Below are 144,179 nucleotides of genomic sequence, written 5' to 3' on the forward strand. Positions count from 1 at the left end.
TGTCCTACCAAATGAGGCATCTCTTGTTTATGAATTTGGGTTAGTTGATGCATCCGATGATGATGAGGCCGCATCCCATGGAGTGTTGCCAGAACATCCATTTTTTGATGGAAATGAAGAGTTAAGAAAGAAAATGATATTCGGATTGAAAGAATAGGTCCAACGTACCATAAAATAGTATGCTATTCGCACCCACCATCCTTTCAAAATCGTCAAGTCAGATAGAGGTAAATGGAGCGTCATGTGTAAATAATTTGATACTTATAGTTGGCATTTTCATGCATTCCTTCGGATCAAGATGCAGTGATGGGAGATTATGGTCTATAAAGGGCCTTACACATGCTTGAATACAGATGTGATGAGAGATCATCTACAGCTTGATACACATATGATTACCAATATCATTAGAGAATCAATTAGGATAGAGATATCTATATCAATATCATCCTACCAGGCTTATGTACATGATACATGATAGTGCGAGGTATCTTATAGGAAGGCATGGATAGCTAAACAACTTGTTATAGATGAGTTGTTTGGAGATTGGACGGAGTCTTATAACGTATTGGGTCTTTAATTAGCTGTAGTTTGTAGTGCCAACGAGAGGACCGTGATAGATTTTGCAAAAATTTCTACGATGGTGTCAAACACAGAGGTGTTCCATCGAATTTTTTAGGTATTTGGTCTATGCATTCAGGGCTTCCTATTCTACCACTCACAGATTAGTATTGACGCAATGCATCTATACGATCGATATAAGGGTACTGTCATGTTAGCTATGAGTAGGGATGAAAATTGGAGTATCTATCCTCTGGTGTTTGCCATTTGTGAAGGTGAGTGCCATAGTGGTTAGTCATGATTTTTATGACGTTTGTGCCATTACGTGGCACGTGACTGTATGGAGATTAACATAATTTTAGACTGATACAAAGGAACATTAGCTGTTGTTTCAGATGAATCAATTGGATGGACAGTGTTATATGGGTATCATAGATTATGCTGATGTTATGTGCAAACTTATCGATACTATGCAAGTTATCTCAGAAGATAGATGACTTCAGACTGCACCATCAACGGATGATCCGAATATCTCATCATATGTTCAGTACACCTCATATCCTGGCTTCTCGAATTTCGATCTCCCTATAGATGATGCGTCTATATCACAGAGAATGAGTGAGTCGAAAGACACATCGTATCGATTCGATGAGCAGCACATCGATCAGCATAGGAGGGTTAGAGGCAGGGGTCGACTGAGAGTTTTTTGAGGTAGACGTCAGGCACATACTGATAGATCGAGCATGCCAGCATCTCTCTCTCCATCGATCGATACCGTGCCTGAGTCATTACAACAGCAGCCCGAGTGACATATGTTTACGAGAGGCAGATGCGAAAGAGGCCCCAGTATCTTGATATATAAGCCTCTTGATAGTTATGATACTTGTACATAATTTTTTTTACTAAAAAACTTTGTAATCATCAATTGTTGGATTACATTATTTTAAAATTAATGTTACAATTTTTTTTAATCTGAATGCACATGTTACAATTTTTATTAATTGTGCAAAAAATTAATTATTGAGCTTGATTCAGATTATATGGTTAGATTTTGAGATTGTCCATCATTTCTAAGATATTCTACCATGTTAATTATAAACAAAGTTAGAGAAATTTGAATTTGTATCTTAGGAAGGTTAAAATTTTTTGAATAGATAAAGATGTTTGGAGAATGCCAAAATTAGCATTTCATCAAGTTGGAGATGCAAATAATATTTTTTGAAAGTTTTAAAAATTAAATTGAGAGAAAATTAGTTTTGGATATGAAGGGACGACCACTACATCGTTTCTTTTTGGATGGCACGTTAACACAGACATTTTAGGACTGGCACGCCTATGGGTCGACCTTTGCTCTACCTACGAAAATAAGCTTTTTGTTTTGGTTTGTAGCACAGCAGGGGTCGATCCGTGCCAAGTTGCCACTATGCCAATGGCTAGAGGAGAAGGATGTTTCAATGTCGTTCTATAATAGACCGACTTATATTATCGTCCACTTGTTGTCTAGCTAGCAGTGAGACTGGTGAGTCAGCATGAAAAGTCATCCTATCATAGGGTGATTTTATTTTAGATAATATTTTGATAAATAGTTTAAAAAAAATATTATTTTATTTTTTAAAAAAAAATTAATATTATTTCGATAAAAAATCCGTAGTAAGTATGCTTGATTGAATGTTTAAGGTTGTCCTAAAAGTAGATGTTTTGTTTTGGGGGCATTCCGAGGTTAATTTGTAATGTCTAATGATTTATGTAATAAAAAATATTTTTTTAATTGCCAACATATATGTTTGTTGGAATTATTATATTATTCATGTTACAGATGCATTTTGGTCCCAAGTAAGCTTTGGATGTATAGTAAAATGATGAATATATAATGTAGTTCTTCGATTAAGAATATCAATCGTATCGGTGAGGAATGCATTTCCTGAAATAAGAACTAGTGGTATAGTAAAGGAGAACCAACATGAAATTCATTTTATGACATAAGAATGCCATAAAGTAATGATAGGAATTAATTTATAAAGTTTCTATGACACCCCGTTCTTTTCTGAATACTGCAATCTCACCTCTTCAAAATTAGAAAGTTTCGATGATCTCCTCTAAACTTAATCCATGTTCTACTTACACCCTCTCTACTTTTAACTAGTTGCACATATACCCCCTGATTTTTTTAAAAAAAAAAAGATGAATGAAGGTACATTAACAAATGCAATTTGGGAGGTACTTGCAACCTATAAAGAACCCATACATCATCTAGTCATATCTGCTATTTCAATTTCATAGCCAACTCAACACAAAATGATAAATCAAAATAAAATATAAAAATTTTTCAATATATTATTATGAAATATCCAAAAATAGAATCAAAGCATCATGCACTATAGTTGATGATAGTAAACCATCCTGTATTATACTATATCAAAATGTATTACATTGTATCATAATTTATGACAATTTATCATAATATATCATAATGTATCGGAATGTATCACAATATTTCGCAAAGCATGACATTGTATCATAAGGTATCATAATCTGTCAAACCTTTTAATAAACATAAGGTAACACAAGGTATCACAAAATATCACATAATAAAGAAGATATCTGAGATATCACAATAGAATATACATTATAAATACTAAAGCTATCACACCAAAAACTTGATACATCCAAATTGATACCCCAAATGCATGATATCAAAAGTAGAGCTGTTACTACTCAGAGGTGCTTTTGTGAGGCTGGATGCAATGTGAGGTTGATATTCTCTGAGGCTAGATGCAATATTTTTTTCTATGAAGCTAGCTTCTACATCCACACTATTGCCTGAAGCATGGGATGGTGTAGAATGAGAGCTAGCAGCTGTCTTCTTTGTTGTTCCACTCCTTTGAGCTAGAAAAATAATACTAAAACATAAGTAACTATCAATTAAGTACATCATTGATTATAAATGATGCCATAATACCTATGATCTCTTTCTTTCCCTACTAACTTGGCCCCTAGTTTGACTAGATGCAATGTTTTGTTCTTTCTTCTTTCTCCTTGCTAGGATCTTTGCAAGTCCTAAAATTATAGCCCTATTGTTGGCAATTCTTGCATTTTAAAGATATATCCCTTCTTCTAATTCTACTAGATTCCTTTGGCTCATCCTCTCTTTTTTTTTTTCTTCTTTTTTTTGCCTTTTTGGGCTATCTGGAGGAGCCCTTAGGGAAAGAGAGACATAATAGGGTACTCTATCCTTAGTCAAAATTTCATGCTTGAAACTGGCTCAATGATCTGCTCATAAGTCCTAAAAAATATATCTTTAATGTACTATGTACTAACAAAGAGTTTAATATCCTTTCTAACAAACATAATAGGCAGTATAGGATGCAAGTTAAATCCCACACCCTACATCCACAAACACTCTCCTCCAAGTCAACCACAACTCTGTCATGCGATGCTTAACTTTAAATCTGTGGCTTCCTCTCTATATGTAGTAGCAGTCCATAACCTTCAATGTAGTTCTCTCCAGTTTCTTTTGAATCTTAGGATAAAGGAGGCATATAATTTTGTCTAATTTTTCTCTTTTAGCTTGGAACCGCTGCATCAATAGTCTCCTAATAGTCTCTAACAAGGTGATAATAGGCTTATCTCGATCATTCACTATATACTTGTTGAAGGACTCGTATATATTGTTCAATAACATGCTGGACTTAATTTTAGGACTGAAGGTATGCTTTGACCACAACTCAGGTGGCTGCTGTTTGAACTATTATCATATAGTCTCACCTACCAATTGACTCTTACTACCTCCTTAAGGAGGCATCTCTACAATAGCTAGAAGAGTTGGAGTAACTAGAGGGATCTTTGCAATAGTTGGAGTAGCTTTTTGAGTGGCACCAATAATGGCATAAATAGCTGTATCCTTCTAATGCTCCATATACACTTGTATTATATCAATCTCTTTTATGAAAGCCAATATCTCTAGAATATCTGTATCATATTTAAATTCCCTCAAGCCATTTTTAAATGCCTATTTAGGCATGAGATAACAAAAGTGGGTACAATTTGTATACCCTAAAAAGCCTAATATATCTTCCGACTCTATAATACTAAAATTATTAGAGTCACAGTTATTAAAGTATCTAATATATCCTCCACTATAATGATATTTTGGATGGCACTTGATTGATCCACCATGATAAATTTGTATGGTGAAAAAATTATTATCTATTCCTACAATAATGAATAAGTGATACATGAAGTTTATACACATATAAGTTCTACCTTTAATTGAAAAAGTTGAAATAGTCATTGGTATTAAAAAAGTAGTGCTTAACAAATTAAAAATATTCATTCAAATAAAATTTTGATACTTTCAATATTAACAAACTCAAATGATAGTCCAAAAAGCAGTACTTAAGAAAGTGAAGCATTAGTTTAAAAGTACTGAACATTAGTCCAAAAAATGGTTAAAAACCTACTTTAATTGTACATTATGTATTTTAAAAAATCAAAAATATCAATACATACTTAAAAAACTGAATTTGAACATATTTGGATGCCTTTCAATGATTCCATTGTGTGTTGAAAAAGACACTGTATAAGGCCACAGTGGAACCATAACAAAGGATCACAAATTCAAAAAAAACACGTACAAGAGACCATGTTAGTCCAAAAATAATTTTTTATGCATATACACAACAAAAATGGGACCATAACACACCCATAGAGGGACCATAATCTCTTATCAATACGCTATAGAACAATTGGAATAAAGACCATAGATAAAAAGGATCATCATAGAACATATATTAATGAATATTGCAAAAGTCAACAACATTATGTAATTATGCAAGGAAAACCTAAATTTCATCTCTAAATTTGCGGTCATGATGTTTTAATTTAGATCAGCTAGTAAAAAGATAGATAACAATACAATATTTACTAAAATTATGATTTTATAAGAAAAATTTAGAAAAAAAGATATTATCAGCCAAATAATTTGTTGAATAAAATGATCAGTTTAACATTTTTTAAATTATAGAAGACGTAGGTGAAATCAAATTAACGTTGAAAGAATATTCTTATAATTTATCCTAAACCTTTTATGCTTATGACAGAAAGATTATTTCTTAATACAAAAAAATGCCTCATATCCGTTAAAATTCTTTCACCAAGAATATTTGTCTAGTCTACCATTATATCAACTATTACTATTTTGAAGCACCATTTTGGACGACCAAAAGCTAATACTTCAGAAGCACGTAGGCTAAGGGCAGCCTGCGCCGTGAGGAGGCAAGTGGCTAAGGTTAATGAGAATTAGAGAGGTAAAGAAAAACTATGGCTTTTAAAGTTTGTTGATCGAGAACAGATCCCTCACATTGCACCAGTGGCAGCACAGGATGCCCATTAACGGACGGCTTCCATCAAGTATGAATGGCCATCAAACAATGCACCATGCATGCCGCACGCCCATACATGGCCATCCATCCAACGATAGATGCCATCCATAATTGCACCGCACCCTACGGAGCCGTTTTCTCATACCGTTAGAAGGGTCTCCGCCCTTCCAATAAATAGGAAGCCATTTTTGTAACTTGGGACTCAACGCAGACAAACCTCCTCTTGCCCCACTACTTTAAAAAGATTTTTTTTAAAAAAAATCGATAACATTAGAAATGGTCCAGTAACTCGGAAACATCACCCAAGGGAGCACTCAACACTTACAGAAGGGAAGGTCGGGGCCGGGACGTGGGCTCCAACAAAGGTAGTGCTCACAAATGATGGATAGCTATACAAGACCAATCATCATACGATGTACAATTTCTCTTATGCATAAATGCACGAAGAACAAAAGCAGCGAAAGCAAACATCCTTCTTCCGTAAGATATCATTCTTGTTTAATGCCGTGTAATTTTTTCAGTAATCTGCACGCAATGTTCATACCCAATCACCCAGAGTCTCTGCGAGTGTAAGAAAGATGGACTTCGTTATGGGCCACCATATGATCTAATATCTGATGGTCTTAATAAGCAAATCTCACACATACCAACATCCAAGAGTTTTTCGTAGTAACACATTAGGGATACAATGCCTATATAGTTTATAATCCAGACAAGGACGGCAAGAGACCCACGTAAAACTCACAAAAGAAAGCTAATAGACTCCCTATTTTCATCCTAAGTGCCAGAATACCACTAATTCATCCCTGACCCAAACAAATGCCAGGAACCCCAGCTCTTAGTTTAGTGAGTTCCCCGTTTGAGAGAATCGGCCTGGGGTTGTGACATCATCCTTCCTGAATCATAGGGTTGTTCAGCTGATGGAAGAGCCCATCCCCTGGCCGGCCGTTCACCTTGCCTGCTACTGCTGCCATTTCCTACACAACATTCATACAAAAATGTAGTAAGATCCCATCCACAATCTTAGATTGGGATTAGTAACAAGAATCAAAACCATATAATAACATCATATAAACAAAATGCAATGTGACAACACACAGAAATCAAAGATTCATCCAGCCATGTGGCTTCAAGTCCTGCAAATATTCCTGGATTCATCCGTCAAGACAAGATAGAAAAGACATTTGGTGCATAAAGATGCCTGATACCTAAAAGGGTCAATTAAAAATGCCACCCAAAAGAAACAAACAAAATGGAAACATGAATAAAGAAGCATATAGATCACTCAAACAAAGCAAAATTTGGAGCGGGTCACCTTGAAGATTCCTCTAACCCAGCAGGTTATTCAAGGGACTCGGCGAGTCCAAATCCTGATGTTAATCCCATTATTCCCTTTATGAAGTCTACATAACCTGGAATAACCATATCAAATTGACCAAGCTTATCCACTTCCTGTAAATCAATTACTGGAAAACAAACCCATGTTTGGTTTCGGAAAGCTTCAAATCAAGCTTTTTTTCTTTTTTGATGGGGAGAAGGGATGAGGGCGAGGAGGGGGGGCATGTATGGTCCATTGAACGGTCAACAGATAACAGTTTTTAATAAACACTATAACTTTCATATGATGATGTTCCAAATCAGAGAGATATATAATCTCGTCCCAGCACACAAATTTACATAGAAAACATCCACATCAGAAAGATATGGAACTTGTTGCAAATCAGAAAGTTTACGTTGTTACCCTTAGGTTGGACAATAAAAAAATATCAATGTTCTGACTACAATTATCATCCAAAATGTAAAAGATTTTTTCATTTCCTTCAAGAGAGCACCTCAAATGAAGGCCCAAAGGACCAATGTTAAAACCAAAAACACTTGAAAAGAACTTCACAAAAATTTCATTGTAATTTGTTACTCCAAGAACATCCCATGCAAATACCACTGGGATGATCATGGATTCCTACTTGGGGTTAATTTTGTCATCTGTGATTGATATCAAAGATGGGTTCAATGACAACACACACACACACAAAAAAAAAAAAAAAAGCCTTTTGCATGACCTCTATATCACAACATTCCATGCCATTCAACATAACCATCATTGTTATCATATACCCTATACATGGGACTAATATCCTAACCCTATACATGGGACTAATATCCTACAAAAGCATATAGACAATTTATCCACATCTTGAAACCCTATAATCAAAATCATTGTCTCAAAAATTCAGCCAAGTATTAAAATATCAAGTTTACATTCATTCTGCATGTATTTTACCATTTTGTGCACGGGCATGCAGTGGATGCAAGGTTAATAACATAACTGGGTAAATTTAAAATTCTTTCTCACTCTTAAGCATAAAAATGTTTACTTACATGTAGTATTTTGCATAAATCACATTTTAATCTAAGATTAAATATGGATGCTTAAAGCACATTATCTAGGAACTTTACATGATATTAATTTCAGAGATCGATAACATAAACCATAGAAAAAGAATTCATAGACATACAGGTTTTTAAAACATTTCTTTTCCAATTTTTGCAAGTAAATACAAGACAATTTAGAATGATCATCTGTACAATATTAGGAAATAGATTTATAATCTTTAGTACCTACCAACCTTCTATTAAATTAGTATCCTATCTAAGATCCAGAACAAAAAATTACTCTCATCCTAAGGTATCTATATCATATTCAACTTCTTAGTAACAGAGTAAGACTAGTTCCTTGTCTCTCTCCTCTCCATCTAGCTACTTCTCTTCCATTTGCCCCTTTACTTGAATCCCTCAATTTTTTATCATGGTTGCAGTCCCCCCCCCCCCCTCTCTCTCTCTCTCTGTGCCTGCACCAACTCAATCTCTAGCTATAGCTGTGCCATTTGTACAGCCACTTCTCAACATTACTCTAATGAATTTTGCCATTTTATCCTTACCACTCAGAAGTCTTTAGTAGCATACTTATTAAGGATATCATCAACCTTCAGATTTTGAAAAAGAAAAGGTGTTATTAACACTCCTTTTTCTCTATGTAACTCTTAATTCCTGAGAGTTAAAAACGTAACTATACCAAAGCAGATTGTATTTAACATTTATATAGCCCTACATACAAAAACAACTTTTCAATGACATCCATGCATCAGATATTCTATTGTGTTTATTTTTCCTCAACATTTTTTATTTTGTTGTTATGGATTTTAAGCCTACTTTGTATTTGTTTTATCCTTCCTCTGTTCTATACTTTGTTTGTAGGCTCATTTTGTATCATTTTAAATTTAATTTTTAATTTTAATCTTTATATTCAGTTTTCAAGCATGCACGGCACATGCCCATATCTTGTACTTGTCAAAGATCTAACAGATTATCAGTTTTTGATCAAAATTGCCTATAGAATTTCGACCTGCCAAGATAACACATGGGCTAAAACTGAAAAAGAAAACTTCACCACTTACTACCTCCTCTGATGAGGACTACAGAATGCAGATCTTTTCATTCTACAAAGCTTTCTAGAGGAAAGAAGAAAATAATCATTATCATCATGATCCTCTCACACCACAAAGTTTTCTAACATAGAAAAACCTTCTTGATCACCCAAAGCCGCTGGTTTTTTTTTTTAAAAGGCTCCAAAGCTGCAAATTTTCAAAAAATTCAGGGGAAAAACAGCTTATCTTCTGTGTCACATCCTTGCAAGCTAGTGGACCTTGCAAGGTTAAATTTACCTCTTAGATGTCCATCCATGCCAGGTTAGACATGTAAAAACTGCTAAGGAAGAGGTTAGGCAGAAACTAAATCAGATGAAAGCAGCAAGCACTAGAACACCCCTTACTCTCATCTCTGTTTCTCTCTTTTTTCTTCCTTCTTACTAACTTTAATCATAGTCCAATTTTGTTCTAACTCCAGAAACACCATTTTTAAACAATGTTAGGTTGCCAAAAAAACAAAAGTACAAAGAAATAAGTCGATAAACATGAAAATAGAAAGACATTTTGACTCTAGAAATTGCAAAATTATGTAGTGGTAGGATACAGGTTAGTAATCCTACCTTCTTCCCTCATATAAGTTCATCATACACAGCATTTCAAACATCTCCCAAAAAAAAAAAGAGCCTTTATTTTTCCTTATTCCCTCAACTTTACTTCAATGCCAAAAAATGGAGAACAAATGTCCCTCCTACGTTTCTTTTCACTTAATCCCTAGACAACTTCCACTAGGAACCAAAGGAGGGAATCTAATACTCCGCCATCTTAATGGAACCATTGTATACATGACTTACAGGATGGACAGCATAAGATTCATTACAGCACTGGTTAGCAAAGCCTCTATCCCATCCTTGTACCAATTCCTTATTGAAATAGTTACAACCTATCAACTCTATCAGGAATGCCTTATATGTGAGCTTCTGAATATATATATTTTTTAAAGTACTTAATTTTTTTAAGGGTTGCCTTATATATGTGAACATCCTTTTTTTTTTTTTTTTTGCGTGAACTTCCTGCAGCAGCCCAGGACAGAAGGGGCCCAGCTCCTGAATAGTTTTTGAAGTACTGAATAGTTTTTTATGTTGCTCCCTTTGTTTTCCTGCCTAAGTTACGAGGGTTTAGAAATATCTCCGTCCTTGTTTTCTGCCCAAGTTTCTATCACTCATTATGGATAGAGGTGGCAGTAAATTTGGTGAGGTTCAATTCAGGCTAAAAAAGAGAAACAAAGAGAGGAAACCCAGAAAAAAGGAAAAAGAAAAGAGAAGGGGGGTGGGGGAGAGCTTAACTAAGGCCTGACTGTTGTTTTAACATGAAATTAAAATAGGTTGGTCTAAATTGCAATTCCCAACCCTCAAATTTCCTCAACAACGAGCAAATAGAAAACAAAAAGGCAATAAACTCACAAACAATTTAGATGAGAAAAGCAAATTCCTCAATGGATCTAAAATAATCAAACACACAAAAGGGAATATAAGTAAGAGAAGGCAGGTATCTACCCAAATAAACACATACAAGGTGTAGTCTACATTTAAATTAGTAAAGGATAGGGTGTGTTTCAGGAAATCTATAAATACAATAAGGCAATCCCATGATCAGTGGAAAACTTATGAATTACATCTAATACCTCGATTAAATAACATGCAATAAGTACTTACTAGCCCTGCCATTATCAAGCATGTCAAACCCTGGATTCCATCCAGGCAAGTGCTGTCTTGCCTTCCCCTTCCATGATTCCTCAAAGCCAGCCAGCTCATCTATTGCACAACACATTGCATGTAAAGCACGTTAAAACCAGATATCAGAAGAAAGCAACAACAAAAACAACGACAACTTAAGTTTTAAAATACAGTACTTTCATTCATATTGCGTAATGTCTGCATCATGTCTACCCTTCCATCTGAATTCAGCTTCCTTGTTACAGAATGACCCTGCAAAAACAATACAACATGTAATCTTAGCATCATGACTTCTCAACGCATTAAATCAGACAAATACATATGAGTAACATTTCAAATCATACATTTTCCCAAATCAGCCATCAGAAAAAAAATAACCTTAAATATCTACATACTGACATACCTTATCATGAATTCCTCGAGAAATCCTGTGGGTTGCTCTACGTGTAGTCGTATCAGCTTCCTTTTGCTCTTCCACGGTAACCTATCAGACCAAACAACCAAAACCTTAGCGGAACAGGTCACCAAGATCATCAACATAAATTCAGCAGTACAACTAAACTTAGAAGAAAAAACAAACTCAAACAACAACTGATTACTTACTCCATCACCTCCACTTCTCCTTGTAGTAGATGAAGTATAATATGCTCCATTAGGACCACCATACGTCACTGTTGAGCTCTGAAAAGAATAAGTTCGGGCCTGTGGCTGCGATGCACCAGCCCGGCCAAACTCATTGCTATACTGCATGTACTTGCTCTTCTTCTCTGCGAAGAGACAAAAAAGTTACAAAGTTTCAGCATTGTTCATTCCAATTAGTCAACCGCAATGACAGTATCATAAATATAACAAGCCTATACCTTCAGTTTCTTCATCAGGGTCCAGAACATACGGTTCTTTACTCGACCTAGAATGTTTCCTTGGGTTATCTTTCTTCTCCTTATCAGTCCTCTCCACATCTTCTTCATCATCAGACGACAGTTCCTCGATAATTGGCCCCTTAGACTTAGGAGGTGGAGCTTGCTCGAGGAACCCGGCATTGCTTGTCTCTCCAAAGAAGCTTCTTCTTCCATCATCAAAAATACTGGGAGGTCCAAACATGCTTGGGCCCATCAAGCTTCCAAAGGGTCGAGTAAAGAAAGGGTCATCGAAGGGGTCCCTCCCACCAAAGAAGCTAGAGATCAGGCCCCCAGGTCTCCCGAAGCCACCAAATCCGGCGAATGGATCCCCAAACCCAAAGAAATCATCCCTCCCACCTCTGCCCCTTTGCATTGTTTCGGTACAAAATTCTGCAACCAAAGAAAAGAAAATGGGGAAAAAAATAATCTTGTTCACCATTCCATGATGACAGAATCCTTCGTTCTATATATTGAAAGAAAAATAAGCTATCCCGCAAAAATTGACCTTTTTGTGGCATTTCTTAAGGAATCGAGTCGTAGATTTCATCAAAATTTAGTAATCTTAACATGAGAAGAATTATCCCTTAAAAACATGTTTAAAAAATCCAGAAAATGATCGCAATCTCTACCAAAATGGTTCCTTTGCACATCCAAACAATCAAAAACAACCAAGAAAAACCACAAAAAAAAAAAACCCGATACCACAGAAAATCCTGAACAGACAGGAAATCATCAAGTACCACAAAGCAAGTAACCCTAACAAACCCCCGATGAAAAAAGATCGATCCAAAAATCGAATCGAGAAACGAACACGAGAAAGAGAAGAAGGTCAGAATTACCGAACTGAGAAGGTATTCAATCGTCGCCGATAGGCAGAACGAGAGATCGAGGAAGAAGTAGGTGGGTGGTTCTAATGGGGCTATAATTTCGATCGCTGGTGGAAAATAGGAACGGAGGAATAAAAGGGACGAGGGATTGCGGAAGATTCCATCAAGGGCGGTCCGCGAATTCTCCAGAAGCCATGACACGTGTCGCGTCCGGCTTACCTTCCGCTTGACCAGAAGAAAGGGCTCGGAACTATGAATCTATGTCCACTTGGACTCCAATTTGGGTCCTGCTTGGACTCGACCAATTCGTCTAAAATCTTATGTGCATGCTTTTCATTTGGATGATATAATAAATTAAAATATTTTATAATATTAATCCATAATATACTAATATAGTTTTATATTAACTTATTTTTATTTATTCTTTGATCCTAAAATATTTGTTGGGCGATTCAAGTAATACTGATATCAGAAGAAAGCCATAAATTTTAGGCCCGCTCATCTATGCCAAACCATCTAGCTCTCATTAATAATTCTATTGTCGGCTAAATCTCACATATAATCCTCAACATTTTCCCTCTAGAGTCCAATCCACTGCTCTCTAATCAAGCTCTATAAATATTTATTACTAATTTAGTTTAATTGCTCACTCTCTAAAAAGATACTTTTTTACAACTGTGCTACCGCTTAAACCTAAGAGTCTAAGCTTGAAGAACGAAATATCCTTAGCTTATTTAGCTTTCAATTGAGCTTGAACAAACCTTTTTCGAGCTAAGCTCAAGTTGTTCAGATTGTTGGCCACCTAGAACCTATCCATGCTCACACCATTATCTTGCTTCATTGAATCCATTTGTTGCACCATTTGGCATATTTCAGCAACCACTATTCCACTTATTGATTCACAAGAATGTCATCCTCGCTTTGCAGTGGATAAGACACAGCCATGAAGGCGAAGGCAGGGTGCAGCAGCTGGCAGAGCCGTGAGGGAGGAGGAAGGCATAGCCGGTGGAGCCGTGAGGGCGAAGGCGACGACCGACTGAGCAGCGAAGGAGGTAGGAGTAGGGGAAGCCATGGCCGACAGAGTCGGGGGGTGTGGGGTTTTTTCTCCAATGGACCGCATAGTTTTCGCTGGCCATGCCACCCCCCCATTGCTCTGCCAGCTACCGCGCCCCAACCCCGCATCTCCGCTGGCCGCGCCCCACCCGCTGCGAGGGATCTAAAAGGATTCCAAGCAAAAAAAAATATGGAGATCTGTGGGAAGTAGAGCACCTGCGGGAGATTAGAGGGGGGAGCTCGACGTCGGTGAGGATCAAGAGGAGAGCGATGGTGGAGACTGACGGGATTGGAGGGGGGAGCCCAACGTCGATGAGGATGGAGAGGAGAGCGACGACAGAAACCGATGGAAGAGCAGGAAGGACGTCGGCCTCTCTTTTTCGGAGATATGTAAGAAGGAAACCATCTGAGGGAGATCAAAAGGGATGGCCAATATCGGTGACAATAGGAAGAAAGGTGACGGTAGAGACTGATGGCAGGCCGCAGTGAGGAATCTGAAAGGGTTCTAAACAAAAAAAAAAAATCAAAATCTGTGGGAAGAAAAGCACCTGTGGGAGAGATAGAAAATGTTCGAGAGGGTTGAAAATGATTCGATGGAAAAAAAAAATCAGGAGAGTCGAAAGTGCATCGATGATGTGTGTGTATAGTCAGCTCTGACGTGTTATATGCCACATAGTACATAGGGAGAATAGAGGGATGCTCTTTAATGTATAGGATAGATATATTATTATTCTTCACAAGAACTACAAAAGTACAATAACTTTATAGCTTTGTGAAGTTGTCCATCCTCAGCATAAGTTCCAATATCAGTTGTTAGGGAATCAAGGAGTCCTAATACTAGAAGAAGCCTTGATATGCAAGTTGAAATCCCATTTCAAATTAAAAGCTCAAGCTGTTAAATTTTGGACCACAATATTTATATTAATCCATCTACCTCCCACTATATAATTCACATAGGACCAAACTTCACACATGATCCTCAACAATAATCTCATATTATTTTCAATTTTTTTTCAGCTTACCATGTTGGGAGAGAGAGCACGGAAATGTCAATAGAAAAGCAACGGATCATCCACGACTCATCATCACTCACTTCAACTAGAGGCCCAGAGGCTAGTGTTTGGCTGTGCGCAAGCAGACCAGATTAATACTATCAATCCACTCTGTTTGACATGAACCACTAACTGCTATATCTTGGATGAATTGAATGTGATCATTAGCAAGTGATTAATATAAATTTAATTGGGCATCTTAAATATCCATCAGGATAGTTTTTTTTTTTTTTTTTGGTAAAAAAGGCTAATCTTTATTTATACCGAAAGAGAGTATGCAATGATAAAATCCTGGGCAGGTTGCCAAGAAGACAAAGGAGTCGCCCAGTTCAGAAGGAGAAATAGGATTTTACAGAACTACACCTTAAAGATTGATCCCGGAATTGATGGATCAGGGAGCTGTGGGAGTAATCAGTAACAAAAACCCAAAAGATTACAATTTAATATCCACCAGGATAGTTGAGAAATTCAATTTAATCCTTACCTCCACGCTTTTCTACTAAAGAAAAATTAAGGACAAAAAATTCCATTAAACTATTTCTCTCAAGTTATCAAGGGAACTTGATGGTGAAGAAGTGGCCGGGAAAGAATATACGAAGGAAAAGATGGAATATTAATTGCAGTAAATTCATAGCAGGTCAGTTCATTGACCGTATTATAATATTTTATGTTGTATTGGGTTGGGATCGTAAAAAGGTAGATGGATGGGATTGAAAGAATGGATGACTTCCATCCACCGTTTAGTTCAAAAAGTTATAGAAAGGATGGATGAAAAAGATGGATTATCCATCCACTCTGGTCCACCATTTTACATCCTCCTAAATTGGAAGAATAAAAGAAAGATGGATGGAGCATTGAATAATAGATTTTAATATTGATAAAATTATCTCTCATTAATTTTTTTGATAAAAATATAATACTACTTTTTCATTAATATTATTTATATATAATTTTATATATACTATTAAATTTTATTAGTTATTATTTTAATTTTAATATATAATTTTTATAATTATAATTAAATAATTAGATTATCCTCTATTTCTCTATTTATATTTATTTTTTTTTAATTAACTATTCATATAATATTAATTAACTATTTAATTAAATTATAAATTAGTTAGTTATTTATATAATTAATTTATTAATAATAAATTTATGAAATTATTATTAAATTTAATATTTATATAATTTTTAATATAATTATAGATTATAAAGATTATAAGTTTATAGATTGTTTACTTCTTTAGTATAAATAAGTATTATAAAGTGATAATAATAATATTTTTATCAAAGGAGAGTTTTGTAAAATATTATCCATCTTTCCTCTTATTCCTTCTATTCCAAATAGAGGAGGGAATCATTTCTATCCATCCTTCTATGTTTTACCAAACATATGAGAGGATGGATAGAAAATCTATCTATCATTTCCTCTATCCATCCTTCCTCCTCCATTCATTCTTCCTTTAATCGATCTTTCATACCAAACAGAGGACTTTATTTTTATTTTTTGGTATAAGTGGACAGTTATAACATTCTAATACAAGAGCAGTCCGTAAAATCAAGATACAAAATGTTTCGCAAGACCGGCAAGCAAGAGTCATCCTATCTCCAAATTCAATCTCTAGAGTGTTGAGCTACAAATGATGCAATCCAATTTGCTGTGCTATTCGCCTTCTGATAAACATGCCAAATTAACATTACAACAGAATGATGAAGAACAGTCCAGGTGTCATGGAGGAGCAGATGTGCCTCCAGCTACATCATGTTGTCCCTAATTCAACCAATGATAGTGACAGAGTCACCCTTAATAAAATCCTCTCCGCTCGCAGCTCCAGCCTGGCATAAATGATATCTGCCTAGACGGCATGCAGCGTGGTTCTCGGGTTTGAAGGCTCAAAGAGATAATAGCATCCAACCGTTAGCAATCTGACATCAAGACCACAGATGACAAATCCTGCGCCATCCTTATCATTTCTGACACTGCCATCAAAATTCATCTTAACAAACCTCGAAGAAGAGGACTCCTAGAAGATGAAAATAACCTTACAAGTCACTCCAAGAGTAGCATGGGAGTCCTAGGTATTGGGGGCATCAAAGGAAAGGCTAGCTGTGTCGAATTAGCAATACTCCACGATTAAGCAGATGGCTCTCTCTAGCATCCGATGAGTAGGTACCATCTTGCCTTCGAAAATCAAGCGATTTCTGAAAAGTTAGATCTGATAGGCGATATAAGCCATCTGACTCTCTTAAGTAGAGATCATCCTCTCGGCCATGCTCTGGCGACAGTGCTCAGGAAGGACTCCGACCATAGACCACTATCTACCTCTCAGGATTGGCCACTCATCTGCCTTTGAATCAACCTCATCCTCGAGCAGCACAAGATGGCATGCTTCATCGATTCATCCTCCAGTCCGTATACCGAACACGAGGTCGGAATCTCCGTATCTCTGCCTCTGAGAAATGTGCACATCGGAAGCCGATCCCAAATTTTTAGAAAAAAAGTCTCACTCTGAGATCGATGGTCGCTTTTAGAGAAAGAGCTTCACTTTAGGATCAATGGCCGCTCTCCAAATCAATGCGACCTCAATCATTATGTCCATCACCGATCTGTACATCTCCGACAAGTCTCTCAAGAAAATTTTAGGGCAGCAGGATTGATCTCACACCCCCAAATTTTGATTATGATGAATTAGAATTGGAGTTATGAGGGTCTGATCAGCATCTTTATTAATTGGAACTTTAGCATCCATTCCAAGTTTCAAAATTTCTTTAATTTCTGGCTCTTAGCAGCTGTACACGCTAATTCTTCGGCACATACATGGTTATAAATAACTGTGTAGAACAATGTCCATGGAGAAAATAATTACGTGCAAGAACTACTGTTAAGCGTTTGTGGGATTAAAATTAAATGATAATAGAAAGGATTGGATGTTAAGTTCTCCTATTAATTATACATTATTGTACCAACGATCATTTGTGCAATAGCATTGTCCTTTGTTGAGGGATGATGACAAAGGAATCCAGAAAAGGACAATGAAATCTTTCTCCTTTTTTTTTTGTCCCCTGGAATTTCTGGACAATGAAATCTTTCTACTTTTTTTTTTTGTCCCCTGGAATATTCCATCTGTTCATAAACGACAATACGTTGAGATGACTCTTCTTTGAATGTGGGCTTATCAATGACCAATGACTATTGGGACTTCAAACTCTTAGTCATACGAGATTAGCTAAAGCAAATTAAATGCCTCTTCTTTTTTCAGTACGAAAACTAAATGGCTCTCCAATATTCAAATAAATAGCTAATTATCCTTTCCATAGAAATTTTTACATGCACATTCTAAATAAATCACTGCTCATTTAGGTTTGAATTAACTAATTTGTGTAGCAGGTGTCCTTTACTAATAGGGAATGCCTAACTTATAATACATTGCTTCTCCATTAAAAGAGAAAAATAAATATATTTCCCTGCTTTACAAAATACTCTCATCATCAACTGGCCCATAAATTCCATCTCCATGATTTAACTATCTAATATCCATTTAGATTTTTTTTTTTAGTTTTTATTTTGTTTTTGAGGTTAGGAGAGGCTATTTACCGCGCCCATGCTGGATCCCAAGCCGCTGAGTAGTGCTCATGGAACCAGAGTTTAGTGGAATCGAAGCAAAAGGCCGATACCTTTTGGAATCAAACCACCGCCTAGGCAAGGAACTATACCATCCAAACTAAGATTTGGTGGTTAAATCTCATTTATTTGTGAACTTGTGCAATCTTTCTTTGGTACTCTATCACGTTTTGATCTTTCAATTAGTTTGTTACATCTTTTTCTTCATGCCTGATCGGCTCCTTCCCATCAGTTCATCTAAGATCCCCATATATCTGTCTCCAAACACGTTACGTCTCCTTTTCTATCTCGCTTCATCGTTCCTAACAAAGACGAAGGCTAGATGAAGAGGATCAAGGTGACATCTCCATTCCGTACTACTTATTTAACATGAGAAAGATATTAGGGCACTTTTGCTCCGTGACCAGAATCGGAATGGATTGCAACGAAAATTGGAATGGCCATAGCCCTCGATATATTTGATTTGTAACTATAAGTGAAATCAGAATAAAATTTGAATCCTAGAGAGGAGCAAGGATTGGATTTATAGGACTAAAGTATTGACATTTTCCTTTGAAATTAGAATAAAAATGAAATTCCTCCCAATCATGGAAGTCACTTATTCTAAAATGTGCTCTCCCCAACCAAATATGCTCTCGAAGTTCTCAGCTAAGGAGTTTGAGAGGGCATGATCATGTGGGGAAGGGGGTGGGGATCTCCATAGGTTGACAAGGAGAAGGGAACCCCATCCAAGATAGATATTATAAAACTGTTTGGGAGAATTATGAAAGTCACTTGAGAGTTCTTTTGAAAGATCTTGGGTGGTCCATAGAAAAAGACCACAGGTTAAGAAGAAAGATCGTAAAAATTCAGATTTAAATGAACACTAGAAGCTAAAATTATGAACTATATACATAATAAATTGAAAACAGTGGTGAATTGTTCCCAATCCAAGGAAATAAGAATATTTACCTGGGACATTTCACATCCAGTCACCATCTACACCTGTTTAACCAACTTTTGTCTTCAATCAGCCATGCAGAATTTTTCATGTAAGAAGCTTAACTGCCAGCCAAACTGATCTTTTCTACAGACATTTCCATTTAGGATCCCTATTGTTGCACTGGTAATCATAGTGCATTGATAAGCTTAACTATTCCTCATCAAATTTGATTGGAAGTGCATGATAACTAAATATTTTTTTTTGCTTTTTTTTTTTAAATTAGGAAAAAGGGTTGAAGAAGCCCAAAGCTAGAGTATGTTCCAGGCTAGAGCTTTGAAAGTAGGCCTAAAGGTCAGCTGAGCTAATCTCAAGCTTGACTAATTTTAGTTAGAGGAATTTTTTGTGCATCGCGGACAATGCAGAACCGCACGCACCGTCTATGGTGATTGATTCACATGCGGGATTGAGATGCAACACGTAAAAGAATTTTTTTTTTTTCATCGACCCCACTGGGAACCAATCACTACGAGCAGTGCGCGCAGTTCTGCACCATCTGCGGTGCACAAAGAATTTCGCTTTTAGTTATATCTTGGATTGAGCCTGGCCTGAACCCAACCTCCCATCCGTTGAACAGGTTTTGATACAAATGATGTCGATGCCAACCAGGACCAAAAGCTAGAGCCAACTCGGATATGTATAGTGCATCAAGCATTACTCAAAACTGATAGCACCAGGATATCACATTGTACAGGTTAAGTCTGAAAACTTTCTTCCATCCCTTGGCCATAACTACAATTTTCTCCTACCACCGTCATGTCTAGACGAAAAGCCCTTGCTGCAGTCCATTCGAATGGAGGGCAAAGTCCTAACTCTAAAGGAAGAATCATACAGTTACCCAGACCAGTTGCCAGGCATTCCTCAATCTAGGCCAAGCTTCAAGGTACAGTTGTGCCCCATCCAATTCAACTTGATGAAAGTTGACAATTCATCCACATCATGGCAATTTTGGGTAGAGAGAGCACAATATTCACCAATTGCATCCACACTTATGAGAGCCTATAAAACATAAAAAGGGTTCTCAAACTTGGATGGCCTAATGCAAGAAAGGTGCAACCTCCAAAATATCCATAGGCAACATCTTCCCACAAATAAAAAGTGCTAGTCATGAGAAGCAACATATTTACAGAACTTTCATTTTCTTGCCACTTGTTTCTGGATCAATAGCCATTCATATTACATATGCTGTATATGATATATACAATTCAAAAAATGTAACCAAAGGCTGAATGTATTAAGTGGCGGATGATAGAAAAACTCTCTGCCAACAAGCTTTAATGCAAATTATGGCCATGATGTAGTTTGGCATAATTCATTAAACAAAAAATGATAAGAAATCAATATGAGAGAGTGTTCGAGATCATCATGACAGGACAACACCAACCTGTGCTGATAAACCATCAAATAATAAATCATATGCTGCAGTGTTGTGGTGCAGAGCTAAATACGAAGGTTATCCACCGAAAGTTCTTGAGCAGTCAGTAGCTTCAGTTTCTGCAGCGATGCATCCAATAGATGGAGATCATTAGGCATGCATCTTACTGTTGAGCTTAATTCTAGTTTGCATGTGCTGATATAGAAATGGTTTTTAACAAATAAGATGATCAAGTCTCCTCCATACGCAAAATTCACACATATTCACTTCTAACTGCAGAAAAACGTAACCTATAATTATTATAAGATAGCCTACGGTAATTGATTAGCAATACTAGGAGAAGACTAAGCCATATATTTGTTATCTTCGTCACAAGGTCAAGGAACATCTCAATAATACATGTACAGGGAGAGAGAAATCAAGACAAAATCTTTGTTATCACGATACGATGTGAGATATGATACTCTTGTTCTCTTGAATGGCAACTATGTATGAAAAAAACAAAAAAGAAATCAGGCATGTCATGGAGAAAACCCAGAAACAACATCAGAAGTGGGTCCCAGAAATTCAGTTGTCTGAAAACCTTATCATGCTCATCTGCTAAAAGTGAACTGTAGACACAAATGACTATTGGACTTACAGTAATGAACTGGGGGGGATCATCGAGACTAGAAGATCCAAGGATGACTTCCCTCTTCAGTTTTGACGTGAGCTTATGAACTGCCCGAAGCTGACAAGAACACAAAAAGAGATGGTATAGAGATGCAATTCAACAAAGAATGAGCATGTCTGTGGATTTCAGAACTTGTCTACCTCAGATCGAGTGGCTCCACCAATGATAAAAATAAATATACGCTGGCCCATCTTCTTGAAATCACTAGATGCATGCCTCAGTACGGAGTCACTGCAACAGTCCAATAATAAGTTAAATGAAGAAAGATTGCTCAAACACAAGCACAACAAAATACAATAACCAACAATATTTGGGACATTTTTAGCACGAAAATAAGTCTTCATTGTTCAACTGAAGGTGCAAATAATTCTGCAAAGAAGAACTGATATCTTCGCTCGTTACCTTGAATACCCATCATCAGAACTGCGAGGCCTAGCCCATGTGGCAGTCCGCCTGGATCTCACAGAGTTGGCAGGCTGGGATTGAGTTGTCCGGATCGACGCTGTCTGTGATGTTCCATGAACAGTAGGACTTGGGTCATTCATGCATGGATACTCATTCTGTGGTAATTCGCCTTTGCTAAGTTTTTCGATCAGCTCCTGAATGAAACAAGTTTCTGATTACATACCATATCATAGTAAAAGAAAATAGATGGTTATTAGAGCAGAAATGGTCTACTGAACAACTCACAGCAATTTGTTTCCCTTTCTCTCCTTTTATGATACAAATCATCTTGAAACGGTTTAACTCAAATATCTCAAACTCATGGCTTGAAGTTCGGGCAGGTGTCTAAAATTGAAACCTAAACATTTTGTTTAGCTATAATCAATCTGAAATTGGGGCAGACCACAGGTTTGATTGAAGCAGGCTTGTTGTGCAAAACTTGTTAATAACAAGGGTTTAAGTACTGATATGGAAACCATTTTGTCACCTAACCAGGTGCCACATTGTGCCATACCAAAATAAGTTATGCCTCTTGGCTCTGGCACCACAAAAATGAGGTGACATATAATATTCATATATGAGGGTACCTAGTGGCATATCAGAACTGATATCTTCTGAGGTATGGCTAGTGCAGAATGGTATGCACTCATATTTAAATCCATGATTTATAACATATATGGGTGATTTGTGATACACTTTTGACATTTCTTAATTTCTTCAAATTTCAGAAAGCATTTTCCAAGATTTTGAAAGTTTTTAATAAGATTTGGAATATTTGTCATATCAATTTCCAAATAAATTTTAAAGGTGTTATATAGATTTGACCATCATTGAACTTACAACGTATCATCTAAATCATCATGCACTAGGTTGTTATCAAACAGATACCTTTAACAAAACATGCATAAATGCATGTAGATATATGGAATCTGCTCCTGTTGGAAGGAAAGGGTATCTACTCCTCTTGACCCCAAAATCAACAATGGGACATCCAAATCAAAGATCTACACCTTTGATCATAATCTATACTATATATTTGAGTGATCTCTAGCCTATGCATCAGGTGGGTGCAAAAATGAATAGTAAACATGAAATGAGACCATCCTATGATCTAAGCTTTAAATCTGTTGATTTTCAATCTACACAGACTTTAACAAGTGCATTTCATGATTAATAAGATGGATTCTCAATTGCAATGCATTACCATGCATTTTAGTATATTGGCACAATAGGAATATCCACTTTTATATCCTCTTGATGCATATGTTAGAGACCAACAAAATACTTGATTTTCTTTGTTTCTAGATTTTTTAGTGGTATGGATCATGATCAATAGTGCAGATCTTTGACTTGGAAGCCCTTTAATTGATTTTGGATCGAGAAGAGTAAATGCCCTCTCCTCTCAGAAAGCTCATATATACATACATACGTACGTACATACGTACATACATACATCCATGCATGCATATACATATACTGATATACATATACATATACTGATATACTGATATACATATACATATACTGATATACTGATATACATACACATACACATACACATACACATATACATATACATATACATATATATATGTATGTATGTATATGTATATGTATGTATATATATATATATATATATATATATATATATATATATATGTATATGTATGTATATATATAGATATATATATGTATATGTATGTATGTGAACTTCATCGTCACATTAAAAAATGTGGACTTCATCATTACATTAAAAAAAATGATTGGATTGATATACTCAAGTTAGCCCCATATCATCTGGAAAGAACAGACAAATGATCACCATGTAGATTTTGAAAATTGATTTTTAGCTCAATAAAAATTGGCTATAAATTCTGCTCTGTGGTGTACCTCTATCATGGGGTAAAAGCGTGATAGGGCCCATGTTTCCTCCTGATCACGCTCTTTCCTAGCTGCATTATTTTTCTGATACACGAACACAGGCAGTTGCATGAAATCAGTTGCATAAAATTGTGGAAGCAAATCTTTGCCAAATTGGAAGAATTTTACCTTCTGCGTATCGAATTTCAAAGAGAATTTACTCCCTCCTGATGTCTTTTTGGTAGCTAATCCTCCTAGGTATCTCATGTTGTTTACAGCATTCATATCATCTGATGATAGTTTTGCCAGCTGAAAAATAAAACAAAGTTTTGCATTCATGCTTCACTATAACAAAAAGTTGCATATTAGAAAGAAAAGACAAAACATATTATCTGAAACAGAAAGTGATATATACAAAACATGGAAAGATAAGTCTACGCAGCCAAATCCTTTGAAAAAAAATCTAAGTTTCACAATCTTTTTAAACCAAAAGGTTGGGTGTAATGTCAAATAAATAAATGGACAAATAGAAAAAGGGAAGGGAAGCAAGCTCATTCTGGTCGGTAGAGAAAAAAGGAAGAAAATAGTGAAGGCAACTGGCAACTCCTCAGGTGAGATGCAACACTTATCCAAATTGGATTGTCCCAGAGCAAATAAACAGTCAGCAGTATCATGCAGCAAGTAGTCTACCAAGTATACATGCAAGAGAAATGATTTTGGGTTGAAGGACTGCATGCCTTGATTGGCTATCTATTTTTTCTCTTTTATCTATATGTTTATCTAATGTTTTTGAAGAATTAAAATTTTAATTTTGCAAATATTAGGCATAGGTACCAGCAAAACTACTCTAAACTAGCATGATTTGCTTAATATATGCTCAGATTTGTACTTTGCAATGCTTAAGTTCTATATAAATCCAATATTCAGAGAATATGATTAGATTGTTCTTGCTTCAAGAGTTACTTAGGGAAAAAAGACTATTTAGTTCAAACATAATATAAAGTTTGGTTTCTTAGTAATTTAAACTTTAGTCCAATTATATCATCTACACTATTTGACTTGCGTTCTCAGATATGGATATATATGATAAGCATGAATAGAATAATTAAATGTGTAACCTAACACATTTAATTTAGTATTAGTATAACAAGGTATATTAGTGGTTTTTGGTAAAATGTTTTAACCAAGATCTCAAATATTCCTTAGGTGAGACAATAAAGTACAAGTCACCACAATGGAACTCTTTCACCAAGGCAATGTAAAAGCAGAATACAAGATTAGATCTGCTGTAACTTTCAAGAACGAGACTAAGCTGCTTATAGCAGTTAAGGAATAGTACCACATCAGAAAGGTTAGAGACCTTAGCTAGTCTTATATACCCATAGGCCCATCTAAGTGCTTAAGCTTCTGGGTCAGATACTTTAAGAGTAGCTAAAAATAAACAGAAGTATAAAATCTCACCTACCTGCATTAACTTTACCCCTTTGTCACCCTCAAACTTCTCTGGAGAAACAGCTGCATAAATCATCAACAACCGTAATTTATTTTCGGGACTGACGTCCTACACAAGAAGGTGAAATACACATTAAACTACAGGGATGATACACCATTATTTGCAACCAAGTATTATCTCATCCTGAGCCTTCAGCTAACCTGCTTTGTCCTCAGAAAATTAATCACTTCTTTTGCTCCTGCATCTCCAAAGACAAGATCTTGCTCCAACTGCCCAATATCTCGAAGTGCTGTATCTCTAATCAGCTTATTTATTTTTCCTGCAATCTATAGGACTTTTGCTAATAAGAAAGAGCCAATTTTCCAAAATGTGCATTCTATCTCACTGTAGCATTCATCAAGTAACTTTCTTTAAAGCTACATAAATTATGTCAGGTCAGGCAAGTAATTTCTTTCTTTCTTCTTTTTCATGCAGATATTCCGAAGTAGACAGATACAAGGGAATTTAGTAAACGCAGAACTAACCTCTACATGGAGGGAAAGTTTCTCAATCTGGTCACTGTATTGTGGCAAAGCTTGAACCATTTTTTGCAGATCCCTGGTTGATATCTCGCTACCATCTCTATGTAACAAAAAAGGAAAGACTTGTAATAGAAAAAACTGAAATTAACAAAAGAGCATCTCAATGCACAAGGCTTCTAGCACTCAGGTTCTAAAGAGGGTCAGATGCACACAGCCTTACTCCCCATTTGCAGAGAGGCTGTTTAGGTGTTTTGGACCCGTGACACCCATGTCACAATGGAGCAACCCTACCATTGCTCCAAAGCCCGCCCTCAAAGGTTAAAAAAAATATTATTATTATGCTTCATGGTTCACCTGAAAATTTTGAGAGAAATTTTGAACTTTTTTGTATACACGATTGTATTACCAAGGAATGCAGAAGTCATTCAATATAGCAAAAATTATAAACCATAAACGGAAGCTCAACCTACAGAACTACAGCAGCAAGATTAAATTAAAATATTTTAAGTAAATTGAACTCAAAGAAATAACTAATAATGTCAATAAACTTCAAAAAGAAACTTGAGTTACTAGAATTTGTCCATAGTTTGTAATTATTTTTGAATTCTACTTGTTTGAAAATTTCCTAAGTAGCCAACTTTAAACTTGTTTCCATTGTATCGTCTAGATCTTTATCTATATTATCTACAAAGGGAACTCAATGGGGCAACCTTTGGTCATTCAATTAACTTTATCTCACTTATGATCATGTGTGAAAGGAAACCATACATTGTGTGAAGAGGAGGGGAGCGGCATGGGGGGAGCAAATGTAGCACGGAATATGGTACTGCCCCGAACTGAGGGCGGACTAGCATGGTTCCACCAATCGGTTCGGAAAATCCAGTGAGGGAGGTGGAGAGGGAAAAGGAGAGAGATGAAAAGAGAGAGAAATAGGGGAACCAATGTAGAGGGCTGAGAAGGGCTTCGAACCCTTTATCGCCTCTCTTGGCCTCTCCTTCCTCCCTCCCTCCCTCTCCTCTCCTTCCTCCCTCCCTCCTTCTCTCTCTCTCTCTTCCTCTCTCTTCTTCTCCCTCTCTCCCTAAGTCCTTTCCAGTGGTGATTACCGCACTGTGTTTCCACTCTTCCCATGGTGTGTCTTGTCCTATGGTGTGTTTCTGACCAACCCATTTCTAAGGTCAAATCCTCCTTTTCCGACCTTTATGACTTGGGTTCACTCTTTTTTTCTTCATCTTTCTCTTGTTGCTACGACTTCCCTTCCATCCAAACATCATGACTGGTGTGGATGGTTCCTCCATTGCCTCTCGGCCCAGTAGCATCTTTTCTTCTGCTGTCTCAAGTTCTCTGGTTGTCACCATCGACTGCTCGATTGGTGCTGCCAATTACATGTCATGGGCAGCTTCTGTTGAACTATGGTTCCAAGGGTAGGGATATGATGACCACCTGATCAAGATGGATGATGATATTCCTGCTACTGAGCACCCTAATTGGAAGAAAGTGGATACTTAGTTGTGTGCACTTCTGTGGTAGTCTATTGATCCCAAGGTTATCTCAATTTTTCGAACTTATCAGACCTGCACCAAAGTGTGGACCAAGGTCAAAAATCTTTATACTAATGACATTCAGCGCTTTATCCACATTGTGTCTGATATGGTTAGTCTCAAAATGCAAGATATGGACATATCCACCTATGTTGGCCAAATTGGGATTCTCAAGGAGGAGCATATGGCTCTCATGCTCGCTACTGCTACTGCTGGTACGCATGAGACCCAAATTGATAAGTTATTTTTGGTTTTGGCTCTTCTTGACCTTCTTTCTGAGCTTGAACCTGTCCGTGATCAGCTCCTTGCCAGTGCCACTATTCCAATCTTGGAGGATGCCTTTGCTTGTTTGCTCCGTGTTCAATCTTCTCCAACTATTTCTCCTCCTATGGTTGACTTTTTTATATTGGCCTCCCAATCTTCCAGCCACGGGGGTCGAGATGGTGGACGGGGTGGTGTCCGCACTAAAGGCAAGCATCCTCAGTGTACTTACTGTCACAAATTTGGCCACACTCAAGACCGTTGTTATGACCTCCACGGCCATCCCCACACTGCTAATGTTGCCCAGGCTACTACTGATCCACCTCCTGTCCCTACTTCCTTTGCCGGCTAGCCATCTTCCTCTATTACCTTGACTAGTGCAGATTATGAGAAATATCTTCAATATCAAGCTGCCACCCAATCCTCCACTGCTTCCGTTGTCCAGACTAGTCACTCTACGGCTTTTCTCACACAGTCTTCTTCTCTTGGCCTTTGGATTTTGGAGTCCAGGGCGACTGATCATATGTCCAGTATCCAATATTTTTTCTTTCATTTTGTTACTTCTCCTTCCCTTCCTAATGTCACTTAAGCTAATGGCTCTAAAACTGTTGCCAAAGGTATTGGCCAAGCCCAAGTCCTTCCCTCTCTCCCTTTGCATTCTGTCCTTTATGTTCCTGAATATCCTTTCAATCTTATTTTCATTAGCAAATTAATCCGGTCCTTAAGTTGTTCTATTACCTTTGTTGATAATACTATCATCTTACAGGACCAAGGTACGGGACGGATGATTGGTACAGGACATGAGTTGCACGGACTTTACCATCTCAATTCCCCTCCATCTCCATAAGCCTATCTCTTGATAGTTTCTCCTTCCATTATCCATAGTCGCCTTGGTCACCCCAATCTTTTGAAGCTTCAAAAGATGGTTCCTGATCTCTTTACTTTGTTGTCTTTAGAGTGTGAATCTTATCAGCTTGGCAAACAAATCCATGGTTCGTTTCCCAAGCACATCAATCATCAGGCTACATCTCCTTTTGAGTTAGTTCATACTAATGTTGGGGGTCTAAGTCGTGTTTATTGCACTTTAAGTTTTCAGTACTTTGTTGCCTTCATTGATGACTATTCTAGATGCACTTGGTTATTTATGATGAAAACTCGTTTTGAGTTATTTTCTCATTTTCAATCCTTTTATGCCGAAATTAAAAATCAATTTAAAATTTTTATTCGCATTTTGCGTAATGACAATGCCTGCGAATATTTTTCTGCTCCCTTCTCTAGTTTTATGTCTCAATAAGAAATTATTCATCAATCATCGTATCCACATACACTTCAACAAAATGGGGTAGCTGAGCATAAAAACCGACATCTCATTGAAACTGCCCGGACTTTGCTTCTTCATCAGAATGTTCCACATCATTTTTGGGCAGATGCTGTTCTCACTGTATATTACCTCATTAATCGCATGCCTTCTTCTGTCTTGCAGCATCAAGTTCCTTATCAACTTCTCTTCCCAAATCAATCTTTTTATCTTCTTCCTCCCCATATTTTTGGTTCTACTTGTTTGGTTCATAATCTAACTCCTGGATAGGATAAGCTCTCCGTCAAGTCTCTTAAATGCATCTTTTTCGGGTATTCTCATCTCCAAGGGGGTATCGCTGCTATTTCCCAGACACCCATCGTTACTTCACCTCTATCGATGTTACCTTTTTGAAGGAACTCCATATTTTCCTTCTTCTACGGCTCAGACCACTCAAGTGTCTGAAGTTCTTCCTCTTCCCTATCTTGCTCCTTCGGATTTGGTCTCTCTTAAATCCCTTTATGTCTACTGGCGACATCCCCCGACACCTTCTACTAATGTTCCTGCCGACTCATCCCCTGCCCCATTGTCTCCACCTGCCACGGACCCGCCTCCTACTAGTCCTCTGATTTTTTTGAGAAAAGGTACTCGCTCTACTCGCAATCTCCATCTCATTTATAATTTTCTAAGATATCATCGTTTTTTAGCACCATACTTTGCTTTCATTACTTTTTTATCATCTGTCTCCATTCCTAAGACTGTCTATGAGGCTCTTAATCATCCCGAGTGGCGACAAACGATGGTTGATGAGATGGAAGCTTTGCATTCGACTGGCACATGTGATCTTGTCTCTTTACCTCCTGGTAAAACTGTTGTTGGTTGCCACTGGGTGTTTACCATCAAAGTTGATCCTGATGGCTAGGTTAATCATCTTAAGACACGCTTGGTTGTAAAGGGGTATACCCAGATATATGGCTGCCATGCATCATCAGACCTTGCATCAATTAGATATCAAAAATGTCTTCCTTCATGGCAACCTTGATGAAGAGGTTTATATGGAGCAATAGCCAGGTTTTGTTGCTCAGGGGGAGTCAGAACTGGTATGCAAACTACGTCGATCCCTTTACGGCTTGAAGCAATCCCCTCGTGCTTGGTTTGGGAGATTTAGCACTATTATTCAATAGTTTGGTATTATCCGCAATGAAGCAGATCACTCGGTCTTCTATCGCCATACTTCCTCGACCCGTAGCATTTATCTGGTTGTTTATGTTGATGACATAGTAATCATAGGCGATGACCATGATGGAATTCAACAGTTGAAGCAACATCTCTCACACTATTTTCAGACAAAAGATTTGGGTAAACTCAAATACTTTCTTGGTATTGAGGTAGCTCAATCTAACACTAGTATTGCCATCTCACAGAGAAAGTATGCGTTGGATATACTAGAGGAGACTGGCATGCTCAATTGCAAACCCATTGGTACTCCTATGGATCCAAATGTTAAACTTCTACCAGGACAAATGGAGACTAGCAAATCCAGGAAGATACTAGAGACTCATTGGGAAGTTGAATTACTTGACAATTACTAGACCAGATATTTTCTTTGTTGTGTGTGGTCAGTCAGTTCCTACAGTCTCCATATGACAGTCATTGGGATACTATAATTCGCATCCTTAAATACATTAAAGGAGCACCAGACCAGGGATTATTATATGAAGATAAAGGACACACTTAGGTAGTTGGATACATTGATGCCGACTGGGCAGGGTCTCCTTTTGATAGACGTTCTACTTCAGGATATTGCATTTTCATTGGTGGCAACTTGATATCATGAAAGAGCAAGAAACAAGATGTTGTTGTCAGGTCCAATGTAGAAGCAGAATATAGAGCTATGGCACTAGCAACATGTGAGCTTATATGGATGAAGCAATTACTTCAAAAATTAAGATTTGGATTAGTGAAATAGATGAGGCCGGTCTGTGACAATCAAGCTGCTCTACACATTACTTCGAATCTGATTTTTCATGAAAGGACTAAACACATAGAAGTGGATTGTCATTTTATCCGAGAGAATTTTATTAGGATGTATATCCACTACTTTTGTCAACTCCAATGATCAACTAGCAGCTATATTTACTAAGTCTCTTAAAGATCCTCAGATTAGCTATATTTGTAACAAGCTTGGTGCACATAATTTGTATGCTCCAGCTTATGGGGGAGTGTTAAATTAGATAGCATATTATGCTAACATATATTATACTATATTATGTTAACATATATATCATTGTGTATATTCCTTGTATAATCCTGTTTAGAAAATATATCAATTAAGAGATCAATAGATTCATTATACCTAGACAGTTCATTGTATCTAGACTCCTATTATATGGTTCATTGTATCTAGACCCTGTTATACGGTTCATTGTATATAGACATTTATTGCTCTATATATAGAGCCTCTTGTAACATGAAATATAATACAATCATTTTTCTCGGCCTTGACCTATCTCTCCTTTAGTGTTTCTAACAAGGGTTCTCTCTCCTAGATCCTATCTTCTACAGAGTGGTAGTTGTCAAGATATTTAATTATTTAAAATTAAATTAGATGAAAATTAGAAGTCAAAACCATCCACACTTTTCTTATGTGCATCATACAAGTTCAATTTTGATCAAAGTCATCTATACGTCTTTCACATGTAATGCATGTTACAAGATCTAGTTGGAGATAAATGTAAAAAAGAAAGACAAGAAAATTGGATTCAAGATTCTATTGGATTAACTACATCGATTTAGACAATTGGTACAAAGATCAAATACACAGCATATATTATAAGAAAAATTAGTATGAATGCTGATGATATTTTAAAAATAGTAGAAATGATTGGTATGTATTCAACTATGCATTCAAGAAATCAAAATATCCAGTATCAACTTATATATATATTTAGTTGAAACAAGGCAATTTAAGTCAGAAACATGCCCATCAAGGCTACTAATTCCTATAAGCAAATTAGGCACCCACATATGCAAAATTAAATATTGTATACGAGTTAGTTGTCAAGATGACTGGTGGCCCCTAGGCTGAAAGGAGCTCTTGTCAAGAATAACTGATGGTCCCTAGGCTGATGGGACTTCCAAATGTCTAAGTGGCACCTAGGTGCATAGGTGGACTACCTGGCAATTCAAGTAGTCATTCTATTTTTACTTAAGCAAATCTATGCATGCATGTGTAATGACATTGGAAGGAAACTAAAGCATTCAGAGAAGCATATTTCAATAATAAAATGAAGAGAAAAACTGTATAGAATGGTAATAAAATAATATACATTTGGGGATTAAAATTGAAAGGTCCTTAAATACATGGTTGTGAAAAGTATAATATTTTCAACCTATCATGCATGATTGGCTAAAACTTAAAAGTCTAAAGAAGGACTTGTTCATTACGATCGACAAAAAGAGAACCGCAAATTATGCTTCATAGTTTATAGTAATATAGTTATATAACTCAAATATTGTAAAGGATATTGGTAGAGATGAATAGTATGCATGCCTCCTAGTCTAAAATAGAGAAGAATAGTCATAATTTTGGAGAAGAAGAGTTAAAGAAAAGGGTGGAAGGAGTGGGGAGAGGGGGATCAGGCAAGGAAAACATAAAGAGAAATCCATGAATGAAAAGTGGATGAATTATAAGAATAGAACAAGTGAGAATAGGGAAAAAAAGAGTGGAGTAAACATGAGAAAGAATGAGAGATGAAAAAATTGAAAGAAAAAAAAGAAAATGAAGAAAGAAAGCCAGCATCGGTTTGTGCCGGTCCATAACAGTGCATACTGGTAGTAGCATATATTAGAATCCCTAAAATCTCTCAACTTACTTACCCAGAATAGTGCGAATTCGGGTTTGATCTATTTGTTAACTGGTTGTTATTTTGTTTTCTTATTTGTTGGGATTTGATCCTTTAAATATGGTCATCCCTTATTCTTTGGGATTGAGATTTGATCCTTTAAATATGGTCATCCCTTATTCTTTGGGATTTGATCTTTTAAATATGGTCATCCCCTATGTATTTATACAGCTATTATACCACTATAAATGATAAGAAAATATAATTATCTTTTACCTTATGGTATTAGAGCAAGGTTCCTTGGATACCTTCTAATTTTTTTTAAGGCCTTCATTGCCTTCGATCCTATTTCTCTCCAGCCTTTATTCCCATTACTGGCTATCGCTTGTCCCATTCTCCTCTGTCACTAAACCATGTCAAAAGCCACTACTCCAACCTCTGAAACTACAGTCACTAATTCTACTGGACCGATTTTCGGCAATCCCACTACTCCAAGTGGGGAATTCTAAAGCATGACCCTCCTACCGGCTAGATCGAACAAACTACCTCCAGTGGCCATAGATCGTCAAGATATCTCAAGGAGCATGGCAAAATTCATCACTTGACTGAAACAGGACCAAGTTCTATGATCCCAAGTTTCCAGCATAAGACAAGGACTTTAAGATTATGTCATGGCTTTGAAAATCCATGCAACCGGATATCAGCAAGAATCTGATGTTTTTGCCTATTGCTTGAGATATTTGGGACACTATTCACCAAAAATACTCCAAAATGCAAGATGCTACTGTTATCTATGAAATCAAGACCAAAATCTTGACAACCAAGCAAGATAATCTCCTTGTTATAGAATATTACAATCTCATAAATGGATTTTGGCTTGAGTTGGATCACTACCAAGATATAAAGATCCGCTGTAGTGAAGATGCTAAGACCCTTGTCCATTTGGTGGAAAGGGATCGTATTTTTCAATTTCTTGCAAAACTGAACGTGGAATTTGATCCACTTCGTATACAAATTTTTGAGAAGGATCGGTTGCCTCCATTGTATACAAATTTTTTGGAAGGATCGGTTGCCTCCATTGAATGAAATTTTCTCCCTTATTCATGCTGAAGAAAGTCAACAGTCTATTATGTCAGAAACTTAGTCCACCGAAAGTTCAATAATGATCTCTATAAGGACTCTGGAGTCTGGATGGAGGAGGCAAGCTGACTTCTCTTGGCCAAGGCCGCGATAACAAGTCAAATGATAGCTCCTCTCCAAACAATCCATTCGAGACAATCTTTGGTGTATCTATTGTAAAAAGCCATGCCACACGAAGGAGAATTGCTTTAAACTTCATGGCAAAGCCCAAGTTCTTAGTTGCAATGACAGATTTAAGGGTCAATAAAGGGGATAAGCCAATTTCATAAATAAGGAGGGACCTCCACCGGATAAACTAGCCTTGAAAAAAGAAGAAAGTCGAGATTTCAACAAAGATGAGATTGAAAAATTGTGAGGTTTACTTAACTCCCTCTCTAATTCCTCTAGCTCATGTTCATTGGCTCAATTTGGTAAGTGTCTTATTTCTGAAATTTTTAATGCCAACTCTGTGAACAATTTCGGCTCCTGGGTCATTGATTCAAAGCCACTGACCGTATGACCAATATTCCCATCAGATTTGATACCTATAAGCCAAGGCCAGGCAATAAGACAATTATTGTTGCTGATGGCACTCCAATAACTATTGTAAGACAGGGAACCATCAAATTAACATCTTCTCTTTTCCTACAAAATGTCATCCATGTTCTCAAGCTGTCCACCAATCTCATTTATATTCATTAGCTTACAAAAGACTTAAATTGCCAAGTGATATTCTTTCCTACTCATTGCGTGTTTCAGAAACAGGGTTCGGAGAAGATGATTGGATTTGCTAAGAAAAGAAATGGCCTCTATCTTCTTGAAGGTGTGAGTGGTTCTATGGATGAAGGGGCTTGGTTGACTCTCATGCTCCTCTAAAAATTTCCTCTCTAACCCTTCCACCTTATGCAATAAATTTGAAATTTGGCTTCATCACCTTCGTCTTGGACATCCACCATTTCAATTACTAAAGATAATGTTTCTTTTACTCTTTAAAATGTTCCTATTGATAGTTTTCATTGTGATACTTGTGCAATTGCAAAACATCATCATGTGTCATTTCCTTTGAGTAATACAAAGTCATTCCATCCTTTTTTTTGATACATACTGATGTTTGGGGACCATCTAAAATCCCTAATATCATTGGTGCTAAGTGGTTTGTTTCATTTATTGATGATTGCACGAAAATAACTTGGTTGTTCCTTATGAAAGAGAAGTCTAAAGTTAGCTGCATCTTTCCTATTTTCTACAAAATGATAAAGACACAATTTGGGGTTCCCATTAAAAGGGTTTGATCGAATAATTCTAGGGACTATTTCAACCTAACTCTATCCACCTTCTTGCAAAATGAAGGCATTATCCATGAGGCTTCTTGTGTTGACACATCCCAACAAAATGGAGTGGCTGAACAAAAAAATAGGCACTTACTTGATGTCACTCGAGCCCTCTTATTTCAATCCAATGCTCCTAAAAAATTTTGGAGGGAGGCTATTCTAACAGCAGCCTATTTAATAAATCGAGTGCTTTCACGACTTCTTGATTGCAAGAGTCCTATATAGCTCCTATCCGACTTCTACCCAGATTTTCATTATTTAAACACTCTACCACTTAGAGTGTTCGGTTGTATGTCTTTTATCCATATTCACCAACAACATAGGAGTAAGCTTGATCCTAAAGCTCTCAAATGCATGTTTATTGGCTACTCAAACACACAAAAAGGGTACAAATGTTATCTACCCTCTATCCAAAAAGTTTTTTTTTCCATAGATGTCTCCTTTCAAGAAAATGAATCATTTTTCTAACCTTCTCATTCCTATCGTCAAGGGGAGAAGACTAATGCAGATATAGAATGGGGTACCCCTTTTGATAATTTAGTACCTCTTATCTCTTCTTCTTCCGTGCCTTCACTGGCCTCTCCCCCCTTGCAGGTCTCTTCCTCTCCTCCTCTGTCAGTACCTCCATTGGAATTACAAGAAAAACAACAGCAGCAGTCAAGCTCCAAATCACCATGAAACCACTAACATACTCGAGAAGGAAGAAGTTCAATCCAGAACTGAGACAAATTCATGAATCTAAGCCAGATGCAGATAATAAAATTCCTCTTCTCCTACTACTATTGAGTCTGATCCTATAGAGCCTACACCCCAAGATTTGGACTTACCAATAGCCTTGAGAAAAGAAAACAAAAATTGCACCCATCACCCAATTTTACAAATTATTTTCTTCCATAGATTATCCCCACATCACAAAAGTTTTCTCACCATTATAAACTCAATTGACATTCCCAAAATCATGCAAGAGGCATTAAAAAAGAAGAATTGGGTACAAGCCATGAAAGAGGAAATGAATGCACTAGAGAGGAGTAAGACTTGAAAGATTGTCACTCTCCCTAAAGAAAAACAACTGGTGGGATGTAAATGGGTTCATACATTGAAATGTAAGGCTGATGGATCTCTTGAGAGATACAAGATGAGATTAGTTACGAAAAGATATACTCAACTTATGGAGTGGACTATCAAGAAATTTTTGCACTTGTAGCGAAGATGAATACTGTGCGAATTTATTATCTATTGCTGCTATGTTTGATTGGTGTTTACAGTAGTTTGATGTCAAGAATACATTCCTACATGGAGACTTAGAGGAGGTCTTCGTGAAACCTCCATCCGGATTTGATGGGAGTTTTGGGGCCAATAAGGTATGTCATTTAAAAAAGACACTTTATGGCTTGAAACAATCACCCAGGGCATGGTTTAGGAGATTTACAAAGGCCATGTTAAGAATGGGATATAAACAGAGTCAAAGGGATCATACATTGTTTATCAAACATTCAATTAAAGGTGAACTCATTACTCTATTGGTCTATGTAGATGATATCATTGTGATAGAAAATGATGAAGCTGGAAAGGAGTCTCTCAGAAAACACCTAGCTCGAGAATTTGAAATCAAGGAACTAGAAAAACTCAAGTACTTTTTAGGCATTGAAGTAGCATACTCAAAAAGGGGCATTTTCATCTCTCAAAGAAAATATATGCTAGATCTACTCAAAGAGACGGAGAATCTCGACAGCAAAGCATTAAGCACACCTATTGATCCAAACCACAAAATTGGAAGGACAGAAGAAGACAATGAAGTGGACAAAGGAAGATACCAAAGACTTGTTAGAAGATTGATCTATCTTTCTCACACACGGCTAGATATTGCATACTCAGTAAGCGTGGTAAGTCAATTCATGTATAATCCAAAGAAGAAACATTTGCAAGCAGTTCGTAGAATCCTCTATTACCTCAAAGCAACACCAGGAAAGAGAATTTTATTTTAAAAGGAAAAAGCATTGACTCTAGAAGCCTACACAAATGTAGATTATGCAGGATCCTAAACTGATAGGAGATCAACATCTAGCTATTACATCTTTCTTGGAGAAAATTTGGTTACATGGAGAAGCAAAAAACAGAATGTGGTTGCGATATCCAGTGCTGAAGCTGAATTTAGATCTATGGCTCATAGAGTGTGTGAATTTTTGTGGCTAAAAATAATTCTGGATGATCTCAGAATTAAGAGAGGAGGAACTATGAAGTTGTATTGTGACAACAAGTTTGCTATGAATATTGCATATAATCCTGTTCAACATGACAGGATTAAGCACATTGAGATAGACAGACATTTCATAAAAGAAAAGCTGGATAGTGGCTTGATTAGCACCTCTTATATGCCATTAGATTATCAATTAGCCGACATTTGACTACCTACAGCAAGATTTCAAAAACTCACAAGCAAGCTGGAAATGGAAGATATTTATTCACTAGCTTCAGGAAGAGTGTTAGAATCTCTAAAATCTCTCAACTTATCCAGAATAGTGCTAATTTGGGTTTGATCTTTTTATTAATTAGTTGTTATTTTGTTTTCTTATTTATTAGGATTTGATCCTCTAAATATGGTCATCCCTTATTCTTTGGGATTGGAATTTGATCCTCTAAATATGATCATCTCTTATCTTTGGGATTTGATCCTCTAAATATGGTCATCCCCTATGTATTTATAGGGCTATTATGCTAATGTAAATGATAAGGAAATACAATTGTCTTTTTCCTCACTATACCAACTACATCAATGTTTTTCAGTTTATTGGAAGTCGTTAGTTTCAGTATGTACCATTAGTACTAGCATCGTATTTCATGCCATTCTAATGGAAAATGGTATGGGGTTCAGTATCAGTATTTAGGAACTTGGTACAAGCAATCTTTCTTCTTCAGGTCAGATAAACATATAGAGCATAAGATATGGATGCTCCAACAAATCACCGCATTTTTTGACCTCTACACCAAGTCGATTATCGTCTTCCAAAAAGCAGCATACCAAATTTCAGTTATAATATTTCCATGGTGGTTATCTCACTTCTCAATTAGGAATTTAACATATGCAAAACGCAAATTGCCAATACAATGGGCTTCCGTCATGTAACATAGTGATCAATGAAAATGAATAAAAATAGATCAAATGCATGTCCTCCAACATGATCCAACTTCTAGTTGCCATCAGCAAAGGAACTGTAGCTATAAATTCCAATGGTCAGGAATTGTCATCTTTTTTCGGTATTTTCACTTTACTCTCAATAGGAAAAAATGACAAATGCAATTTCATATTTCCAATCCTAATTGCTGGGACAAGGCTTGATGGTTATGGCATCCTCCACAAACTTTCTGAGGGAGGCAGTGAACAACATTCTGTATTTGACCTTTTTAATCTTATATATGTATTCAATGAAATATATGTATCAGGTTTGTATCTATTAGTGACAGCAGGTTTTAAATACCAACAGAACAGCGGTACATCCCACACTTGAGATAGGGCACATCCCAAGGGTCAAGACAGGATGAGTTAGCAAATGGATCAGGAGTTCAGGACAGATGGGACATCTGCTATTCCAATTGTTAGGACACGAAGCATCCCATTCCATGGAAAAAACTGGGATGGCCCCATGCTGTCGTATTTAAAACCTCGAGCAATGGCATGCGAGTCTCACCTGATTAGAGCAGAGTTCTGAATTTAACTTTGCCAGAACATGAGCTATATTCAGCTCCAAATGCATGATATACATCACAGCTTGCATACCAACAACTGGCCTACACAAAATTTGATATTAAACCTTGTCTATGTCCCCATAAGGATGCTCCATATTTTTAATAATATCCAACATGCCCAGCTCTGTTTGTCAACATACTAGTCATGTTTGATGGAGCTTCATCTGACATTAATTTCACTTAACACGGTCCCTTGAAGATCCTATTGTATTCCATTAGTTGGTATTTCTTAGACATCCTCTACTCAAGCATAGATATGTTTTTCATATATTAAGCATGCTTCTTGGTACCCATTTTACTGACTCAGACTGTGTCGTGCTTTATATTATTGCTTTATGGTACCTTCATTTGTTTGCTTATCTTCATCCTCTCTCATGGAGCTGCTTGCCTCCAATACACTACTAGGGTTATGAGTTATGACTCATGAGTCATGAGTCTCATGACCTTATGGATTGATGTTCTAAAGCTGGTTTCTGCATCTTTTTCGGACTATCTTTTAGATGACTAAATAATAAGATATCATATTTGTGGTAGTTTGTGATAGGGTGGTTAACAGAAGCCTTCCCATTTCAGCTAGACATACAGGATACAGCTATCTGCTCCTACAGCTCTCCACTAAGATAATGTCTTTTTCATATCAGCAATAATGGAGTTTCTTGCTTGCAAACAAAACACAATCATACAATTTTGCTTTATTCTGATTAGCCTGAAAACCCCTACTTCCATATGTCTAGTCTAACCAGCAATTCACAGGGGACCTCCTCATAGACTCATACTACTTTGTGCTTTTCTTTATTGACTATGAAAACCATTGAAGAATGACCCATTGGAAGTGTATTTTGGCAAAGGTGGGCAGGTGTTTGGGGGCATACAATCATGAATTGTGCTGGAGTGCTGCTTGAGAAACTACAGTCATGCAAGAATCATACTAGACCACTTGGTCCCATTATCATACATTCTATTATTGTCTCAACTCTTAACTCCAATTGTTCTTAACATTTACATTAACAAATTTGATAATTCTGAAAAGGCAAACCCAACAGGATAACTTTTTGTATTTACAATATAATTGCAGGCAAAATCTAAAGTGACTAAACATCCATGATCCAGCACATACCTTGAGCTTTGGTGAAGTTGAGCTGCTTTGTTCTTTGAAACAAAGTTGGTCATCTTGTCATGTAACCTTTCACTGGCCTATCATTCCAGTAGATTATCAGGCAGAAGATATCACAGTAATCAACTGAAGCAAATTATTGTTAATCACTCACATCTGCTATATGTGCATGCCGAAGTTCAAGCCAGACTGGATCATGATCTTCCAAAAGGACCTCCTTTTTCTCAGGTGCTGATCCTGTTTTGCTTGGTATCTGCAAAAAAACAGATAACATGACAGCCTTGAAGAAGCACTGCTGATATAAAAGGAAGAACAAAACTGTGGAAGGGCAAGTTTACCTCATATACATATTTGTTCCCATCCATATTTAGTAAATCATGGCACATAGCATCATAAGTCCATTCGTGGATGATGGGTGCAATCTGTGAACAGTAGGAAATTGGCAGAGCATGTCATGTAATAACAACTAAGCTTTAATATAGACAGCAAGTAGCTCACAGTTTTAGTAATGTTGAGGTTCTACCTGGTCTATAGATCGGTCAACAATAAGTAGTTCACATGTCTCTTTCTGGGGAAAATCAGGAATTGTAGATTTATACTTGGAAATACAATTCCAAACAGCAGCAGCAACTTTTGTAGGAACTAAATCATGTGATGTGGTCACACTAGAAGCATCTAAAGATTTGGCAGCACGGTAGCGCACAAAAGGAAATTCCTAAGGAGAACCACACAGACCAACTCAGATGATTATAAAACAGAGTCCAAAATTATTATCAAAAGCAAATGTTCATTTATGCCACTCCTATGCAGTTCCAGACTATCCATGTTATAGAAGTTTGAGAGGAAAAAAACGTCAAGACTACATAGATGTTTAAACCTTTTAACAACAAGCTAATTTGATGAAAAATTTAAATGTTGAGACCAAGGTTCGCGGATTCGATACCGGAACCCATGCCGGTTGCCGGCCGATACTATACTGTACCATACCGTACCGGACATAAAAAAATAAAAAAAATTCCACCAAACAGCACAAAAAAAAGAGAGAAAACCGGGCCGAACTGGACCGAACCAACCTTGAACCGTACCGAATCGGACCAAACCACCCGGTATTGGGTGGTTTAGGCCGATACTGTATCGAACCAGCCATTTTTCAAAAATCTGATTCAGGCTATTTTCCGAAAATTCGGCCTGAACCGGACCGGTTCCCTGCCAGTGCGGTATGGTACGGGATGTACCGGCTGGTTTGGGCTGATATGGAATACTATGGTTGAGACCTTCTATGTACTTTGATGAAAAATTGGAAAATTAGGTGGTTGGAACAGTAAAATTTGAGCTTGGGCCAAGTCTGGCCCACTAATACACCTAGAAATTAATTGTAAATGGTAACTAGTAGAGCATGTTTGATGCTTGACATCATTAGCTTGGATGCTACTTCAGCTTTTTGTATCAATATCAAGAAAATACAGGTTCTCAACCAGATTTGGATAGGACAAACTCCCTCTCTTTTCTTGTTTTATTGTAATAGGTCCTTGATCAACAGCCAAAGAATGGCAAAAGATATATGTAAAATCTGAAAGTAAAAGCCCTATAATTGATAACAAGTTGTTGGCAAGAATTTTCTATTTCTAGAATGTGAGCAGATTTTTTGTGTCAGAATGGAGATGTATGAAAGAGCATTGATATATCATTATGCTCTTGGCCAAGGAGTTTTAGCTGACCATCAGAAAAGAGTTTTTGCTACACAAGATGCCATGTCTTATATAGCAGGAAACCTGTATATAATGAAGTATATGGGTTCCAAAATCAGGAGAAGCAGCTGCATGATCAGGCATCATGATTTTTGGGCAGGAGGGATCATGGATGGTGATGGTGTTGGTTGAAATGTTGCACACAAGCAGATCCTCGCCAATTGCCACACCAATCTCTTAGAATTGAAAGAATAGAGATTATATATTCAAGCTGCATTTTCTAGAAGCTAGCTATCCTAGTACATATGAACTGGAAGTGTGGAATTATTAGTGAAACTGGAAAGCAAGGAAGCATCCACTGAAAGGAATTCCACGCAAAGAGTTTTCAATGAAAGAGACCAACCTTGAAATATCATGTACTGACCCCATGCTGGCCAAGGGTGGGTATTGGGTATATGGATTTTGATTACAAAATTTGCATATAAATTTAGAAGATGCAAAAAAAGTGAACTGACCTGCTCCTTGGATGTTGGTTATATACATAAATAATGAGATATCCTATTCAAATGGTGAACCACTAATCCAATAATCCATTATGCTACTTTATAAAGGTATATGTCAGAATGTTGACTGCTGTGCCCACTCTAATATTTTATCTTGAAAGATAAAATGTTCTATAATAGTCAAGCACTAGATCCCTCTGAACTCCTATGCTTGCAGTGCATCAGCAAGAATATATCCTACTCCCCACATATCAGTCAAAGAAAACAATTTAACTCTCATAGTCATTTTATATACATCATCATTTATTTTTTTAACACTATATTATAGATATGAAATAAAGTAAATCAACAACATCTGTTTCATGAATTGCTACATCATACTTCCCAACTAAAAACCTATCAGCTAGACATCAATGATGAACCAAGATTTATACACTTGCAACAAAAGGGCACACAAAGAATGAACATAAATCCATAGTCATGGGCCAGCAATATTAAATATTAAAATCATACCCTCAAAGAAGCAAATGCAGTAGCTATGCGAGTGGCCATAATGTTTATGCAATCATTGTACTTGCGAGATTTTTCCACATTTTCACCAAATAAGTCCCCCAAGGCCATCTCATGGTCAGTGACAAAGCCCTACATAGTTGAGTCATTGAATGAAGAATATCTATAAAAGTTACAATTTTATATATGGAAGATGACATATCATATCAAACATTGTAAAAAGCAGATGTTAAACATCAAGATGGCATTCAACCCTCTATAAAACATGGTTATGTAAATTAACAGAAAGAAGTATATATGGAAATATGGTAGCAGATACCTGACTATCAATAGCAAAGTACTCCAAATTCATCTGCCAATATTCATCAAAATGAAAAAGGTCAATATGTAATAGAAAAGATTCTCAATAGACGTCCAAAAGCCCATCAAACTTTTAAAGAACAAAAAAAAAATGTTCATGTTATAGATTACAAAGGAAACAAAATGAAATAATGAGATAATTAACCTCACTTAATGCACCTATGCGGGGTATCACACTAGTGTCATTCTTAACGTAAGACACTAGTTCCTTAGGTATAGGAGAACTGAAGAATACATATGCCCTGAAATACTATATAAAATTTAGAGAACAAATATAAAAATAATCCAAGTAGAATACTGCCAACAGCGGCTATCTTAGCCAAAAGAAAGTTGATGTCTAACATACTTTCTGTATAATGGAATTCTCCCAGACATGTCTGATAGGAACATAACAACACTGCAAGTTACCATAATGGACAATCAGAAGCATTTCTATGAAAATATTAGAAAAACAAGCCAAGCATAAGATTTAGGGATAGTAGACTGCATCATGCATTTATTTAAATATAAACAATAATATAAAACCATGGAAACGTAAAATGCATTTACATGCATCCTGCATTCAGAAATTAACTTGCATATTTTTCTTGAGACTTGACAAATACTCTATGCAGGAGACATGATTGACCAATCCAAAACAATGTAAACATAGTTGATGACAAGCAGATGATATAATGATCATGGCCAAGATTTTAAATCCCATAGGATGAAAGCGTCCTAGTTTCTCCATGGAATGGGATGTCCCATTGTCCCATCCCGTCCCGGCAGCAGTCTCGATTATGCATCCCGGTAAATATTCCATCTCTCCAATTCATCTTTCCTTTCTTTCTTCCTTGTTTCATTTTTTTCTTTCCTTCTTTTCGTTCTTTTCTTCTATAATCTTTTCTTTCCTTTCCTTTTTCTTTCCTTTTCTTCTCTCTTCCATTCTTTTTTTCATTTTTCTTCTCCTTCCCTTTCACCCTTTTCTTTTCTTAACCTTTCCTTCCTTTCTTTCTTTCCTCTTTCTTCTCCTATCCTAGTATGGATGGGTTTCGGAGTTCTGAACCCAGCATGGATAGGTTCGTCCTGTTTTCTCATAGGAATAAGATGAGATGGCTGGGACACCTCCCATCCCACTGTGTAAAACCATGGTCACGGCAATTTCTCTTGGAGACTGAAACCTAGATAGTCTTCCTTTCCAAAGTACTAGCTTTGTCACAGCACATGGACTTGGTTACCATTCAGCATGGAGATGCTAGGTTCATAGTAAAGTGACTCAACATGTTACTTCTATTTCAGTAGTTATTTCATTGGGATAATTTAGAAAAATCTATTTTCCCACAATCACTTTTTTAAAACAAGCAAAAAGAGGGAGAATTTAATTGCATACATTTTTAGAAAAAAATTTGTCAAAGATAACAACAAGATAGACTAAGGGGAAAATGAGATAAAAATGCTTTGAAATTTATAAAATTAAAGAGCAGAAATTGGAAATCTAGTATGCCTTTTCTAAGCTTCAAAGGGTGGGGTGGGAAGTTGGTGGTGGTTCAAGTTTTCACTTCTACCATCATGGCTGTCATATGCTTCTTTACATTTCCCACTCCTTTACCACAAGTCACTACTTATAATAATAGCTGGAAAAAAATCTGCAAGAATTATTAAAAACTCTGGATGTATTGCCAGTGACAAAAATGGAACCAAGGAGAAATCTATCTCTGTTCTCTATAAGCAACAATATCATTTCATTGCCCAAGGAGAGACGTATTGTCATACATGGGGAGCAATGATCTTCAAGTTTCCATTCTCCCTCATGATTAGTAATACCTTGTTCTGAAGCTTGTTGCACCACCACATTTAGATGAGGGCCCATAAAACTTTCTTCTCATAGCCGCCTCATCTAAAATGGAGAGCACTTGATATTCACAAATACATGATGAGAACAAAACCATATTCTAATCTCTACTATGAGAAAATGGTTCCTGAGCCATTCCATCTCCTACATACCAGTTGTGGAATCTGATGCATTGTTCATCAAACATTTTCTGTATCATAATGCATGAAAGGGTGGCCATGGGGCACGTAATACAGGAGCAGCCACTAGTGAATGTTCGCAACAACAACCAACAACTGTATAGTGGTCATATTGGTAACAAGAGGAGGTATCTTGTAACCTACATTGTAGTCTTGCAAAAGCCATGATCTATCATGGGGGATTGCAGTGCTCCATTAAACCATTAGAGTGAGACTTGCAAGTTGTTAAGAAGAGGTAAGATAAATATTGAAGGTAAGGGAACATGATCAAACATCTTGGTGTTACACAAAATAACCATCCCATCAATTAAAGTCTTCTGCTACACAAAGCATCCTTGCATAAGTACATGGCTCATAATGACCATGAATGGCTTCAGAAAACACTAGAAAGTACACAAAAAAGTGTCAGTAGTACATATAAGTCATACCAGCAGTTACCATTATGGATATGACATTTTAGAAGAAGGAACTGAAGAAATGGGATCGTCATCAATGGATGAAAAAAATAATATGTTATTTATAAGGAGGAATCCTATAGATATATCAGCAGAAACTATCATAGTGTAAGCACAGGTAATGGGAGGCTGAAAATTAAAAAGATAGATGACTCAAAGTCTCAGAAGGAAAGAGAATGGATTAATAAGTTAACATCATCAACTGTAAAAGGATGAAATATGATGCACCCATTCCTAGAAAAGGTTAAAAGATATTAGAAAAAAAGTGTCCAGTGGCTCTTCGATTGATCGAGCCTAAAAGTAAAAGAGCCTGACCATGGATGGAAAGCAAGCCAAGAGAAAACATATAATAAGGATGGGCCTACCTGCAGGCATTAGGGTCGTTCATATTATACAACAGAATAAGGGAGGAAGAGGAGAACTAGAATGAGGAAATCATACAAAATAGATGCTTGCTAAAGAAAACATCATAAGACATGCAAGTGGAGTGCAGTAGGATCATGCATCAATGTGTTTTAGGTGAAGAGCATAGTTACTTAGACTGTTGGTATGCTAGACTAGGTTCAGGTTCTCAATTGAAGATTACTCTTTCTTCATGAACTCAGTTCACTCAGAAAGAACAAGAAATTAGTTATTACTCTCAGATAATTAAACATTTGTTGACCCATTTCACTGGAACAAGGCTTTAATTATGGTAATGCAATTACATGTCAGAGTTGTTCTGATTTATGGGAAGTTTGATAATGAATTCATATCGACTGAACAAGATATGAATTAGAACATATAAAAAATTATATGAAAAGTTTAGAAGAAGAAATAGGGAGAAATCTAGCATATTTTTAGGGGTTAAAGTGAATAAATCAATAAAATTTAATCAAGTTCCTAATTTACTTATCTTTTTTGTTGTACAATGAACCACATTGTGAATTGGTTTAGCAAATTTAGTTATACCAATTAGCAATATGCTCAAGATATAGTGAATTAGGTATCTATGTTTAAGACCATGTGCAAGAAAAAATAGGTATGGATAGACTTGTAACCTCTGTCTTTGGAACGAAGAACAATGCAGACATGGCAAAAAAATGAAAATAAAAGATAGGAGGGCTTATAATGAAAAGGGGGAGACACATTCAATAAAAGTTTAAAATTAACATGATACACTATGCACTACTCAAAACTAAATAGAGATTGAAGCAGATAGGAGAAGGATCCAAAAAGTGTCTATCAATGATCAAAGTGCCCATCCAAACTATATCATATCTATGATACCTTTCATGCAAGTGGGTTGATGATTTGAAGCTCGACTTGAGACACTAGAACTAAAATCCTCAAACTGAAATCTCTGAATTTCAGCCTAAATCAATCTAAACTTGGGTTATGTTTGGACTTTGGCTGCATGAACTTACTGGGCTAGATTTATTGTGCATATGGCCTCTTCATGCTATTTTTTCCACATTTGCTTATTTTTCTACATGTTGGAAAGCACCATAGCTTGACTGAATGTTTGCAAGTTCTATGATAGTTGGAAACAAGGTTGGCCAAACCAATACTAGGGGTGAAAGTGGTATGGACAATATTTGTCCGGATCCATTTTCGTATCCGAATCAATCCAGATATAGATAGCAATTTGAGGATCTGACTAATATCTATATTCGTTTCTATATCCGTCAAAGAAAAATGGATATGGATATGGATAGACAACTATCCGATCCGCATGTGAGTATCCAAATGTACCTGTAACCCTATATAATTTTATATTGTACTTATTAATTTTTAAGAGATATACAATCATATAAATATACTATTAATTTGATTTATCATCTATTTAGTAATATCTTTAATTCTGTAGTCATAAAGTTTAATTATACAACTTATATCTATCATTATATCCATACTTTTAGTATCCAAATTGTATCTATATCCATTAAAAACAATTACAGATATGAATTTTTGCATCCAAATAATATCCATATCTATATTTGTATTTGTCTAACAAAACAAGTATGGATATGGATATGTTGGTATCTAATCCGTATCCGATCTGGTTTCAATCCTAACCAATACTTATAATACATACTAGTCAGGTACTGAGTTGGTACAATGCATCACTAAACCATACAGACACATAATATGCTGTCGGTGCTGGTCAAGTGCCAGGTTCACCTAGTCTAGGTTTATGCCCAATTATCCATAGATCTATAGAGAGGGAGGGAGTGAGGAACATAGGTTTGACATCCTACCGGTGGCTATCAAAGATGATGGTATTGGTGGATTTGGAGGATGTACTTGTGGCTACCACAAGCATCAGATTTGAGTTTCCACATGGCGTCGAGGATCTAGAATCCTGTTCATCTTGAATCCTTGATGTTAAATAGTCTTCTCTTTTTTTTTTTTTTGGATTGAGTTGGAATGTAAAAGAGCATCCCAATGCTCAAGGCTGCCACCACTATAGTCTGCAGGATTTGAGGGCTAGATGTACGCAGCCTTACTTGCATTGCACATGCATAGAGGTTGTTTCCGCATTTCAAACCTTTGACACCTAGGTCAAAATAGAGCAACCTTGTAGTTGTACCAACTGCCAAAGCCCACCCTCAGACTTGAAATATAGCAAACAAAAAATCTTTAGATTTGGAGGTGTAACATAAATGCTTTAAAAATAATTTTATTAGAAATTATGTTGCTAGTGAAGAATATATATACCCTTTTTTTTAATATGTAAATTTTATGATTGATTATTTATCTTTTATTTTGCACTTCCAATTCTTTTGTGAATTTATGAATTGTTTCCTAATGTCAAACTTGTGACTATGAAGACAAGTACGCACAATCATGGTTTGAATGAAAACAATCATAGTTAAAAATTTAAAATATATGCATTTGCATGTGTGACCATGTGTTTCTGTGTGTACAAATTATGACAAGTTTTGAGCAACACTAACCAAATGCCATATATCTCATTCCAGTGCCTCACGTAGCTTTTCAAAATCCTATTTAAGGAAATAAAGCTCTCCCTTCCAAGACTTCTGACTTTGAAATACCACTAAATGATATGATGTAAGTCATGGAGGTAGATAAAAGATAGCAAAGGAGATATGGACACTACTATAGAAAGGGCCTATGACAGCATTTACTACGGAAGCGATTCGTAAACCATTGCCATAGAGTCTATGGTAGCAGTTATTCATAACCATAGCCATAGTTTTGACCTATAGCAGCGGTTATTTATAACCGCTGCCACAGGACACATAGAGCTGCCGTTATTGAGTAACCGCTGCCACAAGTCTAGCTTATGGTAGTGGTTACGCATAACTGCTGCCATTCATCTGATATATAGTAGCGGTTAATCAACCGTGGCCATAAGTTAGACCTGTAGCAGCAGTTATCAATAACCGCTGCCATAGTTTTGAGATATAACAGCAGTTATACATAATCGCTACCATAGGTTTCATCTGTGGCCGCGGTTATGTATAACCGCGGTCAACCTATTGCAGCGATTATGTTTAACCGCTGCTATAGTGCAAATCAATGGTAGCGATTATCGATAAGCACTGCCATATCTCAAACTGGTGGCAGCGGTTATATATAACCACTGCGATACGTCACCTATAGCAGCGGTTTTGTTTAACCGTTGTTATATAGGCAAAACATAAATTTTTTTTATATTTTTCTCTAAATATGGTATAAATTTGAAATTTAAAGCTCATCTTCACCATTCATTATCTAAATAATTATCATTATAGTATCAATAAAATTTGATTTCGACGACCACGAACGATCGTATGATGATCTGATAGGTAGAGACCATCGATAGATCCGAAACTTGCAACGATAATTTCAATGATATTTGTAGCAAATTATCAAAATTTTTACTTCAATCGGATATCATTATCATGATCAATGTAGCACGCGATGATTACGATCATTAAATGAAAAATGAGCGATCAAAAGGCCAAATTGCATCCGATTAAGGCGATTTTTGACATAAATGATCTTTGTTATCACTTTAATCATTTGAACGGTGGTGACCATAAAATCTAAACCATGTGTATATGAACCATTGAAGAATGGATACTGAAGTTGCAAGAGAAGGAGCTAGCTCGTATTTGTTTCGATCAAGGAACGGATACTGAAGTTGCAAGAGAAGAATGAGCTCATATTTAAAGAGTAAGATTTATTTGGTTCTTAACTAATAATTAAAGTGGTATCTTTTAGATTCTGATTGATATTTTATGCAACTTCAGTATCTGTTCCTCGATCGAAACAAATACTGCCTCCTCTCGTAACTTCAGATCCATTCTTCGATGGTTCATATATATACAATTTGGATTTTATGATCACCACCATTCAAATGATTAAAATGATAGCAAAGACTATTTATCTAAAAAATCACCTTAATCAGATGCAGTTTGGCCTTTTGATCATTCATTTTTTATTTAACGATCGAAATCATCATGTACTAAGTTGACCATCATAATGATGTCCGATTGAAGTAAAAATTTGATAGTATGCTACAAATGTCACCGAGGTCATCGTTGCAAATTTTTGAATCCATCAGTGGTCTCTATCAATTAGATCATTATGCGGTCCTTCATGATCATCGAAATCGAACTTTATTGATCAACATAGCTAAGACTATCGAATCGAGGCAGTCTTTTATCACGACACTAACGATAATTATTTAGATAATGAACGGTGAAGATGCACTTTAAATTTTAAATTTATATCATATTTAGAAAGAAAAATATAAAAAAAATTATATTTAGGCTCTATAGCAGCGGTTGCATTGTAACTGCTGCTATAGGTCTATTGCAATGATTTTTAAAATTGCTGCAATAGACTATAGCAGCGGTTGACAACCACTGTTATAGACTTATGGTAGCGGTTTTCGAAAATCGCTGCCATAGACTTGAAAATTTTTTCAGATTGCACCCTCTCTTCTTCATTTCGTGCGCCTCCTCTCTCGAAACCTTCTCTCTCCTCTCTACCTGAAACCCTACCCGCTCCTGCCCCCTCCCTCTAGCGCCGCCGCCGCCCCCTCCCTGTAGCACCACCACCACCGACCCTGATCCCGGCCCCCTTTGGCCCCATCTCCCTTCGCCCCCTTTGGCCCCGCCTCCTTCGATCCCACCTCTCTCGACCCAGGCCCCTTCGGCCCCACCTCCCTCGGCCCCCTTTGGCCCCGCCTCCCTCGACCCCGCCTCTCTCGACCTTGACCCCCTTGGCCCCGACCCCCTTTGGCCCCAACCCCGGCCCCAGCCCCAGCAACCTCCTCGCAGCTCTGTGAGACCCCCTCCCTGTAGCATAGGTATGAAATTTTTTTTAAAAAAAATTATTTCATAATAATATTTATAATCATTTATAATATTTATAATAATATTTATAATAATTTTATAATTAATAATATTTAAAAAAAAGCCCCACCAGCGGGTTCTGGGCCATCCCGATGGATTCTAGGCCGTGCCGATGAATTTTGAGCCATCAAGTTTTGGGCCGGATCCGGATCGGGATCCTGATTAGGATCCGATCCGATTCGAATCTGGATCACGATCCAGATCGTGATTTAATGCATGCATTGATGTAACCAAAGTCCACTATACCGGTATCGAACTCCATATCGATGGCCAATTGGTATGGTACGATATCGATACCATACTGTACCGACACACGATATACTTCGACGTACCGGTTCGATATCGATATAATTTTTATTTTATTTTATTTTTTTTTTGAGTGTTCAAGTTATTAATTCATAAATACAACCTCAAAATTACATTATATTGCATATTATTGATATATTTAGGTTCAATTTTTGAGTTCGATAGCGATACAAGGACGCTTGATCCAAAATTTTAAATATATATTTATTTATATTATATTATAACTATATCATCCTAAAATTAAATATATATATATATGCATTAAAAAAAATCTAAACTTTTAAAGTACAAAGCATAAAAATTAAATACTAACTTCAAGATCTACTCTACATTTAATATCTCGTCGAGTGTCTGTGACGCTTGTAGATATCTGGATCATTAGCATAATCTGAAGGAACATCAGTCCAACCCTTTAACCAAGATGCATTGTACTTCTAAATATTCATCCCATAAGGCATCCTCTCTGGATTGTAAGACATCTTGGATTTCTCACTCAAACTTTGGCTTTGAGAAGTATCCTCGGGATGATGGTATAGCTGTGGAGGAGCCCATCCGAATATGCCGGTAGCAAAATCTGATCCATAAAATACTCCAGATTGCATAAGATAGTAACCACTAGAAGACGATACCTCGGATGCACCATATCCATATGGATCATAAGGTGGCTGCAGATAATAGGATCTATAATGCGAGGATGATCCAGATACATCCATGGACCCTGCTCCATATGCAAGATCGTCTGCAGCTGCATCGTGTGCTAGACGACCTCTAAGAGCCCGTCGTCTATATGAATCGACTCTCCACGATCTCTACCGACTCATCCACCATGATTTCTATCTTGTGTGACATATGTAAACTGAGACTTACTGATGAATCAAATATCACCCTGCAGCTGTGTCTTATAAGCAATGGTCTTCTGTCCTTCAGTTCTTTTCTGATCATCAGATCTATGACTATTACTACCAGTATCATCATCACTCTCTCTGGTCTCCAAATCTAAGCCAGATAGCTCCTGTACTCTCGAGAGTGGTGCACGTGCAACTGTCTTTTCTTTTCTCCCTTGTGCTCTTCTGTGACTGAGTTTTCCGTGATTGAAAAGATGGATGTCTTCTTGCTGACTGCCGACCTCATCTAAACATCTATCGTTCGAACCTCTGTGAGAATGTATCAGAGATCGAGTCATGTGATGAATGAGTCTCTTGTGTCCCCTCAGGCTGTGGCTGATCAGCTGGAACCTTATGTGGAATATTTCTTTCTACCCATTGCCCTAGATCCACCCTGATCTTCCTAGCTACCACACTAGCTGGTCATAGAGGAGACCCCGATTCATCAAGCTCTGATTCCTGCTGCTGACCTGCAAACTATCCAATGATCAGATTGTCATCCTCGTCAGCATAATCATCTAGTATCAGATCAGTATACTTCAGTTGTACTTTCTTCTGAATGCATTTTAGTCTCAACTTCAGATTATAGTAAACATATATAAGATCAGTGAGATATTTTTGTGTCAGACAATTTTTCTGTTTGCTGTGGATAAAGACGAAAGTCGATCAATTGCGCTTACAGCCATTAGCAAAGATCGTCTGAGAAAGAATGCGGACAGCTACACCTCTCAAATATTCTGTGGACATTCCAAAATGAATCCACCATTCAGTTGCAAAAGTAAAATTACATATCAAATTTTATGATATTAATAAGCAAAATTACATATCAATCTATACTGCTCATTATTGATATATAATTTATTTAGATTCATCTGCTTTTTGCTTACGATAGCTGATGGGACTCCAAAGCTGTCTGATACCTCTCTAAACTATTTCATCTGTAAAAAAATATATTTATTAAATTTATAAATATATCATTGAATATGAATCGAATTCAGTTAAATAATCACATCCATTTTAAACTAGCATACCTCTTGCAAACACAATGATACGATTTCTAGATCAGGTACCATCTTATATATCACATTATGAAGAGCAGCAAAAAGTTTATTATCCATATCAATCTTAATTTATTTCTGAAATCTCGGATTCAAATAATAAACTGTAGATAAATTTCAAAATTGATTAAGTACACTTTTACAAGTATAAGAAAAAAATATTTTAAAATATTCTTGAATCCGTGCTTACCGGCTAGATGCAAATTTCTACCCATCTGATAGTCCCAACGATGCTCAATGATGTTAATAAATTCTTGAGCATGCTTCGGATCATTCTTATTGATCTGTTTCTTTGTCCTCTCAATCATGTAATATAAGAAGCCCATCTGGGGGTATCTTTTACTATCCACGGCGTGAAGCACCTCATATAATGGCTTAATAGCTTTCACTACCTTCTCAGCCCACTGCCAGAATGACTGACTCGTCATCAAATTCTCCATATGACTTCCATCAGTGCTGACCCTCGCATATCTACTCTCCTGCCACTCGACATTGACAAATATCTGATCTAAGGCTGCTTCTTCTGAAGAAGACTATCGTGTGATATCTGTCTTAAGATCTCTCCCCCAGTATACGTCTGCATCAATGAAAGAACTCATGTGTGATTGTAGATAAATCTAGTAATAGTTTGGACAATCTCCACTATCTGCTGCACCCTACGAATCTTTTCAATATCCATCAATATAAGATCAATGCAATGTGCAGCATATGGGGTCCAGTATATCTGCGGTTGCTGCTCCATTAGCAACTCTTTGGTAGCCTTATATTGTGGTCCATTATCTGTGATGACCTGCACGACATACTGCTCACCAATTGAATCAATCACCTCCATCAGACCAAGAATATATGTGGCATCATGCATCTTATCTGAAGCATCAATTGATTTGTGAAAAAATATTTTTCCATCACAGTATGTCAAAAAATTAATGATGCTCCATCTAATAGGACCGGTCCAACCATCACACATCACTGTCAGTCCATATGTAGGCCATTTATTCTTGTAAGAAGCAATCCATCTCTGCAAATCTTCCTTATTACTATCAAGAAGCTGACCATAGATGTCCTTAGGTCCTGATGGATCTACACTTTGACCGGCAGCCTCAATGGCTAAAATGGCAGATCGATAGTAAAGATTATCTGCTGCATTTGCTGAAATATGATTGAAATAAAATCATGATCCAATAGCTCGCCATATATCCTTCTTTTTATCTTTTTTCACCATAGTGTCAATCCTCTGCTGCTTTGAATCCTTACTGGGTAAAGTATGTGGAGCCAAATCATGGATGATGGCTCTTGCTGGAATATCTCTGGAGGACCTCCTCCTACTACCAAAAGCTCCCAACAAAGATGACATGCTGTGTCTGCTCTCTCTATCATCGGGCTCTCTGACTGAGGTAGTCCTCTTGAACTTAAATTCTTCCCCATCGATCGCTGATCCAGATCTCGATTCGTAGCATGATGATCCAAATCGCTCTATATCTGGCCATCTCCTTCTATCGGTACTGATCAGTCAAACTTGCCTGAATGGCAGCCTCAATCTGTGCCTCCTCATCATCTGGAGCAGAAGCCTCCTTTGACTCTCTAGAGTGATAAGAAGGTAGCTCTGCAGCTCGATGGTCCACTTCCGTCCTTTTCTGCTTTGCCTTTTCTTTCGCTGCTTTCGAATCAGCGAAGTACTTTTTCATCAACTGTTGGACCTCTTGCGGGTATTTTCGATACATGGACACATCAGAATAACCACCAGTCAGATGCTGCTTCAACCTAGTCACCCCTCCTTTCTTGAACTCTGTATTGCATCATTTGTATCTTCAATGATGCCGAGTCGAGAGCATCTCGCCATGATCCTAACCAATGTCATACTCTGAATCTTTCTTCTTACTCATTTCTATAAATATAATAAAATACGACAGTTTAATAATTATTAAAAAAATATTATATATAAATTAAAAAAATTTTAATAATAATTTTAAAACTCATAAATTCAAAAAAATATGTTATATGCTTCAAATCAGGGTTCGTCGTACCGGGCCGAACTGCCCGGTACGAGGCGTACCGAGTCGGATCGGTCATTACCGATCCGATTCGAACTTTTTTTTCAAAAAACTCCCCAAACCGCACCGAACCGTTCGGTTCGGTCCGGTTCGTGTCCATACCGTATAAAATCGGATGGTATGGATCGGTTCGGTATTGGTTCGGCGTGAACCGAACCATGCCGACATCCCCACATGCAAAAAGTGGGGAGGGGGAGGGGTGGGGTCGGAGAGCTTTTAAATGATTGAGAGGTGTTAGAGTTCTCTGAGAAGTCTCAGAGAACTCCCGAAGCATATGAAGGTCTCAATGAAACTGTTGAGACCTCCAAAAAATTAGAAAAAAAAAAACTCCGTCAAATTGTAGGAGTGGTTCGAGGAGAGGCTAATCTTTGGCCGGAGGTAAGATAATATGTTATTTTCTTAGTAAATATATTTTTTTTTATTTTTGTTGTTAAACATAGGATAAGAATGAGAAAGAATAAAAATAAGAGAAAATCACGTCAAAATCTTGTGATTTTGGTATGATTTAATTATATGTGATAGATCTTTGAAAGATCTACACGATGATGCCAAAATTATTAATTTTTGTTAATTATATATTTTTTAAATATTTTTAAATATTTATTTATTTAAAAATAAAAAAATTAAATTTTAGAAAAAAAATTAGAATTTGAGAATCATGTTTAGAATGATTCAAGCTACTTAAATCTAATTTCAAATTTTTTTCATATATTTGAAATTAAAAAATTATTTTTTTAATTATTTAAATTAAAAAATTTAATTATAAAATAAAAATATATAAAAATAGTGTTATATTTTAGTTAATTTAAAAATATTATTTGAAATATATAACATATTTATTTTGAATTTATAAATTTTAAAATAATTATTAAAATTATTTTAAAATTATATATAATTATTTTAATTATCATTAAACTATCGTGTTTTGTTATACTTGCATATATTTATAAAAAAAAAATTTAGAGCATGACGTTCGTTCACTTTAATTAATCAGCTATTTTATAGTATATATTTATTTATATAAAAATTATTAAAAAATTAAAAAAATAAAAAATCAGTGTTAGTTTTGAAATTGAGAATAATGTTTAGAATGATTCAAAACAATTAAAATATTTGAATCTAACTTGAGATTTTTTTGAAATTCTTTTTATAAATATTTAAATAGTAAAAAATATTATCAAATAAAAAATATATGTAATTAGTGTTATATTACAGTTAATTTGAAATAATTAGCATTTTGTTATACCTGCAGAAATGAGTAAGAAGAAAGATCCGGAGCGTGACATCGGTTGGGATCATGGCGAGATGCTCTCGGCTCGGCATCATTGGAGATGCAAATGGTGCAACACAGAGTTCAAGGGAGGAGGGGTGACTAGGTTGAAGCAGCATCTGGCTGGTGGTTATCCCGATGTGTCCATATGTCAGAAATGTCTGCAAGAGATTCGACAATTGATGAAAAAGCATTTTGCTGATTCGAAAGCAGCGAAGGAAAGGGCAAAGCAGAAAAAGACAGAAGTAGACCGTCGAGCCGCAGAGCCACCTTCTTATCACTCTAGAGAGTCAGAGGAGACTTTTGCTCCAGATGATGAGGAGGCACAGATTGAGGCTGCCATTCAGGCGAGCTTGGCGGATCAGTACCAGCAGGAGGAGATGGCCCGGTACAAAGAGCGATTCGGACCGTCCTGCTACGAATCAGGATCTAGATCAGCAACTGATAGGGGAAAATTCGAGTTAAGGAGGACTATCTCAGTTAGAGAGCCTGGTGGTAGATGAAGCAGACGCAAAATGTCTTTTTTGTTGGAAGCTTTTGGCAGTAGGAGGAGGTCCTCCAGAGATATTCCAGCAGGAGCCAGCATTCAGGATTTGGATCCACATGATTTGTCCAGCAAGGATTCAAAGCAGCAGAGAATTGACAGTATGCTGAAAAAAGATAAGAAAAAGGATATGTGGCAAGCTATTGGATCATGGTTTCATTTCAACCATATTCCAGCAAATACAGCAGCCAATCCTTACTACCGATCTGCTATTTCAGCCATAGAGGCTGCCGGCCAGGATGTAGATCCTCCAAGACCTAAGGACATCTATGGTCAGCTTCTTGACAGCAACAAAGAGGATCTGCAGAGATGGATTGCTTCTTACAAAAATAAATAGCCTATATACGGTCTGACAGTGATGTGTGATGGTTGGACAGGTCCTACTAGGTGGAGCATCATTAATTTTTTGACATACTGTGATGGAAAAATATTTTTTCACAAATCAATTGATGCTTCAGATAAGATGCACGATGCCACATATATCTTTGGTCTGATGGAGGAGGTGATTGATTCAGTAGGTGAGCAGCATGTCGTGCAGGTCATCACAAATAACGGACCACAATATAAGGCTGCCGGAGAGTTGCTGATGGAGCAGTGACCGCAGATATACTGGACCCCATGTGCTGCACATTGCATTGATCTTATATTGATGGATATCGGAAAGATTCGCAGGGTGCAGCAGGTAGTGGAGATTGCCCAGACCATTACTAGATTCATCTACAACCACACATGGGTTCTTTCATTGATGCGGACGTATACTGGGGGGGAGATCTTACGACCGGGTATCATACGGTTTGCCACCAACTACATAGCACTTGATAGTCTTCTTCAGAAGAAAACAGCCCTACGTCAGATATTTGTCAGTATCGAGTGGCAGGAGAGCAGATATGCAAGGGCCGGCACTGATGGAAGTCATGTGGAGAACTTGGTGACGAGTCAGTCATTTTGGCAGCAGGCTGAGAAGGTAGTGAAGGCTATCAAGCCTTTATATGAGGTGCTTCGCGCCGTGGACAGCGAAAGATCCCCCAGATGGACTTCCTATACTGCATGATGGAGAGGGCAAAGAACCAGTGTTGCAATTTGATGAAATTTTATCCTTTTTTTCTTATTTTTCGACATCTCGTTAAGTCTCAGACGAGCTCGGAAGTTCTCTGAGAGCTCTCGAGTCTCTCAGACAACCCACATGGGCTGTCACTAAAAGACAGCCCAAGCCCCACCCCACACCTCCCCACTCCCTTCACGTGAAGATGTCGGTACGGTTTGGTTCAATGCCGAACCGAACCATATTGGTCCATACCGCCCGATTTTAGGCGGTATGGAGCTGAATCGTATCGAACAGCTCGGTTTGGTGCGGTTCGAAGCTGGTTTTTGAGGAAAATGGTCGAACCAGATCAGCTGGCCGTCGATCCGATTCGGTACGTCCCGTATTGGGCGGTTTGGCCCGATACGGCAGACCTTGGATGTAACCTTAGACTCCCGTTCAAGAGTCGGTCTAGGCCGTGCTAGCAGCTTTGGGCCATGCCGACAGGTTCTGGGCCGTATCGGCAGATTTTGGGCCATTGGGTTCTGGACCGGATCCAGATCGGGATCTTGATCAGGATCCGATTCGAATCCAGATCACGATCTAGATCCGTTCAATAGTCGGTCTGGGCCATGCCAGCGGCTATGGATCGTGCCGATGGGTTCTAGGCCGTGCCGGCTGATTTTGAGCCATCGAGTTTTGGGCCGGATCCAGATCGAGATTCTGGTCAGGATCCGGTCCGAATCTGGATCACGATCCGAATCATGATTTAATGCATGCATTGATGTAATCTTAGACTCCCGTTCAAGAGTCGGTCATAGGGTCCCCAAAACGGACTCTGTGAACGGCTCTTAAATGCCCCATTTGGGCAGTTCAAAAATGCATCAATTTTTTTATTGTATCGTGGCATTTTTGTTCTATTATGAAAAATTCCATTGCAGATATCTCGTTTGTTCTTCGAGTACATATTGGATGTGGTTAAAATATGATTCATCTATATTGTGTACTTGAAGAATTGTAGGGAGAAACTGTCGGATTTTCTTCGAATATGGAACAAAGAACAAAGCTGTGGCAATAATAAAAGTGATGCATTTTTTAAAGGGATAGGACCACACCTATTAGGAAGGAGTTGAAGGAGTTAGGATTCATTAAGCATTATTTTGTTTGCCAATATAATGATGTTATAAACTCTAAGCACTGGTATACGTACGTAAATTATGAGCAATTACTACTAAATTATCTTGCTGTTATTATGTTGTGTCTTATTTCCACACATAATTCAATTACAGTGTCACCATTTTTATAATGGATAAGGGGTGGATGAAGTTAAGTAGGCTCTCATCAGAATATGAGGCTGAACTTTAAAAATTTTTTAATTTTGCTATAGAGAAATTTGGGGACCATGGACTTATCCAATGTCCTTATAAGAAGTGTATGGGTGGGCCTTGGCTACCTCATCAAGATGTAAATGATCACCTCACTATTTATGGCTTTAAACCTGGCTATGAAATTTGTTGGGATCAATATGGTGAGGGTAGGCCACAAGGAGGTGATCAACATGATGGGGGAGTGAAACAAATAGATCGTGATATCTTTTCATTTGTTGGCTACAATGACGGTGCATCTACATCCATGCCTGATCCTGTTGTTGGTGGAATGACAAACAGTGAGGATGTGGAGAAGGTCCACAGGTTGATGGAGGATGCTAATACTCCATTGTATCCCGGATGTGAAAAGATGGTGAAGCTTAAGTTTTTAATTCGGTTGTATCATGCGAAATGCTCTAATGGGTTCAATAATAATGGAGTGAACTGTATACTAGAGCTTTTGGGAAACATTCTTCCGGATAATACACAAATCTCGAAGAATAATTATGAGATATCGAAGATTATTGAACAGTTGGGCTTTAGTTACAACAAGATACATGCATGTCCTAATGATTGCATGCTCTATTGGGAGGGGGATGCCAATCAAAAGGAGTGCACGAGGTACAGTGTATCAAGATGGAAACAAAATAAAGACGGCACATCGACCTGCATTCCTCAAATGTTGATGTGGCACTTTCCTTTGATACCGAGACTACAAAAGTTATTTTCGTCGGCAACGACATTGAAGGACATGAGATGGCATGAAGAGGAGCGAACAAAAGATGATGCATTGAGGCATCCATCCAATGGAGAGGCATGATAAAAGTTTAATGAAATACATCCCGATTTCGCACAAGAGATATGCAATGTAAGGTTGGACTTGTCATGCGATAGTTTCAACCCATTCAAGTACATGCATACCAACCATAGTGTATGGCCAGTGTTTGCTCATGTTTATAACCTCCCACCATGGATGTGTATGAAAAAACCCTTCACTTTCATGACAGTGCTCATCTCTGGACCGATGGAGGTAGGAAATGATATTGATGTTTATTTGCAGCCTCTTATTGCTGAGCTGAAACAATTGTGGGTTCAGAATGTTCCAATTTTTGATGCTTTGATGAATGAGTTATTTTCTATGTGCGTAGCACTTATATGGACAATAAACGACTTTTCAGCTTATGCCCTAGTGTTATGTTGGAGCATGAAAAGTGAGGTAGCATGCCCAGTTTGTAGAAAACACACCCGATCTAGAGGGTTGACATATCGAAGAAGCTTTAGCTTTATGAGGCATCGACGTTTCCTCCATCAAAATCATCCATACAGAAGGGATGTACGCTCCTTCGATGGCACTGTTGAAGAAGGTGAGGCACCTAGTCAGATATCTGAGGGTGAGGTGTTGAGACAGTTGGATGGTCTTAGTGTTGAATTTGAGAAAGGTGATCCGATGGATGGTAAGAAGAGGAAGCGTCGATCAAAGGCAGATGACACACACTTTAATTGGAGAAAAAAAAGCATATTCTTTGACTTGCCATATTGGATAATAAACTTATTGCGCCATTGCTTAAATGTCATGCACATTGAAAAGAACATGTGCGAGCTCCTATTGTCAATGATTCTGAACATCAAGGATAAGATCAAGGATGACTTGAATTCTCAGTTTGGCTTGCAAGAATGGGGTATTAGGAGATCACTCCACCTGGAGCCGATAGGGGGAGAGCAGTGGAGGTTCCCTCATGCATGCTATGTTATGAATGCCTCCGAATGGTCCACATTTCTTTATGTGTTGGAGAACATAAAGGTTCCAGATAGGTACTCAAGCAACATATCAAAGCATGTGAATAGTAAGGATGTGAGACTTGGTGGATTGAGGACTCATGGTTATCATATGTTAATATAGGAGTTGATCCCAATAGCTGTTCACCGTGTGTTGTCAAAAAATGTGAGAATGGCTATTCTTCATCTTTGCAACTTTTATAGAGATATTTGTGTGAAGTTGCTTAAGAAAGATGTGAAGGAAATGAAAGCAAGGATGGTGATTGTATTATATGATCTGGAGAAGATATTTCCACTATTATTTTTCACAATTATGATGCATCTCACTATGTACCTTCTGGAGGAAGTTGCACTTGGAGGCCCAGTGTTCTGTCGATAGATGTACCCCACCAAGAGAAATATTCAAATATTGAAATCTTATATAAGGAATATGAATCACCCAGAGGGATCTATAGCAAAAGGTTATTTTGATCAAGAGTGTATGGATTTTTGTACTATGTACTTAAACAAGCTCGAGACACATAGTCACCGGCCAATAAGGAATCAGAATGATCAGTATAAGCCAATTGAGCCGGTATTTGAGTCCATTCCACAGTCAAGTGGACTTCCTACTTCATACTGCCTCACTGATTTGAACCTTAAAGAAAGAAATAAGGCACACCGCTACGTGTTGTTCAATTGTGATATCATTGAGCCATACATAAGGTGAGTCACTCAGCCTTATTTATTTCTCATTACTTAGAAAAAAAATATTCCATTGCACTAGTAACTCTAAATTTATTCCTTATATAGCAAACACAAAGAGGTCATAAGAGTAAAATACGATACTCTAAGCATATGGAAAAAAAGGAGAAAATGCATAGCAAAGAGTTCCATAAGTGGTTCAAAGGTCATGTAAGCAAGTATATATTCCTGTCTTGTACACCCTATTTAAACATGTTTACTAATTAGGTGTCGTCTTACTTAGGTGCAGAGATTACCGCTCGATGATGTGAGCCATGAAGTACGTGATCTGTCAATGAGACCTAATCGTACATGCGTGAGCATAAATAGCTCGTCATCAATGGCTTCAGGTTCAATATTCACAGTCGAGCCTAAAATATGGCAACACAAAATAGTGGCGTGATATTGAGTGCCACCACTGGGTGTTATGCTAGTTCAAGGGATTCACATCTCCGTACAGAGGATCTGAACTATTATAGGGTTGTGGAGAAGATAGTCATCTTGGATTACTATTCTAAAAGAAGGGTTGCGTTGATGAAATATGATTGGTTTGACACCTTATTCAGAGATGAAGACTGATGAGTGCGGTTTTACTCTCATCAACATGCAGTGCCATCTCCACACTAAAGAACCATATATACTTGCCTCTCAAGCTAGTCAAGTCTTCTACGTTAGTGATCTCTTGGAGCCTCAATGGGGTGTTGTTGTGAGGATGGTGCCTAGGCATATCTTTGATAATACCAAGGTTGATGATGATGTTGGACCATGCATACAAAGTGTTCCTCTAAGACAAAACTTATCTGATGTTGTCAAGTCCCAGATACATTTGTCAGGAGCGATGGTGATGTCCATATTGTAGATGCAAGTAGATGATGAGTTCAACATCCTGGTATAAATGATAATATTTATTTATTTATGCTCTACTAATATTATTGTTCAACAATACACTATATTTGTTAATGTTCATTAACATTGCAGGTCATGATGGCACCGAAACGCCATCTAGCTTTCACCCCCACCTCTTGATGGACTATGCGGAGCTCCGCCTCCGCATCCACCTTCGCATTCGCATTGACTTCGGAGGCACATACTCCTCCCACCGCATCGGCCTCGGCTTCGGCTTCGTAGGCAGATCTTCCTCCCACCGGCACATCTGAGCCTTCACCGACAGCCACGTCTTCGACACATACTCCACCCATCGATCTAACTTCATCGCATCCACATCGCACGATCTCAGTGAGAGTAGGTTTTTATTATGTCAATTATTTATTTATTTATTTTTTATATAGTTATTGCACACTCTTATATATTCGTAATGCATTTTCATTATAGATGCATCATCCAATAGGCCATTTCATGGTCCCACACGCATGCCGCAAGTGTGGAACTGCCAGCATTAGGTCATGGTGGAGTACGATCAAGAGGGTAGGCCAGTAGGAAAGACCATGCAGGAGATGCATTCCTTTTTTGGAGTGCTTGTGAGGTGGTCCGACATCATTTTCATACTGCCTATAGACTGGCGATTGATGGACCCTCAGGTCAAGGATTGGATATGGGAGGAGATTTGGATAAGTATATCTTAATTATATATATGTATATGATATATTTACACTATATTTGATTAGAATAATTTCGTAACTGACTTTTCTGATAACTTTGTACAGAAGAGGTATGACTTTTCAGATCATGAGAGGGCTCGAGATGTCTGGCTGTAGAAGATTGAGGAGTTGCACCAGAACTACAAGGTCAAGCTCCGCAAAGGATGGCTAAAGCACCATAGGGATACTGGGGAGCTTGTTCCTTGGATCCAGGACTGTCTCCTAAGTTAGTGGGAGGAGATGGTCAGGCATTGGAGGAGCCAGGACTTTCGGGTTTAATTTGTAACTTGTGAATTTTTCATTACACTGACAATTGTATTTGATTTTAACTTATGTGATTTAAATACTATTTAAGCTGCATCTTATCGGAACTAGAAAAACCGAGCTACTCAGGAGTACATGCACACTCTCGACCGTGAGTTTATGGCCAGTCGTGTGCAAGAGAGGTAATGAATTCTGACCCTTTAGTTTATAAGTTATTGAGTTGTTATTTTTTTGCGTGTTTCTAACAAGCTAATTGATTGTTATAGCTGACGAGAGAGGGAGTGATGTCCACCTATAGTGCCATCTTTCGATCGAGTCATACGGACAAAAGGGCAGGCCGATGAATGCCGCGATCAGAAGGATTTTTGTAGGTAATACATAACTAGAGTATGATTAGTATGATTAGTATTATAATATTTCTTATGATATTATTTGAATTTGCAATTACAGGAGCAGTTAGATATACTTGAGAGCGAGGGCCCGAACACCTCTAGCCCCTATGACCATCTGTCTCAGGTCTTAGGACCAGAGCACTCTAGGAGGATTCGTTGCAGGCCCAGAAATATACCGACGAGCTACTAGTCTGCTTTGAGCATCTCCTTATATGCTTTCGAGGTCGTCAGTAAGGAGCAGCTTGATGAGGCCTTGAAGCAGGCAACTCAGGCTCAGGAGTGCGCATTTCAAGCTCAGGACCGCGCATCTCAGCTACAAAGCGTCGTGTCCACTATGGTGAGTCAGCTCTCTGCTCATCTTGGAGCTAATTTTTCAAGTATTCAAGACATATTGGCTAACATTTCAGCTCCAGTCCCTCCCGATGATGATGAGATGCTTGAAGAGGAGGATTTTGATTTAGAAGATTTTTGATGTATTTTACTTTTATTTGAAAAATATTGTAATACAATTTGATCAGTAATATAATTTGAATATTTGAGATATATTTCTGCATTATTATTGAGTGTTATGTAAAATTTTTGGTTGTTGCAAGTTTTAGTTTGAGTAATTATATATTAAACTGTGTTTATCATGTAAAAAATAGCAAATTTAAGTAATTTGAAATTACTACTACAGAAAAAGGCTACGATAGCGGTTCACAACAACCGCCGCCACGGTTAAAAAATTACTACCATAGCCTACGACAGCGATTGCACAACCATTGCTGTACCCATTCCATCCACTGTCGTGGTACGTGCCAACCGCTGCCATAAAGCTATGGCAGTGGTTGCACGGCCACTGCCGTAGTCTATAGCAATGGTTTCTTAACCGCTGCAATAGAGTTTAAAGCAGCGGTTGCTCTACCACTGCTATAGCTTCTATAGCAATGGTGATATAGCAGCGGTTGAATAACTGTTGCTATAGAAGCTATAGCAGCGGGTAGATAATCGCTGCTTTATATACAATAGCGGTTATCTAACTGCTGCTATAGGCTCTATAGCAGCGATTTGTAAACCATTGCTATATCTAAAAATGTAGTAGCAGTTGAACAATCGCTGCGATACCCGGTATATAGCAGCGGTTATATAAACCACTGCCATAGACCTATGGCGACGACGATAGTGGCAATGATTGCGGAACCACTGTCGTAGACTATGACAGTGGTTCTTTTGGCTACAGCAGCGGTTGTCGACCGCTGTCGTAGCCCTTTCCTGTAGTAGTGGGAAGAGGTGCTAGAGGTAGAGATGGCATTGGAGACAAGGTCATGGCAAGGTGGAAATTGTTATAAGTTTAAATTAGTTAGTGAAGATCAAGAAGAAAATGGAGATGGTGTGCAAAGGGTGCTGGTAGGTAGGGCAATTGTGCAAGTGCAAATGTAATGAGGGTATTTTAATTAGAGAAAATTTATGTCAAACAGAAATGTGGTTTGACTTTGACCAAATAAAGATGATGCCTCTCCAGCTCCACTAGGTCAAACAAAAAGAATCATAATTAGATCCTGGCATGCGTAAAAATAGCAACACTCGCAACAAAGGTCTCCACAAACTCCTGTTCTCCTAAAAGGGGCCTAGAGAAGGTACTTGACAGTGCTCCTACAAGATCTAATGCTTCAAATCATGGCTTTAAATATCTCAAATCCCTAACAACACATACACTATTGAGTCCGGACTTAAAATTGTGTTCCATATAGATCATGCTTTGCTATGGTCAAGCTATGAAACTACTTCTGGGCAATGTTAGGATTACAACCTAGCATGATTGCAATAATAGCAGTAAGGTAAGAAAACCGACTAGATTTTGATTACTCTTCTATGAAAGCAGGAATATGTAAAGTAGAAATACTAAAATCTTCTCAGTCAACTATATATGTACTAATGGCTTCCAGCAAAAGATTAGCTCAAAAAACTTCCTCAATCAATGATATATTCACAAGATATCTATCAAAAGACCTCATAATTACAACTAAGTCTGCTTTCATCATGAATATAATGAGTCCAACCAATACAACGTCATCCACAACATCTAAGGGAAGTGAAGGGATGATGCCATGATGGCTTTACTATCTAAAACAAAGGCATGCAATATCTTCAGGATGCAGAGTTACAAGGCTCCATGTTCTCAAAAGCATTCAGCGGCACATAGTGGCTGAGGGGTTTCATGGAACATTGCATATGGCAATCTCCATAGGCCAAGTGTGGATGCTAAAACCTATTTACATATTTACTCACTAAGCATCAAAAATAGAAAATTTTCCATTAATTTCTGCGAAAGAATCATGCAGATTATATTTTGGATATTCTATAATATGAAGTATCATGCAGATTATGTTCTGAAGATTATGCATATTTGTTAGATATTCTATGATATCAAGAATCATATAGATTATATTCTGAAGATCATGCCAATATCATGCCGATCCTTGATATCTCCTTCCTTTTGTATTCTTTTGTGTACATAGTCATAATTCTAGCCTAGATTTATTGCATCTCTTCTCTATAAATTATACTCTACTGTATCACCAAGAATTCATTGAAATCAAATACAGAAATAAACAATCATTTTTCACATCTTTTATGGTATCAGAGCAGGATATTATTCTGCTCCTGTGGTCGCCCATACACAACCACTGCCCATACACAGCCGCTACCCATACGCCGCCGTTGCCCATACGCCACCGTTGCCCATACACCGCTGCTGTCCTATTTTTTTTCCCCATGTCTAACATCTCCTCCCAATCAACTCCATCTACCAACCTAGATCCTGCTGCTGTGACCCATGCTCCTTGGGTCCCTTCTACTGCTGAATCTCATCCAATCTAAATTACCACTATTCGACTCAATAGTAATAACTTCTTATGCTGGTCTCAATCGGTACGTATGTACATCCGAGTAAGAGGCAAAATCGGCTACTTGACAGGAGACACACCAGCTTCAGACAGTGCAGATCCGACCTACTCAACTTGGGATGCTGAAAACTCAATGGTAATAACTTGGCTTGTGAATTCTATGGACGAGGATATTAGTTTCAATTACATGTGTTATCAGAATGCTAAGGAACTATGGGATAATGTTATCCAAATGTATTCTGATTTGGATAATCAATCTCAAATATATGAACTTATTCTGAAACTTGGAGAAGTCCGGTAAGGAAGCAACACTGTCACTAAATACTTCTATTCTCTAAAACAAATATGGCAAGATCTGCGCCTGTTCAATGATTACAAGTGGAAGTCTCCTGATGATTGCAAACACAATCAAAAAATTGTGGAGGCTAATCGAGTCTTCAAATTTCTTACTGGTCTCAATGTCAAATTTGATGAGGTTCGAGGAAGGATTATTGGACGAAATCCTTTGCCTTCACTCAATGAAGTTTTTTCAAAGGTTCGTCGGGAGGAAAGCCACAAATTAGTAATGCTCAGGAAAAAGAATAGTGCACGAGTGGTCTGACTGAGAACTTTGCGCTAGTTGCTGCTGAAGCCAATGGACGGAGTGTCTCTGATTAGCACAAGCATGATGAGAAGCCTTGGGTATGGTGTGATCACTGTAAGAGACCACGTCATACTCGAGAATCTTGCTGACTGTTTCATAAAAAACCAGCCAATTGGAAACCAAAATCTAGACGATCACAAACCACTGCCACTGTAGCTGACTCGGGTCCGTTCAACAAAGGCTGATCGATCAACTTCTGAAACTGCTAAAGGCTAATCCATCATCATCTGGTACACCTAATGTTCTTTCGCCCATTCAAGTAGAAATTCCTTAGCCCTATCTAGTACTTTGAATTCTGCTCCATGGATCATTGATTTGGGGGCTTCTGATCATATGACCAGTTTATCTAATTCTAATCTATTTGTTTCATATACCCCTTGTTCTGATAATGAAAAAATATGAATAGCAGATGGTAGTCTTTCATCTATTGCAGGCAAAGGTATAATCAAAATATCTGAAAATATTAGTCTTAAATCAGTGCTTCATGTCCCTAAACTTGCTTGTAACCTGTTATCTATCAGTAAATTTTTGAAGGACTCTAATTGCTGTGTTACCTTCTGTGGCTCCCATTGTACATTTCAAGACCGGATTTTGGGGAACATGATTAACAGTGCTAGAGAGATAAACGGGCTATACTACTTCAACAAGGATTTCTTCAGTAATAAAAAAGCTCAAGGGCTGAGTAGTACTTGTTTAATTTCTATTTTTGAACAAATAATGCAATGGCACCTTAGACTAGGCCATCCTAGTTTTTCTTATTTAAGATGCTTATTTCGTAATTGTTTAAAGGAGTGGATTATTCTATGTTTCAATGTGAAAGTTGCCATTTATCTAAAAATCATCGTGTTAAATTTGTTTCAAAACCTTATAGTCCTTCCAAACCATTTTACTTAATCCATAGTGATATTTGGGGACCGTCAAAGATTACCACTTTATCTGGAAAAAGGTGGTTCGTAATTTTTATGGATGATCACACTAGGTTGTGTTGGATTTACTTACTAAGCAAAAAATCTGAAGTGGAAAGATTTTTCAAAGAGTTCTATTATACGATCGAAACCCAGTTTAATTCAAAAATTTGTATTTTTCGATCAGACAACGGAACTGAGTATTTTAATGTGTTTAGAGGAATTTTTAAGAGATAAAGGAATTCTACATCAATCAACATATCGTGACACTCCCCAACAAAATGGTATTGTTGAAAGAAAAAATGGCACCTACTTGAAGTTGCTAGGGCCCTCATGTTTTCTATGAATATTCCTAAATACGTCTGGAGAGATGCTGTTTTAACTGCCTCCTACTTGATCAACAGAATGCCAACTCATGTTTTGAAATTTAAAACCCCTTTACATACTTTAAAGACATTTTTTCTGAACTTTCAGTTGGACTCTGAGTTGCCCTTAAAACATTCGGATGCATTTGTTTTGTACTTTTGTTCATGTTTCATAATTTTTTCAATCCAAATTGGATCCCAAGGGTGAAAAATGTGTTTTCATTGGATATGCTCCAAATAAAAAGGGGCATAAGTGTTTTAATCCACTAACAAAGAAGACTTATGGAAACATGGATGTGTCTTTTATGGAAAAACAATCCTATTTCAATAAAAATCATCTTCAGGGGAAGAATATTAGAGAAGAAGATAATTTTTGAAAAATTGCTGAACCACAACCAAATTTCATTGAAACTCCAATTCACTTTGATAAACAAACTAAGGAAATAACTGATCCAAACAATAAAGAAAAGGATTTGTTTAGTCCACAGGTGCTGAGCATGATGGAATCTAAAACAGGGGGAGAATTACTACACATGGATCCTAGTAATCCGAAACCTGAGCTTCAGGTTTATACTAGACAAAAGCCTCAGAGAAGTACTATTGATCCAAATATATCTCTTGCTACTAGTCAGTCAACACCCTTGAATGATGATCCTCCTATGAATGATGGTCCTCGTTTCACTAAAGGTAATTCTAAATCTGCTTGAGTTGTCTGACCTTGATGTTCCAATTGCCCTCAGAAAAGGAACAAGATCATGTACCAATCATCCTATTGCCAAGTATTTGTCTGATCAAAAATTATCCAATAACTATAAAGCATTTATTTCAAATATTTCTAACTTGCATGTACTAAGATCTATTTAGGATGCCCTAGGTGATCCAGATTGGAAATTAGCAGTGAAGGAGGAGATGAATGCTCTTGAAAAAAATGAGACTTGGGAGATTGTAGAATTACCAAGAGGCAAGACAATAGTGGGATGTAAGTGGGTCTTTACTATAAAGTGCAAGGTAGATAAAAGCCTTGAAAGGTACAAGGCCAGACTTGTTGCCAAGGGGTTCACTCAAACTTATGATATTGACTATTAGGAGACCTTCGCCCTAGTTGCAAAAATAAACTCAATTCGAGTTCTTCTCTTTGGTGGTAAACTCCAATTGGCCTCTATACCAACTTGACATAAAAAATACCTTCCTAAATGGAGACTTGGAGGAAGAAGTGTTTATGGATCTACCACCTAATTTTGAGAAGGATTTCGGGACAAACAAGGTATGTAGATTGAAAAATCCTTGTATGGACTCAAACAGTCACCTAGAGCATGGTTCGAGAGGTTTGGGAAGGCAGTAAAAAGCTACGATTATATCCAGAGTCAAGCTGACCATACACTGTTCTTCAAGCACTCGAAAATCGATGAACTAGCTATTTTGATTGCGTATGTAGACGATATAATAATGACCGGTGATGATAGTACCGAAATTGTAGAATTTAAAAGAAAACTTACACAAGAGTTTGAAATCAAAGACTTCGGGGCTCTAAAGTACTTCCTTGGCATGGAATTTGCAAGATCCAAAGAGAAAATCTTTGTTAACTAACGAAAATATGTCTTAGACTTACTTAGTGAAACTGGAATGCTCGGATGCAAGATAGCTGAAACTTTAATAGAGCCCAACTTGAAGTTGCAGCCTGCAGAAACCAAGGAGGTGGTAGATAGAGAAAAGTGCCAAAAATTTGTGGGTAAACTCATCTATTTATCACATAGTCATCCTGATATAGCTTTTACAGTGAGTGTGGTAAACTAGTTTATGCATTCATCAAGATCAAAACATTTTGAGGCTGCCTACAGAATCTTAAGGTACCTAAAGGGGACACTTGGAAAGGGATTGCTATTTCGAAATAGAGGACATTTGCAAATAGAAGCTTACACCGATGTAGACTGGGCAGGAAGTGTAACTGATAGAAGATCAACTTCCGACTATTGTACTTTTATGAGAGGTAATCTTATCACCTGGCGAAGAAACAGAATGTGGTAACCAGAAGTAATGCTGAAGCTGAGTTCTGTTTAGTAAACCATGGAATTTGTGAGGTGATATGGATAAAAAGATTACTTGAAGAATTAAATTTTTTTATCCCCTCACTAATAAAAGTCTACTGTGATAATAAAGCTGCCATCTCTATTGCTCACAACCCAATCCTCCATGACAGAAAAAAGCATGTAGAAGTGGACAAACATTTCATCAAGGAGAAGCTTGACAATGGAATAACTTGCATGCCATACGTTCCAACAATTGATCAAATTGCTGATATTCTCACTAAGAAATTGTATAAGAAACAGTTCGAGGATCTAGTAAGCAAGCTTGCTATGGAAGATATCTTCAAGCCAGCTTAAGGGGGAGTGTGGAAGAATCATGCAGATTATATTCTGGATATTCTATGATGTGAAGAATCATGCAGATTATGTTCTGAAGATTATGCATATCTGTTAGATACTGTGATATAAAGAATCATGCAGATTATATTCTGAAGATCATGCCGATATTATGTCGATCCTTGATATCTCTTGATATCTCATTCTTTTTGTATTCTCTTGTGTACATAGTCATAATTCTAGCCCAGATTCATTGTATCCCTTCTCTATAAATTATACTCTATTGTATCACCAAGAATTCATTGAAATCAAATACAAAAATAAACAATCATTTTTCACGTCTTTTAATTTCATATAAAAATAATGGAAAACCTATTATGAAAAAGCTATGAACTTGAAGTATCAGAATATGAATGGTGAAAATAGAATGCTTAATTTGATGAAAGTGAAACATCATCCACCTAACAATATCGACATTAAGTCAACATGCTATGATATAAAGGTCCACCATCAATTATCAACTAAAAGACTTACGCATCAGCATAATGAATGTACATTTAATTTAAGATCAATGACTTAGCAGTAGTTACTAATCATATATGTAATTTATATTATTACTAAGCTTTAGTAACCATGCATAACTAATTGGTTGTATTTATTGCAGAGTAACAACCGAGAGCATTGCTAAATGCTTGAACAAAGGTTGAATAGTTGGGGAAGGCATGCTAGAACACTGGCCTGATTGCCTCTCTTATGAAAGTGGCCCAGCTTCTTTTACCAAAAAGAAAAAAGCAACAGTTCAACCTGCTATTTTTTTATACACCTTCCATAACCCACTTCCTACTGGCTGCCATGTTGGGTTCCAGCCCAACCGCTGAGGGCCATGACATGGTGGTTCAAGCTCAAAACCACCAGGGCATGGTGGTTTCATGCTTTTTTAGAACAATGACAAGGCTTTTGTAGATCATACACCCATTCGTTTCTCTATTTTCTGAAATAAGCTTATGTACAAAAATTGTGTTAATTGTATCCAACAGTTAAGGTGGCAACATTTAACCAAGTAAATGATATGATACTTTGCAACTCGGTTAAAGTTGGGTTTCCATGGGAAATATTTCTGATTATGTTGAGGTTGGGATAGACTTACTGACCTGGGCTTTAAACGCTTGAATTTGAGTTAAGATATGACTCATTTCCAGTCCATATCATAGGAAGGGCTAAGTTAGGTCAATAACATTAGATCATGTAACCATTTTATTTAAACCTTACCAATGGACTTGGTCAAGCTAAAAGAGAATAATAGAATATACCATGGGCCATGTAACCTTGCACCATTATCCTCTTCCCCCTTTCCTCATTTTGTCTTTTAATCTTGTTTTTCCTTTTTTTTTTCTTTTTGCATATGGTGACAAGCACCAATCATTACCTAGCTTGCCCTCCTCCCCCCAGCCCGGCTCCCACTGTTCATTGCTAACATGAGTTCCACTGACCTATTGTTTCAGAGGTATTTGGGATTTGGGGTCTCATTATAGAAAATCGAGTCTCACCATCCCTTCAACTCACTTTCATAGGAAAAGAATTCAAACGAATCAAAATTAGGGTTTTCTGGTGTTTCTATTTCAGACTTTTCTCTTCACATGTCGTTTCTATTTGTGACTTCCTTAGCATAGGTCAAAAGGTCAAGTCCAATTTCTAATAGGAATCAATTTTTTAGGCAACCAACAGGGACAGGTTAAGTAGGTCCACTTGCTAGCAAGCATAGATCAAGCAACAACAACCAGCTAATGGGTCAAGTGAAGCTTAACAATCCAAAAATTCATACAAGAGGTTGACTTGACACAAACCCAATACACCTAGTCATCAGAAATGATAGAAACAATCTCCAACATCAGTAAACATAATGAATTTAACAAGTTTGATTTTATTAATGTATCACTGTGATAAAAATACATAACAAGTGACATGCATGAGAGCATAGGAGAATGAAAAATATTTGATGAAAGTGAAAAAGAAATTTTGGTTGCTGTGAGAAGTGGTGGTTGATGAAATATGAAGATTTTAGAATTTAGAGAATACAGTGATCATCTACTCAGGATGGTAAAGAGGAAAAAAAAGAAAAAGAACATCAAGCATAGAGAAAGAACTCATAATGGGACCAGAGCTATGTTGCTTCCATTTTTTAAGATCATTATGTAAACATTGCAATAAGCCCATTGCTAAATGCAAGGCAAAAGGTGTAAGTGAAGATGGAAGTACAAGTGCAACGCACATTGTATTATGTTAGCAAAACAATAAAATTCATGGACTATTTCATGTTGAAAATTTAATTTTTACGCAAGGAAACTAATCATAAAATATTTCAGGAAATGAAGATCCGTCTATGTACTACAAGGAGAAAAAAAGTTCTGCAATCTTTGAGACTTGATTAAATGCATGTATCATGCTTGAAGTGAGAGATAGAGCACTTAAAGTCATGCATGTTTACATAGCTTCCTGTGCAACAATATAAATTTGTATGTCCTATTTAGAGTAAGAAAGAGGAAAATATATATATAAATAAATATAAAGAAAAGCTTTACTTTTCTTTTGATGGCTCAATAAAATATATAGCGTCCATTGAAGGCAATGGCTGCCTTCGTTTGTAAAGGTCTTCCACCACTGCAAGAACAGGTTGGAACTTCATTAGACACAGTTGAACATTATTTGACCTCCAGAATTTAATTAAAAATGTGGTTAATCAAAATCCTGTAATTTGTAATGAAACAAAAGATATTCAAGGGCCACTTGATGATTTTGTTGCATATAAGCTAGTTAGCTAGTGACTTAGGCTTGTAAGGCTTTTGGATTATGTAAAGTATGTATGCCTTCCGAGCAAGCACATACAGTAGTTATTTGAATTACATTCACTAATAGAGATGTCAGCTATACAACATTATAAAGCTAAAAGAAAGTAGAAAAGCAATAAAGAAGTGGGAGAAAAGTATCTTGTCTTTTTTCTGGAACACCGAAAGAATCGAAAGGAAAATACAAATTTTCGAAAACAATTTTTACCAACATACATGAAACTCCTTCATCTGTAATATCTGCCATCTTGCAAGAATAGGACATGATTTTGACAGTAAATTTATCCATGATGAGTACCTGTAAGAACAAGTTAGAAGGTCCAATATTCTCCAACATACAAGCAATATCATAAATTATCTAAATAAAAGATGTTAGTGAACCTGTTAGGTGCTTAAACAGGTAAAAGAGTTCAGTAAAATTGTCTAATATAAATCCATGATCCATCAGAGGCCTGGGTACATTTGATCACTTCAAACCAACTAATATATTTCAAATGGATGCAGTGCTATTAATGTCACTATCGCAGTTGATGTTTTATGCACTACGGTTGCCGATCTCAAGATGAATAAAGATTTCCTCACTTTTGGAAAGTTAGACATGTGACACAAACAAGTGGATGCATAAATTTGTTTTATAACTATCAGAGATATAAGAAACTTGAAATTTATGGAATAGGAAATGGCAAGGCACAGGAGGAAGGGGCAAAGCTAAAAGTAACAGTAAAGATATAATGATTTTTTTTCCTGCTATGGTCATTACTATTTCGTTTGTGCTAAAAGATAAATTACTTTTTTCTGTACATATAGTTGCATCATGGCCAGATCTAGAAGTGATGTAGAAAGAATAAAGATTTTCATAATTCATTAAATAATCCAAAGATAAATCCAGAGTTTCCTCATTTATAGTAAATGAACATGACAACATGGTTTGGTGAAATGACATGATACACAGACCAAAAAAGTTCCCTAAAGCAATTAATAGCTAAAATCACCTGTGCTTTTATATATATATGATTTGGGTAAGGAATTAATCTTAAAATGTTTATTTAGTCAAAAGTTGGCATCCCACAAATACTTAATTTTCTAATATACAAGTCTGAGTGTCCCTACACTTCTAAAACTGTGGTTAACCATTTTCAAGATGAACCAACAGCAACATTCTGTCTTCCATCCAAAAAATGATAACATTATGTACGAAGAAATGTAGCCAAATATACGAAGGTTCCTGAAAGCATAAATTCAAGAAACTTCAAAATGACTAGTGAAACAAAAGGATAGCACCTGTATATTGATAATTGAGCAATACAACACTACCAAGTGGCATACCATGCATTCAGAAAACAGAAATGCAGTAGAAGTGGGTGATAAAGATTGTTAGGATTATTGGACTTCACGATGGTTGGTTCATGCAAAGTGGGTGAATAGTCTGAATCCACATGTATACTCAATTGGTTAGAGGCTGATACAAAAATTTCATGGACAAAAGAACTGATAATCTTAAAAACCATGTGTACCATCTTTTGCAATATGGAAGTTCTAGGCAGTGTTATACAGCTTTATAGGAGAATACATCTAACATCAAGAAGCATCAAATGTACCCACAACCCCAGCCAAAATTTCTTTGCATATTCTTGCTGCTGCAGCGTCCTACCTCAGATGCTTCCTTACAACTCACTAGAATTAATATGGCCATGCTTTCACCACACGTTCAGAGGAAATCCATCAAAAATGATGAAAAAGCAAGAACAAATTTCTCCATTTAAACCCATCCTCTTGACTCCTCAAAGAATAGCACAGTTCCATATCATTCAGTGCTGGCCCTAATTGCTGTGCATTGGCTTGTAGCAGCTTCAAAGTGGCACACATTTATATGGAGTAATAATAACATTTTGAATAACCTAGAATGGGATAATATAAGTAGTACCATACCATTTTGGAAGGATTTTGGCATCGGGACGCCCCTCGGGTCATAAAAATATGTAAAACTAGGGTGTCCCAGATCGGGTGGGGTCGATGAGCATTGGTACCAGCCTGTGCAGGCCCCGGTTCAGTTGGTAAGATGTGCATATCATCCGTTCTGACTGAAACGGATTGATACCTATTGGTGCCATTACAAACCTTCTAGGAATCGAGAATGGGGGTTGGGGGGTGGGGTCTCCCCTCTCAGTCTATGCGGAAGAGAAATGAGGTTCTATTTGGCTTAGCTTTTAGAGGGTCAAAAAGCACTTTCCGACCTTCCAAAAATACTTTTGGATGGTATAATACCATTTGGTAAAAAATCAAAAAGTTATTTTAACTTTGTCAGAAAGCTGAAAATGTCTACTTGAAAAAAGCTCCATGTTAGAGCTTTCCTTAAAAGTGCTTTCTAACTAATGTCGAAAAGCTGTTTTGATTTAAACGAAATTTTTTAATGACTCAAATGCCCACTAACAAATCGCGTAATAACATCTTATATCATATTATATTATTATACTATAAATATAATATAATATAATAATAAATTAATATTATGATATATTATAAACATGTAACATAATCTATTGTAGTATTATTATATTACAAGAATACCACTTGATATAACAATATTTAATAATAATATAATATTACTATATTATATTAATATAAATATAATCTATTATATTATAATTTATTATTAGATTAGATTATAATCCATTATTTTATATTACATTATATATTACATTATAATTATAATAATATTATATTATAGTATAATATTATATTATATTACATTACAATATTATGTTACATTATGTGGTAATAATATTATACAATAAAATAATTTTTAAAATATAATAATATTTACATTATAAATATATAATATAATCTATTATAATATATTAATATTATTATATAATAATATAATATAATAATATTTTAATAATATTATAATATAATTATATTATGTTATTATTAAAATATTACTATATTATATTATATTATTGTTATAATATAATATTATAATACATAATAATATGCAATATTATATTATATTATTCTTCATTATACAATATTATGCAATGTCTTTTACTATCATTTTATCATACCAAAAGTATTTTTTTAATTTTAATTATCAAATATATATTAAAGTTCTAGAGTACTTTATAAATGTGGTTATCAAACAGCGAATAACTTTTTATAAAAACTTTACTTTCAAAAGCTCTACTTCCAAAAACTCTAAAAGCTCTACTGTTAATAACAATCCCAAATAGGGCTTGAATCCTAACTTCCTAAGGGGAGAGAGAGAGCACTGAGCAAGTGATGTAGAGAGAGCTGAGTAGGTGGTGACGTAAAGAGAGCACTTTATTTTTTAATAGATATTTTGTTTTACTATGCTAAGTATTCATTTATCTTTACAGATAGTTGTTGGTTGCTAGGGTGGATTATTTGGTAGCAATTGGATTGCATGCATCCAACCATGTATAGGGAATAAAACTAAGATAAAGATTCAGAAAGCTAAAAAAAATGTTATAGAAAATGTGGAAAAAAGGAAGGATGATAAATAAATTTGGTTTGAGCTCGATAGGTTAGTAAATGAAGAAGAAACTCTTTAGGAATCCAAAACTATTGATAGTTAATGATCCTGGACCTACTCAACTAAAAGATTTCACAAAATATAAATATGCAGCAAAACTTTCACCAAAGTTCAACAAATTTTCATCCAGCAAAACAACTGCAAGTAAAATATTTCCCCAACCAAGAATTATAATTTGAATATTTTAGGTGAAGTCCAAAGCATATATCTATGCTATAATACCACAATAACTTAGGAAACAAGTGAAGAAAATGAAAAGGCATATTTTAGTTTTTGTTAAGGAACAAGTCTAAAAAGATGTTATCAATATTATGGTACTAATACAACATCATGATAGCAAATACATATATGAGATGGATGTTGCTCATCTAGGGACAAGGTATCTATTCTTTTCAACTCTAATATAAATAATGAAGTATCCAAAACAAAGATATACACTTTTGACCTTGACTAAGGCCTCAAACCTTATGGGATGGAGGTGTTCCGGTATCTCCATGGAATGGGACACCCTGCCATCCCATCCTATCCCGATAGTCATTTGGGTCATGCATCCTAGTAAATATCTTCTATCTCTCTCCCCTTTTTCTTTTCTTTCTTTCTTTGTTTTTCCTTCCTTTCCTTCTTTTCTTTCTTTTGTGTCTGCCTTCCTTTCTTTCTTTCTATCATCCCTTCCTTTCTTTCTTTTTTTTCCTTTTTCTTCTTCTCTCTTTCCTTTCTTCTTTCCTTTCTTTCTTTTTCTTCTCCCTTTCTTTCTTTCTTTCTTTCTTTTTTCTTCTTCTTCTTCTTTCCTTTCACTTTTTTCCTTTTTTCATCTTCCTTTCTTTCTTTTCTCTTTCTTCTTTCCTACATGGATGGCTATTGGAGTCCCGACCCCATCTCAGTCCCGCTTTCTGACAGGAATGGGATAGGACGGCCAAGACACCCCCATCCCATCAGGATGTAAAACCTTAATCATGACATTAAAAATGTCTAGAAGCCATAAATTATGTGTTTTGGTAGTCTCTCAATTGTATATCATGTGGATACAAAAATGATATGGGCCTATGTTTTACTATGACCCAAGCATTAACAAACTATTAATTTTCAATTTATATATATTTTAGCATGCATAAATTATAATCAATAAGACAAGCTCATAGGGGTATGCATTCAGTTTTTTCAGTTTAAACCGAACCGAAGTTTTGAAAAACTAAACTTCCAAACTTGCATTTTGTAGAACCAAAAACTGAACCAAAATAGCTTAAAACCAAACAAACCAACCGAAATAATTTCAGTTCAGTTCGGTTCGATAATTCGATTTTGGGCTTCTTTATGCTGGGCTTTTGGTTTTGATTTAGACTCATTAAATTTTTTAATAGTTTCATTATTTGGGCTACAGAATTGCACTTGAGCTTAGTTTAGATGGACTATGATTTAAAAGGGACGTGATAAGTAAGTCTGATTCAAGCTTAAACTAAATAAATCATGAAAGATAGTCTTTTTTTTTTAAAAAAAAATCTACTCTGAGATTCTGTTACATGTTCTCCTAAACATGAATATCATCCAAAGAAATAACATCAATCAGACTCACCTAAACGAGGCCTCAAAGAAATAAAAAAAAAGAAGCACAAAATCTATACAAACATATTCTTAGAATATTAACATTTGAAAATGAACTACTCAAAACAGGAACCTCCTCTCACGGAGCAGATGCATGGTGAATGGCATGCAATCGGAAATTGGTCAAATACAAGGGGTAATGTAGCGTGTTATCTACTGTGGGATTTAGCATGGTCTAACTGGACCATCTGATTCAAGTAATATTTAGTCCAAATATAAATATTAAATCAAAAAGAATCAGATAATTTCAGTTTTCGGTTAACCAAAATTATCAAATTAAATACCAAAGGCCGAACCGATAAAAAAATTTCGGTTCGATTTTAAACCACAACCAAAATTTTCAGAAAAAAATTGAATCAAACACCGAAATAATTAACAGTTTGGTTCGGTTTTCGGTTAACCGAACCATTTGCACACCCCTACAGACTCACAATTTAAATGTTTATCATGTATTTTAGCATAATAGGATAATGGAAACCATCCATTTTTGTGTCCACATGCTACATATAATAGCAACCATCTAAAGATTTGATTTTTTAACTTCTAGGTATTTCAAGTGGCACAGGTCATGATCAATGGTATGGCTCTCTATTTAGATGCCCCATCATTGATTTTGGAGTTGAGAGGAGCATATACCCTCCCATTAACTATATATAGAGATAAAGAGAGAGAAAAGTACTCCTAAAATATAATAAGAAAACTATACGTGAAGATCGAGTTCATTTATAATACACCTAACAGTAAATTACGATGCAAGCATCTTTCACATGTAACACAACTATATGGCTATGGATAACCAATTTGTTTGCACTTCCGACCTAGTAGAGTAAATTGTCATTTTATTTCCAAGCAACACACAATCATTTTTAGAGAATGCTTCTATTAAGACATCAATCAATGCCCTAAAATAGAGATCCACTACACAAGCATCTTCCATATGTAAGGGGTGTTTGGATGTGGAAAGATCGTATTGGCCTGATAAGATCTTATTGACCCGATAAGATCCTTCAGCATAGCTTTTCCATTTGATTCTCAATGAGAAGCAGAGTAATTCAAGGAGACGAAGCAGCAGACAAATATAGAATATTCCCATTGTTCAAGGACAAAGATAAAGCACCTTAGAAATGGAATGATTTATCCCCAAAAGCTAAGGATTTGTTACGGTTGTCTCTCATATCATCTCATTAAGCAACCTGAATCCCATATAAATTTAAAATAGAGTCCTTGCTTGGAGGATCTTATCGGGCTGATAAGATCTTCAAGCATTCAAACGTCCCCCTAATTTATCTGCATGACTGAGGATATACCAATTTGTCTGCATTTCCAACCTAGTATGACAAATTTCCATTTCATTTCCAAGCAAAAAACAATATTTTCAAGAATATTTCTATTAAGTCATCAGTTACCACCCAACAGTAGGGCTCTGAAAAACATTAATTTGCCATTTACATAAGAAAATCAAGTTGTCTATTTCATGACAAGCCTCTGTCTTGAATAAAAAATAGCCTTATGTAAGTTATGCATCAACTTAAAGGGTTGATGTTAGATTAATAGTCTTAAAATGCTTTCAAACTTCAATGAATCATATTCTAAACTATAAAATCCATGTAAATAGCATAGTCCTACTAAGCACAGTTAGGAGCTTTTCTTTTTTCCCTTTTTTTTGCCCAAAGAGATGGGCAAGCCTATCAATTAAATTTATTAGGAACATGATATGGAAACCAAAATTATGGAAGATTAAGGTGGGAGAAACAAATAAAATCTAGTATTAAGATTAGCATGATAGAATATAAGTATCGAACTGCATGAAATATATCATTCTACATTTGAATATACAAAACTGCACAACTAGCAAATAATGCACCCTTTCTATCAAATATTATATCTTATTTAAAGAATTAATTAAATTAATGACTAGTTGACTACATTTTTCAATCAAATGTTGAATCACCATTATATAGTAAATCTTGTTAGCAAGAGGCGGTTGAGAGCAAGGTGCTTAAATACAAGGACTCTGCTAAAGTAGAGAAAACATTCCATTGGAAGATTATTAAAATCAATATCCAGCAAAATGATAAAAAAATTTACTAAACCAATTCATTAATTTCTGGCAAAGATCCATGAACTCTATCCCCTCAAGACTTGATACATATACTTACAAGATCATCAATGCTAATGGTACATTAGCATGAGAACAAAATCGATGTAAATCAAAAGAATGAATACAAGAAAGCAAGGTTAAAAAAAATTGCATCAAAAGATACCTTCCATGCTGCTTTTGAGTCCTTTGCTTTGGTTGATCGAAGCATTTCATACAGCAAGCCTAATAGCATCCAGACAAGAAAAATAGTCATGAGATACATATAGCTGCAAATTGTGATGCAACAAATAATTAGCTAAGAGTAAATGGCTTACTAAAATTGATAAGTATGTCATAAAATGCAAAACATAGATGAAGACCATCATGCACAGGCCAAGATTATGGGACTATGAGAGGAATGTATAATCCTCAATGTGTTAAAAGAAGCAGTTGCAATAGCTTCAAATCAACATTAAGAAATCAACTTCAGCCCTTGCATTTTATGGGTTGGTTGGGTTTGCTTTAAGGCTACAAATAAACTTGCCAAATAATAAATATATAATGGATGTAGTCAGGGATTAAGGTGCCAATTTCAACCATATTAAGTTACATGCTGTGCAAATTCCCTAAATTTAATGGAATGATACATAGGTACATATTGGGTACGTATTTGCGGATTTCAATTGCTTCAGCCTAAAATGCAATGCAAGTAAACATATAATATAATAGGGTTTAGTATGGTTTGGTACCTAAATATACTGAACTTTATGGTGATGAAAACATATTCATATTTCAAAATAAAATATTGGTTTTTGAAATTATAAATTTAAAACTAAGAAATATAAGCAAGTTGACATTTCAAATTTGAAATTGTCTTTTTCTGGATTTAGTCTTATGATATAGTAGTCTATATTTTTTTTGGATAGTCTAAGAACTCTAAAATCTTGGAAGGTTGCTTGCAATCAATTTAAAATTGCTATCTGTTGGACATTATGAAAAGAAAGGAATGAACAAATTTTTTTTTTGAAGAAATACAACCACTTGAGATAGTACTTAAGAAGGTGGTTCGACCCTTTAAAGATTGGTCCATAAGGTGCAACTCCAAATTTCTATTTTCTTTGGAACATTATTCAATGTTTATCTGTTCAACTATTTTTCTATTTCTTTGTTGTTATTCATTTCACCTGGAATATCCTAAGCGAGTTGTAATATGTTTCTTTTGTGATAAACTTGGTGGGGGTTAAACCCACTACTTCCCTTCAAAAATAATAATGTAAGATATTTAATCATTTAATTGACAAGAAACGGATACTTAACTTTGAGGTGCATCATTAAAGATTGAGAATTGTTGTCATGTTTTTGGAACAAGGCCGCTTCCCACCTGAAAACAATTAAATCCGGCTATATCCTAACATGGAAATATTTTCAAAATATAACCTAGCTTATTTTTCAACAGTGCATGTATCTTCTAGTAGACTTTCATGTCAAGTGTTGCCACAAGACAGTTATGTTATGCCTAAAGCACCAGCATTTAACAAGCATGGCCATGTAGGCATGACAAATTTTTTTAATCATTGACTGAAACCAAAAGAGTGAACAGAATGTTTTGTACAAATAGTTTAAATTCCAAAGTCTTCAATCACAGATATTTTCTCTTCCTATGCAATGATGTGTAAAAATTGAGACAAACCAATATCACAAGGATTTATACTTGCATAAGTTAGCAAATTCATTTTTTGATATACAACTATTTATCAATAGCTATACTAGAAATGTTAGATTTGATCCATTCTTTATGTGGCAGTAGGAGATGAATGATTTACCTAGCTTGGTTCAGGACATTTAAATAGCCCTTCCTAAGTGCCAACATCTAGAAAAAACACTAATATCACAAGAATATGCTTCACATCATTTCTGAAAATTCTTCAACACTGCTTTCTCTAAATCCCTGTCCTTTGATGCATACTCAGCCATGATCAATTAACTTCACAAAAGATACCTTGGTTCTTTCAGCAAACCACAAAATTCCTTCTAACCAAGATTAGCTGAAACCTTTGCCAAGCAAACCATAGATCCTTCACTACAGTTCAACTGTACTTCTCAACTTAGGTTCTTCATGTCTGAGTCGCATACTTATTTTGGTACATATACATGTATCGCACCCTATGTATTGTATATTATTGGGCATCATCTGCAACAAGACAGTAACTCAATCATAGTTTTGCCCCTTTAGTTTCATGGCACTAGAGAGCAAGTCACCAGCCTGAGACCAAGCCGAGAACTTATCACCTAGCATTGGAGCTCAATTTCTTGAGTTGATACAACAACTTGAATAATCTTTAAACTTCTATGGATATCAGTGTGCCTCTGCATATTAGCTTCTCAAACAATATAACTTTTTGAGTATGATAGGTATGTTTAGACCAATTCAAAAAGGTATATAAAATGTCTCACGAATGAGTACATTGCTTTTGATGAATCTATGTATCCATGAGAACTAGTAAATAAATGCATTTTTGCTTGATCCACTATCCATGAATCTTTAGCAATTCCTCAAACTCAAAGTACTCAATCTATATTCCTTAAATCTATGAATTTTCATGTAATCAATCCTATAGACTACAAAAATCCAAAATACTTAATGTATATAACATCAATATTGTCAATCATGCTATATGTGTATGTATTTAAAGATCAAAAGCAAATAAACAAGGATGCAAAGGTCCTCAAATTAAGGATTTTAGATTTGATTAGGTAATTAGGTGGGATAGGCAGACTTTAATTCCAAAGGAAACCAGTCGTTATGTGGGATATGTTAAAAAGACTCAATGAAGCTTCAATTTAAGAAAAAATAATTAGGAAGAGTATTAGTTTATTCTACTTTCATCTTCTGCTTATATTTTAATCCTGCTTCATATTTTATATAAAACAAAGAGCATGCTTTTCCTACTTCCCTCCAACTCCAGTCCCACTGACAAAAATTATTAAACCGGACAAAAAAAAAAGAGATGTCACCTTTTTCATCTCTCTTCTCATGTACAATTGCCTACATTTGTTTCAAGGTTCATGAGTATATCTAATAAGGTCTTCTAATTCCCTTTCTTAAATTAACTTGTTTAGGGTAAAAACCTCTTCCTTTTACTTCATACTAGATTAAGCTAAGCAATCCAACCAGAGAAACTAATTAGCAATGTTCTTCCTGGTTCTTAGGCAAGAATAAGTTGATTATGAGGTATTGATAAGAACTCAACTACACTACAATTAATTGAACACTAGCCAATTTTTCAAAGGAGAGTTGATTGAACTTAGGAACTGCTAGAAGCAACTACATAACCTACCTTAGACTCCTAAAAGTTCAATATGTAGATCATACCAGAATGCTACAATGATAGGGACCCTAAAACATCAATTGAAATGAGCAAAAGCAGCATAACCTAAGAGCATGGTATCCTAGCATTAGCTACTAACCATTAGACAATATCACTATAGTTCATGAATGATAAAACCAATCACCTCCTATACAAAGTCAATTATTCCTTATCAAGATCTTCTTTTCTCTTAATTTATTTTTCCCCTTTCTCCTACATTTTGTTCTTAAAGAAAGAGCTTCTTGTCATGACAAATATTTCTATCTATAATCTATGGTTGGACTGACATGAATGCTATCGTCTTTAAAAAGTGGAAAAAACCACATACATTAGCAAAAATACCAACAAGCACAGAGTCTTAATAGGCTGAAATATATATATTTTCCAAGAGCATCTTGCTTAGTGGCAGCAAGCATCATGGATAACAAGTATAAAAGGCTCCTAACCTCAGAATCATCATTAGTGTAAAAGCTCTCCATAAATTCATTGCTATAATGTTGCTTTGCGAATATGACTTTGCCTGTCTAACCTACAAAAGATGTATTTCATGTACTTTATTTTGTAAAATAAATGATCAGACCATTATCCTCTAACTTGCATGGTAAGATAATCTACAATAAGTCAGCAAAACTTAGAAAAAGTAAGATGCCAAAATTTGAGGCCATTTTGGATTGATACATCAGCAACTATCTCCTTGTCGTTTATATATGAAGAGCATTGATTGCATATCATCCAAGTAGTTAAGCCTTGTTGAATGCCACAAGCCCACAACATTAAAGTCCCCTCTTTAGTGAAGCTCATGAATTTTAATTGTTCTTGCAGGAAGTCATATACACAAACCTCTGCCCCCTCATAATCATTAGGTAGTGTAGTTTAGCATAAATTTCTGCAGCATTTGATTACCTCAACAAACTCATATCATCATTGCATCAAAAAAGTTCACCTTGGTGGAGGATAAAATAAATAAATGAAAAGTAATACACGACTCTCGTCAGACAGAAGCTTCTAGTGAAGGAGACTAAATTACCTACAAAATTTCTATTTCTCACCATTTGCATGTTGGACATTTCACCATGTGTTGGCTCAAAGCTGTTCTATCGCCCTTTAAGATTTTTGCTTAAAACTCTCAAAAGCATCTTTTATCAGTATCATTTTGGTAAATTCAAATTATACAAAGATATCCAACCAATCCAGCACTTCAATCCTCCCAAGCATAATGACACCAGCTCCTAAAGAAGTCTGCAAAACCCTCCCACATGATCATCTCCATAGCCATTTTAGGTAATTGCATGTCTGACAGATCATTACTCGATTTAGAAGGTGACAACTCATAGTTAAATTTCCTCCTGAACCTTTTGCTCAGTAAACTTTCCATGTAGTAGAGAGATGGATGAGGAAGTGAGGCTGAACACCACTTACTTCTAAGCTTGAAAATTGTTTTGTAAATCTGATAAACATTGGCCAAACTCAACAAATGCAAATTTCCAATTCTGCTTCTTAAAGTAACCATATCTATCCGAATCGATATGTTCATCACAGCAAAATAACTTAATGATGCAACTAAAGACCCTATTGCCTTCCTCCAAAACAGTTAGCATTTTGCATTTTCCCTTTACCCCCTAAAATTTGCAGTCATGGAAATAGCAATCTTCCATCAAAAACTGAAGGTGATGCAGATCATATGAAGTTTGAATCCTTTTTATTTTTCTATGCATTATGATATGCTTCTTAATTTGATATCCTAATTTTGATTGATTTAAGGCAGGAGCTTAGTTTAAGAGGAGTCCAAGTCCATTAGGGTTTGGCTACCTCATATTTCTTATTTTTCTTTTTCTAATTCTTACATGATAAGTAGTTAGGAATGTATAAACATATAATGCAATAGGAGCCATCTAGACAAATGATCAATTTAACAAAATATCCTAAAACCTAAAGTCTTTTGGAGGTCTTGATCCTCTTGAAGTTATCCAATATCCCTTCTTAAACCAATTTTATCTATTTTTCTACTTTATTTTGCTTGAAATACCATAGATGGGAATTAGATTCCTATTAGCTTGGTATCAGAAGATCTTTTCTAGTGCATGACCCTCATGCAGCATCCAAAGAAAAAGCTAAATATTAGCAATATTGAGCCCTACTGTATGGCTACAGGAAGTTCTTCTCAACAAATAAACAACAGAATGAGAGATTCACAATAGGAGGCCAAACTAAAGCATGATCAATGGCCAAGTTTGATCAAAAGCTTGATCAACTTAAGGAGCTCCTTCTAGCAACAATTGCTCAAGCCTTTGAACAAGTTCAGAATGCTTATCATGATTCGACTTCGACATCCCTTCACATTGCCAAAGAGCCAGCAGAACTAGAGGTGGAGGACATGCAAGAACAACATGTCTATGCACAGGAGACAAAGATGTTGAAGACAAAGGTCCATATCATGATAGAAATCTTAGTTTTCCTCACATGAAAGTGGAGTTTCCTTAATGGCAACATGGTGATCCATCAGATTGGATATAACAATCAGAAAAATATTTCCATTTTCATGATATTACAGGAAATTCAAAAGTCGAGATCTGTAAGAACACTAATTTTTTAAAATCTCCCCTGTGCGAATCTTAAAGCAAAAAAAAAAACCCAGCACTTAAGGTGGAAGAGGACTCCCGATGGAGTCCATCTTCCCTCTTTGAGTATGACTAAAATTGGGACTTTAGAGCTCATCAGAGCTCTAGAATCCCACCTGTTAGGATAGATCCTCGTCAATTCACCGACTACCTTCCTATTCGTCTCTAAGCCGACCAAAGGAGTAGCACTAACTAAGCCACTGTGGCTTCTCCTGACTCAGATCAATGAGCCCTGCCCGATCAGCTCAATGACGGCCTCTATCAACGACACCCGACCAACTAAAGGCAGCTTACTCCTAGTTGGCACCAGACCGACTAGAGTTAACATACCACCCATGGCCACTTATACTCAACAACGCTCGGTCTGTAACCGACTTCATACTCAGTGTACAGGCGATTATGCTAGCCGACAGCGGGATACCATCCCTCGACGGCTTCATTTTGCCGACTCCAATGTGGGCCTCTACTAACTAGCTGAGCACCAAACATGGCCACCACACCATCCTGACAGACCACATCAGGGTCATGTCACTCAGACGCCATACTCTGGTCGGCTGGTTGCGCACTATGATGGAATACTATGAATTCATTAAATGCGTCCATAGGAGCATTTATTATATCCCATGTACGATAGCGTCCGCCGCCATGTATGCATCGAATAGAAGGCATGCCCGCCGTCAGCATTTAAAGATACCTATGCGGCACCACGCTGCGCTGTACGATAGAACATGATCGACATGATCACCTGTCCTCTCACCATTCATTTTGCCCTCTCTATAAATAGAAGAAAGTGGGAACCCCTCCAAGGATACACACTGTTTTGCAACCTAGAAACTCTGCTGCTCTTTTCTCTCGAACCATTTCACTGACTTGAGCATCGAAGGATCCTCACCGGAGCCACCTCCTACGAGACTTATTTTGTAGGCCTTTTTTTCTCCAGTGCCAAGCGGAGCTCAGCACCACCCTTCTCCAATCAACCTCACCATCCTTAGTCTCGGCCTTGACTGTGTGCACCTTCTCCAATAATGGCACACCATCTTCCGGCATTCCTGTCGCCTCCCAACAGGTGTGGCTCCTAGTCGGCTCCAGATCGACTACCGACTACCCACCGAAGAAAGGCCGCAACACCACCTATAAATACCCCCTTTCTCTCTCCCTCTACAAATCATTCAAATCCGCAGCCAATCATCGGCGAGGCCGTGCGATTTCTACCTATTTTCGTCAGGTGTTCCTTGACGAATCATCGTCGATTTCTCATGGAGATGAGGTAAGGATCCCTTCTTCTCCTTCTTCCATTCTTTTCTGAACACCATGAAAACTTTTGATGGCAGAATCAGACGCTGATCGTCGGATTTCATAGGGCACTTGACCTCCCCTATTTTTGTTTTCCTTCTTTTCTTTCGGTCAGACTGATTGTCGTCGCCGGGTTGTGACCTTAGGTTGGTCACCAAGGGTCGGAGCCACCCCTGCCGTAGCCGCTTGAGGCACTGTCGGAGAAGGCCACGGCCATGAGGGTGGGTCGGCCTCAATTCCCTCCCCTGTTTCAAAGAAGAAAGAAGAAAACAAAAGAAAGAGAAGAAGAAGAAAAAGAAAAGGAAAGAAAAAAAAAGGAAAAAGAAAAGAAAAGAAAAATAGTGTTTTCTCTCTCTCCTCTCTACTTTCATTTTTTATTTTTTTCTCTCTCAAGATTATTCTTCTCTTTATATAATTCTCTCGCTATAATTGATCCAGTAAAAAATTTCTTCCAATATTCAGATCTGATCCAAACCATGACTTGGACCGAGATATTCTCTCTATTTGCTCTAATTCTTTTTTGATTGAAGGTTAAGAATATTTTACTTAACTGATCAGAACCTTCAACACAAGAGAAGCATCGGATCTAGAGATCGAGTCACAAGATGAAGGTCATGCTTTTTGGATCTGATTGACTGTAAGTTTTTTCTTATTTTTGGATTTATTTTTATACATATTTATATATTTAAAAATTAGATTTTTATATATAAAATATCTAAAAATTAATGAAGTTCGAAAATTATGTATTTATGAATGAAAAAAAATAGTTTAAAACATTGGATCAAGTATGGTATCACCTTTGCATGATTACGAATTTGAAAGGAGATAATTTTCTAATTTTAGTATTGCATGATCTTTAAAGTATATATGTCTATTCTTGCATAATTTTTGAATAAAATAATTCTCTTATTTCTAAAAATAAGATGTGGAAAGCTTGGTTTGATATTATTATGAAAACTAGTATGATGATGTATGAGAAATTGATTACTATAAAAATTATGAGAAAAACTCTCTAGTCGACTATGATTCGGATCTAGCCAACAGAACTGATCGTTGGCCATACGTCATAAGTGCATTTCTTTCGGGCCTAGCCTGTTGGGGCTGATCGCTGGTAGAGTTAATTCTTTCAGATCTAGCCAGTTGGGGCTGATCATTGACATACGCTGATATGTCGCGTGTATATTTCAGAACTAGTCTCTTTAACTTGTCACAAGATTAATCATGGCCGTGTGAATCAGAGCAAATTTCTTTCAGGCCTAGCCAATCGGAGCTGATCGCTGACACACGGTGATGTGTCACGTATTTATTATTCAGAATTAGTCTCTCTCGGACCTTGTCATGAGACTGATTGTGGCTATAATCACCAAAGATTGAGAGAAAATTTTTGAATATTTATTAATTTGCATGGCATATTTTTAAAAAAATTATCTTGTTACATATTACTGTTATGTCGTTATATTTTTATATTTTTAAAAATTAGTTATGCTTGATCTCTCTCAGAGATATTGATAACTTACTGAGCCTGTAAAGCTTACCCCCTTTTTTCTATTTTTTTTTTTCAGATTCAGAAGATACTATGGGACTTAGGACCGATCAGTAAGGAGCATAGGATATTAGAGAATATTTATTTAGTTTATTTTTAAATAAATTTTGATCTTGATTATGATGAGATATTAATAAATAAAAATTATTGGATTTGCTTTCTCCACCGTTTGAGTTGGATTGATGAACTGAGAAAAAGGTAGGCCTTACATATTCTTTAAAGCCTTGTCTTAACGAATGTGCGGCCATCATGTGCCCGATCCGGATGCTGAATTCAGATCATGACAAGATTACTTCTATCAATTTTACAGATGATGCAGCTCCTACATAGGTAGAATTTATTGAAGGACTTCTGTTCCTTTTGTCCTTCTAAATATAAGAATATTGATGGTGAGCCTACAAAAATTCTCAGACAAGAACTGTTTTAGAGTAGCAAAGTCAATTTGAGCTATTCATTGATAATGCTCGTGATTGATTAGAAAGCAAACTTGTTCAAACTTTATTCAAGGGCTCTGCCATTGTGAGGTGAAGATGTATAAATCTCATCCTATATCAGCAGCTCTCTTTTGCCCGACCGCCAGAGGAAAGACAATAAAAATAGCCACAGCTAAAGCAAAAGAGCAAATCACAAATAATTTAAAATGTTTCAAGATGGTGCACCTGACAACAAACATGTCAAGTGGCTTACACAAAAGGAGCTCATGGAAAGAAGAATCGAAGGTATATGTTGGTATTGCGATGAAAAGTGGCACAAGGGACGCCACTGCAAAGAGAAAATATTTCTTATTGGACCTGCACTTATTGACACTTCACAAGATAATGAAGATGAAGATGATCGCCATGGACCACCTAGAAGAATTTGACCTTGAGGACAGGGTTATTTTGAAGGGAAGGGAATGATGTTTTCTAATTTAATATCCTAATTTTGATTTGATTCAGGGTAGGAGTTCAGTTTAAGAGGAGTCCATAGGGTTTAGGCCCAAATAGTCATGAATCTATAAATATGTAATGCCAAAGGGCCCACTAGACAAGTAATTAAGGTAATAGAATCAGCCTAGAGGTTTCTGGAGGTCCTGATCCACTCAAACGGATCGAACATCCCTTCTACTACCTATTCTCACCATTTTTCTTTTTTTCTTTTCTTGAAATGGCATAGATAGGAATTGGTTTCCCATCACATTCCCTCTATAAATAGAACATAGATGAGCAATTGCCCATATCGATTCCCATTATTGCAATGAAGGCCCACTGTTTTCCTCCAGAGTAATAGCATCGACATTATCCTTCCATTCCAAAAGTTTGCCGTTTCAGAGACAACCACCTTCAATGAAGAACCCCATGCAATGTAAACCACGGTTTAGCAATCATTCACTGCCCTCCAGAAATAACTTCATGCATATCATCCCACAAATTTTTTCCAAATCTTTCTACATATCTAAACTCCTATCAAAGAAACTGAGAATGCAATAAGAATAAGCAATAGATTGAAACCAAAAAAGTCGAAATGCCGAAGACAAATGGAGGTGGAGGAGGAGAAAGAACTCACGCTCTCGACTGATTTGGCGAAAGTTTTTGTAGTCTCCGCCATGGGAGGAGGAGTCGGAGTCCGAGAACGACATGGCTGGTGTTCTTCTCCGCCCTGAAATGGATCAGAGATGGCCGTCGCTTCCTCTTGCGGTGTTGTTGGTATGTTTCTTTTTAAAACTTTCCTTTTTTTTTTTTTGGGTCCAAGAAAACGGTAGAGGAGAAGGGAGAGGTTAACGGTTAGGGGGTTGACCGGGAGAGGGGAGAGTTCTAAGTATAGAAATGGGAGCAATCGCGGTCTCGACTTGATTTGAGAAAGGCGACGGATGCACGTGGCCCGTGGAAGGGGATGGGGGGAGTTGTGGTCATATTTCAATGGTTTCCATTGCCCATCCCTTGGGCTGCTCCCTAAATTCTAATTATAATTTTTAAAATATTAGATATTAAAAATAATAAATAAAAAATAAAAAAATAAATATGTAATAGATCCTTGTCTCAATTTTTTTATTTTTATAAATATTTTAATTCTTTTCTTTTTTAGTTGCTTCTTATTCTTTTCTATGATGAACTTTTATTATTAAAATTTTGAATCACAAAGACATTTAAGTTTGTTCATAGATGATTGGGGTTACCAACAAGGATGTGTTCAACTCCTAAATTTTTTTGGTATAATTCAACTCCTAAATTGGAAGACCATTTTTTTCATATCAAGATATCACTTTTAACTAAGTTATATTAATCAAATCTAATGGTTTTTTGGTCCATAATTTTGAAAGATAGAATATTTTCAGCATATTACTCTTTCATTTAATAATATAATATTAATCAAATCTAATGGTTTTTGGTCCACAATTTTGAAAGATAGAATATTTCAGCATATTACTCTTTCATTTAATAATATAACATAGATTCTAGTTATATATGTATTATCCATGTAACATAACAAATATAATATTAGCAAGCAAGTGCATTTTTCTTGGTTTTGTTTTTAAGAATAAGAATATAATTAAATCTCATCTGTACATCTAAACTAGAAATAGTTATAGAAGTCTAGGAAAAGATGGAGATGAGTGGACAGATACTTAGTTTTACATTTGTTTATGTAACTAAGAGGCCCACAATCTACATTCGTCTAGCCAATTATATACACTAATTATTCTCTCAGAACGATCAAGTAATATCACTATATAGCCTCACCTTTTTAGGTATCCAAATATTCATTTTCATCAAAACTTGAAGTGGTCTATTTGCCATCTCATCTTTCATTGCAAAGGCCTCAAATATAGTGAGATGATTGAGAAATCAATAAAAAAAATTGTACTTATGTCAAGGTAGATGAACCCCTTTCTACCGAGCGCATGATCATAAAAGTGAATCAGTTTGAACCCTAATCCTCCTTTGGCAAAGTTATCCATAACTCTCAATTCTATTAGACATGCTTTTTCCCTCAACCTTGCAAACTAACTACCTTGGTTAATGGTCTAGACTCTATAATTGCTAAAATAAAACTTTTATATAATCTTGAAATGCACAAGCAATGCACAATTGACAACTTCTATAAAGGAAGTTTTATTGTTAAGACAGCACCAATCATAAGACAAGTCAATGTTGAAGTCAGATTTAAAGTTTTATATTATATAAGAATATAGTGTAAGAAAGAGGATGTTTAACTAATGGACCTGGCTTGTATCATTATTTAGCTAAAATTGATGGATGTCACTCCAAATATAATGTGAATCAAGAAAGTTATTTTATGTTTTATTATATTATTTAAATATTACTTATTTTAGTATCATAAAATAGAAAAAAGAACTTTTTCGAATAATATGGCTTGTATGGCCATAATAAAAAAATGTTATTTAAACCTAAAAAATCAGGTGACAATGGCAACCCTGGAAAATCTATGATAGGATAACACCATAATAAAAGACTTAATTATACAATAGCATCTTATACTTGGAAATGCACATGCTGTTGCATGGCTAGTTGGATTAGATCCATATGGTATTTTTTATTTTTTATTGTTGAAAATTACTTGAGCAAAATATGATAAGTTCGATATAAGTATTTGATCAATTGTTATGATTTTGGAAGGTTTTCATTTAAAAGAGAAGGTTTAGATTGATGGCTTTGACCCTATTAACTGCTTCTTGTACTTGAAATACTTGTATTGTTGGATCCTACTTGGTCATTCTTCAAGAACCATTACATTTCTCTAACCCTAGTTTGATTGGTATTATAAGAGGAAGGATAAATGGAATTGGAATGAAGAATGGCTTCCATCCACCATTTGATTTAAAAAATCTTAAAAAAGATGGATGAAAAGGAGAGATTGCCTAGCCATCCGAATCCACTAATTTATATCCCCCTAAATTGGGATGCAAAAAAAAAAAATAGATAGAGAATATAAGAGGTGGACTGCTACATTGACCAAATTATCTCTTGTTAATTTTTGACAAACCCTAACACTTCTTTACTTTTTCATTCATTTTATTTTTTTATATTTTTTTACATATACTATTTCACATATATTATTAAATTTATTACTAATTATTTTAATTTTATCATATAATTTCCATAATTATAAGTAAATAAGTAAAATCATCTTTTTTTATTTATATTTACTATTTTTAGTTAAATATTTGTATAAAATTAATTAAATATTTAAATTAAATTATAAATAAATTATTTATTTATGTAATTAATATATAAATAAATTTATTCATATATAATTAATTATAAACTTATTTATTCAATTAAATTAAATATTTGATATTAATAATAATATAAATTGATAAAAATAAAAATATTACTTCTTTATGTAAATAAGTATTATGAATTGATAATAATAATATTTTTTACCAAATGATAGTTTAGTAAAAATATGATATAAATATCATATATCTTTCTTTTCATTCTTCCTCTATCAAATAGATGGAAAATCATTCTCATCCATCCTTGTTTCACCAAACAGTTGGAAGGATGACTGGAAGATCCATTCATCCTTCCTTCCTTATCCATCTTTCTTCTAATCCATCATTCGTATCAAATAGAAGGTAAATTTTCGTCTTCTTTTCTTACACTCTATAGCAATATTAGGATTTTACCATGTTGTGTGATTAATTATTGCAAGATCTATGAACTCATTAGATTTCACACTCTCTTTCAAGGTCCATGTCAAAGTTAAGATTGTTACCTTATTGCATGCTTATTGATCAACTTGATTTATGAATTTCATTTTCAGACCTCAAACTTCATTGAGCTAGCTAAGCCTTTAAGGAGTAAATTTGAAATCAAACCATATGGCAAGCATCTTTACAACCATTTCATGTAAATTATTTGAAAAGAACAATTAATATGCAGCTTATTTTTCATCCATCATGCTGGAGTGATCAGACCAAAGGTTGATGATGCACCCTTGGCTTCATATATGAAAGGGGATGGTGAAGCTAATTTATCCAACACCTCACTAATCTACCTATCGATGATGGGTTGTTCCATATAGACAAACATGTGATCTACTGAGACATAGGCATTGGTCAATCCCAAATTTACATATAAATGATAAGACAAATAATGTCCAATTCAACATGTGCACTATGCTATAAGACCATCATATTTGCTTGCTAAGCTCACTCTATGAAGATGAAGATACACTTTCAAGCATACGCATGTGTATTTTGAGATGTTTTTTAGAGGTAATTCTAAATATAAAATGGGTATCAAGATAGAAAAATCCATATATATTTCTCTTTTCCTAGCTTGTCTTAAAATAGAATTATAGTGCTTACTGTTCATGCACATAAAGTTACATATATGAGCAATGATTTAACATTTATTTCATAAAATCATCGGAGTACTTGGAATGATATACTTTTAAAACTCTTAAAACTGAGGTGTATAAGAATGCCTCCTTGCTAAGCATTCTCCAGGGTTCTTAATGAGTATGACAATGTAGCTGTTTTAGGGAGCTTTGGGGAAAGATATAGCATTTTTATACAGTGGAATAATAGAAAAAAGCTTATGAAATGTAGAGGAAAAAATAAATAAACAACTAACAATTAAAAGATGAGAGTGAAGTGATAATTGGAAAGTTATTTCTTTTTCTAATGAAGAGAAAACATCCATAATAAAGAATGGGTAAAGTAATAGGAGTCACCCTATTAGCAACTAAATAGAACTAAACTTTCAAAAAATATGTATCACCTTCTCATCCTAGTAACTGTAAACAACCAATCAATGAATAGCAATAGCAAGTTAGCAGGTGCATTATCAAGATAGTGAAATCCTTGACTTGATAGTCAAATTTTGTAAACATCATTAGGAATAGTTTATATATATAGAGGGAGGGAGAGAGAGAGAAATAGATTGGACTTAGGTTGATTGGATTTGAGTTCAATTTAGTCAGATTTCAATCATTCTGATTGGTGCAGATCTTGATGCTGTATCTGTAAGATGTATCCCTAGAAGCCAATTAGAGTGACATATGTATTTGCTCTAGGACATAATTTTATATTTGATACTTTTCATTACTAATAAAATTGAATTATTTATTTGATTCATGTTGTACATATATGTAAGAAATTAATAAGATGATGACATATATTCTCAAGAGTTGAGAATTTGATGCATGTATTATTGGTGATTAATTTCTAAATACTTTCGATCGATGGATCATCATAGGGACAGTGATTGATTAGATAGATTAGTATACGGATCACTTTTCTATTAAGGTAGATGAGTCTCGAGTCTATAGTTTGGAGATACTAGAGTAAGAGTACAGGTGTTTATTAGAGAATAAAAATACCAAATGTGACCAATACGAGAAGTCACTTAGATATCTACTCACTCATCAGTGACTTGTTCGATGCTATAGTAGTATGACTAGTCCTTTGATTTGTGGTGCCTCAACTCTTGACAATGGGATTACTGTAGTTTGACTGCACATATACCTGATCTCCTAGTCATATGGATCCTTACGGTGCATGTTGGCTATGGTAGATTTATTGTGGGAATAGAATGTACACCTATATGAAATCTATCTGCACCCTTGATAGATAAGAAAGTTAGTCCTATGTAATTTATGAGATTAAGTTCATAAGATCTTGATCAGGATAGAGTGAATGATGAAAAAGAGTTTTCATAGTTTTCATATCAGAAATTTGAGTAGAATAAATTTGACATATGACAGACGATAAAATTTAACAAAAAATTTTATAACCTCCATCTTATCAGGACTCATGATAGAAGGACTGCATCATACGATAATTACATCTAGAGGTTCATCTATTTTATTCTACTAGAATGCTACTACATACTGCTAGACATCACTAGTAGATTGTGAGATCATAAAAATTATTTTGATGATCAATAATTCTCATCGAGTGAGTTGAAATCATTCCAACTTATTAAAATGAGTTTCAATGATATTGATGATGGAGATCACAATATGTCTCACTACCAGATAGAGTAGAACTATAGGGTTATACACAAAAAGGAATAGATTAAGAATCTGAGATTGGGCTTGAGAAGTCTTAATTGGATTAGGATTAGTGAAATGCTAAAGGGTTTTGGATTACTATGCCAGTATATGGTTAAATCCTAAATTTTCCATGTCATTAGGAGTCCTTATGCGATAAGGATTTTATTTTTGATTTTAATTTAAGCACGCACTTAATTATTAATTATGCCAAAAGAGAGAGGGTATCATGAGTTTGACTTCTTTACAAATAAAGATTTGAGGAACTAAAAAGATTGGACTAAATCAAAATGTTTGATTTGATCAAAGCCTTGTGGGATTGGAACTCCTTATTGGTATGAGAATGGATCTCATATCAAAGCCTTCCTTTTATTATGCGCCTTGAGTCACCACACCCTCCTATTATCCGTGCCACATCACATGTTGGGAGAGGCTTAATGTGGAAAGGGAGGGGGTGCTAAGAAGTTTTGGAGCAGAAGGATTCCTAGCACCCATGAGTGATCACATGGAGAGGGATTTCAGTGCTTTTTGCTTTCACATCTAAAGAAGCATTCACGCCCACTCCATCATGCCCTTAGTGCAATGCATGGAGGAATCCCTTGCAACCTCAATTCCTCCTTTAAATCAGAGTTCTAATTGGATTGGACTATTGGATGCCCAAGAGTCCAAGGCATGAAGGAGTCCATGCCTATTAAAGGGCTTCAACATGTGGTGTGGGTTTTTGTAAGTGTCACACCCCAAATCCGAGACAAAACACGGTCATGCTATCGAGGGATGGACCCGTGATAACACGAAGCCAAAATTTATCTTCTTAAATATAATAACAGGTGCATCATAAAGAAAGTTCAATTCAAATATTTAATTAAATCAAAACTGATTCAGAGCATCTAAATTCAAAAGTAATCCAAGTCTCAAATTTCATAATAGCTACAATCCATAAACATAAACTAAATTTCTAGTATAAAATTTTCAAGCTTGTTTTGTCGATCCCCAAGTCTGGATTCTCTTTTCACCAGTCTTAGCTTTATTTCTCTGTACATGAAAAAGAAAATAAAAAAATATGAGCTTTACTAGCTCAGTAAGTAGACTTCCACTTCCTTATCGGATCAAGCATAAAATTTCTTATGATAATGCATCATTTCGCAAATAACAATTATTATGAAAATAAATATTTCATAGAGCATATAATAAAATAAGTTATAAGCTCATCATGCATGCATAAATCATGTATATTTCACAATCTTGAATCATAAATCATTTTTGTTATGTATTCGTGTCATATTTCAAAAAAATTGCTCACAGATGTTCGTGCTAAGATCACTATTATATCCATGACAGGATCATATTTCTTAATCGACAGAGTTGTTAATTTATATGCCAACTTTATACCCAATGGCAGGGCCATATTTCGTGAGGATGCTAGCTCCGGATGTCGACCTTCTCAAAAGAATTCATTCATAGCTATCTGAGAGCCTTTGAAATCTTTGTATCTTTTTCTTAAAACATATATATACATAGATGGAAAATAATAAAATCTCATGCTTCATAATCATGTAACTTTTTATAAAATACATTCATGCAATCAATGCTCATAATAAAATATATTTTTTTCATATCACATATACTGATCCTTATTTTACAAAAAATATGACTTCATCAATAAAAAATCTAATGCATGAAAAATCATGAAGATCTAAAAATAAATAAAGAGCGTAAGATCTACATACCTCGATCATCCTAAACCTTTTAATCTTTCTTAAATGAATCAGACAGTCCTATTAAAAATATTAAATCATCATTAAATTTTATTTCATATATTTAATAAAATTACATAATATAAGAAGATGACCGACTTGATGATCAGTCTAATAAATTTCTTCCCTTCGGTTCTAAATCGATTTAAGATCATAGGTCCCTAGGAGTAGAGAAGATGGCCTAATAGGAGATCCATAGGGCTTTTTAGAGAGAAAAAATTTTAGAGAGAGAAAGTAGAGAGAGAAAGTCCAATTTTAGAGAGAGAAAATGGTTTAGATTTAAGAGAGAGAGATGAGAGAAATTTTCTCTCATCAGTATTATTATTATTATTATTTTCTTATTTTCTTATTTTCTTAATTTTCTTTTCTTTTTCTTTTTCCTGTGACCTTCTTTGGTCGAAACAAGGGACCTAGAGGTCCCCTTGCCTTTGACCGATCGATCACGACTGTACCTCGCTCGATGGTGGTCGACGGCAAGGGGCGACCCTCCCGAGCTCGGAGAGGCCAAAGTCGGCGGTCGGCGGTGACCGTCGGTGCCAAAAAAAATTAGGAGAAAGAGAGAGGCCGAACAAAGCTTCCTTTTTCGACAAAATTCGATGACTCCTGTCATCGACAGTCGTGCCTACATGCATGAAAAAGAAGAGAGAGAAGAGAGGAAGAAAAAGAAGGACTTACCTCAGCCTCCGATGACCCCCACCGATGAGAAATCACGACGAGCACGAGTCGAGGGGCTGCGGCTTCAATCGAAAAAATCGGAGAGGAACACCGACGATCGTCAGTGATTGCTATGTCTTCTCTTAGAGGAGAGGAGGGGGGTTCTTATAGGGCTCATCCTAGGGTCCTTCAATGGCCCTAGGACTTTGATTCCAATCAGAGCCGGGGAAGGAGAAGACTCCGATCGGGAGTCTTCTTTCCTTTTTTTTTTCTCGATGGGCTTAGTGGGCTTTAGGCCCAACGGACCGGGTTATCACATTCTACCCCCCTTAAAAAAAAATTATCCTCAAAATTTAACATACCTTTATTTTCAAACAAGTGTGGATATCTCGTCTTCATATCATCTTCAAGCTCCTAAGTGGCCTCTCTCTCTTCATGATTACTCCAATGAATCTTCACATATGAAATGATACGCCGTCTTAGAACTTGCTCTTTTCGATCAATAATTTGGAGAAAAAATTTTTCATAGGTTAAGTCTTCATGAACTTACAATGGCTCATACTTTATCACATTATTTGGATCAGGAACAAACTTTCTCAGTAATGAAACATGAAAGACATTGTGCACTTTGGATAAATCTGATGGTAAAGCTAGTTCATAAGCAACATCTCCTACTCAATTTAAAATTTCAAAAGGTCCAATATATCGCGAACTCAGCTTGCCATGTCTCTCAAATCTCATGACACCCTTAGTAGGTGATACTTTTAGAAAAACATGCTCACCAACCTAAAATTCTAATTCTCTTCTTTTTCTATTTGCCCAACTCTTCTATCTATCATGTGCTGCCTTGAGTCTTCTCTTGATCAGATAAATTTTGTCTCTAGCATCTTGAACTAACTCGAAACCTATTAATTTTTTTTCACTCACTTCATCCCAATACAGAGGGGATCTACACTTTCTTCCATATAGGACTTCATAGGGTGCCATCCGAATACTAGAATGAAAACTGTTATTATATGCAAATTCAATTAGTGTCACATGATTATCTCAATATCCTTCGAAATCGAAAGCACAAGCTCTTAACATATCCTTAAGAGTTTGAATTGTCCTTTCAGATTGACCATCGGTCTGGGGATAGAAAGCAGTACTAAGCTCAATTCTGTCCCTAAAGCATCTTGAAAATTTTTTCAAAATCTAGATACGAATCGTGGATCCCGACCAGACACAATCTTATTGGAATACCATGCAGAAGTACAATTCCATCAATATACATCCGGGCTAACTTATCAAGTGGAGTACCAACTCAAAAAGATAGAAAGTGAGCTGATTTAGCAAGCCGATCAACAATCACCCACACTGCATCATTTTTTCTTGCTGTCCTTGAAAGTCCTGTAACGAAATCCATCATGATATGTTTCCATTTCCATTCTGGTATCTCTAATGGTTTTAGCAAACCAGTAGGTCTTTGATATTCGGCTTTCACTTGCTGGCATACCAAGCATTGAGATATAAATCGAGCTATCTCTTACTTTATTCCATTCCACTAAAAATATTATTTTAAATCTCTATACATCTTTGTACTATTGGGATGAAAGAAGAAACAAGATTTATGAGCTTCTTCTAAAATTTTCTTCTTTAGTTCAGGATCTCCTAATATACATAATCTGTTCCCAAAATAAAGAATTCCATCTGTATATAGCCTAAGCTCAGTTCGTAACCCTTTCTCCATGTACTTCTTAAACTGACACAAACGAATATCATTCTGTTGGACCGCTTTTATTTATTCGATCAATGCTGGTTGTACCATTAAATTGGCTAACACATTCTTAACATCGGTACAAGTCACTTCAATTTGTAAATCTTCAAGATCCCTCAGAATTTGTTACTGAAAGGATAGCAGAGTCATCATATTTGCTGAAGACTTCCTACTAAGTGCATCTACCACCACATTGGCTTTTTCAGGATGATATTTAATATTTAGATCATAATCTTTTAATAGTTCAAGCCACCTCCTTTACCTCATATTCAGCTATTTTTGAGTAAATAAGTATTTTAAGCTTTTATGATCAGTAAAGATTTCACAAGATTCTTCATATAAATAATGTTGCCAAATCTTTAAAGCAAAAATAATAGCTGCTAACTCCAAATCATGTGTCGGATAATTTTCCTCATAGATTTTTAGTTGTCGAGAAGCATAAGCTATGACCTCATCGTTCTGCATCAATACTCAACCTAATCCCTTCTTGGAAGCATCACTATAAATGACAAATCCTCCATTACTAGATGGTAAAGTAAGAATTGGGGCAGATATCAATCATTGCTTCAGATCTTGAAAACTCTGCTCACATTCACTGCTCCATTCAAATTTTATTCATTTCTGAGTTAAGCAGGTTAGAAGAATTGCAATTTGAGAAAATCTCTTGACGAATCTTCTATAATAACCAGCCAAACCTAAAAAGCTTCTAACTTCCGTCACATTAGTCGGACGAGGCCAATTCACCACAGCTTCTATCTTCTTTGGATCGATTGAGATTTCTTCCTTAGATATTACATGGTCAAGGAAGACAACACTATCCAACCAGAACTCACACTTGCTAAGCTTGGCAAAGAGCTTCTTTTCTCTCAAGGTCTAAAACATAATCCTTAAATATCTCTTATATTCTTCTATATTTTTAGAATAAACTAGGATATCATCAATAAAAATAACAACAAATTGATCCAGATATGGCTTGAAAATCTTGTTCATCATATCCATAAAAGTAGCCAGTGCATTGGTTAGTCCAAAAGGCATTACTAAAAATTCATAATGGCCATACCTGGTTCTAAATGCAGTCTTAGGTACATCTTCATCTCTAATTCTTAGTTGATAATTGTCTGATCGTAAGTCAATTTTGGAAAAAACTTGTGCACCCTGAAGTTGATCAAATAAGTCATCTATTCGAGGAAGAGGATATTTATTTTTTATGGTTACCTTGTTCAACTCTCGATAGTCAATGCATAAACACATGCTCCCATCTTTCTTTTTCATAAATAACACAGGAGCTCCCCAGGGTGATGTACTTGGTCGGACAAATTTTTTATTCAAAAGTTCTTGCAGTTGATCCTTTAATTCTCGTAATTCTACAGGAGCCATCCGATAAGGAGATTTTGATATAGGTCTGGTCCCTGGTGTGATATCAATTTTAAATCCAACCTCACGATCTGGAGGCAGTCCGGGTAGTTCATCTGGAAAAATATTAAATTTTTTTTTGATAATTGGGATATCGTCCAACTTTATCTTTTCCTTCTCGACATCCACTACACGGGCCAAAAATGCTTTACATCCTTTCCTCAAAGCTTTTCTTGCATTCATGATTGAGATAATACTCAAAGATTGTTTGGGTTTCGTATTATGAACTTTGCCTTGAAAGAAGAATTACGGTTTATCCAAAATTTGAAATACCACTCTTTTTCTAAAACAATCAATATGAGCGTGGTATAAAGATAACCAGTTCATCCCAAGAATAATGTCAAAATCATGCATATTTAACTGAATCAAATCTGCTGTTAATTCTTTTTCTTCTATTTGGATTATGCAATCCTTAAAAATAATGTTAGCAACAATAATATTTTTAAAAGGTGTGCTAACATATAATGGTTCATTTAGTTTTTCAGGCACACAATTCAAAGAAGTAGCAAACTTGAGAGATATAAAAGAGTGAGAAGAGCCGGAATTGAATAGCACACGAGCATGAATAGAATTGACTGGGATAGTACCTGTCACCACTTGATCACTTGCGTTGGCCTCTTGCTGGTTTAAAGCAAACTCTCGTGCATTCCCTTTCTATTTTTGATCGACTGGTTTGTTAGGTCTAGAGTCATCTTTTTTCTTATTTGGGCAATCACGAGCCATATATCCTTTCTCGCCACATAAGAAGCATGCTCCTATCCTCTTGAGACAAGGTCCATTATGATTTTTTCTATAATTGAAGCAGAATATAGATTCTTTCTTCTTATTAGAGTTATTATTTTTAAAATTTTTCTGCTGATCCTTTAGATTCCCTGCTGATCTAGGTCTCCTCCTATCTTCTTTTTCTAGATCTGCTCTTTTCAATTTAGACTCCACTTTCAAAGCTTGCTCCAGTATGTCCTTGTAGTTATTTAAAATATGAGAAGACAGATGGGACCGAATTCCATATCTTAGACCTTGTTCGAATCTGTTAGCTTTACTCCTTTCGAACTCCATAAGCTGAAGGCAGAAGCGGCCTAGCTCATTAAATTTGTTAGCATATTCTAACACTGTCATATCATCCTTTTGCTTTAAGGCTAGAAACTCATTTTCTTTTACCAATCTCATTGTCCCGAAGAAGTGCTGATCATAAAATATCTCTTTGAACTCTTTTCAAGTGAGCTGATCATCATTATTCCCATAGGCAGCTTTTATTGCAATCCACCAAAACTCAGCATTCCCTTTTAACATAGGAACGACTAATCTGATCTTTACATTTTCAGGATATTGTAGGGCATCAAATATCTTCTTCATCTCTCGAATCCATATCTCACAGCTATAGGATCAGATCCACCCTCAAATAGAGGTGGGTTGAGCCTTCTAAATCTCTCGTAGTATAACTCCATAGATAATGTAGGTCGAGGAGCAGTTTGTGCCTGCTGCTGGATAAGCTGAGCCACCACTTGACATACACCAGCAATATCCGTCTGAGTGGCCGGTGCATCAGGAGCCCGCTCAATTGTTTGATTGGTAGCTCCCCGTGATGTCAATCTTGCTCCTCTTGTCCTAGCAGCCATATTCGCCAAGGTCTCGCCCTCCCTGTCGCTCATCGCTTCCTAGTCAAATACTAACATTATTACATTTTTATAACAGAGTTGTAGTATAGTTAATAATTTAAGTCAGAGTCTAACTATACGTAACCTAACTACCCACTGTTAGGTTTTAAGTTCTACCCATGATTAAACCTATTACTCCAATCCTTAATTAATTCAAACCCACCATTTGCACGAACTAGATTCCTGATTGGATCCCTCAACGTATCCAAAATATTGAGCCCAACCCATCCTCTAATTCATAGCATCCAATGCCTAATAGACATGGTTGCATCTTTTCGGTGCAACTGAGCCACTGTATCCAGCCGAGAATAATCAACCTCAGAAAGGGCCCGCACATCCACAATGGTGGAAGATCTAGACTTAATATTTTCTTAAGAAGATTTGATTTAGGTCTCATTAAACTTGACTTGACATAGTCATAACAATTATGACTAACCTAGTGGCATGGGTTAGCTCGAATTGTTAGCCACCTCAAATCAGAACTGAGTCGACACATATGGCCAGATAAGTGAGACCGATGGGAGGGATATGCCATTAACTTGATAAGAACGCATTCCAGTCGAGTAGCTCCCAATTAAAAATCAGTCGGTCGCATCTGCCCAACTTACCTTAGACACCAAATTATCGAACCAGAACCAATTGGGTTAGCCTACAATTCAGGCTCTAACCACTGAGCCAAATTAGGTCTTAACTTGATCGAGTCACATCTAAATATGATTCGACTTTGACCCAGACATAATCCCATTAGGCTGATCAATTATTAGCTTTCATGATCCCACCTAATCAATTTTTGATTCGGTTTGATCAACCGCTAGACCTAATTAAGCTACCCAAATTCGAACCCAATTTTATGAAAATGACTTAGATCTGAAATTCTTAATTTTAGACCTAATTTAATTTCATAAGCTTAATTCATTAATTAAGTTTTGGATTCATAAATAAAATATGTAAAATAAATCTTAGGATTTCAAGATCTAGGATTTTGCAGAAAAGTAAGTTTGATTTTTGATTAAGGATAAACGTGCAGCACCCCTATACATCATAAGAACATCCTATTGAATGGAAAGAGAGGGTCTTTAAATCCTACTTTATTCTTATGATCGGACAGCCATGAGGAATATCTTAATCAGAAATATAAATTTAACTACAAAACTAGTTAGATCTAAATTTACATATCACATATACAATTTAAGATCTAACTAATACATGCTTTGCATACATCTCATGTATCAAAAATTGATCTAATTAACATGCTTTCAGATTTAATACATCACATGTAACATCTAAAAAATAAAATTTAAATTAAACTATTCAACATAAAATTTATTCTAGACAGTTACTAGAACAATTCTACAACTAGTCTAGGCGTGCAACAGATCAATCTTATGTATTATCCAAATTTTTATTTTTTATTTTTTGATCTGAATATAACATTTATATCATCAAAAATAGAGAATAAATTAGATCTAAATTATATTTTAATCTCATTAAAATATAAACTTACAAGACTATTCATAGATCAAACTATTTCTAGTCTAGTCATGCATCTCATGCATGTTAGATCTTCTCAAATTTAATTTTAAATATTTTGATTTTAGATCCTATCACATCTGATGTGACATCTGAAATTTTTTAATATCAGATAAATTAAAATTAAAATCAGATCTAAATTAGATCTGAAGCTGAGCCATCAATCTGGCTCTGATACCAGTTGAAGAAAAAATATTTTCACTGCCAATCAGACGGCCATTGGAAGCAGAACTGTCCTCAGTACCTGGCCATCCTGAAAAATAAGAAGGATGGTCCATCTAGAGGTATGCTCATTTTAGAATCTAATCTTACGGTTTCTTCTGCATCCAGTTGGGTGCTTGACTCTGGTTCTAGTGCTTATTTGTGCACTTTTATGCAGGGTATTGAGGAGAGCAGGAGGCTGAGGGATGGGGAGATGATCCTACACATCGAAAATGGAGCAAGAGTTGCTGCTGTGGCTGTGGAAACCTACCCTCTGTGATTACCGCTAGAATTAGATTTATTTCTTAGAGATTATTATTATGTGCCTGCAGCAAGCAGAAATTTGATTTCTGTTTCATGTTTAGCACAAGAAGGCTATGTGATTAGCTTTCATAAGGACCATTGTAACATATTTTATGAAAATAATAAAGTTGCAAATAATTTTCTAATTAACGGTCTCTATCAGCTACATATTGATGTATCTGTATTTAATATCGAGTAAAATATGAATGCCATAGGAATTAAAAGGCCTAGAGATAGTCTAAATGATAGGTATCTATGGCACCTAAGATTAGGTCATATAGCGGAAGACTGGGTTAACAAATTGAAAAAATTTGAGCTATTGAGTTGGTTGACTTCCGAGTCATATCCAATTTGTGAATCATGCCTTCAAGACAAAATGACCAAACTCTCTTTTGTAGGACATGGGGAAAGGGCCACAGACCTACTTGCCCTAGTACATACAAATGTCTGCAGTCCATTTGATATGCCGGCTAGAGGCAACTATGTCTACTTCATTACCTTTACCGATGATATGTCTAGGTACGGGTATGTGTTTCTAATGAAACACAAGTCTGAAGCCTTTGAAAAGTTCAAAGAATTCAGACATGAAGTAGAAAAATAAATCGGAAAGCCCATTAAGGTTCTTCGATCAGATCGAGGAGGTGAATACCTTAGTCAGGAGTTTCTAGACTATCTTAAGGATAATAACATAGTCTCTCAATGGGCTCCACCTGGAACGCCACAACTCAACGAGATTTCAGAATGGGGAAATCGGATCCTATTAGATATGATCCGTTCCATGATGAGCTTCACAGATCTCCCTGAGTTTCTTTGGAGATATTGTCTCATGACAGCAATATATGTATTGAATAGGGTTCCATCTAAAACTATTTCTACCACACCATATGAGATATAGCATGGTAAGAAGGCAAGTCTGAATCATTTCAGAATTTAAGATTGTCCGGCTCATGTCAAGAGACAGCAGGCGGATAAGTTAGAGTTCAGGTCTTTTAGAGTTCGATTCATAGGATATCCTAAAGAGTCATTAGGATACTATTTCTATATTCCGGAAGACCACAATGTGATTGTGAGTCGAAATACTATTTTTCTTGAAAAACAGTTTATTCAAGATAGTGGCATCGGAAGAATAATTAAACTTAAGGAGAATATCTCCCAAGAGCAACGAGCTAAAGAGCTTGAGGAACCAAATCAATCAAAACCAGTCCTAACACAACCTCTTCCACCTCGTAGATCGACTAGAATTTTTCGTCCTCCTGAAAGGTACTTAGGTACTATACAAGAGGATATAGAAGAAATATTCCTCACAAGAAATGAGGCTCATGGTGATGATCCCAAGACCTATGACGAGGCGATATCAGATATCAACTTTGAGAAATGGTTAGAGGCAATGAGATCAGAAATTGATTCGATGCACTCAAACCAAATCTGAACCTTGGTAGATTCACCTGAAGGTATTGTACCATTGGGTGTAAATAAATCTTCAAGAGAAAGATAGGTGCAGATAGAAATGTAGAGACATTCAAGGCTAGGCTCGTAGCGAAAGGTTATAGTCAGTACGAAGGCATTGATTATCAGGATATCTTCTCGTCCGTAGCCATGCTAAAATCTATCCGCACATTGCTTGCTATTGCAGCCTATTTCGATTATGAAATATGGTAGATGGACGTGAAAACGACGTTCTTAAATGGACATCTTGAGAAAGATATCTATATGGAACAACCACTTGGTTTCACATCCAGTGATGATGATCACAAGGTCTGCAAGCTGTAAAGGTCCATTTATGGACTTAAGCAAGCATCTCTGAGCTGGAATACTCATTTCAATGATGTGATCAAAATATTTGGTTTCATCAAGAACGAGGAGGAACCATGTGTATTCAAAAAAGTTAGTGAGAGCGCAGTTGTCTTCCTCGTATTGTATGTAGATGACATCCTCCTAATTGGGAATGACATTCCCATGTTGACCTCAGTCAAAGTATGGTTGTCTAAGGAGTTCTCTATGAAAGATCTAGGAGAGGCATCCTTTATACTGGATATTAAGGTCTATAGAGATAGACCAAATAGGATGCTGGGACTTTCACAGAAGATGTACATAGAGGAGGTGCTAAAAAAGTTTAGCATGAAAAACTCCAAAAGAGATTTAGTACCTTTTAGATATGGTATTCATCTCTCCAAGAAGATGTGCCCTAGCACACCTGAGGAGATTGAATGCATGAGCAAGATCCCTTATGCTTCGGCAATAGGGAGTCTCATATATATCATGCTATGTACACGACCTGATATAGCCTATGCTGTGAGTGTCACAAGCAGATATCAGTCGAATCCAGGCATCTGAAAGTCTGTTCATTTGCAATGGTGGTGCGTTAGCTGGAAGAGTTTCAAGCAGATGGTGATTGCAGATTTCACCATGGAGGCAGAGTATATTGCTGCATCGAAAGCTGCGAAGGAGGCATTCTAGTACAAGAAGTTTGCCGCGGAGCTTGGAGTGATGCCATCGGATGCCATCCCTCTTTACTGTGACAATAATGGCACCATAGTCCTAGCTAAGGAGCCAAGGTCTCACCAGAAGTTCAAGCATATCGAGCGGCGATTCTATCTGATCCATGATTACCTCGAAAAAGATTATGTCGAGATTAAGAGAGTCGACTCCACAAATAATGTGGCAGACCCGCTGACAAAGCCATTAGGCCAGTAAAATATCGAAGCCCACCTTGAGAAGATGGGACTTAGATATGTCGCCAATTGGCATTAGGTCAAATAGGAGTTTGTTAGATGTGTGCCCTAGATGCCAGATTGGTTGACATATTCCTGTACAAATCTAAGGGCAAATTTATAATTTTGACTATAAATCAATAAATGAGTTATTCTTCTATCACATTATATACATTATGTCTGTGATACATCCTTTGAGTTAGTAAGAATGTCAATTCATATTTTCAAGAGTTAAAAATTTAAGACATGAATTTACATAACTAACTCATAAACAGCTCCTGACCATAGGATCATCATGAGGATGGTGATCGATTTGGAAGGTTGGTATACGATCGCTTTCTTAGAGTAGATGTGTCTTGAGTCTATGGTGTGAAGACACCAGAGCGAGAGTACAAGTATTCGTTGAGAACGAGAGTACTAAGCGTGATCACCTCGAGCAGTCATAAGGAAGTCTACCTTCTCATCGATGACTAGTTCGATGCTGCAGCTGTGTGTCTAGTTCTTTTACCTAAGGTGCATCGACAGTTCACCTTGTGTTGCTCCTTGAATTGATTTTGATGATTACAAAGTATTTGAGGAGATTACTAATGATTTTGGCTTGGAAAAAGACTTATTATATTTTAGGGGCAAAATCATAATTTTATTAAGACCTGATTCAGAAGCCTCAAGAGCAAGAACAAAAGACGTGCAATCTATTGAAGAAAATTTCAACATTTTTGGAAGTATATTTTGTAAGAAAATCAGGTTTCTATTTTTGAGTCGACCCCATCAGTCGACTCATGGCTTAAAGGGCTGAATGGCATGCAGAAATTTTGGCTGGCACACTCTGTGAGTCGACCCCATGGGTCGACCTCTTGGCATGAGTCGACCTCTGCTGCTCTACAGGCCAAAATTACAGAACAGTTATTTTCTGCTCTTTTCCACAGAGGTCGACCCCATGAGTCGACCCATGAGCATAAGTCGACCCTATAAGTCGACCCCTGTGATGGAAAAATTCTACAATGGCTAGTTTTTAACCCGTTTCAATTGTATTTAATGCTCATTTAATGTGCTCTAACGGCTCTATTTCAGCCCAGATTACTCTCCACCATTATTTGAAGTTATATAAAGGGACCTAAAGGAGGGAATCAGAAAATAGAGAGAGATTTGAAAAAGGTTCTTCAAGCCTTCTTGTCAATCCCGAACAAAAGCCCACTTAAAGAGTTCAAGAAGCTTTTAATTCAAGTTCACCAACTCCTCAAGAGCTCATTCAAGTCTCCAACCACCTTGAGAAAATCAGAAAGAGCTTCCTTCAAATTATATAAAGTGTATTTAAAATTTTATTCGCTCATTAAAGGAGCTTCATCTGTATTTCTGTGCAATTAACTGTAATACTCTTTTTGAGTTATTGTTTTTATTTTGAAAAAGTTCCAAAACGTGGGATGATTGATCTAAACCTTGAATCGAATTGTATTGGGTTGGCTTGTATCTGAAAAATAAGTGGTCTAGCTTGAGATAGCTAGAGTCGGAGGTTCCGACGAGTGTATTCAGGTTGAATACAATTTAGTGGATTGAAATTTTCAAGTAGGAGTTTGGAGAGTTGATGTAGGTGCAAGGTTGGCACCAAACCACTATAAATCTTCTTGTTTGTGTTGTGCTTAATTGCTCTCCTTTCAAACTTCTTCATTCTCTTGCATTCTAGCATCCAACTATTACCCTTGCATAAATTGTACTCTCTATACTTATCTTGCTTATTGTGAAATAATTTTCATAATCATTAGTTAAGTTTAAATTTTTAAAAACCCAATTCAACCCTCCTTCTTGGGTTGCATAGCTGGACAACAAGTGGTATCAGAGCCTGGTGCTCTAGCCCTACTTTGATTTAACTAATCAAAGAGCTAAAGATCTGCGGCAACTCAAGTTGGTACTTCTCTAGCCGAGGGACAGTCCACTAACCGACATCCACTTTTCAATGGGTCAAACTATATTATTGGAAAGCTCGGATGAAAATCTTCATTCAAGCACTTGACTATGATATGTGGAGTATCATAGTAAACGGACCACAGACACCCACTAAAATTATTGATGGTATGGAATCAATCAAATCCGAAAAAAAATGGGATAAGGTTGATAAGAAAATGGCTCAACTAAATGCTAAAGCCATGAATGTCTTGTATTGTGCCCTAGATGCTAATGAATTCAATCGTATTTCAACATGCATGTCTGCTAAAAAAATATGGGATAGATTAGAAGTAACTCATGAAGGAACTAATCAAGTGAAAGAATCCAAAATTAACATGCTCGTGTATAAATATGAACTTTTTAAAATGGAGCATGATGAATCTATAACTGAAATGTTTACTCATTTTACTGATATTATAAATGGTTTAAAAAGTCTTGATAAGTCTTATTCTAACAGTGACCTCGTGAGGAAGATTCTTAGGTCCTTACCAAGAACTTGAGAAGCCAAAGTGACCGCTATCCAAGAAGCCAAGGATCTGAACATCCTACCCTTGGAAGAGCTTCTAGGATCAGTGATGACACGAGCTGAGCATGAAACAACATCAAGAAGAAGAAGTCAAAAAGAAGAGGACAATCATCCTCAAATCCATGGCTCAACTTGATGAAAAACTGATGATACGAAAAATGAAGAGCAGGATGAAGAAATGGCTCTCATTACTAGAAGGTTTAGGAAATTCTTGAGGAAAAAAAAAGAATGAGGAAGAGGCCACCCACAAAAGGGGAATATAGCAAAGAAAAGGATAAAGACCAACCCCTTATTTGTTACGAATGCAGAAAACTGGGACATTTTAAGTCTGAATGCCCATAATTAAAGAAGGATCTCAAGAAGTACAAGAAGAAGGCCATGATGGCTATTTGGAGTGGAAGTGATGAGTCAAGCTCCGAAGAAGAAGACTCAAATGAACAAGCCAACTTGTGCCTTATGGCACATGAAAATGAGGTGTGTCTAGCATCCCAAGGAGCAAAATAGAAATGGTATCTGGATAGCGGATGCTTGAGACACATGACTGGTGATGAATCCCAATTCATCATACTTGATGCTAAAAATGGAGGGATGGTCACCTTTAGAGATAATGGCAAAGGAAAGATCATCGGTATAGGTAACATTGGTATCACTCCCTCCAAGTATATTGAAAATATTTTATTAGTAGATGGTTTAAAACATAATTTATTAAGCATCAGTGTGATAAAGGATATAAAGTTATTTTTGAATCTTCTGTTTGCATTGTAACTAGTCCTGTTAATAAAGGCATTAAATTTGTTGGGCATAGACATGACAATGTTTATATGGTAGATTTGAATGATCTATTCAAAATAAACATGCAATACTTAGTATCCTTGAATGCCAAGATTAATGAGATTAGTTGGCTTTGGCATCGTAGGCTTGCACATATTAGCATGCATTCACTTTTAAAACTCATTAAGAAAGAATTGGTTATTGGTTTACCCAAATTGAACTTTGAAAAGGATAGAATTTGTGATGCATGCTAACTAGGTAAACAAACAAGAGTTTCATTTAAATCTAAAAATATTGTTTCAACTACTAGGCCATTAGAATTATTGTACATGGATTTATTTGGACCTACTAGAACTACTAGTTTAGGAGGAAAACGATATGGTTTTGTAATTATTGATGATTTCTCTCATTTTACATGGGTTTTCTTTTTGGCACACAAGGATGAAACTTTTCAAGTTTTCTCTAAATTTTATTGAAAAATTACAAATGAGAAAGATTTTTTAATTCAAAATATTCAAAGTGATCATGGAACCGAATTTGAAAATCAAGATTTTGAAAAATTTTGTGATGAAAAAGGAATAGGCCATAACTTTTCGGCACCTAGGACACCCCAACAAAATGGAGTAGTAGAAAGAAAAAATAGAATCCTTGAAGAAATGGCCCGTACCATGCTATGTGAAAGCAACCTTCCAAGATATTTTTGGGCGGAAGCTATTAACACAGCATGTTACATATTAAATCGTGCTTTGATTGGACAAATTTTAAAGAAAACTTCCTATGAGCTTTGGAAAGGAAGAAAACCAAACATTGCATATTTTCATGTTTTTGATTGTCGATATTTTGTGTTAAATAATAGTAAAGAAAGATTAAAAAAATTTGATGCAAAATCCGATGAAGTGATATTTCTTGGTTACTCCTCTTCTAGTAAAGCCTTTAGAGTTTTCAACAAAAGAACCTTAGTAGTAGAGGAGTCAATACATGTTGTCTTTGATGAAACTAACGATTTTTCTTCAAGGAAGAATGAAGGTTTTGATGATGCAGATCCTCTTATAGAAGGAATAAAGGAGATCAATCTAAAAGATTCAACAATTCAAGATGATGAAGAACATGAAGACAAACAAAATGAGGAAGGTGAAGAACGACAAGAACAACCTCAAGGTACAAATAATCTACCCAAAGAATGGAGGTATGATCACAATCACCCCAAGAAACTAATCATTGATGATCCTACACATAGTGTAAGAACTCGTTCCTTACTTAAAGATGCATTCAATCATTTTGCTTTTATCTCTCATCTTGAACCTAAAACTATAGACGAAGCTGAAAAAGATTATAATTAGATTAATACAATGCAAGAAGAACTTAATCAATTTGAAAGAAATAATGTATGGACCTTAGTATCAAGACCTAAGAACTATTCAATAATTGGCACAAAATGGGTATATAAGAATAAATTGGATGAACATAAAAATATAATAAGAAATAAAGCAAGATTGGTTGCAAAAAATTATAATCAAGAAGAAGAAATTGATTTTGATGAGACTTTTGCACCTGTTGCTAGATTAGAGGCAATTAGACTTCTACTTGCATATGCTTGCTTTATGAAATTTAAATTATTCTAAATGAATGTCAAAAGTATCTTTTTAAATGGATATATTGCTGAAGAAGTTTATGTAGAATAACCTTTAGATTTTGAAAATCATGCTTTTCCTAATCATATTTTTAAGTTAAATAAAGCTCTATATGGTTTGAAACAAGCACCCAGGGCTTGGTATAAAAGGTTAAGCAAATTTTTACTCAATAATGGTTTTTCAAGAGAAAATGTAGACACAACCTTTTTCATTAAAAGAAGTCAAGATGATATATTAGTGATACAAATATATGTTGATGATATTATTTTTGGGTCTACTAATGAAACTCTTTGTCAAGATTTTGCAAAGCTCATGCAGAGGGAGTTTGAGATGAGCACGATGGAAGAACTTACATTCTTCCTCGGACTCCAAATCAAACAAACAAAGGAAGGAATCTCCATCAACCAAAGCAAGTACATAAGAGAATTACTCAAAAAATTTAGAATGGAGAACTCCAAACCGATTGGCACACCCATGAGCCCAACATGTAAGTTTGACAAGGATGAAGAAGGTAAAGGTGTAGACTTAAAATTTTATAGAGACATGATTGGTTCTCTATTATATTTAACTGCTAGTAGACTTGATATTATGTTTAGTATTTGCCTGTGTACTCATTTTCAATCAAATCCAAAAGAATCACACTTGAATGCAGTTAAAAGAATCCTTAGATATTTAAATGGTACACAAACTCTAGGATTATGGTATTCCAAGGACTCACTAATTAACTTAATAAGATATTCAGATGCCGATTTTGCTGGATATAAATTAGATAGAAAAAGTACTAGTGAAACTTGTCAATTTTTTAAAGTTAACCTAATCTCTTGGTTTAGCAAGAAACAAAATTCGATAGCACTGTCTACGGCCGAGGCCGAATACATTGCAGCCGAAAGTTGTTGTGCTCAAATCTTGTGGATTAAACAATAACTCGAAGACTTTGGTATCAAACTCAATGAAACTCCCATAAGATGTGATAACACTAGTGCCATAAATCTCACTAAAAGTCCAATTCAATATTCTAGGTCAAAACATATTGAGATCAGGCATCATTTCATAAGGGAACATATCCAAAATAAAGACATAATTCTTGACTATGTTTGTACTGAAAAATAATTAGCTGACATCTTTATCAAGGCCTTAAGTGAAGATAGATTTTGTGAAATTAGGAGAGAACTAGGAATCCTTGATCCATCTGCTTGAGTGTCTCTCTGATTTCAAGGTATCATCACCAAAAATCCTCTTAGCTAGCTTAATTCTCATCTTTTTCTTTTGAGATCAAAAATCCAAAATTATCATTCTCATAATCAATTTTTGGATAAACATCCTTCTCCTAATGTTTTAATTTTTTTTAAAATTATTTCATCATTTTTTTGAATTTCTCTATGCCATGAGTCAACCCCCAGGGTCGACCCTAGGATAAACTTGTAATATTGACTAAATCCTTCGAGCACTTTCTTCTTATTGAAAATCCTCCCTTGAGCCGACCCAACTCTCCATCTTCTTCCTTCCACAAAGTCAAAAGACTCCCTCTCTTCTTCCTCAAACCCCAAGTTTTTCCCCAAAACTCTTCTCCCACAATTTCTCACCCTCTAAATCATCCTCTTGGAACCAAGTTCCTCCCTTTCTCCTTCTTCATTTGGAGAGAGTCGAGCTTACTTAGACTCTACCCATCTTCTCCAAATCGGCACTCCACTTCTCCAAAATCCTTATCCTTCCACTAAAAACCTTCATCTCTCCCTCACATTTGCTCTCTTAAGTTCCTTGCTATTTCTGCTTGCACAAATGGCTCCGAAGATGAAGTTTCCATAGAGGAGGAAATCAGTTCACGGGTTGGACGAAAGTGTGCTCCAGAAGAGATAAGCAACCGAGACCACTTCTGCTTCAAACCCTGCTCCTGCATCAGCTCCAGCTACAACCCAGTCATCAATCAGCCCTAGTAAGGTTTCCCTCTCCGATAGGAAGGTAGAGTCCGGCAAAAATATTGATTTCAGATTTTTTGAAAAGGAAGGATTCTCTATCGGATCAAAAATTAAGGACCAAGGTTGAAAATTCTACTGCTCCCTAAAAGAAAATACTTATGTAGATCTTATTAGAGAATTTTATCTGAATTTGGGATACAGCAATGAAACAGTAAAATCCATAGTGAAGGGTATAGAAATTAGCCTAGATCCTATGCTTTTGGGAGAAATTCTTTATTTACCTTGTGAGGGATACACAAACATGGAACTCCCAATTAAAGAGGAAGGAATAAATGTTATTCTAGGGAGAACCTTCACTGGAAGCCTAAACAAATTAGAGGCAAAGATTCTTTCCATTGAGATGAGGCTGCTACACCACATGGTAACTAAGTTATTTTTTTCTAGAAGTGGTAGACATGATCTCCTCTCTGGTCGGGACATCTGCATTATGTATCATGTTATTACTCAAACCCCCCTAAACCTCCCGGCATTGATGTTTGAGGCTATGAGAGAGACCTTGAATAGGTCTAAAGCACATTTGCCTTTTGGTATGGCTCTCACTTTAGTATTTAGGAGGTTCGGAGTTAGCTTTGAGGGGGAGGCAGTAGCTAGGCTATCTCACTCCGATACTATCAACCGCCATACTTTGCACCGCATAGGATTTTTCAAAACTGATGGTGGTTGGACAAAAGGTGTGGAAGAGAGAGCTGAGGACAGAGTAGAGGAGGAAGGACCATCCTCACCCCTCCGTGATCACAGGGCTGTATCTCCAGATATTCAGTTTGTTTCTGACCACGAGGCTAGGCCGTCAGAGTTTGCGAGGAGGCATACTTCAGTTCAGCAGCGGGACAACAAAGCACATCCTTTTGAGATTAGATTGGCCGATGATCAGATAGAGATGATATCTCAACGTGTAGCTTTCATACTATCTCGTCAAATGGGCACTTCAACTTTTACTCAGGGATCGACATCTCACGGTGTATCTGATCAGACACTGATCCCCCACATCTCCACTGTGTTCCAGATGATTACTGATCAGTCAGTACGCATCGAGCAGCTTAAGGGTTGTGTATTAAGACTGACTGATAGAGTACTTGACTTGCAGGGGCAAGTGTTAGCTCTAGCCCATCCACAGCCACATGAGGACATCACTGAGGTCTCAGACCTATCTGCGGAGGCAGCCAGACTGCGAGGAATCTTAAAGAGTGGTTTTGACTTTCTGAGGAGAGAGATCAGGGGCTCTAGTGAGCATGCTTCCACTCAGTTCACTGCACTGCTACAATCTGTTTCGAGAGTTTTGAACCTTTTGGACACCATCAGACTCTCACTTGTAGCTCAGTCCTTTGCTTCTCAGCCTTCAGGATCTTCTCACCCCTCCACTCGTGCTGGCACCTCTACCCGTGGCAGAGGCAGATGCGGTCGAGGTCGAGCTTGTGGACATGATCCCTCATCTCCTCACCCCATCTCTGATTCATCAGACTCCGATCCATCCAGTCATGATATTTATTAGATCCAGTGTAGTCTATCCTATCTTTAGTTTTTAGGATCTATCTTGTAGGCCATGCAATGTAATGTTGACTGATTGACTCTTGGATAGTTTCTATCCATGTCTTTTGTACTCTAAGTTGACACTTATGTATTGAAACATCTATGTATTCAGTCACTTTTTGGATATATATATATATATGTACTTTGACTTTCAATGAATATCTCTGAATGTAATCAAATGGAGTTACTTTTAAATCATGAAATACTTGAATAGCAATATCTGTTAAATGAGCAAATTGGTATATCTTTTACGATTGCTATATTGAGGGGGAGTAAAACAATAAGCAATAAAGAAACAAGCAATCAAAAAAGGAAGCTAAAGAAATTGATTCCATCAAAAAGAAAAAATAAAGAAACTATGTCCTTTAAAAAGGAAAGTAGAGAATCTTAGTTGATGCTGTCAAAAAGGAGGAGTAGAAAATCAAAATCAAGATTGAGCAATAAGAGCAATAAAGATTGAACATTAAGCAACAATTCTAAGAGCAATAAAGATTGAACATTAAGCAACAATTCTAAGAGCAATAAAGATTGAACATTAAGCAAAGATTGAATATTAAGAAATAATTCAAAAATTGAGAGGATTTTGATTGAGCAATAAGAGCAATAAAGATTGAATATTAAGTAAATTGTTAAACAGATAGGTACATGTGTCATATGTCAAAAAATCAAAATCAGCTTTTTCTTTCCAGGCAAATGCACTTATAAATAAAATTTTAAATTTATCTTTAAACTACTCATGATGTATTTCGTTTCAATACTTGACTATAATATTTAAGTAATGCATCTTCATAAATCTGAAATTCATGTTCAATGCCTTATATATACTTTTGCTCAAGTATTTTGTCATCATCAAAAAGGGGGAGATTGTTGCTCCTTGAATTGATTTTGATGATTACAAAGTATTTGAGGGGATTACTAATGATTTTGGCTTGAAAAAAGATTTATTGTATTTCAGAGGCAAAATCATAATTTTATTAAGACCTGATTCAGAAGCCTCAAGAGTAAGAACAAAAGACGTGCAATCTATTGGAGGAAATTTCAACATTTTTGAAAGTATATTTTATAAAAAAATTAGGTTTCTATTTTTGAGTCGACCCCATGAGTCGACTCATGGCTTAAAAGGCTGAACGGCATGCAGAAATTTTGGCTGGCACACTCTGTGAGTCGACCCCATGGGTCGACCCCTTGGCATGAGTCGACCCCATGAGTCGACCTCTGCTGCTCTGCAGGCCAAAATTACAGAACAGTTATTTTTTGCTCTTTTCCACAGAGGTCGACCCCATGAGTCGACCCTATGAGTCGACCCTTGTGACGAAAAAATTCCATAACGGCTAGTTTTTAACCATTTCAATGGCATTTAATGCTCATTTAATATGCTCTAACGGCTCTATTTCAGTCCAGATTACTCTCCATCATTATTTGAAGTTATATAAAGAGACCTAAAGGAGGGAATCAGAAAATAGAGAGAGAGAGATTTGAAAAAGGTTCTTCAAGCCTTCTTGTCAACCCCAAACAAGAGCCCACTTAAAGAGTTCAAGAAGCTTTTAATTCAAGTTCACCAACTCCTCAAGAGCTCATTCAAGTCTCCAACCACCTTGAGGAAATCAGAAAGAGCTTCCTTTAAATTGTGTAAAGTGTATTTAAAGCTTTATTTGCTCATTAAAGGAGCTTCATCTGTATTTCTGTGCAATTAACTGTAATACTCTTTTTGAGTTATTATTTTTGTTTTGAAAAGGTTTCAAAATGTGGAAAGGTTGATCCGAACCTTGAATCGGATTGTATTGGGTTGGCTTGTATCCAAAAAATAAGTGGTCTAGCTTGGGATAGCTAGAGTCAGAGGTTTCGATGAGTGTATTCAGGTTGAATACAATTTAGTGGATTGAAATTCCCAAGTAGGAGCTTGGGGAGTGGATGTAGGTGCAAGGTTGGCACCGAACCACTATAAATCTTCTTGTTTGTGTTGTGCTTAATTGCTCTCCTTTCAAACTTCTTCATTCTCTTACATTCTAGCATTCAACTATTACCCTTACATAAATTACACTCTCTATACTTATCTTGCTTATTGTGAAATAATCTTCATAGTCGTTAGTTAAGTTTAAATTTTTAAAAACCCAATTCACCCTCCCTCTTGGGTTGCATAGCTGGGCAACACCTTGAGTGTGTTATAGTTTGACTACATCATAACTCGATCTCCTAGCCATTCGGAACCCTGAGGTGTATGTTGGTTGTAGCATATTCATTATAGAAACCAGATCGCACCAAGATGGGATCTATCAACCTCGATAGATAAGAGGAGTAGTCCTATGATAATCGAAAGATTGAGTCCTTAAGCCCATAGCCATGGCAGAGTGAAATAATGAAAAAGAGTTTTTCATTAGGATTTCACATCAGACTCAGATCGATCGATCGATTGATTCATATGACTGATGTTGGGTTTGATGAGTTCACCTTAACCCTAATTTAGTCAGAACTCATGATAGAGGAACTTAATCACACAGGTAGCTATATCAAGAGATTCATCTTCAGTTCTGATGGGTTACCACCATATACTGCTAGATGTCACTGGTAGATTTTGAGAGCAATTAGAATGATCTTGATGATCAATCATTCTAATTGTATGAATCAGAAGAGTTCTGATCCATCGAAAGGAGTTTTGAAGATGTCGATGATGAGATCACGACATGTCTCATTACCATACGGAATAGAACCTAACTGGATCACACTAATAAGGGTTAGGATCTGGATGTCATCAATTGGGCTAGCCCAATTGATTTGGATTAGATCCAATTAGGTTCAAAAAAATCATGCTAGCACACGATTGAGCCTAACTTTCTCCTCGTGTAAACTTTTTCATCTTGATTGAGCCAAATGTGATTTGACTCACCCAGAGAACCTTGAGAAAGTTTCTCTCAGACTAAATGAAGCTTGTCCAGCTCAGAAAAGGCTTGTCTTAATTCATGAGATGAATTTAAGATAAGCACCTGCTAATTCCTGTCACCTGCCAATTTTATTTTAGGACATTAGTCAAAAGTTGACATATGGGTCTTAAATTGAAGGCTACTTGGCAAGAGCTCATTGGAGGATTTTTGTGAAGTGTCCACATGCCAAATCAGCATCAAATTAGGCACCATAATTAAATTATGGCGTGAGCCCAATTGGATAAAGAGGGCACCCAAAGTGAATAAGGATGGAAGTTGATTTGATCAACATGGACTCTTTGGCGCCAACATGATTATGCTTATCCAATGTTAGCACCAACTCTTGGAGAGAGGCTTGGGTTCTTATTTGATATGATCAGATGATATCACTCCATCAATCAAAATTTTTTTGGATTAAATAAAATTTTTTGATTGGTCGAATGATGTGGCACTACGCAGCACAGCAAGGTCTATATAAACCCTGTTTGCGCCTAGGGTTTCAAGTGATTGCACCAAACACATCAAAGCTGCCCACCCCTTCCTCTTCTCCACATCCCATCTGAAGTCCTCCCTCCTCTCTTCATGCCTAAGGAGTTGGGCGTCCATCTGGTGCAAGATCAAGGTGTGGTGACGCCTTGAACAGGAAGGCTGCAGGAGTTCTTTGATAAGCTGCTGCTCCAACTTCAGGAAGACTTTTGAAGATCTTTCTAATCAGATTTAGTTCTAATTTTTGGAACAGAGATTTATGAGGAGAAGATGATATAGATTCTACCTGAGTGGATACTGGTAGAGGCCAGGTGATTGCGTGGCTAAATCAGAACCTCAGGCTTGCTGCGATTATCTACAGGATAATCAGATTACCCTTGAGATATTTTATATTTCCTCATACTTTTAGATTTATTTTAAAATTAATATCAGATAATAAAATTAGATCTAAAAATTTAGATCTGAAATAAATATAGAATAATTTTTTTAAAAAAATTATTCCATCTCAAATTTGATGAAATCTGAAAGATTCTACAAGGAAAAAGATGATTTTTTCTTCAACTGGTATCAGAGCCAGATTGATGGCTCAGTTTCAGATCTAATTTAGATCTGATTTTAATTTTAATTTATCTGATATTAAAAGATTTTAGATGTCACATCAGATATGATAGGATCTAAAATTAAAATATTTAAAATTAAATCTAAGAAGATCTAACATGCATGAAATGCATGACTAGACTAGAAATAGTTTGATCTATGAATAGTCTTGTAAGTTTATGTTTTAATGAGATTAAAATATAATTTAGATCTAATTTATTCTCTATTTTTGATGATATAAATATTATATTCAGATCAAAAATAGAAAATAAAAATTTGGATAATACATAAGATTGATCTGTTGCATGCCTAGACTAGTTGTAGAATTATTCTAGTAACTATCTAGAATAAATTTTATGTTGAATAGTTCAATTTAAATTTTATTTTTCAGATGTTACATGTGATGTATTAAATCTAAAAGCATGTTAATTAGATCAATTTTTGATACATGAGATATATGCAAAGCATGTATTAGTTAGATCTTAAATTGTATATGTGATATGTAAATTTAGATCTAACTAGTTTTGTAGTTAAATTTATATTTCTGATTAAGGTATTCTTCATGGCCATCCGATCATAAGAACAAAGTAAAATTTAAAGGCCCTCTTCTCTCATTCAATGGGTGTTCTTATGACGTGTAGGGGTGCTGCGCATTCATCCTTAATCAGAAATCAAACTTACTTTTCTGCAAAACTCTAGATCCTGAAATCTTAGGATTTATTTTATATATTTTATTTATGAACTCAAAATTTAATTAATGAATTAAGCTTATAAAATTAAATTAGATCTAAAATTGAGAATTTCAGATCTAAGTCATTTTCATAAAATTGATTTCGAGCTTGGGTAGCTCAATTAGGTCTAGCGGTTGATCAAACCGAATCAAAAGTTGGTTAGGTAGGATCATGAAAGCTAATAATTGACCAGCCTAATAGGATTATGTCTAGGTCAAGGTCGAATCATATTTAGAAGTGACTCGATCAAGTTAAGACCTAATTTGGCTCAGTGGTTAGAGCCTGAATTGTAGGCTAACCCAATTGATTCTGGTTCGACAATTTGGTGTCTAAGATAAGTTGGGCAGATACGACCGACTGATCTTTAATTGGGAGCTACTCGACTCAAATACGTTCTTATCAAGTTAATGGCATATCCCTCCCACCAGTCTCACTTACCTGGCCATATGTGTCGACTCAGTTTTAATTTGAGGTGGCTAACAATTCGAGCTAACCCATGCCACTAGGTTAGTCATAATTGTTATGACTATGTCAAGTCAAGTTTAATGAGACCTAAATCAAATCTCTCTAAAAAAATATTAAGTCTAGGTCTTCCACCATTATGGATGTGCGGGCCCTTCCCGGGGTTGATTGTTCTCGGCTGGATACAGTGGCTCAGTTGCACCGGAAAGACGTAACTACGTCTATTAGGCATTGGATGTTATGAATTAGAGGATGGGTTGGGCTCAATATTTCGGATACGGTGAGGAACCCAATCAGGAATCTAGTTTGTGCAAATAGTGGGTTTGACTTAACTAAGGATTGGAGCAATATTTTGGGCACAGTGAGCTTCATGAATTAGAGACCAAGTTTTGGGTGCACCATGATTAGAGAATCATTGGACAAGAGTTGTCCACTCATCGGTTGACCCATCACCAATAACTGTTAGGTGAGGTGATGAGCCAGTCGGTGAGACCGCACCACCCACTAGAAATCACTAATCACGGAGATTTTTACATCTCTATCTAGGGAGTGTAGGGATCTGAGAAAATAGTGAGAGCCTAATTTGTTTAAAAATAAAACTCCTAAATAAATTGGTTAAGTCTGATTACAAAATCTAACTAGAAACTTTTGACTCTCTACAGAAAATATGTCTGCGTCCAACCCTTGACCAAAATACTAGACACCCACTGATTGACTGGACCTAATTTCAAAGACTGGTTGAGGAACTACAGAATTATTTTGGGTTCCAAAAAATTGACCCATATCTTGGATCAGGACCCACCTGCCATGCCAGCACGTCCGACTGCTGAACAGAGAGCGTCTTTGGAAAAGTAAACGGATGATGATAACAAAGCAAGGTACTACATATTGGGTGCAATGTCTGATGACTTACAGCACCAACATGAGAACATTATGACTACCCACCAAATGTTGGCTCACCTACAAGAGTTGTTTGGTGAACAAAGTCACGCAATCAAGTTTCAAGTCTGTCAAAGACTTTTTAAGGCTAAAATGCGTGTTGGGCAGTCAGCCCAAGATCATTGTTTGACAATGATCAAGGATCTTGAGGAGCTTGAGAAGCTCAGTGTCATCTTAGATAAGGATTTTTAGACTGATGTGATCCTTCAGTCCTTGTCTGATGCATATACTCAGTTCATCATGAACTTCCATATGCATAAGATGCAGTGTACCTTGGCCGAGTTAATGAACATACTGGTTACGGCTGAGCTTTCTATGAAGGGTTTAAAAGGCTCAGTTCTTACTGTGGAGCGAACTTCTTCCAAGAAAAAATTATTTGGAAAGAAAAAGAAGTCTGTGAAGAAACAGAAGGTGGATGGGAAGAAGAAGAAGACAGAATCGAAGAAGAAGGCTGCTGAAAAGGAAAAATATTTCCACTGCCAATCAGACGACCATTGGAAGCGGAACTGTCCTCAGTACCTGACCACCCTGAAGAACAAGAAAGATGGTCCTTCTGGAGGTATGCTCATTTTAGAATCTAATCTTACAGTTTCTTCTGCATCCAGTTGGGTGCTTGACTCTGATTCTAGTGCTCATTTGTGCACTTCTATGCAGGATCTTGAGGAGAGCAGGAGGCTGAGGGATGGGGAGATGATCCTACGCATCGAGAATAGAGCAAGAGTTGCTGGTGTGGCTGTAAAAATCTATCATCTGCGATTACCATTAGGATTAGATCTAGTTTTTAGAGATTGTTATTATGTGCCTACAGCAAGCAGGAATTTGATTTCTGTTTCATGTTTAGCACAAGAAGGCTATGTGATTAACATATTTTATGAAAATAATAAAATTATAAATGATTTTTTTATTAACAGTCTCTATCAGCTACATATTGATGTATCTGTATTTAATATCGAGTAAAATGTGAATGCCAAAGAAATTAAAAGGCCCAGACATAGTCTAAATGATAGGTATCTGTGGCACCTAAGGCTAGATCATATAACGGAAGACAGGGTTAACAAATTGGAGAAATCCGGACTGTTGAGTTCATTGACTTTCGAGTCATATCCAGTTTGAGAATCATGCCTTCAAGGCAAAATGACCAAACTCCCTTTTGTAGGACGTGGAGAAAGGGCCACAGACCTACTTACCCTAGTACATACGGATGTGTGCGGCCCATTTGATGTGCCGGCTAGAGGCAACTATGTTTACTTCATTATCTTTACCGATGATATGTCTAGGTATGGGTATGTGTTTTTAATGAAACACAAGTCTGAAGCCTTTGAAAGGTTCAAAGAATTCAAACATGAAGTAGAAAAACAAACAGGAAAGCCCATTAAGGTTTTTCGATCAGATCGAGGAGGCGAATATCTTAGTCGGGAGTTCTTAGACTATCTTAAGGACAATGGCATAGTCTCTCAATGGACTCCACCTAGAACACCACAACTCAACGGGGTTTCAGAATGGAGAAATCGGACCCTATTAGATATGGTCCGTTCCATGATGAGCTTCACAGACCTCCCTGAGTTTCTTTGGGGACATTATCTCATGACAGCAATATATGTATTGAATAGGGTTCCATCTAAAACCATTTCTACCACACCATATGAGATATGGCATGGTAAGAAGCAAGTCTGAATCATCTCAGAATTTGGGGTTGTCCAGCTCATGTCAAGAGACAGCAGGCAGACAAGTTAGAGTTTAGATCTTTTAGAGCTCGATTCATAGGATATCCTAAAGAGTCATTAGGATACTATTTCTATATTTCGAAAGATCACAATGTGATTGTGAGTCAAAATACTATTTTTCTTAAAAAATAGTTTATTCAAGATGGTGGCATCGGAAGAATAATTAAGCTCAAGGAGAATGTCTCTCAAGAGCAATGAGCTAAAGAACCTGAGAAACCAAATCAATCAGAACCAGTCCTAACACAACCTCTTCCACCTCGTAGATCGACTAGAATTTTTTGTCCTCCTGAAAGGTACTTAGGTACTATACAAGAGGATATAGAGAAAATATTCCTTACAAAAAATGGGGCTCATGGTGATGATCCCAAGACTTATGATGAAGCGATATCAGATATCGACTCCGAGAAATGGTTAGAGGCAATGAGATCAGAAATTAACTCGATGCACTCAAACCAAGTCTGGACCTTGGTAGATCCACCTGAAGGTATTGTACCTATTGGGTGTAAATGGATCTTCAAGAGAAAGATAGGTGTAGATGAAAATGTAGAGACATTCAAGACTAGACTCATAGCGAAAGGTTATAATCAGCACGAAGGCATTGACTATCAGGATACCTTCTCGTCCGTAGCCATGCTAAAATCCATCCGCACACTGCTTGCTGTTGCAGCCTATTTTGATTATGAAATATGGCAAATGGACGTGAAAACGGTATTCTTAAATGGACATCTTAAGGAAGATATCTATATGGAACAGCCACTTGATTTCACATCCAGTGATGATGATCACAAGGTCTGCAAGTTGCAAAGGTCTATTTATGGATTTAAGCAAGCATCTTGAAGCTAAAATACTCATTTCAATGATGTGATCAAAATATTTGATTTCATCAAGAACGAGGAGGAACCATGTGTGTTCAAAAAGATCAGTGGGAGCATAGTTATCTTCCCCGTATTGTACGTAGATGACATCCTCCTAATTGAGAATGACATTCCCATGTTGACCTCAGTCAAAGTATGGTTATCTAAGGAGTTCTCTATGAAAGATCTAGGAGAGGCATCCTTTATACTGGGTATTAAGGTCTATAGAGATAGACCAAATAGGATGCTGGAACTTTCACAGAAGATGTACATAGAGGAGGTGCTAAAAAGGTTTAGCATGGAAAACTCCAAAAGAGGTTTAGTACCTTTTAGACATGGCATTCATCTCTTTAAGAAGATGTGCCCTAGCACACCTGAGGAGATTGAATGCATGAGTAAAATCCCTTATGCTTCGGCAATAGGGAGCCTCATGTATGCCATGCTATGTACACGACCTGATATAGCCCATACTATGAGTGTCACAAGCAGATATCAGTCGAATCCAGATGAAGAGTACTGGACTTCTATGAAATGTATCCTTAAGTACTTGAGAAGGACTAAGGATATGTTTCTAGTCTTTGGGAATGGAGAACTCCAGATTCAGGGATATATAGACTCAGATTTTATGTCTGATATAAATGATCGAAAGTCGACATCTGAGAGTCTGTTCATTTGCAATGGTGGTGTAGTTAGCTGGAAGAGTTCCAAGCAGATGGTGATTGCAGATTCCACCATGGAGGCAGAGTATATTGCTGTATCGAAAGCTGCGAAGGAGGCATTCTAGTACAAGAAGTTTGTCGCGGAGCTTGGAGTGATGTCATCGGATACCATCCCTCTTTACTGCGACAATAATGGCACCATAGCCCTAGCTAAGGAGCCAAGGTCTCACCAGAAGTTCAAGCATATTGAGCGACGATTCCATCTGATTCACGATTACCTAAAAAAAAGTTATGTCGAGGTTAAGAGAGTCGACTCCACAAACAATGTGGCAGACCCACTGACAAAGCCATTAGGCCAGCAGAAGATCGAAGCCCATCTTAAGAAGATGAGACTTAGATATGTAGCCAATTGGCATTAGGTCAAGTAGGAGTTTGTTAGATGTGTGCCCTAGATGCCAAATTGGCTGACACATTCCTGTACAAATCTAAGGATAAATTTATAATTTTGACTATAAATTAATAAATGGATTACTCTTCTATCACATTGTGTACATTGTGTCTGTGATACATCCTTTGAGTTAGTAGAAATGTCAATTCATATTTTCAAGAGTTAAAAATTTAAGGCATGAATTTACATAACTAACTCATAAACAGCTCCTGACCATAAGATCATCACAAGGATGGTGATCGATTCGAAAGGTTAGTGTACGATCGCTTCCTTAGAGTAGATGTGTCTTGAGTCTACGGTGTAGAGACACCAAAGTGAGAGTATAGATATTCGTTGAAAATGAGAGTACTGAGCGTGACCACCTCGAGCAGTCATAAGGAAGTCTACCTTTTCGTCGATGACTAGTTCGATGCTGTAGTTGTGTATCTAATTTTTTGACCTGAGGTGCATCGACAGTTCACCTTGAGTGTGTTATAGTTTGACTATACCATAACTTGATCTCCTAGTCATTCGAAACCCTGAGGTGTATGTTGGCTGTAGCATATTTATTGTAGGAACTAGGTCGCACCAAGATGGGATCTATCAACCTCGGTAGATAAGAGGAGTAATCCTATGATGATCGAAAGATCGAGTCCTTAAGTCCACGGCCATGGCAGAGTGAAATAATGAAAAAGAATTTTCCATTAGGGTTTCACATCGGACTCGGATAGATCGATTGATTCATATGACTGATGTTGGGTTTGATGAGTTCACCTTAACTCTAATTCAGTCGGGACTCATGATAGAGGAACTCAATCACACAGGTAGCTGTACCGAGAGGTTCATATTCAATTCTGATGGGTTACCACCATATACTACTAGGTGTCAGTGGTAGATTTTGAGAGCAATTAGAATGATCTTGATAATCGATCATTCTAATTGTATGAATCAGAAGAGTTCTGGTCCATTGAAAGGAGTTTTGATGATGTCGATGATGAGATCACGACATGTCTCATTACCATACAAAATTAAACCTAACTGGGTCACACTAACAAGGGTTAGAATCTGGATGTCATCAATTGGGCTAGTCCAATTGATTTGGATTAGATCCAATTAGATTCAAGGAAATCGTGCTAGCACACGATTGAGTCTAATTTTCTCCTCGTGTAATCTTTTCTATTTCGACTGAGCCAAATATGATTTGACTCACCCAGAGAACCTTGAGAAAGTTTCTCTTAGTCTAAATGAAGCTTGTCTAGCTCAGAAAAGGCTTGTCTTAATTCATGAGATGAATTTAAGATAAGCACCTGCTAATTCCTGTCATCTGCCAATTTTATTTTAGGACATCAGTCAAAAGTTGATATATGGGTCTTAAATTGAAGGTCACTTAGCAAGAGCTCATTGGAAGATTTTTGTGGAGTGTCTACATGCCAAATCAACATCAAATTAGGCACCATAATCAAATTATGGCATGAGCCCAATTGGATAAAAAGGGCGCCCTAAGTGGATAAGGATGGAAGTTGATTTGATCAACATGGACTCTTTGGCGCCAATATGATTGTGCTTATCTAATGTTGGTGCCAACTCTTGGAGAGAGGCTTGAATTCTTATCTGATATGATCAGATGACATCACTCCATCAATTATTTTTTTTTTAGATTTATTGAAATTTTTTGATTGATCGAATGATGTGGCACTGCGCAGCGCAGCAGGGTCTATATAAACCCTGTCTGCGCCTAGGGTTTCTAGTAATTGCACCAAACCCATCAAAGCTACCACCCCCCTTCCTCTTCTCCATATCCCATCTGAAGTCTTCCCTCCCCTCTTCACGCCTAAGGAGTTGGGCATCCATCTGGTGCAAGATCAAGGTGTGGTGACGCCTTGAACAGGAAGGCTGCAGGAGTTCTTCGACAAGCTGCTGCTTCAACTTCAGGAAGACTTTTGAAGATCTTCTTAATCAAATTTAGTTCTGATTTTTGGAGTAGAGATTCATGAGGAGAAGACAATCTAGGTCCTGCTTGAGTGGATACTGGTAGAGGTCAGACGATTGCGTGGCTAAATCAGAACTTCAGGCTTGCTGCGATCATCTACAGGGTAATCAGATTACTCTTTATGGTATTTCATATTTTCTCATGCTTTTAGATTTATTTTAGAATTAATATCAGATAATAAAATTAGATCTAGAGATTTAGATCTGAAATAAATATAGGATAATTTTTTTTTTAAAATTATTCCACCCTAGATTTGATGAAATCTGGAAGATCCTACAAGGAAAAAGATGATTTTTTCTTCAGATTAAACTTATTGCTCTGATACCATAAAATGTCACACCCCAAATCCGGGACAAAATATGGCCATGCTACCGAGGGATGGGCCCACGATAATACGAAGCCAAACTTTATCTTCTTAAATATAATAACAGGTGCATCATAAATAAAATTCAATTCAAATATTTAATTAAACCAAAACTGGTTCAGAGCATCTAAATCCAAAAATAATCCAAGCCTCAAATTTCATAATAGCTACAATCCATAAATATAAACTGAATTCCTAGTATAAAATTTTCAAGCTTGCTTTGCCAATTTCCAAGCCTGAATTCTCTTTTTACCAGTTCTAGCCTTATTTCTCTGTACATGAAAAAGAAAACAAAAAGAATATGAGCTTCACTAGCTCAATAAGTAGACTTCCGCTTCCTTACCGGATCAAGCATAAAATTTTTTATGATAATACATCATTTCGCAAATAACAATTATTATGAAAATAAATATTTCATGGAGCATGTAATAAAACAAGTTATAAGCTCATCATGCATGCATAAATCATGTAATTTCACAATCTTGAATCATAAATCATTTTTGTTATGTATTCGTGTCATGTTTCAAAAAAATTGCTCACAGATGTTCGTGCTAAGGTCACTATTATACCTGTGACAGGGCTATGTTTCTTAATCGACAGAGTTCTTAATTTATATGCCAACTTTATACCTACTAGCAGGGCCATGTTTCATGAAGATGCTAGCTCCGGATGTCGACCTTCCCGAAAGAATTCATGCATAGCTATCTAAGAGCCTTTGAAATCTTTGTATTTTTTTTTCTTAAAACATATATATACATAGATGGAAAATAATAAAATCTCATGCTTCATAATCATGCAACTTTTTATAAAATACATTCATGCAATCAATGCTCATAATAAAATATACTTTTTCATATCACATATGCTGATCCTTATTTTATGAAAAATATGACTTCATCAATAAGAAATCTTATGCATGAAAAATCATGGAGATTTAAAAATAAATAAGGAGTATAAGATCTACATACCTCGATCGTTCTAGACCTTTTAATCTTTCTTAAATGAATCAGACAGTCCTATTAAAAGTATTAAATCATCATTAAATTTTATTTTATATATTTAATAAAATTACATAATATAAGAAGATGATCGATTTGATGATCAGTCTAATAAATCTCTCCTTCGGCTCTAAATCGATTTAAGATCATAGATCTCTAGGAGTGGAGAAGATGGCCTAATAGGATATCCATAGGGCTTTTTAGAGAGAGAAAAAATTTAGAAAGAGAAGATTTTTAGAGAGAGAAAGTAGAGAGAGAAAGTTCAATTCTAGATAGAAAAAATGGTTTAGATTTAAGAGAGAGAGAGATGAGAGAAACTTTCCCTCATTAGTCTTATTATTATTATTATTATTTTCTTTTTTTTTTCTTTTTCTTTTCTTTTTCTTTTTTCCGTGACCTTCTTTGGTCGAAATAGGGGACCTAAAGGTCCCCTTGTCTTTGACCGACCGATCACGACCATACCTCATCCGATGGTGGTCGGCGGCAAGGGGCGACTCTCCCGAGCTCGGAGAGGCCAAAACCGACGGTCGGCGGTGATCGTTGGTGCCAAAAAAAATCAAAGGAAAGGGAGAGGTCGAACAGAACTTCCTTTTTCGATAAAATCCTACGACTCCTGTCGCCGACAGTCATGCCTAAAGGCATGAAAAAAAAGGGAGAGAACAGAGGAAGAGGAAGAGGAAGAAGGACTTACCTCAACCTTCGATGACCCCTACCGACGAGAAATCACAGCGAGCACGAGTCGAGGGGCCACGGCTTCAATCGAAAAAATTGGAGAGAAACACCGACGATCGTCGGTGATTGCTATGTCTTCTCTTAGAGGAGAGGAGGGGGGTTCTTATAGGGCTCATCCTAGGGTCCTTCAATGGCCCTAGGACTTCGATTCCAATCAGAATCGGAGAAGGAGAAGACTCTGATCGGGAGTCTTCTTCCCCTTTTTTTTGTTTTTTTGCTCGGTGGGCTTAGTGGGCTTTAGGCCCAACGGGCCGGGTTATCACAGTAAGAAAGAAAAAAAAATCAAATTTCAGATCCCTCTCCATGCCTCACGCTCCTCCTTTCTCTCTCTCTCACGCCCATATGTAGGACACCCAAAAGATTTGGGTGATTTGAGAAATTTTTCTCTCTCTTCCTTCTAGCATCTAGTAATTAAAAATTAGAGCATGATCAAAGACTATGAAGAGAAGGCTATGTGCTAATTTTTTTATGAAAAAAATTAAAACAAATTAGAAAAAATTTTTGACCTTTCTTATGTAGATACTTATAGAGACCGGATGCTTGTGTGGTTTCAAAAAGAATTAAGAAGACATCCACGATCGTCAGATTGTGGTGAAAAACTACTCACGCAAAGGTGAAGATCTAATCTTCTTCTTCTTAATTTTAATCTTAACAGCTATGAGCGATTTGAGGTTGATTGAGATAAGATCTTGCATTAATTAATCTAAAATTAATTTTTATTTTACTACATAATTAATTAAATTTTTTATTTTATCCTTTCACTATAGATATCAATTAACCCAAAGTTTCTAATAGTATCTTTGGCTAATGAAAAGAGTACAGTGGCCATTTCGATGATCTGGCAAGGGGAGAAGAAAAAAATACTCACCTTAATGGGGATGGGATGGGTATCTATCTGCACCCAATCTCTAACTCTCTCTTTTGTTTCAAATGCAATCTTATTTTCTCTCTCAATCTTGTCGACCTCCCAATCCCCTCTTCTCTTTTCTATCAAAAAATACCCTCTCCTCTCCTCTCTCTCTTTGTTTAGAGTCGTCGGCCCTCCTCTTTTTCTTTACCTCTACTCATCGCTCCCCACAATCCCCTCTCCTCTTCTTCCATTAAAAAAAACCCATCTCCTCCCCCCTCTCTTTCTCTCTCCATTTCAAGTCACCAACCTACCTTCTCCTCTCTTCACCAACCCCATCCGCTGCTGGCCCTCTTTCTCCTCTCTTTCCCAACCCCCACCCATCATCGGCCTGCTAATCCTCCTCCTCTCTTTTCTAACCCCCACCCACCATTGGCCCTTCTTCTCCTTCCTTCCTCAACCCCTACCCACTGTCGGTCCTCCTTCTCCTCTCTTCCCCAACCCAGCCTATTACTGATCCTCCTCCTCTCTTCCCCAATCTCCATCTGTCGCTGGCCTTCCTTCTCTCTTCTCCAACCTAGTCCCTCTCAGCTATTTGCTATACTAGAGCCTACTTTTCTAGCCGCTGAATACAACCTCTTGGAGGCAATGCATAGAAGATCCACCTGATTTCAGAGGTAAAATTCTATCAAAAATTATTTTAAATTTTACTCAAAGTTGAAATTATTAGGATGATTATTAGATATCTCATAAGAGATTTCTAAATTGGATAATGTAATAACATTAAATTCTAGATTGCTAGATTGGTCCACCATTTTTATATGCTCATATCATGTATGGCATTCCTGTAATATGTTTGCTTGTATCAAATAAAATAACTAGGCTTAATGTAATATTAGGAGGAGCCTATCTAGTCATACTAAAGTATCATTATGATTTATAAAAATTAAAATATACAATGGTTGAATTATTAGTTACAATGCTAAAATCCAACTAAGCTTTTTATACTTGGCACACTAAATCTTAACAATTTATTCATTGGGATTCAAAAATGAAGGATAATCATGCTAATATGCTAAAATATATCATAGGGTATATGAATTGAAAATCTGCACTACTAATTTTGATGTATGAAATTTGATACATCGATTTATTAGTATTCTATTAATATGGAGCATAGTCTAATTTAACAATCATCATAGTGTTTCATGTTTGCCACATTGCATCTCTGATTGAAGACAAGAATTGGTGGTTAAATGGTAGAAATTGTATAGTCATATTGGATAGCTAAGAAAAAAGGAGTTGATAGTAATAAGGTTATAAGATGCAAGTATGTAACCTTTAATTCTAGATTCCAGAGCTTAAATTATGCTTTTATGAGAGTATAACCATCTATTGTTTATGTCATATTATTTTCTTAACCTTTTCAAAACTATCCTTGATCGAATTAATGCTTACTATTTCACCAATCCTAGATGCATACTATTTTATTTATACTATTCTTATTTAAAGTAATGCTTATTCCTTACTCCTTGATGATTGGTTATGTTGAAGATGCTTAATTCATTAGCATATTTGTTAATATTTTTTAGTAATAAGATGCAAGTAAGTTATAACTAACTTCTATTGTTTCTTATAGTTGACTTATGCGAAGTTCTTAAGAAGTCGGGAGAAAAACTCTAAATTCTTGAGAAAGCAACAAAGTGCTCTTCCCTATCTGATTAATTGTTATTATGACTTGAAGTGATATACATAGTGCATTAAGAGCATTCATGAGTGGTTGATGGATGCATATAGAGAGTTGATAGGGTGGATGCCCTTCCGTTATATGCTCGACATCTGCAATTGATGATTTTGATTTTCTATGTAGAGGATATCATTCTCATTGTAGGCTATCCCTTAATTGGGTAGCCATTGATATAAAGAAACTTCTCCAAACTATGGTTAGGACCGCACATTTTAGAGTTGATAGTTAGAAGGGATGTATTGGAAGGTATTATTGCCTAATATATCTTCCAATACCATTCGATAAATGATGCAGTTGATTATTGCATATCTTTTAGGTATGATTTTTTTTCTTTTATTAAATCTTGGCATTTCACTATGAATCTTTCCCTATGTTGACCCTGTATGGGAGGTTGGTTGGTATGCAAGGGCCAGAGCAATCCACGAGCATCTAATACAATTCATCTTAAGGGCTATTAAGAAACTAAAGAGGAAGGAGTGAGGTGCGAAGAAGACACACCAGTTATATTAATGGATGCATTACAGTTTTGATGGTAAGAGAGATATTAAATTATTTATTTATCTACTTTTTTGATAGAGTTTATCGTTTCAAATTTGTATAAGTAATTATTAATTATATTGTCTACTAATTGCTTGCTTTACTTTCATATTTGACTTTTTGAAAGAATCAGTATGTCAAACTGAGTACCTATGATTTCTCCCTAGAAATTATAATTCATGATATTAGCCCACTGTGGAGCGATTTTGAATGGCCTAAAAAAAGAAAATATATAATTACTTTTGCTTTCTTAAGAATTGAGAACTCTTTTGTAGCTTCTTGAGGACTTCGCACGAGCCATTTACAAGAAAATATGGAAGTTAATTATAACTTATATCTTACTACAAAAAAACATTAACAAATTAGTTAATGAATTAAGCATCCTCAATATAATCAATCATCAAGGAGTAAGGAGTAAGCATTAATTTAAATAAGAATAGTATGAACAAAATGGTATGCATCTGAAATTGAGGAAGTAGTACACATTAATTCGATCAAGGATCATTTCGAAAAGGTTAAGAAAGTAATGTGGCATAAACATTAAATAGATACATCCCACAAAAATATAATTTAGGCCCTGCAATCCAAAATTAAAGGTTACATACCTGTATCCTATAACCCTATTGCTGTCAACTCCTTTTTTCTTTACTATCCTAAATAACTATGCAATTCTATTATTTAATCACTAATTTTCGTCTTCAATTAGGGATGCTATATGGCAAACATGAAATACTATGATGATTGTTATGTTCCATATTAATGGAATACTAATAAATCTATATATCAAACTTCATGCATTATAATTAGTAGTGCAGATCTTCAATTCATATCCTATGATATATTTTATCACATCAGCATAATAACCCTTCATTTTTGAATCCCCATGCACAAATTGTTAAGATTTTAGCATGTCACATTATAAAAAACTCAGTTGGATTTTAGCATTGCAACTAATGATTCAATTATTGTATGTTGTACTAATTATTATGAATCACAATGATACTTTAGTGTGACTAGATTAGCTCCCCCTAATATTACATTAAGCCTAGTTATTTCATCCGATGCAAGCGAACATATTACAAGAATGCCATATATAATATTAGCACATAGATATGGTGGACCAATCTAACAATCTAATATTTAATATTAGTATATTATCAAATTTAGAAATATCTCAAGAGACATCTGATAATCATCCTAATAATTTCAAACTAGAGTAAAATTTTAAAATAATTTCTGACAGAATTTTATCTCAAGGATGTTTTTCGATGAGTTGTGTCTGGCAGTTAGTGAGTAGACTTTGGCAGCAAAGAGGTGAGGGGGACTAGATTGATGAAGAGAGGAAGAGAGGGGCCGGTGGCGGTGGGGGTTGGGAAAGAGAGGAGGGCTGACAACAAATAGGAGTGGGGGAAGAAAGGAGAAAGGAGGAGGGTCAGTGGTAGGTGGGGGGTTGAGAAAGAGAGGGGGAGGGCTAGCGATGGGTGAGGGTTGGAGAAGAGAGGAGGAGGGCTGGCAGTGGGAGGGGGTGTTAGAGAAGAGAGGAGGGCCAACAACGAGGGGTGGTTGGGGAAGGGAGGACAGGAGAGGAGAGGGGATTTTTCTAAAACAAGAGGAGAGAAGAGGGGATTGGCAGGGTGGGGGGGGGAGGGGGGTTTTGTGATAGGTGGGGGTTGGGGAAGAGAAGAAGAAGGCAAGCGACTCTACATAGAGAGAGGAGAGGAAATGAGAGGAGAGGAAATTTTTTGATAAAAAAGAGGAAGAGATTGGGGTGGTCAGCAAGATAGAGAGAAAGCAAAAGAGATTGCTTTTGAAATCATATAAAGAAATAAAGTCAGAGACCGGATATGCATGGACATTTGTCTCGTCCTCATTAAGACATTATTTTTCTTTTTCCCTCGTCAAATCATTCAAATGAGTACTGGACTCTCTCCTTTAGCTAAAGATACGGCATCAAGATCCAAAAACTAATTGGACAGACCGGAACCTGACCGGATTTAGGCTCAAATCTAATCAACCTAAGTCCAATCTCTCTCTCTCTCTCTCTCTACACGCACCAATAAAAAGGGATCATGAGTCTAATTAGTTTATTTTTACATTTCTTTCAAAGTTTATCTTTATGTATCTTTCAAAATAAGCCTCCAATTTGCCAACCCCAAAAATTCTAATTTCTTAAATTTATTTATAAATATTATAAAATGCCCCTCCCTCATCTCGCTCAACAGCATATTGGATAAGTTTAGAATCAATCTCAATCAGCAACGTATTAGCAAAAATTCTATTATCTCGGCTGAGATTTTGGTTCATCTCAACTAAGACTTGCACCTATTTTGATTAAACTTTTTTATTGACTGCACTTCTGGAAATCTCGAGGATTATTTATAGGCTGAAAAGCCACTATAAATGACATAGAACCATGGAGGTTAAAGAATATCTTATTTCTAGTTGTGGTTTTACCTAAGAACAGCTCAACAGTCCCCTTTATAAATTAACTTTTAGGAGACTCAGAGAACAAGGTCAAGCATAAGGACGGCTTCCCCCTATGAAGCATCTCCAAGCTGAAGAGAAATATGTGCATCATCTACATAATTTCAAACAGAGTTTCTAAATCTCGAGTTCTTGAGTTACGTTAATATAACGTTCAACCATAGAAACAGAACCTATTTAGTTTCATGGTGCTACAGGACAGCTGCAGAATTAGCACATGAAATATAAATATTACAAGCAGAGTATGGCAAGATTACATGCACATCTAGCTCAAAAGATTATCGTCCAACCCTCATGCTGAGAGACACCGAACGTCTGATTCAGTCTGTGCAATAAGTAGTTAATCAATCCAAATAAGAAGGGAAAAAGTGAACCTTTGTTTATTAATATATACAACTTCAAACTTGATCACTTCCAGTTTGACAAATGATCACATGTTGACAATCCCACGCGTAAAAATGAAAACATAGCAGCAGCTGCGACAACTACCACTTTAACTGGTATGTTTCTCCAAAAAAACATGCAACTTTGCAGGTCCATGACAATGAGTCTTCATGCACAAGAATCAAGCTAGAAACACTAGTTATCCGCCTGACTGCTTGATGCTTCCATCATTCCATTTCGAATCTGATCAGTTATATCTCTCACATGACCAGGGCCATGTGGTATGAACACGGTGGTATTCTTTGATGAATTTCCAAGTTCTTTGATGGTGTCAAAGTACTGAGTGACCATTATTAAGTCCATCACCTCTTTCGCTGTGGTTCCGGACACTGTGTGAGAGAAGTTTAAGATGTTCTCTCTCAGACCATCAGTTATTGCCTGCCGTTGCTTTGCCACCCCGACACCACCAAGATATTTAGCCTCTGCCTCTGCTTCAGCTTTCTTCACCAGAAGGACCTTTTCTGCTTCTCCTTTGTAAACACTAGCAAGCTGAAGTCGTTGGGCTGCAAGAAGATCAATGCATATGTCAAAAGAATTAAATAGAAAAAAAAGGAAAAGAGAACATCAAATAGAAACATTACTAGAAATAGACCAGAGATTGCATTTAACCAGTTCAATGCTGCTGTAAGTGTTATAGAAAAATTGGCATTCAAGGATACAGGCTGTGGGAACATAATCTGCTCAATGTAAACTTGTGCTCTGCCAGTCACCATATATGATTACTGATAACTACCTTTAGATGATTCCACAAAATAATGCCAATTTTGCAGAATTGACACCACAACAATGTCCCAAGGTTCTAGCATCAACTGGGGTATCCTAGATCGACATCCTTGTTGAAACAGATGCCTCACAGTAATTGATTTAATGAAAAAACTTATGCACATAAATCTTGGTGCAAACATCTTTTTTGACATACTCATAAATATGTTAAGATCAGTAAGACGGAAATCCACTCCCACTATGAGGACATCTGCTAGTGCTTGGAAAGCTGCTACTCCATCAAACTGATACTATCTTCTGTGTTCGATACAAATCTAAGCCACTAATGGTTATGTTATGCATGGATAAAGTAGCACTTTGCCAAAGTGAAATAATTAAACTATGTTTGGGTTCCATTGGAGTGAATCCGAATCGTGGTTCCACTCTTAAAGTAGGAGTGGTCATTCCGATGAGAATTAGAATGAATGAGTTTTTTTTGCAATAAATTAAGTAGCAACATTCATGATATAAAATAGCATCAACTATCAAGCAATATATTTGAGATCAATTAATTTTTGATGATTATGGTATAAGATAAAAATAAATAATCAAAATAATAAAAAAATCAAGTTGCATGAGTTGTAATATCATGTTGATTGTCACATAATTTTTTTGGTACAAGTTTCATAAAATTTCTATCATGTATTATATATAAACAAATAAGCATAGTGCAAAGCATGTTAATGGAAAAAGTATATATATGAATATATATTACTAAATATTATCAAATGAAAAAGATATTAGATCAATATTAGAAATAATTAAAAAACATATAAAATAAAATAAAGGAAAATAGAAACATCAATAGCATACCTCATTAAAATACCAAATAATATAAAATAAAAATAGAACAAAATATATTAAGTAAAATGCACAAAATGGAAGAAAATGTACAACAAAAATAAATAAAATTAAAATTAGAAAATTAAAATACTAACTTTAAACATAAAATATAAATATAATTTTAAATAAATTAAGAAAATAAATATATAACAAAATTATCAATCATAATAGCCCAAGAAAAGTACATAGATTAAATATAAATGCAAAATGTATCATTAAAATAATGATGAACTAAAAACTAAAAGCATAAATAAAACAAATAAAAATAATAAAATAAAGTAACTGCAAAAATGCAAATAATGTGCCGTTATAACATTATTGTACTTACTTAAAAGTTCACAACAAAGATGCACAATATGATACAAGCCGCTCAAAAGAATTATAAGAATCACTATTATAAACTTTACCCAAGCCAATGATATATTTAGACAATTAATATAACATTGATCAACATTCTTATATATTGCTAGCCAAATTAATAATTAGAACTGAATTGCTATGCCTTTTCAGTGTATAACTTTGTTTCGGCTTCCAAACAATGGAATAAGAATCACGATTCCTATTCAAGACCTTTTCACTCCAATTATTATTTTTTTTCATTCATGTGAACCAAACATTATTTACATGTTGTCAAGAAAACACCACCTAGAATGGGCTCAAATAGCACCGCTAAAACCTTTCAATCATAAGTCATTGTAATGGCTACCAAGTATTGCCAACTTCCGAGGCTACCCATGTTACCAACTAACCCACCAGATAACCAAAAGACCAGCCCTAAGAATAAAAATAAACCTAACCTCTATCATACATTTACCTACCAAACCATTTGTACTCGTATGTTACACCTGTATCTGGTCAAAAGGCAAAGGCAGCAGCTAGAATCAAGAATATAAAAGTGCTTATATTCACTACAAAGTATTAAAGGCTCATTATGCACCACAAGAGAGAACCTAAAATCTCATATTGCTATTTCATCAACTTATATAAGGGAGGTCTGTACCAGCATTTATCTCATTCATAGCCCGTCGCACCGAGGTATCCGGTATAATATCAACCATGAGTATCTGCTCGATGTTATAGCCATATTCTCCCATCACCTGATTCATTATTTTGCCATTAGATAGCCCCAATTGTCAATGAACAATCAACAAATAAGGAAATCAAGATGACAATGACCTAGAATTGTAGAAAAAGCAGAACATTGCCAAATTTGTGATAATTAAACAAAACATTTAGTTTACAATGGACAACAGATGTAAGACATTTCTGGAAATATACAAAGTTCGAATGCTTTTCTCATTTATCAATCAAAAGCAGCTACAATTTGTTTCTTAATTAAGCAATATTACGAAGCTAAAGAATGCCATGTGCTAAAAGAATTGAATCTCAAAAAAGAAAGGACGGATTTACTGTCCTCAAAGAACAGAAAGAGAGAATCCGGAATATACAGTACTTTCTGAATCAGCAACAAATCACAAAGGTCACATATTTGGAAAATGGACGCTTACAATGTCAGTGAAATGAACCATATTGTAGGTGATCATCACCCAGCAACATCTTAAAAAAATGGAGGCAAACTAGAATTTCCAAGATAGTTTATGACATAAAAAGGAAATTCTAATGTGAGAGAAACAGAAAACTCTCCTAGATGAATTTCTCCCCCACAGTCCTCTGTCCCCAAATACAAGATTTCTAGCTTCCACCAACATTTTTGATTTTTTCCCACTTGGGATGAATATCCAAAACTATAACTCTATTAGGTCAACAATGGTATGAAGAAGCATGTAATTGGCTGCTTTTTTTTGTACATTTCTATTGTCTATACAGCAAAACTATAGGAAAATAGCATACTAGAGTGGTTATGCAATAAAATATTAAGAGTAGATTGAGCCTAGGAAATGCTACATCATGAAAGATGCAGAATTATAATAAGAGCCCCACTATCTAAAGAGGCAAAGAAAAGAAGAAAGTTTTAGATAATTTGCAGCAAATTTAGTATATAGCTATAAGAAGATAGTTTGGTTACTTTGCAGCAACAAATCCAAGTACATGAAGAATGAATTATTTAATTACATAGAATCAAAACTCTTGCCATGTATTTCAGATCAATGTATAGCATACAACAAAGTTTGCAAGGTATTCGAAAAGAAAGAGGCACAGAAATTAATAAATTACTCTAAGATAAGTGTGCATTACCTTTTCTAGCTCCTCCAGGACAGCTTTTGCCACATCACCCTTTTGCTCAAAGACTTCATCAAGGGTCATTCTAGGAACATGAGCACGTACCACTACAATTTCCAATGAAAACAAACACTATAAGAAAAAAAACAAGGTACACAACCATGAAAATAATATAAAATTTATACAATAATTAAGAGGATACCATCAAAAACATAGGCCTGAATTTGCTCTTTGGGGTTTTGCAATTCATAGAATGCATCATCAGCATTTTCTTTAACAATTCGATATTGAATTGAGCAGAGCAGCTGTACAAAAACATTATCCTGTCGCATATAATATGCAAAGTCAATGACCAAATTAAAAGTGAAAATCTTCAACTAGAAATGTCTGGGGAAAAATAATCTTCAAACTAAACAAGAATAGATGTCTAGCTAGCTAATTCTAGAAACCTGAAAGTGTTCAGTCAAGATGCATGTGCATTCTGGTTAATAATGGAACAGTAGGATAAACCTACACGTAGTAGGTAGATGGAATCTAAGCCTGACGCAGCTTAAGCTTAAACCCTTAAGCTTCGGTAACAACCAGCTCTTAGCTTTTTTCTGCCTCAGGTTTACTTGGTCTTTGTATCGAACATAGGCAAAAACATTGCAAGAGCCTTTTTTCCTTGCTAGAGCTATCTCTTTTTATTTTTCTTCTCATAGGCTTCGGCATAGCTTGGATGGTGCAGGGTCCGGGTGACCCTAACCCCAATGATGATGCGACTTAAGTTAAAAAGCTACATAATCACCCTAATAACTTATGGGCCTCTAAAGGAAAGAGATAAGGGACAGACAACCCCCCCCCCACTCCCCTCTCTCTCTCTCTCTCTCTCTCAGGTGTCCACATGCCATCTTTCAATGGCATCCCTTCATTCTTGTTAATCCTAGCAAGAGGCCACCTTATGAGGATATTTTAGTCCTTTTTATTTATTTATTTATCTATTTTTAATCTTGGGTTACTAAGTTATCGAGCCTTAAGTTTTGTATAAGACTTGCTTCTCAGAACATGGGATACAATTGAGGGTTTTCTTCCTCTGTCTTTCAAATTTCATGCTTCTTCACCGTCTTTCTCTCACAGACGTATACAAATCCCAATTCTCCCTCAACGCCATCCATTTTTCTCTTTCACATGTCTACATACTTCTTTTGTTTCCATTATTGGTATCTAGAAGCAAAGAGGGGAAAAAGACAAGATTGTATTTGATATAAGGTCCTTTATGCACTTGTATTCTAATGGCGATGATGACCAGTAATTGTATCAAGCAATGTCAGATCTTCAAAAAATACATCATTTGATACTTCAATTGATATAATCACGGTCACCAATGCCAGTTTTGACAAGAGATTTTACAGCCATGAGGACCACCTTATGATTGCTGATTAGAAAAATGGCAACACAAAATGGACATGGGTGGAATCAAGTTCTGCTGAACTGTGCCGAACCGGCCTAGGTGGGTCAGTAGGTCATTTTGCATCACTCAGCTCGACTATGGTTAGTGTTCAGGTCTTAGTGTTCAGGTCAAGCACCTTCAACCCACCAGCAGGTCGGGAAAGGTTAAGGTCAAGCGCCTATGAACTTGATATAAGGCATTGACCCAGTCTGAATAAACCCAATGCAACCCATTATCACCCATAAAGTAAAAATATATGCTCATTTGAAATTTAAATACGGAAAAAAAAATGCTGAAGATACCTATATAATTTATAGACAACTATAGATCAACTTATCGCACATTTAGGTGAACCATACACTGATTTTGTAACCTAAGCAGCTTTCTGAAATTTGGGGTCATAAACAACAAGCAAGTATTTACTTCATAAATGACACTTTTGGCATTCATAAAGGGACTTACAGACAAAACTCAGCACCTCCATTCCTTGATGGTAATGCACAATGTCTGTTAGTTCAAGAGGGCATCAAACAGCTAATCTAAAATGCCAAAGTAGATACCATCTAATGACAGGCGAGCAGAGGATCAATCAACTTGATGACAATGCTCCCACACCTTAAAAAAAAAAAAAAAAAAGGAAAACCAAAACCACCACCCACAACATGGAAACCCCTCAGAATCCATATGACAATATTTTTGGGGCTGAAAAGGCATAAAGTCAGAAGTGAAAATACCCAATAGGAGCAAGAAATCACAGGAAGTTGTAAAAAAATAATTTTAACCAATATGTTTGGATATTGCATAGAAGAAAATACTTTTTTGTTTGGTGAGGTGGAGACTTCATACACAACAAGTATGAATACAACTCAAAAAATCAGAGAGAAGGATGCCTTAGAAGGACATCGGTAAAACAGACACATCAGTCTAGTTGCCCCCTCTAGAGTGGCCGGCTACGTAGCTTGCGACCTAGTCGACAGCAGTGTTCGCCTCACGATAGACATGTCTAATGTCCATGAAAGTGCATTCCGCCAACAGGCTCCAAATATCTCGAACCAGTGAGTTGGAGGCTGCAACCCCCACACGCCCCCCACCCCCCACAAAAAAAAAATAAAAAATAAAATAATATATTATTTGTTAAGGTCTTCCAATATACTTAAACTTTCTAATTAGCTTTAAGAATTTTAGAAACAAATCATTGTTAACATTATTTTAATACCAATATTCTTGACCAATATCTAAAAAGAAGAAAAGCTAATTTTTATCACTATATAATGGGCGAACTCATTGCTAGAGTCCAACTCTCAACCAAGGTTTTCATCTAAAAAAAAAATCTCAATTTATATCAATATTGGGCATCACTGATATGATATATAAGAAACA

General features: G+C 36.2%; 3 protein-coding genes, 1 long non-coding RNA gene and 1 pseudogene across 8 annotated transcripts in view; 2 read left to right on the forward strand and 3 right to left on the reverse strand.

Annotated features, from left to right (window-relative positions):
* Nucleotides 1–6,507: 6,507 nt before the first annotated feature.
* On the reverse strand, nt 6,508–12,994 carry LOC105054780 (uncharacterized). Of its 2 annotated transcripts, none has more exons than XM_010936370.4 (7): nt 12,841–12,994; nt 11,958–12,386; nt 11,701–11,864; nt 11,501–11,581; nt 11,274–11,349; nt 11,077–11,175; nt 6,508–6,916 (listed from the first exon to the last, which is right to left on the reverse strand). In XM_010936370.4, the coding sequence occupies exons 2-7, from the start codon at nt 12,367–12,369 to the stop codon at nt 6,783–6,785; spliced, it is 966 nt and encodes a 321-aa protein (XP_010934672.1). In that variant the 5' UTR covers nt 12,370–12,386; nt 12,841–12,994; the 3' UTR covers nt 6,508–6,782. The 2 variants fall into 2 exon arrangements, with proteins under 2 accessions (XP_010934672.1, XP_010934673.1); XM_010936371.4 differs by having other exon boundaries at nt 12,836–12,970.
* Nucleotides 12,995–20,631: 7,637 nt separating this feature from the next.
* On the reverse strand, nt 20,632–91,975 carry LOC105054781 (SNARE-interacting protein KEULE). 4 transcript variants are annotated; one of them, XM_010936372.4, is made up of 21 exons: nt 91,839–91,975; nt 81,656–81,714; nt 74,456–74,537; nt 73,976–74,054; nt 43,515–43,565; nt 43,314–43,410; nt 43,128–43,160; nt 42,812–42,940; nt 40,631–40,822; nt 40,446–40,529; nt 40,262–40,360; nt 40,111–40,187; nt 25,862–25,958; nt 25,538–25,663; nt 25,350–25,445; nt 24,074–24,193; nt 23,915–23,989; nt 21,983–22,179; nt 21,721–21,811; nt 21,548–21,637; nt 20,632–21,026 (listed from the first exon to the last, which is right to left on the reverse strand). In XM_010936372.4, the coding sequence occupies exons 1-21, from the start codon at nt 91,909–91,911 to the stop codon at nt 20,973–20,975; spliced, it is 2,001 nt and encodes a 666-aa protein (XP_010934674.1). In that variant the 5' UTR covers nt 91,912–91,975; the 3' UTR covers nt 20,632–20,972. The 4 variants fall into 4 exon arrangements, with proteins under 4 accessions (XP_010934674.1, XP_019709523.1, XP_073103118.1 ...); XM_019853964.3 differs by lacking the exon at nt 91,839–91,975 and adding an exon at nt 82,789–88,409 and having other exon boundaries at nt 20,633–21,026; XM_073247017.1 differs by lacking the exons at nt 74,456–74,537; nt 91,839–91,975 and having other exon boundaries at nt 20,634–21,026; nt 81,656–88,409.
* LOC140852900 (uncharacterized) lies at nt 56,538–58,148 on the forward strand (annotated as a pseudogene).
* LOC109506442 (uncharacterized) lies at nt 88,553–90,443 on the forward strand. Its single transcript, XR_012135998.1, has 3 exons — nt 88,553–88,971; nt 89,309–89,387; nt 90,313–90,443. It is a non-coding gene; the product is annotated as an uncharacterized lncRNA (long non-coding RNA).
* Nucleotides 91,976–137,494: 45,519 nt separating the features above from the next.
* Nucleotides 137,495–144,179, reverse strand: part of LOC105054782 (hypersensitive-induced response protein 4) — a 14,130-nt gene continuing 7,445 nt past the window's right edge. The window contains exons 2-5 of the mRNA XM_010936373.4: nt 141,573–141,693; nt 141,386–141,477; nt 140,190–140,286; nt 137,495–138,087 (exon numbers count right to left, since the gene is read on the reverse strand). Of these exons, the coding sequence (XP_010934675.1) occupies nt 137,720–138,087; nt 140,190–140,286; nt 141,386–141,477; nt 141,573–141,693 (678 nt within the window). The 3' untranslated portion in view covers nt 137,495–137,719. The remainder of the gene's footprint in view (nt 138,088–140,189; nt 140,287–141,385; nt 141,478–141,572; nt 141,694–144,179) is intronic.

Source organism: Elaeis guineensis, chromosome 12, assembly GCF_000442705.2.
Source record: "Elaeis guineensis isolate ETL-2024a chromosome 12, EG11, whole genome shotgun sequence".
NCBI classification, from domain to species: Eukaryota; Viridiplantae; Streptophyta; class Magnoliopsida; order Arecales; family Arecaceae; genus Elaeis; species Elaeis guineensis.

What these genes read in the sequence shown, in the direction of transcription:
- LOC105054780 (XM_010936370.4), bottom strand. Translation starts at nt 12,369, where the DNA reads ATGCAAAGGGGCAGAGGTGGGAGGGATGATTTCTTTGGGTTTGGGGAT. An exon ending in CTCGAGGAATTCATGATAAG is followed by an intron (nt 11,350 to 11,500) that starts GTATGTCAGTAT and finishes TTGTTTTTGCAG; the next exon opens with GGTCATTCTGTAACAAGGAA. An exon ending in GCTTGATAATGGCAGGGCTA is followed by an intron (nt 6,917 to 11,076) that starts GTAAGTACTTAT and finishes AATGTTGTGTAG; the next exon opens with GAAATGGCAGCAGTAGCAGG.
- LOC105054781 (XM_010936372.4), bottom strand. Translation starts at nt 91,911, where the DNA reads ATGTCGTTCTCGGACTCCGACTCCTCCTCCCATGGCGGAGACTACAAA. An exon ending in TCGCCAAATCAGTCGAGAGC is followed by an intron (nt 81,715 to 91,838) that starts GTGAGTTCTTTC and finishes GGATGCTATTAG; the next exon opens with GCTTGCTGTATGAAATGCTT. An exon ending in TGAAATTCGATACGCAGAAG is followed by an intron (nt 23,990 to 24,073) that starts GTAAAATTCTTC and finishes TTCGTGTATCAG; the next exon opens with AAAAATAATGCAGCTAGGAA.